Genomic DNA, 144,179 nt, shown 5'->3' on the forward strand with positions numbered 1-144,179 from the left:
GTAATTATTCGTATGTATGGGAATGATTATGTATTAGGAATGGTATCTTTTGTGCCAGCCTGGGACGATCGACATGAAGCGATAACACCGTAGATCTAATGACGTTACCATGAGAAAAATGTCACCGTCTGGGAGAGAGACACGTATTTATAGGCGGAACATTGATAAACAATGTTGTCTACGTTATATAGAAAATTTCCAGCCCGCAGATATCTTTGCAATAAGTCAATGGATACTCCAATCGCGGCCGGTCTTTTTTCGCGCACTGTGACAATTGTCCCCATTTAACAACTATATGTTTCGCTTCCGATTTTCCCAGGTCAAATGTGACATTTCATATGTAAACCCATATTTCAATGTCGCTTTGGCTCCTCAACAAAGTACCGACTCGTTCCAAAAGTTAACGGGCATATTTATTTATGTATTTTCCAGTGAATGTCCTGTATAGATAAGAGCTTAAATCAAAACTGCCGAAAAAGTGGCAAGAAATGGTAAATAGTTCCGGGCACATTATTAATCAATACATGGTTCGTTTCATTGCAAAGAGAAATACGTCCTTGAATTTTCCCGATTTTTGTTTTTTCTCGAACTCAACGCAATAATGGCGTCTCAATGGGAGATGTAATAAAGGGCAGTTTATCGCTCTCCTGCGAAGATATATTCCCAATTTTGGTAACTCGGCGCGGCAACATCGAGATCGATTTCGAGGTAATCGCGCGGGATGCCTCGATCGATCTCTCGAGACGCAAACGGGGCGGGCATCCCCGGTGGACATTCTCGGCATACTTTCGCCTCCTCCGAGAACAATTTGTACGTTTCAGTACATTCCGGTACGGGGATGGCATACGCGAATAATCGCGACAGCAAACCATTAATCCTGGGTCGATTTTCGCGGAGCGATAACGCGTAAAGATAACGACGTCACCGTGCACAACTAGGAATCGTCGCGCGTCCGCGCCAAGATGGCGGCGTGGCCATCTTTTCTTTTCCCGCGTTCCTCGATCGCGATTCGCCAGGCTCGAGAGCCGACTTCCGGTCGGTGTCGAAAACGCTCCTAAACGCGACATACCCGAGACTCGATTTACTCGCGCTTGATCGGTCAGACATTGACATTCCGTCGGATCGACATACCTACGAGCGTAAAATGTGCCCATAATTATGAAAGTGGTCTAAGTCATATATTTTTTCTTTCGAAATTACATTGAATTAATTTCGTTTAAAATAACGTGGCGTGAAATAACTGATAAACTCATTTTTTTTTTTTGAATTTTGACCTAGACCACTTTCATAATTACGGGCACAAATTAAATACGGATATATACTTTTAGCCGCGGTTATCGACGGTACGTCGAGATGGTCCAATGCCATCCAGGTTCACCGATGGTGCGCGCGGATAATCCCGGACGCGTTTCCGCGTCGCGAGACGATCGTCGCGGGGCGATAACGCGAGATAAATAACCGGACAGTGGGCCCAAGAAAGACGGTCACGGTCCGAGTGTCGTTCTCTATTCTAAATTCGGCGCTTTTCCCCCGACTTTTTCCCTCGATCTTAACTCGACCAAGCCCGGAGGGCATTCCCCGTCTCGACTCGATGATCGATCTCTCCCCGAGAGCCCGGCGAGAGCGTTCGTTTTCGACGGGCATTCTCGAAGCACTTTCGCCTTTCCCTCCGAACGGTCTTTCGCACGTTTCAATGTCGCTCGATGGCGTACGCGGATAATCGCGGTAGCCGCGATTGTCGCGGCCCGATAACGCGGGGATAATGACGACATTACCGCCGAAGAGAAATGGCCACCTTGCCTCTCGGGCGGGTCCTGTTTCGCGGTCTCGCGCCTCGTTTCTGCGTCTTCCCTCCTCCTCCTCCCCCCCCACCCTCCCCTCCGCGCCGTCCGCAGCGCTCCGACTGAAGCGCGCGCCGCGCGCCGACTGATGCACGCTCGCGCGCGGGGTTAACTGCGCGTGCGCGCGGGCAGGTGCGCGCGCACGTACCGCGCCGACCGAGCGTCGATTTTACGGAGGTACTCCGGATTTTCTTCCCGCCGAGGCGCGGCGAGCACATGCGAGAGGACAAAAACGGGACGAGAGCCGGCCATCGACAGGGCGCTCCTGCCGCGCCCGGAGTCAGGGAACGGGGATAGGAAATATCCCACGCGGAGATAATAGGAGTTATCCGCGGGAAATGGCTTCCACGAAACTCGGGGTTCTCACGTTGTGACCGGGCCCCTCGTCTTTTCCGGGCGAGACGGGCCCTCGGGGATTTTTATTTCTTTTTTTTCCTCGGGGGTTTCGCGCCGGTGACCTTTTTCTTTTTTTTTTTTGTTTGTTGCCCCGCGAGTACGCCGACGTATCGGCTTCCAACTGGTCTTCGTGGTCGAGGCGAGGGACTGCCCGGAACTTTGACAAGAGATACCCCTGCACCTGCGGGGATTGTTTTTGGGATATGAGAAGAATCCGCTCTACGTGTCTCTGGTGCAACCGGAATCTATACTTGTCCATTTTGACGAATGATTCGGTACGTTCGGACGGGCGTAAGATGTTAAAGGTAGTCACGAGATTCCTGCATTTTTCGGATATGACGTTGCAGTGGAGTTGTCAATTCGATTCCTTCAAAGTGAATCGACATACGTTTAATATGAATTTCCGAATGAATGTACAATTTTATGTCACGATTCCGCGTAGGTAAATTAATGGAGTTCTGCGGTACATTTGTACAGTGTTGTAAATCCGGTTTACGAATACGTTATGAAATAAGTGTACCACTTTCAATGACGCGTCCGACGAGAAGAATTTTATGGATTTAGATTCATTCAGCGGGGTACTTCAAACGAGAGAATTTCGAAATTCCCGCCTTTTCTTCTTAGAAGTACTCTTCGTAACCCTTATTTTCTTTACCTCTGGACTCTTGGGATACACGTAATCCTATTACCATAACGTTCTGTGACTTATATACCATTTTCCGTTGCAGGGTACCATGTGCTTGACGAAACGCATCGACGAGGTCCGTCTGCTGGAGTCCCGCAAAAGCGCTCGTCTAGCCGATCAAGACACGGATTTCGCCAGGCTCGCCGACATGGCCGGCGACAGGAAACGAGCGTCCTCCCATTCCATCGATGTACCCCACGTCATCGGGTAAATAGATATCTTAAATATATCCCCATTTCCCCGGAAGCAACCGACTCGCGTTGGATGTCGACGCGCGATCGAGCAAAACCCGCGCGGAAAGAATCGGAACCAGGCCACAGTTTCCCGAGTCGAAAAACAAGACGACAGAGTGATGTCTCGACGCCATTTTGGTTCTGGTCTGGGCTGAGTTAAAAAATTAAAAAAAAAAAATCCAGATTTTGAATGTGTCAGGACAATTCTTAGATGATCAGGAGTGATGTGTCAAAGTTTCGGACAGTGTAATACCCTTAAAAAAAGGACTGATTTGAAGGGGGTTTCACTTCACCTTAAGGGTGCCTTTGAGCGCTCCCCGGAGCGTGCCAAAAGGCGGCTCTCCGCGAAAACGAGGAGGAAGGTCGATCGGCGCCCGCGGAGGATTTTTCGAGGTCCTCGGCACGATCGGGTCGTTATTAATGCCGCGACCTCGCGGCCCGCGTTCGTTAACGACCAAGGACTCTTTTTCACGCTCCAATCGCGGGTCGGACCGGCGGAAAAAGAGCGGCACCTCGCTTCCTTACCGCGGTATCGGGCCTCGCTCCTTCGCGGGCGGATCGCGCCAATTGGACGGCACTAAAGGAGACCTTAATAATGATTAACGTCGACCTCGTGGGAGGGCCGGCCACCTACCGACGACCATCAAGCTGCCCGTCGCGGTGGCTAATTGTGGATACGATTCGGGGCGCGCTGATTGCTCGACGCCCTGGCGGCCCTCCGTACGTGTACTCTTCTCGTGTACTCGCCCTCCACGTGCATACAGGCGCCGGTCGTCGCGTGCTGCTCGACGTTGAACCCTGAAAGTAATACCTGGGTGCCGCGCCTCGGAAACAAGAGCAAAAGACTCCTAACTAGTGGACACTAAAGTGCAAGGGTTCTATCGATCGCCCCCCGCCAAACGAGGAGCCGGCTTTACGTCCTCCTCGTCCAGGCCAGGCTTCGTCCTGACGAGACTCCTTACGAGGTCGTTCGCGCCTTCGACGACGGAATGCCCGTCTGCCCGCGTATTTACGTCCTCCTTCTATTCCTGGAGACGCGACTTGACGTTGGATCCTGAAACTCCTGGTCGAGAGCCTTCGACGTCGAGGGATTTCCCGCTCACTGGGGAAACTTGTCGCGTCCTTTGTCCTGGAAATTAGGGCTGATCTTTCCGCGGAGTTCGGATGTCTCCTTTGTTCGACGGCGAAACCCCCACCGAGGGGAGCTCGCGGAGGTTGGAGATGAAAAATAGATTATTTGGGGTCTTAGTCTCGGGCGATGCCTGTGAGAGTATTTATAACTCCGGGATTCGGAGGAGTCGGCGGGGGAACGTTTGTATCGAGATCTGGGCTTTTTTAGGGGAAATTTGAGAGTTTCGTAACTAGGGCACGAAAAGGGCATGTTTCTGGGGGGTTATTATTTTCTTCGCTCAATTCGTCATGTTTAGGCGGAGGGAAAAATGGACACGGAGCGTCTATTTTCGGTGGCAGGACGATTTTTCGCTATCGACGCGGTGAATGGTAGGCTGGCTCGCTTCTCGCCGGTCTTAAAATACCGCATTCTCGACGGGAATATAAGATAAGATCTGTAAATAAGAATACATGAATGAGCAACTACTGGACCGCGGTATTTGTTTACGTTTGCCAGGTCCTGCGTTCTGTTTATGCTCGCGGAGAAGTATTTAGGTCTGACGGCGTCACCTGTGACCATCGAGCAAACAGCTAAATCATTACCCCTCTACCGTATCGAATACCCTGGTATCGTAATTAGGTACCACGTACACCCTCTACCATTGCTCCTGTCCTCCTACCGCTGCTCTTTGGGAACGGTTTCTTCTTCACCTTCCTTCTCTTCACGCCGATCTCCCGCCCCGTTCGAAACGACGTAACCCATTAGGCTTTGATCTTACCATATTCCATCGTATGACTTAAATATCTACAGCATTTCTAGGATCCATCCACGACACTTAAATCCCAAATCCGGTAACCGTGACACCTGAAAACATCATATTTTTACCGTTGACCCAAAGCAACCCTAGTATCACCCAATACTTGTCTTATGCTTTCTATACATTTAACGAATATCGTACATTTTGTTAATATTTACCAGACATCTGAAAGATTTGCAAAGCATTTACTTTGGAATATTATTTATATATTTTTATATTAGCTCCACGTGTTTCCGTGATATTTTTCTTATAGACATACGAATCATTGCGTTTCGTTTTAATATAAGTATTTTTTCAATACCATCTGCGGAATACATTGCTAACGTTTTAAAAATATTAAAAGTGAAAATCACGCGTCTTGCTCCCATATAATGAAATAGCGGAACGAAAATATTGCATAAATTCGCCGTGCTCTTTGACAACAAACGAAGGGTCCGATATTAATCGTAAAGTAAAAAATGTATTTTTATAACATGTTTATAAAATTAAAATAATAATTTGGATACATGTTGAGAAATTATTAAAACTAAATATACCATTGAGATTTTCAACAAATATTCGGTACTACTAGGGAACGTTCCAGAACATGTCCTTCCGAACTTTTCCTTCGACTAATCGCCTCAGGTTCCCTGTGCGTAAACCTAACCTGCGTAGGTTGCGCAGGTGTCGGAAAAGAAAGAGGCACCTCTCGTCACCCTTGAGTCGCAACAACCTGCCGCATAATCCTGGGACGGAATGGGGATCCGAGGGGAAGGCAAAATCCCGGGATTCCACGCTGTCGGGCGCGATCCCGGGACGTGGCGAGATCAAAAGCTTTTCTGGTGCTTTTGCACTTCCTCCGGCAGATGTCGCACCCCTACTGCTCTCGTTCGGAGGTCGCGGAAGGTTCAGGTCGGAGGAAGCCGGCCTCCGCGGTGGGAAAGTGACTCGACGGCGTTGACGTTCGTTAAGGTGATACAAAAGAGTCATTATATATATATAATGTCCAAATATTTATAAAACTTTTCTCCAAACTGGGTGCACCGAATAATTTGAAACCTTAACACGTGATTATGAAAGCCCTAAGGAAGAACGCGATACACATGAAATGTTATTTTTCAAACAATTTTTTTTATTTAACCAAAACTAGGATCAGAATCGCATTTTTTTAAGTGAAAAATGAAATTTCACGAGCATCGTATTCTTCTTTAGGGCCACCGTAATCACGTGTTAAGGTTTGAAATTATTCGGTGCACCCAGTTTGGAGAAGATTCATAAATATTTGGACGTTTTATATAGGTATATATGTATAGAATGACCGTTTCGTATCACCTTAAGCGGGCGTCAGCGTCCTCCGACGGTTGAATACAAAATGGCGGCCGCGGCCCTACTCGGTAGACCGTGAGCGCACCCTCGCTGCGCATCTGTGCGCGCACCTCCCCACGAAATTCGGCCGAGTTTCGGCTCCGTCGAAAGCGCCGGCCGGCGTCGCGCGATAGGGAATCTTTCCAAGGGGGGAATTCGAGATTGCCGGCTGGGAGGTCGGCGCACTCGATCGAAACAACCTGTCGGGCTTTCTTAAAAGGGACTCCCACCCTTTCCGTCGGATCCGTCGGCCATTGACTCGCGGGCACTGTTGACTCGAGGAGCGAGATCTCGTCATTCCTCGAAAAGACATTTCCACGAGAATTCGAACGACGACGAATCCAATGGGGACGTGAAGCGTCGGGACGCGAGGGAAACCTTTCTCTACCTGCGCCCTTACCTGCGACCCTGACTCTCAGGTTCGGTCGTATTGGAAAATCAGTCCGAGGAGAAACCACCTTCTCGGATGCGCCCTGGAATTTGCCTCCGGACGTTCCCGGAAGAATTCTTTCGGTTTATCGATCACTCCTTCCAGTTGCGGAATAATCGACGGTGCTAATCGGGAGTCTATAGATAGTTCCACTTTCCAGCGGATATGGATCGAGCGGGTTCCCGGAGACGTCGATGACCCCTCGAGATTCTCATCGATCCCTGGACGTCTGACCGTCCCAGGGCCCAGGTGGTCGGTTCGCGTTTCGGGACCGAGGGGCGAGGGAGGGTCACCCCGGAGGACGCGCGACGGGAACCCTTTTCTACCTGGGCCTCGAAGCGCGATTCCACGCCGGCCCGGGGACCGTTTCGACAATGAACCTGGGCCGGTCCCCGAGGAGAGATCCCTATCGGGCAAGTCGGCGCCTTTTTCGTCGTTTTCCGGCTGGCCGGAACTGGCCGGGTGGAACGACCGGCTCGGCGCAGACGGTGCGGCCCTGGTAGCAACGACCTTCCCGACTTTTCCTCTCCCTCGCTCCCTCCGGGACCGGCGAAGAAGCGCGTGGGTAGGCGATCCACTGACAAAGGGCCCACCGGGCCCGTCGGGTGCCCGGCCCGGTGCACCGTCTGGATGCCGGTCTTTACCTTCGAGCCCAGGCCCGGCCCGGCCAGGTTAGTTACCTGCTTCCACCGCCAGTCCGCGCAGCTGCGCGCGGGCCCCTTGCTTGACCTGCCTCAAGAAAGGAGCGCAGAGGAACTCGGAATAAAGCGGGCCGAGAAGGCGCGCGTTCGCCGTTTCACGTTTTTTTACCCTCGGACGCCGGTCGAGGGTGACGCCGCTGGCGTCTTCCTCGGGACCTAGGATCGCACCCTCTCGGTTCTGGATATCCGATAGAATCGATCGGGAGATCCACGTGCCGAAGTCCCATCTCAGATACCTCACCCCACCTTAAGAGTAAAACCGAGCAATTAACCCCTTAACGCACAGATTTTTTGAAAAAATCAATTTTTTTTACGTAAAAAAAAAAACACTAGAAAACATTGTCTTGGCAAAAAAATCAAATTCTCGATTATATTCGAGGGTGAAAAATTATAGTAGCGTAATATACAACGCCGCTCGAATTATCCCTCGAATTTGAACAGTTTGGCCTGTTTAGCGCGCTCGAATTAACTCGAGCGCACAAGTTAAGGGGTTAAATTGCGGGCGGTAGATTTTATTTTCTACAATTTGATCGCTCATTTCTTGGGTTTAATGTTGGACTATCGGTCACAAGAGGTATATGTGTAGGCCTAAAGGGGACGTCAAAGTGAGGTCGCGTTTATGATACTCTTCTCCGGATTGAATCTACCGCATAATTTCAAACGTTACGATGTGAATTTCGAGGTTATAAAGAAGATCCTGACCCTCGTGGAATTTCAAATTTAAGAAAATTTGTGTATAGGTATTTTACAAATTTTTATATGAAAATTGATGTTTCACGGGTTTCAGGACCTACAGTACGGTCTCCGTGTTAACGTTGTATAGTTTAAGGCGATTCGGTACCCTCGGTTTGGAGAAAAGTTTCACGATGGACTCCAAAGGACGGCACTTTTGCGTCCCCTTAAGAACGTTCATATATGTGCCCATAATTATGAAAGTGGTTTGTCATATATGTTTTGTTTCGAAATTACATTGAATTAATTTCGTTTGAAATAATATGGCGTGAAATAACTGATAAACTCATTTTTTTTTTTTAATTTTGACTTAGACCACTTTCATAATTATGGGCACATATATCGTATAACGGGAAGGACTGGCCAGTTAAATTGCCAAGTGCCAATGCCGTATTTAATTTTCTGCGATTTAATTGGCCGACTTTTACACCTACCATTGTGCTACCGTTAACGCGAGATCCCGCATGGATCCTTTAATGGCCCTACGTCATATCGAATCATCGAGTCACGGAACTCCACTGTAACTGTCATGATAATGGACAATTCTCGGTACCGGGAACGGGTATCAACGTTTCGGTGATTGCGAACACGTGATTTCCTTGGGGGGGGGGGGGGGGGCGACGTAAATTTTCCCGCGGACTCAATGTTTTAATCGCGCCGATAAGGAAGGAGGGAAGAAACGGCATCGGGGAATGTAGATTCTCTCAAAAGGCGGATAATGATCTGCCGTAAATAAAAATTCATGGAACGCGATAGCATTGAATTTTCCAGTAGTGAATAATATTACCGCCGATGCTTATCCCGCGAATCACAAGGTAGGCAGGTAATTGGTGCGTAATTTTACCGCTCGCGGACCGGAAACCGAAACCGTTGGAACAGATAACGCGAAATGTTTGAAAAGGAGCTACGTCTAGCAGGTGTATCTTCTTATGGAGAGTGTAAAGCATTCGTTAAAGGGTGTACAAGGTACGCGGCGTACAGGCAGGACTCGTAAGGCTGATATGTAGAGGTTACCCGATGCGGTTGACCTGCCTCAAGAAGAGAGAGAGACAGAGGGAGGAACACGGAGTACGTAGGAATAAAGGAAGGTAGGATGGATAGGAGGATCAGCTAACCGAGACGAAGGTCGGATCCTAATTCGATTCCAGGATCAAGGACCAAAGTCCTAGTCTTGACGGACCGAACTTGCTTGATGTAATTAGGGGATATGGGAAGGTGCTCCGGGGAATCGGTTCGGAGTGCCTAATTATTTCTCTTCGCGTAATGAGGAGTTAGAGGAGCTACTCCACCCGCTGGGGAGGCACCGGGAAAAAAGGAAGGAAGTAAAATGGAACGTAATAAAAACAATTCACTTCCGATTGAGAACTCTACAGAGGTTAAGATGAAGGAGACAAAAGTGAAAGATACCGATCCGTGGTTTTTTTAACGTAATTCAGGGAAGAAAATGCGGAAGGACGACGTAAGAGTGGAGGACCTTTTGCCTTTTTAGATTTTTACAGTAGGAGAGCTCGGGGCAAGGTCCTGGGGAACGGATACCCAGGTCACGTTCGAGTTCGGTTCCAGGATCGAGGGAGGAAAATGACGTCCCTCGGGAACCGTCTCTGCGAGACGCAGTAACCAGAACTTCGAATCGTCGAATCACGGCGCACTTTATTTCTGATACAAATCCTGGAGCCAGAATGAACGTGGCATTAACTTAGCCAAACGAAGCTAAAAAACGTTAATTCAGAAATTAATATTAATTTAGTAAATGCCTGGCTAACTAGTTAAAATCGCCGAGTACATTATTTTCCATTGTTCTTTAATTACTATACCCCATTTTTTTTCGCGTAACCTTCACGGATTCGCAGCAGGTGCGTGCATTTGTTATCTGGCAAAAGTAGTCGGATTTTTGTCGCCATCGTGAGGAGCTTTGATACCGATAATCACGGTCGGGATGCGAGACGTCCCCGAGACCGCGCTGACGGAGCGCATGCGTCGAACGCAACCGGGACTCGGGAAGGTCGTCCCGGTAACCGGTCCAGACGCACCTAATTATTTCTCCTCCGGCGTACGAGGAACCAGGAGCACCGGTACAGGTACAAGTACGCCAAGGTGACGTCGGGCCGCAATTAACTGGGACTTACGATTTCAACTGTGGCAAAAAAGCACGGCAGCTTCTCTTTGACGCGCCGCGCCGCCGCGCCGCGGACGGCGTTTTACCGCTCTCCGCAGAATTCCGCGACGCGAGTCGCAACGACCGAAATTTAAGGAGGACCTCGTAATTCTCCGTGCCCAACTCGCCATGCCCCGAGGACCTTTTTCGGGACGTGGAGGTAACGGGACCCATATAGCGTTCCTGCATCCTGTTTCTCCTTTCTCGTTTCTTTTTCCTCCTTTTACAATCCCCGGCACTTACCTTTTGCGCCCGGATACGAAAAAAGTGCTGGGCGTCACCGGCAGGGTCTTTTCGGGAACGAAAACCTTGAGTCAACATTCGCGTTTCGTTTCATTGGAACCCTTTTACGGTATACTTTGTGAGTAGAAAAGTCGCCCCGTTACCGCGGGCGGAGAGTATACGTAAGTACTAATTGATACCGATAACCACCCAGCCTTGCTAAATTGGGGCTACGAACATCCTCTTAGAAAGGACCGAAGAACGGTTCACGCTTCGAGGTTGCGGCGATTAATCGCCCAGGAATGGGAGTTTCGTTTACGACCGCCGGCTTAAAACACACGAGGAGAGAGGCTAATCAATAAAACGATTAAAAAATCTCCCCGCTTGATGGATCGTTGGGAATTTACGGTCAGATGCCCTTTCCTTAATTCGGACGGCCGTTTAACGAGCGTGCCGCTTTCTCTTAAGCTTCATCTCGAAGCTCTTGAACGCGAAAGAAATTGAGGGGGGCGGCCGAAAGAGACGAGCGAGTGTTTCGATAGGAACGAGCGTCGGTACACCTCTTCGTCCTGAATGCGTCCTCGTGATAATTGGGCCGGCCAATTGGACAACGAGCACCGCCGGACGCGTAATTACGTGCGCTCTCCCAGAAACGATCCCCGATTCGCCTCCTTTCTCTTTCCCCCGCGAAGTATCCTCTCTTTAAATATAAATCATTGTCGCATTGTCTCGGAAAAGAACAAACATTACTTTACTTTATTCCTTTTACCTGGAAGGCAGTTTTCGTGAACTATGGCACCGCGAAGAATTTCTCGTCTTTCCACGCGTGTTTAATATGAACACGGGGAGTTCTCAAATCTGACGGGAAGATGTCTTTCGACTCCTGGGATACATCGTTCAAACATCCCCTAGGCATACCTTTGTCACAGCTAAAGGTAACGATACCGCGTTATCGGGGGATGTCAACTTTTAAAAGTCAACAAAGCACGACCGTCCCCGTTGGTACTGGGCTCGTCGTGGCTTACATTTTATTACGGCATTTATCGTTACCCACCACGAGGTGAAGCGGACGAAACGGCGAATCGATTTTCCCCGCGACTCCACCTCAGGTTTTACATACGCGGTCGCGAGGAACACCCTGCCGTCCGTCCCCTTTCGTCAAAAGCACCCTCGTTTGTCCGTCCAGAAAATCGGATCGCACATTATTACCCGACAAGTAATACATACTCTTCGATATGTCCCATCCCAAGTTCCGAAGATTCTCCATTGAGCCCTCTATACTCTCGGCTACTCCAATTTGAGCATTTACTCCGCGACCTCGAACATCAACAGCCGTCTTCAGAAACACCGAAAAACTGTAAATCGACCAAATGAACCAGGAGGCCCAACGCATACTTAAGGTGAAGTGAAACACGTCGAGGAACTTGATCGACGTCGATAAAGAAGATTTTTATAAATGCCTACGTTGCCGACGTTGGTTTTTATATTGACAGCTGGGTCGAATTATATTGGGTATTGCACCAAATGGCATACTCCATCTGTCGTTTTCTTACAATATATATCAGGAAATCGAAGTAAAACNAAAAAATTTTGTTGAAAAATCCAAATTTTCAATGTGTCGGGACAATTCTTAGATGATCAGCAGTGATGTGTCAAAGTTTCGGACAGTTTGGTCTTTTACCCTTAAAAAAATGTGTTGCATTCGAATCGACTGATTTGAAGGGGATTTCACTTCACCTTAATCGCATGAAAATACCGACTATCCATACAAGGGGGTGTGTACGAGTAGAGTCGGACGCAAAAATGCGGAAGTGCTTCCGAGGCCCTGAAAGGGGCCTCGAAAATAATTCCCACTCTCTTGGGGATTTTCTTCCGGGGACCTAAATCGGCGGCGACGGGGTCGAGGAGGACCCGCGGTAGGTGGGACGCGTTATTCTGGCGACGAAACTTCGCCGAGCCGCCACCCGAGCGCACTGAGTCAGTAGGTCAGCTTGCGTAATTTCGGTCAGCACTCGGCGGCAGCGGCGGCGACGGGGGGTGGCGGGTGGGCTCGCGACTGGGTTTACGGAATTGGGTCGATCAATACCGCGGCGCTATATAGGTCAGGTGCACTACCACTCGGTGCACGCGGCCCACCGCCACCAGCATCCCCCGGCCGGCGTGCCACCCGCCTCGTGCCACGAGGAGCCCTCGGCCGGTCCTCCCGGGGCCGATGTGGCTCGCCGACTAATCCGATTCCTTCTTGAAGTCCTACGACGCGCTACCCGTACTCGTCCGCGAGTACAAGGGCTCTGGTGCGTCTTCCGGGCGCCTCGCAAATCCGGCATTACGGGTGGATACAACCTCGTTATGGAATCGCGTCCACGGACTGTTATACTCGACTCGATTGATTTTTCGTTATTTTAAGTTAGACACGTAAAAGGTCGTTCGTTGATTTAGCAGTATTAATTCGAGGTAACTGATTGTGGAATTCGTATTATTTCTTGGATTAACTACGAGGGTAATAATGGTGCGTACTCCGGGCGCCTCGCAAATCCGGCATTACAGGTGGATACATCCTCGTTATGGAATCGCGTCCACGGACTGTTATACTCGACTCGATTGATTTTTAGTTATTTTGAGTTAGACACGTAGAAGGTAGTTCGTTGATTTAGTAGTATTAATTCGAGGTAGCTGATTGTGGAATTGGCATTGTTTCTTGGATTAACTATGAGGGTAATAATGGTGCGTACTCCGGGCGCCTCACAAAGTGGGACTTGAAGAGTGAAACGGGACCGAAAGAAGGCTTTCTTTAGTTACTTGGGTTACGCTAATATTTCGACTAGGATATCTTCCAAAAAGTGGTCTCCCAAGGAAGGCGTGCCAATATCATTTCCCGATGGTTTCTACCAGGACGTTGGAACGACCTAGGATGCCTCGGTATGACGTTTACACGATTTTCTTTGTACAATTTTTTGAAGATATGCTCTTTAAAGAACCGCTGGTTTATAGGCAAACGACGTCAAATGAGGTGCCTTTTCGGTTCTCTTGACGAAGTCAGGAGAACTTTCGACGCTCGCAAGGTTGGACCGAGTCGCGGCGATTATCGCTCAGACCTGCCGTTCGTTTTGGAGCAGTTATCGTTGTTGATGAAGGACGCGCACGCCGCGGCCGTGGTTGTTTGTACGAATTGCGGCGTTTATTTGCGCCCCGCTCAATTTCGCAACCTGGACGTCTCTCGAGGCACGCGGTCCCTCTCGAGTTCTCGCAAACACTTCTAGATGCGATTCCCCTCGACTTACCCAAACTTTCCCTCGCTCGAGTCGGGACTTGCAGATCGAATCGATACCCCTTCAGAGGTCGCGGTTTCTGGGATGGTTGCGACGATAAAAGTCCGCGACTCGCGAGGGAAAATCCTATGCTGGTTTAAGGTGAAGTGAAACCCCCTTCAAATCAGTCGATTCGAATACAACACTTTCTTTTAAGGGTATTAGACTAAACTGTCCAAAACTTTGACACATCACTCCTGATCATCTAAGAATTGTCCTGACACATTCAAAATTTGGATTTTTGGAAAACATTTTTTAACTTAGCCCAGACCAGAACCAATATGGCGTCGAGCTCTCATATTTCGATCGATATACAATTATCGAAGGCTCCGATATGAGAAACGAAAGGGTCAGGACAATTTTACGAGAATTTAGAACACTCTGGTAATCGATAAACTCGCATTTGAACGGGATAAAGGCAAAAAAAGTGTTGTATGCGCTTCTATGCTAAAACGATGGGAATACGAGGTCTCGGAGTGAAAATTTAATTGACCTGGAAATCACAGATGGCGCAGGGGGTCCCTCTGCAATCAATTAGGGCCCCAGAAAGCGTGAATCCAGAGGATTTCTGGAGTTTTACTTCGATTTCTTGATATTTCTTGTACGAAAACGACAGGTGGAGTATGTCATTTGGTACGATATCCAATATAATTCGACCCAGCTGTCAATATAAAAACCAACGTCGACAACGTAGGCATTTAGAAACATCTTCTTTATCGACGTCGATCAAGTTCCTCGACGTGTTTCACTTCACCTTAATACCACGTGCGCCGGGAAGCGTCAGTTAAATCGGGGATAATGTGAAGGGAGAAAGCTTGTCCTTATGTCGGAAGAATGAATAAAGAGGAATTTTTATTAAATCGAGGGATTAGAATTTCCCGATACCGAATCGGAGGGCTAAGAACCTTAACGGCGTTCACCACCAAGTGGGGACGATGACTTCCACCGCTAGATGGCATTAGCATCGAATTCGGTGGGAGGTAACCAAAACGTACTTTCTCGCTCGGATGTGGGAGACGCGACGCATAATGGGCAGTGTTTAGCAACGGGCGAAAAATGTGTGTGTATTTTGCACGTATACAACTCACACAACGGCTAGACGCCTCTGGACTAGGCGCCGAAACGTGTGTGACCCTCGGCCGCACGCACACGCAAGTTGGACGCTCCGCCTAGAGTCGACAACGGTTGCTAAGGAATGCCCAAATTCCGCGCGAGCAACTTGAAAATCCTGAAAAAGGTGCTCCACGGGGACAACGATTTTGAGCGTACTTCTCAACCGATCGAGCTCAACGAGTGCTCGTTTTAAAGATAAAATGTTGACGTGTGTTTATATGGGAGCGATTTTCGATCGAGCACCTCCTTCCTAGGTAAAATGGCATTGAAATTATGTCGTTGCACTTTTTTATATGATAATGACCACTTATCGAAAATCGCTCCCATATAAACACAGGTCAACATTTCATCTTCGATATGAGCACTCGTTAAGCTCGATCGGTTTAGAAATGCGTTCGGAATCGTTGTCCCCGTGAGGCCCTGCAAAATCGCTGGAGTGGTGAGCGCCCTTAACCGGGAATTCGAGCGCGATCGTTCCGCACGGCGGCCTTGGGCCGACAATGGACGCCCGACCTAGGTCAACCCGGACGTAATGCCAAATTCGGCAAATCCTTGAAAGGCGAGTCGACTAACGGCCGTTGCATTAGAAGGGGAGCTCGACCTTGAGCGAAAAAGAGAGTCGCTGGGTCACTAAGCTGTGCCCGTGTTTACTAGGAGCTCGGGGAGTCGCTAATGGCGGACCTTCGATCCTTGCCTGCCGAGCACAGGTGCACGGACCACTACCATCCCGCTCTTTTAATAGGGTGGTCAAGGGTCGATTATTGCGCAAGTGCGAGCATCCGCTTTCGTCTCCGGCTTCCGAAGAACCGGATTTCAGTTAATATCTTAACTCAATATAGAACGAGCCTACCTTGTGCTTCCGTATCCTGTTATCCGAGGTTCCTTTCAACTCGGAGACTTTTTAACATTTATATTGCGCCGAAATGGTACGTTTCCTCATAAGTCCGGCTGAATGCGATACCTTCCTCCTGTTTCCCTTAAACTCGCGCACGAAACGCTTTGCAACATTTAATTACCCCAGTCGGTCGATTTGGTATCGGCAAAGGGCACGGAGCGAATAACGATACTACAAGATGTAAAGTTCACGGACCGGTCGTGTTTTTCTCAACGTTAACGAAATACCACGGCATTTCCCGATGCAACGTTTATCGGGTTACTCGACATTCGTGACTTTTCTTTCCCCGGGGATTGAAATCAGGATTCCGATCCCGTACCCCTGGCATAAGCAGGGACGTTGATCGAGAGATCGTCGGTATCAACGAGGGGGGGCATATTTTCGGAAGCTTATAGAAACGCGGTGCATCGTATTCCCGTTTAAGGTGAAGTGAAACACGTCGAGGAACTTGATCGACGTCGATAAAGAAGATTTTTCTAAATGCCTACGTTGCCGACGTTGGTTTTTATATCGACAGCTGGGTCGAATTATATTGGGTATTGTACCAAATGGCATACTCCACCTGTCGTTTTCGTACAATATATATCAAGAAATCGAAGTAATACTCCAGAAATCCTCTGGATTCGTGCTTTCTGTGGCCCTAATTGACCTGCAGAGGGACCCCCTGCGCCATCTGTGATTTCCAGGTCAATTAAATTTGTACTCCGAGACCTCGTATTCCCATCGTTTTGGCATAGAAGCGCATACAACACTTTTTTTGCCTTTATCCCGTCCAAATGCGAGTTTATCGATTACCAGAGTGTTCTAAATTCTCGTAAAATAGTCCCGACCCTTTAGTTTCTCATATTAGAGCCTTCGATAATTGCATACCGATCGAAATATGAGAGCTCGACGCCATTTTGGTTCTTGTCTGGGCTGAGTGAAAAAATTTTGTTGAAAAATCCAAATTTTCAATGTGTCGGGACAATTCTTAGATGATCAGGAGTGATGTGTCGAAGTTTCGGACAGTTTGGTCTTTTACCCTTAAAAGAAATTGTTGTATTCGAATCGACTAATTTGAAGGGGGTTTCACTTCACCTTAAAGAACCGTAGGGGGTCGAGGGCCCGCGTCACGGGGGTAAGTAAAAGGTCAGGACCTTTCGGCCCTGAAAGGTCGCGAGCAAGTGGGGTACCGTTTCCGGGGCTCCAGGTCGCGAGGAGCCCCCGAGCGAGGTCACGTGTGCGACCGGGGCAGCCAATGGGGCGAGTCGACGGCCGTCTCTCGGCGACCCCCCCGAAGGGGGAAAAGTGAAGGCGCGAAGCTGGTTCAAGGCAAGGGGGGACGGCGGATTGAAGCGAGACCGGAATCAGGGGAGGGCAGCACCCCTTCGGGAGGGGGTGAGGCTCGCGAGGTCGAGCGGGGGTGTGTCGTCGAGGGTTAGCGGTGGGAGGGACGACAGATCGGGGGCTGCTCGTGCCAGCCTGGGTCGGATCGAGGTCGATCGATGCAGCTATGTACGTACACCTCCTGCCGGTAGCAGCGAGTCGTAAGAGGTAAATGGGTCAGGTACACCGGGAGACACGCTTCTTCCTCCACGCCGGCTAACCCGCCGGGATATACGTAGCCACCGGACCGGGAATCCCGGTCGGTACCGGCGACTCCCGGGGCGCCGGTTATGTCTTTCGATTAACGTCCCTGCATCCGCATCCCTCGTCCCCGTCCGACGTCCCGGAGTTTCTTCCTTCTCTTCCTTCCCTTAATAAGATTCCATAGTTTAACTGAAACATTAATCTTGTAAATTAAAATTAAATTCAATTTTAGAGTCATCAAAAAAATAATTACAATTATATCTTTAACTTCCAAAGTTAATATATATTTTTTTTAACTATTTTCCGAAATCCAATTATTATCAAATCCAATAACTTTCCCCGGTGGACTCGAGGAATTATAGTACTTCGACGCCGAATCCTCTGGGCACGACTCGAACCGTCCAAACTCCGCGTGTACCGAATTCCCGATGGTTCTAAAAAGTAACCCTTCACTGTTATTAGCTGCAACTCTCTCGCTCAAGAATCCTTGCCCAAGAACCTCCACGACCTCCACCCAGTACCGCGTGGGGTCCTCGTAAAGCCCCTCTCCCTCGCACTCCACTAGTCTGATTCATCCGCGTTCGGATCCGTCTCGCGATTACCCCTATCCCAGAATTTCTCAACGGCCGCGAGGAGGCCTCCGGTTATTCGCAGGATGGTTCTCCACGTCCTCAACCCAGTATCGACCTCGGCCGAGTCCGTCGTAAACCGGCGGTTAAACGTCCCCGATAAGTGTGTCGAGCCTAAAGGCCTCCGCGACGTAAGCAACACCTAATACCTCTCCAAGACCCAACGCCCGGAGCGCGTCACGCGACTTGGCGACGAACCACTACTTGTTGAGGAGGCGGCCGCAGTGGGTGGTGGCCGCGGCTCCTTGCTTCCCATCCAGCTTGAGAACAAACTGGGACATTGGGTCGAGTGCATCCGGCGAGCTCGTGCGCTCGCGCGCGCACGTGCACGCCCCGGCGGGTATGCGCTCCGGACGGAGGGCGAGAGGCGCGGGCCACGCGTGCATACTTACGTATAGCCGAGCACGGCCACGTGCAAGGACGAGGACCGTATCGTCGGGAACGGGCGGAGCTTTTCTCGTCGCCCGAGGCGCGACCTCGAGGCGAGACGCCAAGCGGCTCTTTCGGCCACCCTGGCCCGTTGGCCGCCATCTTGCGCCCTCGCTCGCCGCCTCTTACCTACGATTCCCATATATCGATTTCTCCTCTTGTTTGTCGGTTCCTTGGGGAAAACTCGACACCGCCGGATGTTTCCCGATGGTGAGTTTAACGCGGCTCGGAGGTCCCGGTTCCGGGATCCGCGAGGATGCGCCCTCGGGAAAGGGGAAGAATCGTCGGTAGATGGAATCCCGGGATCTCGATGTATATAAAGCTGGAATTGCCACTTTAGCACAATTCAATAAAATTTGTTACAAAATTTATTGCTAATTCATTGCCATTTTATTGCACAAGAAGATAATGTTTTGCTCTTATACTTTTCCGAAATATGGTGGCGATGTCAGCTTTATATAAAGCTAGCACTGCCACAATGAAAAATAATTATTAAGTAAATGTTCATCGATGAATTATATACCAGAATTTATTGCTAATTAATTGCTCGCAGAAAAACCAAATTTCAATTTTTTGCCTCACCCCTAAAGGGGCGAATCGCCACCCCTAGTGATGATCGCAGGACAGAAACATGAAAAACGTGGGAAAATCGAACTATTTCTTCACGTGGAAATTAATTGTTAATTAATTGCTCCGAGAAGAATCTAATTTCGAGTTTTTTTGCACAACCCCTAAGGTGGTAGGCCAACCCCACCTATGTCGCCCCAGCATGGCCACGTGAAAAATGGAAGAATCGAACTATTTCTTGACGTGGGAATTAATCGCTAATTAATGTAGGTTTGAAAATTGTGTTTTTATGAAGATATTCGTTCTTCCCGGAGCAATTAATTAGCAATTAATTCCCACGCGAAGAAATAGTTCGATTCTCCCATGTATTTCATGTTTCTGTCCTGCGATCAGCACTAGGGGTGGCGATTCTCCCCTTTAGGAGTGAGCAAAATAATTGAAATTCGGTTTTTCCGCGAGCAATTAATTAACAATAAATTCTGGTATATAATTCACCGATTAACATTTACTTAATAATTGTTTTTTATTGTGGCAGTGCCAGCTTTATATAAAGCTGACATCACGTGTAAGAGCAAAAGATGTTTTTCTTGTGCAATAAAGTAGCAATAAATTAGCAATAAATTTTGCAACAAATTTTATGGAATTGTGCTGAAGTGCCAATTCCAGCTTTATACTCATGGAATCTCGTGGGTTTCTCCTGGCGGAAGGATCACTCGATTTCCTCGGTCTCGATTCGAGCCTCTTCCGCATTCTTGACTAGTCCTTCCGCTTCAGCTCGGATATTCGTCCTCGGTCTTTCCTGCTGACTGGGTTCGAGAGGTACGCGGGAGCGGTAGAAACCCCCGGGTGGAGATCGCGAGAAGATCCCCGGTCGAGCCAAGTCGTTAAACGGCGAAGGGCGTGAAGTACTCCATCCTGCGATCCGTTGATAGCTCTATCCTCCGGTCTATTTCTGCCCGACAGAGGAACGTGTCGTCCTTGCGTATAAATTCCGATCTGAATTTTCCCTCGGAAATTGGACTCGTGCCGAGAGGGGTCGCGCCAGCTCCTGGGTCAACGGCGCTTCGAGGAAAAATTCTCGCGGAAGCTGCGCGCCGTCGTAACGTATCCTCCCGTCGTAACCCCCCATCAGGGCATAAACCTCTCCTCAGGTTAATTCCTCCTTATCGCGTTATACCTCCAATTTTCTCAAACCTTGCGCTGTGTATCGAGCCATTGCCGCAAATCTCCCCGGCGCGGCCCGGGGGACATTTCCCCCCCTCGGGAAGTTCCGCCCGATTTGTATGGTAAATTCGTCGGCGCATCCCCGGCCGCGGGGGCAGTGGGGCGTTCGACCCAGCGACCTGTCGGCGGATCGCGCATGCGCGGGTCGCGTTCGGCCCCCGTGCCGGTTCCGTGCGCGGAAAGCTCGGTCCCGCCCGTGTGCACCCTCCTGCCGCGCGGCACACGCGAGATAAATATAGGCGGCACGAGCAGTTCGATAGAGCGGAAGGTAGTAACCCAGTTTTCCCGGAACGCATGGTGTACGCGCGCCGACCCGGTTACCCTTTCTCGGGAATCCGCCGCCCCCCGGCGGGGCGTCGCGACCCATATACCCCCGGGCCCCCGTCGAGGGTCCCGCGGGAGTTGCCGGCGTCGCGACGCCCCCGTGCGGCCGGTTAAAGCGCGCCACGCGCCGAAATTCGAGCTCCCCCGAACTCTCGAATTGTACCTAACGCTGCATTTCAGTCCTTTAAAACTGCTTAATCTAATTCCCCCCCCCCCCCTTTTCGGCTCAACTTCAGCTCTCAAGCCTCACTTGCGATCTTCTACCTCTTACTCAATAGGAATTAACCCTTTCGGTATGAGCACTTTGTCCGCCGAGACCCTCCCGCTGTACGAGGCGCCGCTCCGAAAGTGTACACATAGCGCATGCATACCGGCTATCACATGGATGCCGGATATATCCGGCGCTCGAACACACAGGTCATCGGATGGACGCCGGATATATCCGGCACTCGCGCCTCGCGGTATGCCATCCACGTGACATAATCTTACGCGTAATCGAAATTCTTCTGCCACTTCGAACTTGTACTTATCGGCCTTAAATGGGTACTGAGATACTATTAGAAAGGAACTTCGATACGATCGAAATCCAGCTTTCGACTTGAAAAGTGGCAGATATTTTCATCTGCTCCTTGTAGACGCGAAGTAGAGCTTAACCCTTTCGGTACGGGTGCCGGATATATCCGGCGCACGTCCACATAGGTCATCAAATAGACGCCGGATATATCCGGCACCCGTACCGAAAAAGTTAAGTTCTACTTCGCCTCTACAAGGAGCATATGAAAATACCTCCCACTTTTCAAGTCGAAAGTTGGATTTCGATCGTATCGAAGTTCCTTTTTTATAGTACCTCAGTACCCATTTAAGGCCGATAAGTACAAGTTCGAAGTGGCAGAAGAATTTCTATTACGCGTGAGATTATGTCACGTGGATGGCATACCGCGAGGCGCGAGAACGGCCCCCCGGGGCGTCGCGACCCAAATGTTCCCGGCCCCTGACGCCGGGTCTCGCGGGAGTCGACGGCGTCGCGACGCCGATTGAAGCGCGCCACGCGAAGAATCTCTCGAGTCCCCCCGAGCCTCGAACTTACGTAAGGTTATGTCACGCCGATGACGTACCGACAGGCGCGGGTACGTAACTAACCCCGGTGTATGGACTCGCCGCGCGTCGCGACGCTCTCGTCATGGCGATACGGGGAATCGTATGGAGGCCCGGTCGACGCTGGGCAGGGGCGTTGGCTCCGCTCGGCCCGACTTCTCTCTCTTTCTCTCTTTCTCTCTCGAGGCGCGACTCGCGTCATCGTTGCAATTTCGCGACCTCGCATTCTTTTCCGCGCCCGAGGCGCTCTTTAGTTTGCCTTATTTCACCTGGCAAAGGTAAGGTGTAATTGCCGGCTCGACACCTCGGAACAGCGGTTACGGCTCTCGTTTATGTCTCGGGGCGAGAGGTCAGAGGATACGTCGTTTAAAGGTCCGATTCCTCGAGTGCCCTTAGCCTGTCCGGAATTCGAAGGCTACCTGTTGCCCGCGGTAACGTTGAAAAATTGATAACCGTTTCGACAGCGAGCGGTGAATCGAAATCTAAAATTAAACCAGCGAGCGTATCGCAATCTCGAGTGGCTTTTGTTTTGTTATTTAATACGTCCGTTTATACTGCGTTCGCGGTGGATGACTTGTCCACTAATCGAGCTAGATTGGTCAACGCGAACGACTCGGGGNGGGGGGGGGGGGAAATATGAAAGAAGGGAATTAATCAGTCGCGTACGGAGTGACACTTGCGTCATCACGGTATCTGGAAAAGTGGAAGATCGTGTCGGGCGGCCACGAGTTGTCGAGGATGAGATATTGCGAGAGAACGAACGCGGTGGACGTCGCGAGCACGTGGACGCGCACGCGTCGCTTCCCGGAGCCGTCGCGTCTAGGTGGCCTGTCGTCGCTCGGCTTTCCTTATCGTTAACTATCGATACGCTCCCGACCATGATCGCCGATACAACGAATCGAGATACCACGGCCCAATTACGATCCTCCGGGTCCGAATGAATATCGAGAGCCGGTAGGAGTTGATTTCTTCCTCTTCGGAAAAAAAAAAAAAAAAAACGATGTCCGTGATCCTGGTGGAAAATCCTGAAAGCAGAACAATCTGTTTAAAAGAGAGAAAAATAATGACAGGGCACTGAGGGAAGATAGATCAGAATTGACGTTCATTTCATCAGGATTATCTAAATCCTATTAAGGTGAAGTGAAACACGTCGAGGAACTTGATCAACGTCGATAAAGACGATTTTCCTAAATGCCTACCTTGCCGACGTTCGTTTTTATATTGACAGCTGGGTCGAATTATATTGTGTATTGTACCAAATGGCATATTCCACCTGTCGTTTTCGTACAATAATTATGAAGAAATCGAAGTAAAACTCCAGAAATCCTCTGGATTCATGCCTTCTGGGCCCTAATTGACTGCGGAGGGACCCCCTGCGCCATCTGTGATTTCCAAGTCAATTAAATTTTCACTCCGAGACCTCGTATTACTATCGTTTTAGCAAAGAAGCGCATACAATTCTTTTTTGCCTTTATCCCGTTCAAATGCGAGTTTATCGATCACCAGAGGGTTCTAAATTGTCGTAAAATTGTCCTGACCCTTTCGATTCTCATATCAGGGCCTTCGATAATTGTATATTGATTAAAATATGAGAGCTCGACGCCATTTTGGTTCTGATCTGGACTGAGTTAAAAAATTGTTTGCACCTTAATTGAGTCTCCACCTTTGCCGTCGCCTCGAATCGATTTTCGCACGCTTTTATCCGGGCTCAGCCCCGTAGCGGATGCACGCACGTTAACGTGAGAGGACAGGAACACGGAAGACACCTGGCCACGACCGAAAGCTCGTTTTCGCACGGCCCCACTTTTGCGGGAGCACGTTCGGACCGAACAAGAGCGGAAAGTCGAGGCGTGGTCCGGAAGGTGTTACTTTCAAAATACCGTGCCAACTCACTCTCTCGACCGGCCTCGTCCACGAAGTCCACCTGGGCATTTCGCTTTCAGTCCTCGTGGTGCCAAAGCGCAACTTCGAACGGCCTTGGGGGATCCAACCGCGACCTGGTGCACCAAATTGGACCTGGACGCTCCGACTGCATCCGCCGGCCATTTCTCGATTTCACCGACCAATGTCGAAAAGATGCGCGTAAACGATCTTACGAAATGTCATTTAACAGCGGGAAGGCTGTTTCTGCAAGGGAAGATGTCTTATACATTTTACGCATTTTCTGTGTTATTTATGGTGGAATTTTTTTCACCTAAAATAAGAGCAATTCCCACGTATAAGCTATGTCCGTGCTTTGAGGGAAATAACGCCTCCGCAGGTTTATATTCCGGGTATTTGTACATTTCCGTAGTAGTCATGTACCCGGACTGATGATATAAATCTATGAAGACGTTATTTCCATCGCCGCATGGATGTGCATTATACGGTGACGTCATGTCTTGGAACGGATGCGATTGAATCGGCTTTTGTACCTTGCCTCGTCTTTAATCATCGCACCTAGTGATTTTTTCTGGGGGTGATGCACGCGAACTCGAGAGCCGGGGATGTCGATCGAATATTATCGATTCAATCGGTCGGACAAGGTCGAGGAAACGGGGGAAATAAGATATTACGAGACGCGCGAAAGCCGTCCCACCGTGCATCCTTGATACGCACTTTCCAATGGCCGTGGATACGATTTACCGAATTGGATCTAGAAATCCCGAAAACGACGACTGCCCGTCGCCTCGACTCGGCCGATCTCTCGAGCAGGATTGCGGAAGCGGCAACGAGCTCCATAAATATGCGTAATATTAAGAAATTGGCGAAAGCGGTTTCACTTTGTATTCCGAACACGCACTTTCCAACGGCCTTGAGAAACTTCGCCGTAACCCGAATAGCACCGAATCGGAGGTGCATCAAGCGGTGCACCGAGCATAGGTACCGTGTACTTTATTTCGGCAGATCGTTACTCACAAGGAAACATTCCCAAGTGTTCGCCCCCGATCTTATTGATTTTCATATATGTTGAAGAACACAAAAATCTAAGAGACACGTGTTTTTTTATATCTGCAATGGTTCACATTTAAGGGGTGAAACNAAATCAATAAGATCGGGGGCGGACACTTGGGAATGTTTCCTTGTCAGTGCGGGGAAGGTCGATGGGAAAACGTCCAAATGAGCCCGCGAATGCGGAAAATGCATTTCACTTTCCATCCTTTGATCGCGCTTTCCAGCGGCCATGGGTACTTTCCTGCAATCCGAGGCACGACGGTGCAACAATTCGGACCGTTCTAGATGTGCCGATCATCCTGCCGGTATCCGACATTTTTCTAACAAAAATTGTACCGTTTAACCAAGAGATAGAAACACGGAATAACGTAGATAACGTAAGTATCGGTTGACCTTCACATGGCGGGGTTTCATTCCTGCTCAAGGAATGTTTCAAGAAATACCGTGACTCAAGATAAAAGTCTAGTGACATTGAAGAAGCACTTCATATCCTGATTGACAGCGATTACTTATAGTAGGAGCTGAATGATCGATGGTGATTGGGTTATCGTTCTTGTTTTTTTTCCTTTTTTTCCTTGCAAAATGTCCTTTCGATTCCTTCGGTCACCTCGAGTACTTAGGTTAGAAGGACCCGAGATGCAAAAGCGCATCTCGAGGGAAAGAGTTCCCGATTGCGTCTCGCCGATTCGATGGACTTTCGGAACGATCGAGGTTACTTTCTCGAGGCTTTTTTTTTCCCCTCTTTCAAGTCGTTGGAAGGACGGCGCTTAACTCTCTTTAAACCGAGCCGGTCTGGTCTAACCGTAAATCATACGTTTTTAGGCGGTCCGCTGAGAACCGTCGAAAATGACGGATCCTTGGGAGGGTCCCTTCACGGCGACGACGAAGAATGCGAGGAACTGCCAAAGTCCTCGGCGTGGATCGTGATCGGCGTCCTTTATTCGCACGGAGGTGCGTACTCGCGTGCCGCGTGAAGTGGGTCGCAAAAACGGATAAAGTAGGCCCCGTTGCACGGTTACACGGATCACGAGTACCGAGAGCTACTCCGAATTAATGGCGGAACCCGCGAACGTTATCGCACCGTCTCCTTGTATGGTAATTCGGAAAAGCGTTCGAAAGTATAGAGGGGAGGATGCCGATTAACAGCTACGAGACAAGATGCCCGGAGTTCCCTTCTATCGTCTCTGAAAAATATCATCGAACGTGAACAGAATATAGATAAATAAAATTCTTAAGGGCGCTCACCACTCCAGCGATTTTGCAGGGCCTCACGGGGACAACGATTCCGAACGTATTTCTAAACCGATCGAGCTTAACGCGTGCTCATATCGAAGATGAAATGTTGACCTGTGTTTATATGGGAGCGATTTTCGATAAGTGGTCATTTTCATATAAAAAAGTGCAACGACATAATTTCAATGCCCTTTTACCTAGGAAGGAGGTGCTCGATCGAAAATCGCTCCCATATAAACACACGTCAACATTTTATCTTTAAAACGAGCACTCGTTGAGCTCAATCGGTTGAGAAATACGCTCAAAATCGTTGTCCCCGTGGAGCACCTTTTTCAGGATTTTCAAGTTTCTCGCGAGGAATTTGGGCATTCCTTAGCAACCGTTGCCGACTCTAGGCGGAGCGTCCAACTTGCGTGTGCGTGCGGCCGAGTGTCACACACGTTTCGGCGCCTAGTCCAGAGGCGTCTAGCCGTTGTGTGAGTTGTATACGTGCAAAATACGCTCACATTTTTCGTCCGTTGCTAAACACTGCCCATTATGCGTCGCGTCTCCCTCATCCGAGCGAGAAAGTACGTTTTGGTTACCTCCCACCGAATTCGATGCTAATGCCATCTAGCGGTGGAAGTCATCGTCCCCACTTGGTGGTGAACGCCGTTAACAACGTACTAGGAAGCAAAGATCAGCTGTGTTCGGAGAATCGCCCCGCGAAAGGTGAATCGAGGGGATTGAGAGACACCAGGATGAAATCAGGGACGGTAGAAATATCCGATCGAAGCCGGAGGACGTAACGTCGGGGGAGAGGTAACCCGGGGTGAAAGTGAACGCGATAAGCCGCGATAAACTCGGAGATCGAAGCCGGCGTTCCTGGTCGGTGAGAGGGCTCTCGATGATGCATCGTCTCCGTTCTGAGGCTCTTCATTTCTTGGTCGCTCTCGGTCGTGACTCGTGGAGGGTCGCGAGGCCGATCCGACTTCTCCGGTATGTATATAAAGCTGGAATTGCCACTTTAGCATAATTCAATAAAATTTGTTGCAAAATTTATTGCTAATTCATTGCTATTTTATTGCACAAGAAAGAAATTTGTTGCTCCTATACTTTTCCGAAAAATGGTGGCGATGTCAGCTTTATATAAAGCTAGCACTGCCACAATAAAAAACAATTATTAAGTAAATGTTCATCGACGAATTATATGAAAGAATTTATTGCTAATTAGTTGCTCGCAGAGAAACCAAATTTCAACTTTTTGGCTCACCCCTAAAGGGGTGAATCGCCAACCCTTGTGCTGATCGCAGGACAGAAAGATGAAAAATATGGGAGAATCGAACTATTTCTTCACGTGGAAATTAATCACTAATTAATGTAGGTTTGAAAATTGTATTTTTACAAAGATATTGGTTCATCTCGGAGCAATTAATTTCCACGTGAAGAAATAGTTCGATGCTCCATATTTTTCATGTTTCTGTCCTGCGATCATCACTAGGGGTGGCGATTCACACCCTTTAGGGGTGAGCAAAAAAATTGAAATGTGGTTTTTCCGCCAGCAATTAATTAGCAATAAATTCTGGTATATAATTCATCGATGAACATTTACTCAATAATTGTTTTTTATTGTGGCAGTGTTAGCTTTATATAAAGCTGACATCGCCACCATTTTTCGGAAAAGGTATAAGAGCAAAAAAATTTTCTCTTGTGCAATAAAATAGCAATGAATTAGCAATTAATTTTGCAACAAATTTTATTGAATTGTGCTAAAGTGGCAATTCCAGCTTTATATACATCTCTCCGGTCTCGTCTGGCGACCGCGAATCGGCGCTCACTCCACTCCGCGAGGAAGTGGCTCGGCCGAGGAGTAAAGAGTAAAGAGTAAAGAGTAAAGAGATCGAAGAGGGAAGGGAAGTGGCCGGTCGTGCGGCCGAGCGGCGAAGCATAACAAAGAACGAGTAAGTGTGTCACAGGCGACGTGAGCGCCGATACGTGACGAAAACCCTAACCTAACTTCGGTGCTGCGGCGGGGTCGTTCGCGCGTCCACGCATGCGCCTATCTCGGATGCAGCCAGGGGGCTGACACTCGCATGTTATTCTTCGAGACTAGTGTTTGCAGCGACCTCTGGATCAATGGTACCGGAAGTATGAACTAGCAAATTTCCCGCCATAAATTTAAATTCAATGAAATTCAGAAACTGTTATTTAAGAAAAAATGACCTAATATTACTGTAAATTTTGCAGTTAATAAGGTTAGGTAACTTATTAGCTGAAAATCTCACAGATATAATAATTTCTGTAAAATTCTAACTTTTTAATTTAGTTACTATCATTTCTTATCAATTATAAATTTTAAGTTGATACAATATGATTTGAAATCATTATTTTCAAATCGATCGGGTTCGTAATATGAACAAATATGAATAATAATGAGATAAATTAAAAATTTTTCTTTTATAATAATCTATGAATTTCAAAGAAACATAACCCATAGCAATGTTATTTACATTCTACTTACCAACTTACATATATCTATATATGTACATAAATATACCTTCCTAAGGTGTTTCGTTGTATTTTTATTCGATGATAACGATGATAATTTATACGCAACTTTAAAATATATTTACAAAAGGAATACGTTATTGGGAACGAAATGAGAACTAATTTTCCTTCTCTTATAATAAGGAACGCATTGAATGTCCTGGGTTTCTTTCGTACAGAAATAAAAACACTTTCTAGTAATTATTTATTCCCAAAGTTTGTTACATTCTCTATTATTAAAGCGATTACCGCTATTACAGGTTATTTCAAATTTGTATGATTAAGACGTATGAAAATTTTAAATAAACAGAAGAAGGTAGGTTGAGTAGAAGGTAAAAAAATGAAAATCATAGATGTCACCAGGGTACTACAGGGCTCTGAATAAATAATACAGATGTCATTGGTTAATGAGTTTTAAACGGAGAAATAGTACGAAGGCATGATTGGCAATCCAAGCCAGATAAGATAACCGGGAATTCTGGTTCTTCTACCTTGACTCTTTTCAGTCCGTTAATCGAACGATTCCCTAGGATCTGATTTCAACTACCGCGGATTGTAATATTATTTACGTCGATCGTCTGCGTTCGTCTCTCTATCGCACTGCCGTAAAGATTAGCCATACATATCCTCTCCTTTCTTAAATTAACAAAAAAGTCCCGGTAAGGGCAGGTTTAACAATATTATCCAGGTAAAGTAACCAGAATTCTGGTTATTTTAACCGGACTAGTTTGAGGGTGGGGCTCCAAACCCCAGTAAATCGCAGACTATTGTATATATATATATGTCTCTCTGTGTCGAATTTTGACAAAGTTGATACTCTCGTATTCTTTTTTCGTCGATTAATTTCTTGCGCGCGCATGTAATATGTAATGCGTTTAAGGTGAAGTGAAACACGTCGAGGAACTTGATCAACGTCGTTAAAGAAGATTTTTCTAAATGCCTACGTTCGTTTTTACATTGACAGCTGTATCGAATTATTATGGGTATTGTCCCAAATGGCATACTCCACCTGTCGTTTTCGTATAATAATTATAAAGAAATCGAAGTAAAACTCCAGAAATTCTCTGGTGTGATTTCCAGGTCAATTAAATTTTCACTCCGAGACCTCGTATTCCCATCGTTTTGACATAGAAGCGCATACAACACTTTATTTGCCTTTATCTCGTTCAAATGCGAGTTTATCGATTACCAGAGTGTTCTAAATTCTCGTAAAATTGTCCTGACCCTTTCGATTCTCATATTAGAGCCTTCGATAATTGTATATTGATCGAAATATGAGAGCTCGACGCCATTTTGGTTCTTGTCTGGGCTGAGTGAAAAAATTTTGTTGAAAAATCCAAACTTTCAATGTGTCAGGACAATTCTTAGATGATCAGGAGTGATGTGTCAAAGTTTCGGACAGTTTGGTCTTTTACCCTTAAAAAGAAGTGTTGTATTCGAATCGACTGATTTGAAGGGGGTTTCACTTCACCTTAAAGGGACCCGTTATTGTATGCACCTATGCTATTAAAAGATACTTCCAAATAAGTGATAAGTAGTCCTGTCTGTTCCAGATCCAGGAAGCGACGACCCAGCTCGAGCAACGACTCGGAGCGGTCGTACAGTGGGTGGAGTGAAAGGGTGCCTCATGGCTGCGGTCGTGAGGGGTGTCGCACCAACGAGCGCGGCGACTGTATGGACGAGTGCACGGCTGCCCTCGTTCTCATGTCGCTCTCTTGCTCGCCGCACAGTCCTCATAACCCTTTGCCACTTCATTGCCAGCACAATTATGGTCAGTATCACTTTGGCTGAGCCACCGCGGCCTCTTCCGCCCTATCCTAACGAGGGAATAATCGACAATTCGGTCACGTTCTAACGCCTTGCCTCGGCGCTGCTTTCCCAAAGCCAGATCGCGCCGCCGATAGAAACAATACGCATAAGGAGAGAAATGCACATCGAGGAGGGTCCCCGATACGGCCATATGGGAATACGGATGGTGGTGGAAATTCCGCGTCAGTCTCGGAAATCTGACGGACGTGCCTTGCGCCTGGATAATTAAGCACTTAGCTTTATCTTAATTATTCAACCGTATTTGCATGGCGCTCCTTTTTACGCGCGGGCAAAGAGTCACGGAGGCGATGAATTCGATCAGCTACTAACAAGGAAGGTACCTGAGGTGTCCCCCTCTGATTTTGTTCATTTTTAAATATGTTATAGAGGACTAAAATCTAAGGGACTCGTGTTTTTTTTTTTATCGGCGGATAAACACTTTTAAGGGGTGAAATCAGGGTTCACAGTTGGCCGTTGCATATAGAAGCACTCGACCGATTTTCATGAAACAACCGACAAAATCTAGGGAATGAAGAATTATGAAACATGCATTTGGAATTTTTCGAAAAAATTCATTTTCAAGGGGTGAGCCACCCCTTTGAATACTTCTTTTACCCCTTATGCGAGCAATAATTGCTCTATCCAAATGAAACTTGGTTAATTTATAGACCAGAACAATACAAAAAAAGTTTCATTTGGGTAGAACAATTACTGCTCGCGTAAGGGGTAAAAGAAGTATTAAAAGGGGTGGCTCACCCCTTATAAATAAATTTTTTCGAAAAATTCCAAATGCATGTTTCATAATTCTTCATTCCCTACATTTTGACGGTTGTTTCATGAAAATCGGTCGAGTACTTCTATATGCAACGGCCAACTTTGAACCCTGATTTCACCCCCTAAAAGTGTTTATCCGCCGATAAAAAAAAAAAAAAAACACGAGTCCCTTAGATTTTAGTCCTCTATAACATATTTAAAAATGAACAAAGTCGGAGGGGGACACCTCAGGTACCTTCCTTGTAGGATATAGGTCTTGAAACCGATATCTTTCAAGCGTCGCGGTTCCCCTCTCGAGGGCCTCTACTTTTCGATCGGTTATTATTTACCTCCGTTAATTAATTACTTACTTCGCTCTGTCCAAGAAGATCTAAAAGTATAAATTATGAGAGACATAAAAGTCGTAGGCTAGCCTGGAAGCTTCTCGGGAAAAGTCGCCAAGGACGACGAGTATCGTAACCGTTCCCTCATAAATGAAATGTCCGGCACGTCGCGGATATCTTTTCAGGCCCTTACGAAGTCCCAGGGAAATACCTCCGGAGGGAAAATGCCGTCGATATCCGGAGACCGTTGGCCGGTTATCGCGCGCCGAACTCTCCTCCGGGGGTTTGCCCGTTTTCGAGCGCGTCGAGCCGAGAGTCCCCTGATTCATCGGCACGCCAGGCGTCGTCGAGCCCCGAGGTCTTTGTTCCACGATCCGTAATGCACGTTCAAAGTTCCCGAAAGATCCCGGGAATGCGGCCTCCCGTGGACGTGACGCACTCCCGGCTGAGCAATCGGACCGGCGAGCCGATAATTCGCTCCGCTTTGGACTTTACGCAGGATCGTTATCATCGGCGCGCCCGCCGGAATCCCTGAGATGTCCCTCGGTCGAGGTTGTCGTCCAAAGTCGTCGATTCCGGTCCGCGATGCGTACCACGAGGAGGAAAAGCTCGTTACACGGCGTACGATACGGCGCAATACGCGGCCAGCCTTAATTAATTCCAGGGTGTCCCTGTAAACGCCATCGAACGTCGGGGGTGGACGCGCCGTCGTAACGTCACGTCGTCAAAGGACGTTAAACGAAGCGGCGTATTTTTTACAAGGTTAAAAATGCATCGTCAACGTGGATTAACGACGTCACCAGAATTTGGGGCGCGACGGGAGGATCTATCGGCCCATCCTTTGGCACCCTTCGTATACGCGTGCGCCTTTAGTTTTTATTTTTACACGGTTAGCAGCCAATCTCGCCATTATCCGCTCGCTCCTTCCGCCATCGTCGGGTTTTCTTACGACGCGTCTTTATCCTTCGCGAGGTGCACTCTGACTCTTAGCCGCGATTACTCCTTCCTGCCGATGCGGCGAACGCGCGTCGCTTCGCTAATTTATCGCTCGTTTCGTTACGATCGGCTATTGTTATCGGTATATTCACTGCGATTACTGTTGCATCCTCGAGGGATTTTCTGTCGCGCAGTTTCGTGGCGGCGAGCGCAATCCAAGATGGCGGCCGCCTCGCCAGGCGGGAAAGGGGCCCCGCTAAACTGATCCGCGTTGTGAATAATCGTCGAATTTCCGACGATTGCCAATTGGATCGCCGCCCGAGGAACTCTTACTCGGGCGATGGAACGGCTTTTTAGAAAGCGAACGGCGAAGTCCAGGTGCGAGGAGGATTTCTAGGCGAATCGTCGCCCCTCGCGTCTCCTCCTTCCCCCCGTAATCACGTTTTTGCCCTCTTCTCGTTCCCCGCAAAAAATAACACCGACCGATACTACAAATGGAGATGAAACGGTCGCGGTCTCTACATCAGCATACTCCCAGATTCTGTCTCCCATCGTTCATCTCTCTGAGACTAAAAAGGATATTCATCCGGGACGCCATTTTAAGAAGACGCGAAAATCCGAGATAATTGATATAAGAAAATAGGCCAATGAAATACATCTCGCGAGAACGGATTACAAATCTCCACGCGGACGAGTAGTTTCTTGTTCCTCGGCGCGACCTTTTTCTTTTTTTTTCCTTTCTCCTTTCTTTTTCGTCACTTCCTCTTCCCGTCCTCGCGGTTTGTTTTCTTCGCAAGGAGAGAAAGAGACCAGCTGGGGTCTCGGGACGAAGGTCAAATTAAAATGTTTATTATTCCTAAAAATGTTGCTCAAAAAGTGCCGGCGCAAATATCCATCCTGTCGGGGTAAGGGAACGGTTCGGTGCACTAAACAAATTCCTAACCGAAGCGGCCTTCTTACGAGGACGAGATTCCTCCTCTCTCGGTGTAGGCGATTCGCTCTTTACGACTTCGTGCTTCTTGCCTCTTCCTTTGCTGTGTTTTTCCCGGGTTTTCGCCCCCTGCCTCTTCGCGGTAAGAGACACTCGTCAGTATTTTGCGGCAGAGGTCGGATCTTTTCGTCGAAGAGGTGGGGAAGACCAGCTGATGGACCGCGAGGGAGATCGAGAGAGGGGCAGGGGTGAAGGGATAAGAGAGAGGCTGCGTCACATCCAAGGCCGGCTCTGTCCACGCATGCGCACTCGGCCTGTCGCTTCGATCGGCCGATCGGCCGATCGGCCGATCAGGAGATCGATCGTGCCGGCTCAACCAGCGGGAACTAATGCGTTTTACCCGTTTCGTATTTAGGTCGATTACCCGTTACAAGCCGAGCCAAGGAATTTTCGTGAATTCCAGCCGCGGATTCGATCGGGCCTTTTCGCCGCATCTGTTATTCATTCCTCTTCTGTTATCGATCCCTCTGCTATCGATTTTCGTTCGACCTTTCTCGACACCTCGACGCGAGCGAAGGTTCGACAACCCGGATGCAGTTCCCTGCTAAATTGATTCCGGGATCGATTACGATTAAGCCGGGTGCCATTTGGCCATTCACTCGGACGACTCAATTCTGCTGCACCTGATGATTGGTACCGATTAGTCGGGGGCACTTTCTTTCCCGATGACGGGAGAAATTAAACGTCGAATGCACGACCATTTAATGTATGTCGGCATGCTTAGCGTTGCTTTATGGTCTTATGGAAATGGAATTCGATGAAATACCTTATACCCTGTTTATAATCTCGAATTGATGTTAAAACAAAAAAATCACTGCTACCTTGGTCTTATTTAAAAAAACGTCTAGTTATCATCGATGAGAAAGTCTCATTACGACTAGAAAATTCTGATTACCAAAGTCTGGTTCAATAACCGATTATCTCGATCAGATTCTCAAAGGATGAATTTCTGGTTGAAAATTTCTCGTCCGCGTCTCAAGAAATTCTCTTGGAATTTACGCGAAAAAATAAAAAAGTGTCAACGCAACCGGATAATATTTAACTAGATATATCTGATACTCAACCGGAACAATATTAAGGGCGCGTTTAACGATATAATAAAGTTGAAGTAACCTACTAATTCTGGCATTTTTAGCTGTACTTTATTTACCGTAGCCCATGCCAATTTAAGGTGATGTGAAAGTGGCGTCGAAGAGGTTTTGTTTATAAAACTTTTCTCCCAACTCGGTTTACTGATTAGTTTGAGACTTTACAACATGAATAGGAAAACTATAAGGAAGGTCTTGAAACTCATGAAATTAAAATTTTTTTCCAATTTGTTTACAGGTATTTAAAAAATGAAATTTTGCGAGTTTCAGGACCTACCTTAGGGTCTCCATATTCACGTTTTAAAGTATGAAACAATTTGAGACACCCAGTTCTATGAAAAGTTTTATGAACGATTGAGCTTTCGGATGCCACTTTCACATCCCCTTAACATGTAGCTTTGCTTTTGGTGGGCAAATAAAAAAAAAAAAAGAAATGTCAACCCGGTGACGCATCGCGGAAGATGCGCCCAGTCTGCTCCGGTGCATCTCTCGTTCGTTCATTCCTGGCCGCGTTGGCCGGAGGTACGGACACCTCGATAGAGCGACATATCTCGGGGATAATGATCGGGAGCCACCTTCCTAGGGAATAACGAAGCTCGAAAAGGCAGCCCGGGAGGCCGGGCCCCGTAATTGTCGGAAAGTAAACAGCGCTCGTTGCGAAGGACGCTCGCCGTTGCGTAGGCACGGAGTGCGTTGCCGTTATCGCGTCAGGTGCACCTCGTAATGCGATAAAACACTCGAGATTTCTCCCGGATCTCTTTCCCTGCTCTGCCGTGCCCGCGACGTAGGGCAGGCCGAAGATTACCACGCGGGGAAACGACCGGCAGAGGAGGCAGAGTTTATTGCGCCACGCGATCATTTCTCTGCCGGACACTCCGGGAATCATCCTGCGCATCGAGGTTAACAGGAGGCGCAGGAGTTACGGTAAATTCCGACGCCGATGGTACGCCTCCGGCCGTTCCTGGCCCTCTTCATCTCTCGGCGTCCATCGGGCGCGCGTCGACACGCCCGATGATATCGCGCCGGGAATGCAGGTGGATAGGCGTGAATAATTTTTCATCTTTGCGTAGAGCCGGCCTCTGATCGGCCCGCGACGCTCTAGGATGATGGATAATGCTAATGATCGCTTCGCAGGATGCTAAGCGGCGCTCGATTACCCCCTTTCCCGTGTTCATTTCGACTCCAGTGCACTCCTTTTTCGCGGTGGGCCAATTTTTTCTTCCGGAGATCTGCCATTAAGGTGAAGTAAAACACGTCGAGGAACTCGATCGACGTCGATAAAGAAGATTTTTCTAAATGCCTACGTTGTCGACGTTGGTTTTTATATTGACAGCTGGGTCGAATTATATTCGATATTGTACCAAATGACATACTCCACCTGTCGTTTTCGTACAAGAAATATCAAGAAATCGAAGTAAAACTCCAGAAATCCTCTGGATTCACGCTTTCTGGGGCCCTAATTGACTGCAGAGGGACCCCCTGCGCCATCTGTGATTTCCAGGTCAATTCAATTTTCACTCCGAGACCTCGTATTCCCATCGTTTTGGCATAGAAGCGCATACAACACTTTGTTTGCCTTTATCCCGTTCAAATGCGAGTTTATCGATTACCAGAGTGTTCTAAATTCTCGTAAAATTGTCCTGATCCTTTCGTTCCTCATATCAGAGCCTTCGATAACTGTATATCGATCGAAATATGAGAGTTCGACGCCATTTTGGTTCTGGTCTGGGCTAAGTTAAAAAATTTTTTTAGAAAAATCCAATTTTTCAATGTGTCAGGACAATTCTTAGATGACCAGGAGTGATGTGTCAAAGTTTTGGACAGTTTAGTCTAATACCCTTAAAAGAAAGTGTTGTATTCGAATCGACTGTTTTTTAGGGGGTTTCACTTCACCTTAATTTAGATTGGGAATTGGGAGGGTACAGCGGCTTGGAAAGGGTAAGAATCGTGGATAAATGGCGATCAGAAAAGGTTTGGGTTTACCATTTGATTACCTACGAATGAGCCGATTAAAAGAAAAAAAAATAGATTTTGCAGTACGCCCTTTCGGATGTTTCATTCGGACCTGAATGTTTACGATACACCGAAGAATCGGTACACTCGCTACGTAACGTTTCATTTATAAGTTTCGTAGACATATGCCATAAATTCGGTGCATCTTAATTTCCTTAATTTGAGGAAATCCTGGCGCGACATTGCAAAGCTTCGAATTTACCGTGACATTAATAATGAAAGAACGGCAACTCCCTGGTGAGATACATGAAATTTATCATTTCCTTACGATTTGGGGTACTCGGTAAGATTTATTTTATAAATTAAGAAACTCAGACCTAGTCATTATCTGCGATGTTCAGCCTGTCGTGTCAAATTGGACAATGAATGTTGTTTTTTGAACCTCTCGAATGAGTAAAGTCAACTTTAACGAGGCCATCGAGAGTGGACGATTTTTCTGCATTTTTTAAGCTATGAACGAAACCGATTGGTTCATTTAATACAGAGATGTGCATTTTTTAATATTCCACTTCGCTTGGTATCTTTAATCGGGGATGCTCTGAGTACCGTCCAAGGGAAATCCATCTACCGTTTACGGCACTTGTGAAACCTTTATATCGAGCAAAGATTAAGTGTCGACTTCTCATTCCCGATTTAAGGCTCTTGGGGTGGTCGTGGTGGAGGCGGCGGCATCAGCGGAGGCAGCATGATGGTGATCGGGTCGCCCGGAGCCAGTGGCACGTCCAACAGCAGCAGCAGCAGCAGCGGCGCCTCCTGGCGCAGCGGAACTCCGAGTCCACCCTTGAGCGACGAGGGTGCACCCACGACCGGCTCCCTCTGGCCCGCACCTGCCCACCCCTCGCATAATCAACAGCACTACCCTTACAACGCGTCCGGGTCCTCCTCCAGCAGCACCCCCGGCTCGACCACCACCCTCGACGAGGGAATCGTGCCGGACTACCTGGAGGAGCACCACCCCCGCAAGAAGAAGGTGAGCCAGCCGATGTCTCTCGGACTCCTCTTCGAAAACCTTGACTCCGGTGCCTTGGAGAAGTCCATCCTACCCCTGACCCTCCACCCGCTTTCGCGGAACCTTCTTTTGAGAGATTTGCCCGTGACCCGGAAAAAAAAATTCCAACCCCTTTTTTTCACCGCTACGATCCACGCGCATGCTTTAAGGGGTTACATGCAGTTGTCACGGGCGAGATTCAAGAATTCTTTTATTCATTTTATTCATTTCTTTTTAATACATTTTTTAATTGAAAACAGTGCGTGACTTCATAGTACAATTATTGAACTTGATATATAATTTTTTTTCTTCCCCAGATATATTTAAAAATTGCCGAGGTACGGCTATACTCTGAAAAAGTCTTTTCTTTTGCGGTGACCATGATGTCTCAATTAATATTTCACCGATCGAGTAAACATTTTTAAGGCTTATTCTACACCCGGGGGACTACCGAATGAACGAAGGATTCTTTATTTCTATGAAAATTTCTTCTTTCATTAAGGAAAAGCGAAAACGTGATAAGCCGAAAAAAGTGATTTTTCAGTAAAACCCCTGCTATTTTGGTAAAACTCGCCACTATATCCTGACAAAGAAAATAATATATTAACTTCAATAATTATACTATGAAATCACGCTCTGTTTTCGATTAAAAAAAAATATGGAGTTTAGTTATGACAAAAAATTGTTGAATTTCGCCTATGAAAACTGCAAATAACCCCTTAACGCGTTACCGGTACATAGAGTGCAATTAATTAGACGTCATGTATCGATTCGTTGACAAAGAGGTTCCATGTCGTGACCGAGAAATAGGATTAGTATCGGAATTAAGCTCACTGCTATTTTGGTAAAACTCGCCACTATATCCTGACAAAGAAAATGATATACTAACTTCAATAATTATACTATGAAATCACGCTCTGTTTTCGATTAAAAAAAAATATGGAGTTTAGTTATGACAAAAAATTGTTGAATTTCGCCTATGAAAACTGCAAATAACCCCTTAACGCGTTACCGGTACATAGAGTGCAATTAATTCGACGTCATGTATCGATTCGTTGACAAAGAGGCGCGTTCCATGTCGTGACCGAGAAATAGGATTCGTATCGGAATTAAGCTCCGCCGGTGAATAGCTGTAACCCGCGGGCGAGGTCAGCGTGGGACTGTCCTTTCTTTTTCGAAAGTTTCGTCGATATCTCCGAACTTTGCGCGACCTTCGGCGTGCCGGTACCATCGGTCGGGTCGGGGACGCGGAGGCCCGCCGTTCACCGGGGCGAAGAGATGGCCGTGAAACCGCGGCTCGATCGACCGAGTCGTTACGCGCGCCCAAATAGGGCAGGCCGTGCGAGTAACGCGTTAACCGGTGCGCAATATACTCGGAGGATGCAGATGAGAAGAAAGTCGATCGGTCGGTCGTCGTGTAGGAAGCGCGTCGTCGCGCGACGCCCACGTGGCGGTTTTTTCCCCTCCCTGGTCGCGTCCTCGCGAGAATACGCGACCGGTGACGTAAGCTGGTACCGAGCCAAGGTATTACGCGGGTACCGGGGGTTTTCGTTCTTTCGCAAGCCCCGGGACCAACATCGAACCTTTAACGATCGGGCTGGCCCTCCGGCCTAATCTTAGAGCCTGCGGGGCCGCGACACGCGCGGTCCCACCGAAATAGCCCGACCAGGTACGGGAACGCCGAATTAAGGCCCTCGCGCTAATTCCTCGTTTTTCCCTCCCTTTCAGATACGCGCCAAAGTGAATCGCGACCTCATCGAGAATGGGCTCACCGGGAACTTCGAGAACGACCAGGTAAGCACCGTACTTGCGATCCAGACCCGCGGCCTTGGCCAAGATTCAAGGCCGGCCTGAAAATCGATGCAGCAGGGATGAGGGGTAGGGGCAGAAGATTCCCGGAGAGATAGAAAATTCTTGGGAAAAGCGCCCTCGTTTGCATAGCGAGATCGATGCCACTCGGGGAGCCGTGTTGGAAAAGTATCCCTTTCGTTGACGTGTTAGACGGACGCGCGTATAAGTGCGTATAAATGGTTCGCTTGGAAAGACCCGTCGGGGCTGGTCGTTGAACGAGGATCCGTATTAATAATTTCAAGGAAAATCGATGGCGAAATCCTGTCAGCGCATGACCAGCGATGGTTCGCTCGGTCGAATCGATCGATCGCATTTTCGCGGCGCGTTCGTCACGACTTGGATCTATTGCGTACTTTCACGTGGGAATCATCATACCGCGATGTATCATCCTCGAGGCGGAGTGGGTGCATCTACGTCACATCGGTCTCGCAACGCGAATATATTGCACAACGAGCACCTCGTCACAAAAAATTTCCTTCCGCGCTCTGCGACGTCCCCTAGCAGGTCTTTAGTTCCTTACCGACAGGACCGACTGAGATACTTACGTACCTCCACTGCTCCAACAATTCGGATGATCCCAAGATCGACCTCGGTGACCCGCAAGGTTTTACGATCCCTCCGCGATGCACTTCCATTGTATCCACCTGCATCCGTCCCGTCGCTGGAACAAAAGGAAGCTCCAATTATTTTCAACTCCCCGCCCTCCTTGGTCCTCGCAGATTACCCAGAAGCGGCATGTAATTCCATCCGATCGATCGGGCAATTATCAACGACATCGTAACCCGTGAAATTCCGGCCTGGTGGTTAACCCCTTAACGCAGAGATTTTTGAAAAAAAAACCGGCTAAAAAGAATCAATGTTTTTTACGTAAAAAAAAACCCTAGAACATTGTCTTGGGAAAAAAATAAAATTCTCGATTATATTCGAGGGTGAAAAATTATAGTAACATAAAATACAAGGCCGCTCGAACTATCTCGAGCGTGCACAGTTTGGCCCGTTTAGCGCGCTCGAATTAACTCGAGCGCACAAGTTAACACTATTTCTCCCACGATTTTGTCTACACCTATTTCGACCAAAAGGTTTCGACGAGCTGGAGGAAAATGATACCGCTAAATAAATTCAACAATTATTACACGAAACCTCAAAACATTCATTGAGAAGAAATGATTAAACTTTGAAAAGAATATCAAGGTGAAATTTTAAAAGGTGTCTTTCGACACCTTTGGTAGAAATAGTGTTAAGGGGTTAAGCCGCTCGGTCCTTCCCGAGTGCTCGTGGTAGCGGTACCTACCGCCGGTCCCGAATCCCGGATATCCCTGAGCCCGCCACCCGGAACGAGTACCCGCGCCGCACCTGCACGAAGTCCGTCACGCGGGGGGTACGGCGGGGTCAAAGCCGGGACATCCGGGCCCGGGAAGGGGGAAGGAAGGACGGTGGATGGGCGACGATCAAAAGACCCGCCGCAAAGCCCTTCCTAGGTACCGCGGGGCATCGGAGCGAGCAGGCCCGGGGGACCGGAAGCGACGGCCGGGGATTTCGGTGCGGAGGCTCCGCTCTAGCTCGGCCGGCTAGAGGAGGCCGCGCGTGCATCTCGTAGCGCGAGGAGCGCGGTGCAGCGGCGCGGGCGAGGTGCGACGGGGTGGGTGCATAATACGTGACGTCACCGGTGGCACGTGGCCCCCCCTCGGCCCCGCGGCTCGCGGCCGCGGCCGCGCGCGGCGGGGGCGGCGCGCGGGGGGAGTTAAGGTCACTGCGGCCCTGACTGCACGCGCGCGCCGCGACGCGGGGTATATCCGTGTGCGCGATCGCGATCCGATCGCGCGGCTCTAAGATTTATTTCTAGTTCCGCGCGATGCCGTTTCGCGTCGCCACGGTCACCTCTCGTGGGAACCGGGCACGAGGCGATGCCGCTCGGCGGACCTTGACCTATACGGACGGACGCGAGCCGGACTTCCGGAGGGGAGGGTTCCGCAACTTCCGGGCCGCCGAGTAGCCGCGCGGCGCCCTCACCTTTTGCCGGCAGAGCGGAGGCGGCGATCGGGATCGTCCCTTCCATTCTGCCCGATCGATCCGAAAGGGGACGAGGAGGGGGATCTCGATCGAAGCCCGGGCTCCCAGGGAATTTGATCGCACTTGGTACCTCTTGGTGCGAGGCATGGTGCGTCTTATAACGCGAGGTCGAACAGGTGCAGAGACGAGGGACTTTAATAATTTCGTATTCCGCCGCTTCCCAGGATAGATCTCTAGATCTCTGGGAAGTCTTCTAATTTTGCCGCATTCTCGATTCGACGCTGATATGCCGTATTAACGCTTTACCGACCGCTAGCGGCTGAACGGCATACGCCCGTCCGACCGGCCGCTCAGCCACGGATTCTCCCTGGCACCGGCTCCGTTTCGGTTTAGACTGTCGCGCGGGAGTGTCTGCGCCCTTCGTACGCTCAAGTAAAATTGTCTGCTTTTTGTTATTATAGGATAATTGGATTTAATAAAATCTTTTATTTTCATGATATTAATGCTAAATTATATTTATTTTATGTATTACCTTAGTTGTCAGTCAAATACTTATATAAAATACCATAATCTATACTACAAATAAGAAACAGTGAATATCTTTTTAAAGTATGGTATCGTTCAAAACAATCGCCTTTATGTACTGGAACTTCGCAATATTTACTTCAAAAGATGTTCTACTCCTTTTTTTATGAACTGCACAAACTCTACATTGTCTTTGGGGTTTTAAACTTCGACCACTGGTCACTATATTTATGAGTTTATGTTTCCCGAAATTCGACAGTCTTCCGGGATGGTCTAATCTGGGTGCTCTCCTTGTGGGTTCGTCGTCGGTGACAAAAGCCGATTAATCGGCTACCGGTCGGTAATGTGTTAAGTACCGGGGAGAGACATTGTTTCTGGCCGGGTCCGAAGATCGGAACGTCGCGACTCGTCGGTCCGCCGACCGCCTCCGATGCATCTTCCCGGTCCCCCGGGTATCTCGGGAACCATCGAATTCGGATAAGGGGATTCGCGATAGCTTTCATCTAAGATATCTCGCCGATCTTTATAGAACTCGAGACCGTGGTTTATTCGATCCTCGACTCCCGCCGGGATATTTCGGTCGGTGGCCGATGTCGGGACCGGGAACCAGCTCTCCACGTGGGCGCCTCTCGGCCGGGAAAAACTGCGCCGGCACGCACCGGCGAATCGGCGCGCCACGTTACGGCACGTCCGTCCTCGAGCCCCTTACGTAACCGGCGTTACGTAAACTTGACATTTGTCGCAACGCCGCACGTATTTCCGCGCCCGGCAACAACGAGTGCAGGGCCAAGGAGCGAGCGCGCGCCGTCCCTCTCGGCGGACCTCCACGTGGAGAGCCGCCGAGAGAGACGGACCCGCGAGCGGGTCCACTCCGTCGCCGACCGTGGACCGGGCCGCACGCGAGTCCGAGCGCCGACCCCGGGTGGAGGGTCCCTCCCCCCTCGCCCCGGTAACGATGGGACGTACGATGCACCCCGGACTCGCGGGGATGCCGGCCGAAGGACGGTCGCCGCCACGTTCCGCCCGCGGGGTCCCCTTTAACCACCGGTGCACGATGCGCTCGATGCGCTCGATGCACGCGATGCATCCGAGTCGCACGTCGGCCGGGAGCCCGCGAGATATGCGAGCCCATGACCGGATTTATGCAAGCCACACGCGGAAGATGACGGCACAATGGGCGGCCAAGAGGTCGCGCACCGGCTCCTCCCGATCGTAAATCGATCCCATTGCGATCGTTCGTTTGGGGGGAGCTATACTTTCGGCCACGCGGAACAAGAAAGTGGATTTCAGTTCGCGATGACACCCTTCTGGAAATCACGCGGAATTTCTTTTCAACGTTTGTTTCTTGGCCGAGAAATATAGGAACTTTTATTGGAAATGTCACGTGAAATTCCCATGTCACGGGGTCGTTTTATTTCAAGGTGATGCATCAAGGTCTCGGGGCATTTCCCGGGGTTATCGGTTTGTTTGGTAATTTGTTATGTTAGGGTTTCAAGTGAAAATCGACCCCATTGCGATCGTTCGTTTGGGGGGAGCTATACTTTCGGCCACGCGGAACAAGAGTGTGGGTTTCAGTTCCGCGACGACACCCTACTGGAAATCACGCGGAATTTCTTTTCAACGTTTGTTTCTTGGACCCTGCCGAGAAATATAGGGACTTTTCTTGAAAATGTCACGTGAAATTCCCATGTCGCGGGGTCGTTTTATTTCAAGGTGATGCATCAAGGTCTCGAGGCAATTTCCGGGGTTATCGGTTTGTTCGCTAATTTGTTATATTAGGGTTTCAAGTGTTCGTTTGTTGCCCACTTAGGAAGTAACGACAAATGGGATTACGTGACCGTGGCTTTCGGTGGATTAAGGGCCTCGCGAGGGATAATGTCCGGAAAGGTGGGTTCGGACGTCAGAGTTTTTGTCCGGCCGAACAAACATTTTCTCGTTCTCTTAAATCCGTACACGGGCTGCATTATACGCACGTTATTTACGCGCGTTCTCCTGCCGCTCCCTATGTGGTTATATCGATCTGCAACCCCTTCATAAATAAGCGATTACTTTATGTTACTTTCGTATAGGAATGAGATCTCTTTCGCGTGCTATGACCCATGCGACATAATTCCCATGGTATTATTCGAATACAAAACCGCGGCGATCTCTCAATAATACCAACTGTTGAAGTCGTATACGAAACAGTGAAATTCGTATGCGAAAGATCGTATACAGTCGGGAATCGGGTCCCGGGTCGCAGGGCGCGCGAAACCATGGACGGATTCGCGCGAGCTCAACTAATTCGAATACAAAATCGCGGCTGTCTCTCAATAATACCAACTGTTGAAGTCGTATAGGAAACAGTGAAATTCGTATACGAAACAGTGAAATTCGTATGCGATTGTTCGTATACAGTCGGGAATGGGGTCCCTGGTCGGAGGGCGCGCGAAACCATGGACGGATTCGCGCGAGCTCAACTAATTCGAATACAAAATCGCGGCGATCTCTCAATAATACCAACTGTTGAAGTCGTATAGGAAACAGTGAAATTCGTATACGAAACAGTGAAATTCGTATGCGAAAGATCGTATACAGTCGGGAATCGGGTCCCTGGTCGGAGGGCGCGCGAAACCATGGGCGGATTCGCGCGAGCTCAATTAATTCGAATACAAAATCGCGGCGATCTCTCAATAATACCAACTGTTGAAGTCGTATACCAAACAGTGAAATTCGTATGCGAAAGATCGTATACAGTTGGGAATGGGGTCCCTGGTCGCAGGGCAAACCATGGACGGATTCGCGCGAGCTCAACGCGGCGGTGGTTGGGTCGGGTTATGCAAAGATGAGCTCATCGCTGGCCTTGGCTACAGCCGGAGCACTGGCTGCGCGACCTTATAAATATACATGGCCCTACTCTCCGCGTGGCTCCCGGTATATCGGCGTGCTTATTTTCGGTAGCGTCGAACTCTCGCGTTTCACGAGCCGCGAAGAGAGGCCCCGAGCCGCGGCCTTCCATGGATGGATATCCTCTTAGCGTGCAACACCGAAAAGGTGTCCGGTTTACGGAACAAAGAGAGATCCCTTATATAGGATATCCACGTGCAAACGCGCGAATCGATACAACCGGCAGGCACGTGCGCCTCGGTGCAACGTGGAACACTCGAGGAGGAGGAGGAGGATGTTAAGACCTCGCCGGCAATACACGCGGAGCGTTCGGAGGCGATAAGGCGAGGTGGGAAAAAATTTACTACATTATTCAAAGCTGAATAATTATACAGCGTTTATTTCGCCAGCCGTTTAGGATTCTAAGATCCTGCAAATCGTCGAAGACGAGGACGCGGGACTTCCGCGCGTACCTACGCGCCGACGCGCACCTATGTCGTCGAGAGATGCGGTTAAGGTGAAGTGAAACACGTCGAGGAACTTGATCGACGTCGATAAAGAAGATTTTTCTAAATGCCTACGTTGTCGACGTTGGTTTTTATATTGACAGATGGGTCGAATTATATTGGATATTGTACCAAATGACCTACTCCACCTGTCGTTTTCGTACAATAAATATCAAGAAATCGAAGTAAAACTCCAGAAATCCTCTGGATTCACGCTTTCTGAGGCCCTAATTGACTGCAGAGGGACCCCCTGCGCCATCTGTGATTTCCAGGTGAATTAAATTTTCACTCCGAGACCTCGTATTCCCATCGTTTTGGCATAGAAGCGCATACAACACTTTTTTTGCCTTTATCCCGCTCAAATGCGAGTTTATCGATTACCAGAGTGTTCTAAATTCTCGTAAAATTGTCCTGACCCTTTCGTTTCTCATATCGGAGCCTTCGATAATTGTATATCGATCGAAATATGAGAGCTCGACGCCATTTTGGTTCTGGTCTGGGCTAAGTTAAACAATTTTTTCCAAAAATCCAAATTTTCAATGTGTCAGGACAATTCTTAGATGATCAGGAGTGATGTGTCAAAGTTTTGGACAGTTTAGTCTAATACCCTTAAAAGAAAGTGTTGTATTCGAATCGACTGATTTGAAGGGGGTTTCACTTCACCTTAACGCTATTTCTACCAGGAGTTTCTGTATACCTAATTCCACCAAAAGGTTTCGACGAGCTGGAGGAAAATGATACCGCTAAATAAATTTAACAATTATTATACGAAAACTCAAAACATTAATTGAGAAGAAAAATTATTAAACTTTGAATAGAATTTCGAGGTGAAATTTTAAAAGGTGTCTTTCGACACCTTTAGTAGAAATAGTGTTAACGAATGGTATAAAAAATGATAAAATTGGACCCTCTCAAATCTTGACTTCCCCTGGAGGGAACTTCGTATCGAGCAGTTCGGCGACGAAAACGTCCCTTTGTCTCTTCGTGCCCGGGCTTTGGGGGCGCATCGGACATCACCGACGGGGCAGGATGCGCGATGTTCGCGCCGCGAACGAGATCAGCTCCGAAAGACTCGCGTGGGCACGGCGCATGACGCGAGATCGCCGACCATGACACCGTGGTTGCGCATCTAGGAAATACTTGGCATGGCCGTACCTCGTGTCCGATGCAGCCCCTGTACCTCCTCTCCTACGCGTGTGCGTAGCCGGGCCCTCTTCGGACCCTCCTCGGACCCCGGACGAGGTCTCCCCTCTCCTGGCAGCCTTGCATCATGCAAATGGCAATTGTTGCACGGCTAGGAGATTATGCAATTCCCGGCTTTCGTCCCCGTTGTCGCCGGCCCTCGAGATTCCATGGCTGGCCTAATCCTGGCGTCATCGATGACTTTTCTACGAACTGGGTGTCTCAAATAGTTTCATACTTTAATACGTGAATATGGAGATCCTAAGATAAGTCCTGAAACTCGCGAAGTTTCATTTTTTATAAACTATTTTTAAAATACCTATAAACAAATTTGAAAAGAATTGAAATTTCATGAGTTTCAGGACCTTCCTTATAGTCTCCCTATTCACGTTGTAAAGTTTCAAAATATTCGGTAAACCGAATTGGGAGACAAGTTATAAACAAAACCTCTTCGACGCCACTTTCACGTCACCTTAAGGGGATGTGAAAGTGGCATTCGAAAGCTCAATTGTTCGTAATACTTTTCTACGAACTGGGCGTCTCAAATAGTTTCGTACTTTAATACGTGAATATGGAGATCCTAAGATAGGTCCTGAAACTCGCAAAGTTTCATTTTTTATAAACTATTTTTAAAATACCTACAAACAAATTTGAAAAGAATTGAAATTTCACGAGTTTCAGGACCTTCCTTATAGTCTCCCTATTCCCGTTGTAAAGTTTCAAACTATTCGGTAAACCGAGTTGGGAGAAAAGTTTTATAAACAAAACCTCTTCGACGGCACTTTCACGTCACCTTAAGGGGATGTGAAAGTGGCATCCGAAAGCTCAATCGTTCATAAAACTTCTACAAACTGGGTGTCTCAAATCGTTTCATACTTTAAAACGTGAATATGGAAAACCTAAGGTAGGTCCTGAAACTCGGGAAATTTCATTTTTTATAAACTATTTTTAAAATACGTATAAACAAATTTGAAAAGAATTGAAATTTCATGAGTTTCAGGACCTTCCTTATAGTCTCCCTGTTCGCGTTGTAAAGTTTCAAACTGTTCGGTAAATCGAGTTGGGAGAAAAGTTTTATAAACAAAACCTCTTCGATGCCACTTTCACATCACCTTAACGATGAAGTAACCGCGCGAACCGCCTCTACCGCGAACTTTAGGATGTTTCAGTGAATTTGTAATGGAAAGAGGTACGTGGTGCGCAATTAAGTCGTCTTCGCGGCCATTGTTATGGATTCTTAGGATTCCACGCCTAGGTGAATGCCGCGCTAAGCGACAGGTTTATTGCGATATTCGTCGGACGAATGGGAACGGTCAAGGACTTACCGTCACGGGCAACGTGAGCGATGTCTGCTTTTACGGTGAAGTTCATACTGTATTGTCATGGTTAACGTCACTCGGCGCACGATTACGCAATTCCCGGGTTTCGTTGTCGTTATCGCGCTGCCGGCTAGGAGAAGGCCGTTGGGGACGTTCCGCTGGCGTGGATAGTTTCATTGTAGTCTTTGCAAGTGTATGTATGTCTGTTAGCGGCGTCAAACTACAGGTCTAACGAAATTATGGGAACGAAATGGGAAACATTTTCGTTTGGCTGATGGGACTCGGGATTTATCACCGGAGAGCTGTCGTGGTAATTGTTGCATGGCCACCGCGTTATGCAATTGTAGCTTTCGACGCCGTTATCGCCTCGCCGATTGTTAGGTGTCGGCTCCATTACGTTAGCTCCATCGACTTATCCGTGAATATCTGTAAACGAGCGAGTGCTCAAGGAGGGAAGAAGTGGAAAGCGATCGGAGGTGGCATTTTCTTGACCAAGATTTGGCTTCGCGGGCGGATTTATGATCGCAATTGTTAGAGTGCGGCGGGATTATGCAATTCCCTGCTTTTGTCGACACCATGTCGGGTCTTATCGTCATTTGTGCTTTCATTAAATTCATCTCGTTTGCTTATTACCGGGGAGTTTAAGTTCCTTACGATAAGCGAGCTAGACGGACGGTGAAGCGTTTTCCGATGCGGACAATGTAAGCGATTCTGGACTTCCATGTTGAAGTCCAAGACTTATCACCGGGCTTATCGTCAATTCGTAAGTGTTACTTGGCACTTAACCCGCTAACGTTTCGTGCATAAATTTCGGTACAAGTCCGTTTTATTGTCTGCTTGACTTCCGCTAGCCGGCTCGCTTATTTTGAAACAGACCTTACCCTGGCAACGTGTCCCCTCTCCGCACCGAAAAAGCTTCCTCTCGCAATTCTTCGAAGAAATACCCCTGGTAATATTAAGGTGAAGTGAAACCCTCTTCACATCAGTCGATTCGAATACAACAATTTTTTTAAGGGTAAAAGACCAAACTGTCCGAAACTTTGACACATCACTCCTGATCATCTAAGAATTGTCCCGACACATTGAAAATTTGGATTTTTCAACAAAACTTTTTAACTGAACCCAGACAAGAACCAAAATGGCGTCGAGCTCTCATATTTCGATCGATATACAATTATCGAAGGCTCTAATATGAGAAACTAAAGGGTCAGGACAATTTTACGAGAATTTAGAACACTCTGGTAATCGATAAACTCGCATTTGAACGGGATAAAGGGAAAAAAAGTGTTGTATGCGCTTCTATGCTAAAACGATGGGAATACGAGGTCTCGGAGTGAAAATTTAATTGACCTGGAAATCACAGATGCCGCAAGGGGTCCCTCCGCAGTCAATTAGGGCCCCAGAAAGCACGAATCCAGAGGATTTCTGGAGTTTCACTTCGATTTCTTGATATATATTGTACGAAAACGACAGGTGGAGCATGCCATTTGGTACAATACCCAATATAATTCTACCCAGCTGTCGATATAAAAACCAACGTCGGCAACGTAGGCATTTAGAAAAGCTTCTTTATCGACGTCGATCAAGTTCCTCGACGTGTTTCACTTCACCTTAAAGAAATAACGCAAACGACGGGACGTTGCCTTTCGCCAATGGAATCGCTCCCGATGAAGGAATTGAATTTTTATTCCCTCGGTGCCTGAGATATTAAACTCCGACCGTGGCTAGACGCGAAGTCATGGAATCGTGACAAAATCCATTTCCAAATCCACAAATCCACGATTCGTCGGGAATTTATAAGACATTTGCGAGACTTCATCGAAGTCCGCTCATCGGCCGTGCACGTCCTCTCCGAACCGTCGACGAAAATGCCCCGGCATTTGAATTCAAAAGCGATTGGCTCGACCCTCGTCCCGTATTTCGTTCTTTCCCTCCCGTAGCGGAAGTTCGTCAACGATGTCGCGTTCGATTTGGAAAGTGGCCGCAGCTTGAAATTCGAGTCGATTCGTTAGCGTCTCGTGCGTTTAGCCTCGCGCCTCTGTCCGTCCCGATAACGGAAGTGCAGTCGTGCCGTATTCGACTCCGAAAGTGTCGGGCCTTGGTTCGTGCCCGAATTGAAATTCAAGTCGGTTCATTAACTCCTGGGAGACGTCCTTCGCCGATGAGGTTCGGCTCGGCGAGTCGGATCGCTCGAGTGCTTTAACCCACGGCGGGCCTAACGGAAACGGTATCGCCCGCCGAATATCAACGACGGTGCGAGGAGGGGGGTTGGTCGCTTTCCCCTGGAACTTTCCGCTCGGCCGCGCCCCACCAATCCCCGCCGCGGAGACCGGCAGTCAAGGACGCTCGCGAATTCAGCTGGCGCCGCCGCGCGACCGGGAGGGGGCACCGGGAACGTTCCCCAACGGAATGGCGAACCAGCCATTCGTTGCCCTAGGTCCTGGACGTTTTTTTACGTGCGCCAAACTCGGTCGTCGGCTGCGTCGCCTCCGGCCCGCCTTGCCCTCCTTCCCGCGGTCCTCCCGGGTTTCGCGGCCATTTGCAATTCGGGTCAAGCTCCTCGGCGAGCGCCCGCTGATTTCCCCGCAGGGATTTTTAACCTCCCGCTTTTCGGACCGAGTATATCCCAGCTAACCGATGGGACTGTCGAAATCCTACGACTTCCCCACGGAAGTACTATTCCAAATTGGTATCAATATAATCATTTACCGACGGAGGAATTAAATTTTCCCCGCTAGAGGCGCTGCTCTTAGTACCCACAGGTTTCAGATTTATGCCACCTTTAAGGTGAAATGAAACCCCTCTCAAATCAGTCCATTCGAATACAACACTTTTTTTTAAGGGTAAAAGATCAAACTGACACATCACTCTTGATCATCTAAGAATTGTCCTGACACATTCAAATTTGGATTTTTGGAAAACATTTTTTATTTAGCCCAGACCAGAAACAAAATGGCCTCGAACTCTCATATTTCGATCAATATACAATTATCGAACGCTCTGATATGAGAAACGAAAGGGTCAGGACAATTTTACGAGAATTTAGAATACTCTGGTAATCGATAAACTCGCATTTCAACGGGATAAAGGCAAATAAAATGTTGTATGCCCATCTATGCTAAAATTATGGGAATACGAGGTCTCGGAGTGAAAATTTAATTCACCTGGAAATCACAGATGGCGCAGGGGGTCCCTCTGCCGTCATTTAGGGCCCCAGAAAGCACGAATCCAGAGGATTTCTGAAGTTTTACTTCGATTTCTTGATATTTATTGTACGAAAACGACAGGTGGAGTATGCCATTTTGTACAATGTCGAATATAATTCGACACAGCTGTGAATATAGAAACGAACGTCGGCAACGTAGGCACTTAGAAAAATCTTCTCTATCATCGTCGAGCAAGTTCCTCGACGTGTTTCACTTCACCTTAAATGCTGAATTTTGTACAATCGATTATTATACATTTCGTTCGGGATCGCAGCTCAGCTATCGCGTTCACGTGTTATCTATCAGGATTTTCTTTCTCTCTCTCGTCGTATCGCGCCGTACTCGAGTATTGGAGAAACGTTCTCCAAGTCGGTGTGTAATTAATACTGTCGAGGATACGGAGCGTTCATGACGGCTTAAACTTTGGTATACCGAGGTTGCACGCTGACGGTATAATTCGCGGTTTTAGTACCTAGTAGACCTAACCTTCCCGACCTCCTCGCGTCTTGGCCAATCGGGCCGCGGAAACGTCCGCGACGAGGTCGCTCGCGGGAACGGACTTTTTCTTTCCGAAAGGAGAAACCCCGACCTGGTGGGAGAAAGAGAGAGAAAGCGAGGGAACGGTGGCGCGGGTGCAGCGGAAAAAGAGAGGGGGATACAGGGGGAGGGATCAAGAACGGTACGCAATCTAATTCCGCCGAATCCTTGAGCGCAACGGCCAAGGAAGGCGCATGCGCTTTAAGCTCGCGCTCGCGCGCGCACCACTTACGTAAGAAGGTTTCGACATCGATGCGCGCGACCAGGTGACTTTCTCTCGATTCGACCGACGCGCGGCCATCCCCGCGCCCCGCTTTTCCTCGCTCGGTACTTCGGGGGAATTTCTTGGCAGTGAAACGATATCTCGGGATTGCTTCCGAATCTTCGTACCCGCTGCGCGAGCAGCGCCGCCCGGCGAAAGCGAGAGCTCCCGACTTTGGAATCACGCAAGGGCGAAGTTTTCATTCGTCATCGATCGAGTTAATTTCACTTCCATGGAAAGTCACGATTACTCCTGAATGGCACCTTCCGATCGTTCCCGTCGATTTTCGTATCATTTTCACGTCGTTCCCTGCTATCGAATAGACCGGTGGATATGAAAAATAGTGCATTGATAAAAACTGAAGGAAATTGACGTACATTTTTACACACATTTTAGCTGATGTTTCAAATGGAATAAACGTAAAATGGGAAAAAAAATGTATATATTAGAAAATATGTAAATACACGCAATATTGTATATTTACAGTGGAATTTTCTTTAACTTAATGAAAAATAGTGCACTGATAAAGACTGTAAGAAATTGACGTACATTTTTACACACATTTTAGCTGATGTTTCAAATGGAATAAACGTAAAATGGAAAAAAATGTATATATTAGAAAATATGTAAATACACGTAATATTGTATATTTACAGTGGAATTTTCTTTAACTTAATGAAAAATAGTGCATTGATAAAGACTGTAAGAAATTGACGTACATTTTTACACACATTTTAGCTGATGTTTCAAATGGAATAAACGTAAAATGGAAAAAAATGAATATATTAGAAAATATGTAAATACACGTAATATTGTATATTTACAGTGGAATTTTCTTTAACTTCGTGATTTTCTTTAACTTAATGAAAAATAGTGCATTGATAAAGACTGACGGAAATTGACGTACATTTTTACACACATTTTAGCTGATGTTTCAAATGGAATAAACGTAAAATGGAGAAAAAAAAGTATATATTAGAAAATATGTAAATACACGTAATATTGTATATTTACAGTGGAGTTTTCTTTAACATAGATGGCTAATGTGATATTACAGGGATAATGTAATTTTACTGGAGTTTATGGTGGTATTAAGGTTACCAAAGAGTACGTAAATTCTCCCGGGCATATTTATCCAGGTGGTACCTTTGCAAATTTGTACATATATATATATATACATCTAATTTCTCCGTATAATTAATATTTAGGTGATTGAAAATGGAGAAGTATGGAAGGAAAAGTACAAAAGTGGAATTTAAATGAAAAGGCAGTTCTCAGGGTTTCTACGAAAGAGTAAAGAGGAAGGTTATAATTCCGTGGGGGTAGATGTTTAATATCGGAGAAAGGGTTCACCGGGTTCTTTGCGGTGGTTTTCTTTCCTCGTAGCGATAAGAAGGATGTGAGTATTGTTAACCGTATCGCGCGAGTACAGGGAGCGAGACCGATCGATTTCATGAATTTCTTGTATTTCTTGTGCACCGGGTCGTGGCTACCGACATGAAAACGCACATTTCCTTTTTACGGAAGCGAGATTTTTAATGCTAATTTAATTTTCCCCGCCGGCGGTTTGTGGCCATACCCGCGATTTTCGCGTTCCTTTCTTTTACTAGCGGTTGATGCAACTTTCGGAAAGGGGTAGTCGACTCGCGGACACGCGATTGACTATCGACACGCACTTTGCATTTAACCATTGCACTTTTCATTGGGGGGCCCATTACGTTGCGACACGATCTTTTCACGGTTATTCGTTACGAAATCATAGGCCTCGGGTCTAGAGTCGTTAATAAGCGGTCCAGCTATCTTGTTTCAGTACCCGCCGTTTATTACGAGAAGGAAACTATCGAGCGCAGGAGTGGGACAGATATAAATCAAGACTATATAATTTATGCCGTGCAGTGAGACATTCGAACAGACGACGGGCAGAAAACTGGGGCGAATGGACTCGCGGTTAATAATTCGCTCCAAGCTTCTCCCCTAACGCTTACCGCATGAGAATTTAGGCTAAAACATGGTCAAGTAATTTCTTTTCTACCACACCAACGACCACAAAATAAAAACACCGGCGAGAGATCGGGAAATGACGCGTGGACGTTTAACCTCGACAATTAGCTCCGCTAAAAGCAGCCCATTTTTCCTCTGTTTTTTTTCTTCTCTCTCTTTTCTTTTTCAAATTACCACGTATCGTTTTCGCGCACGCTTCAGATGTCACGCGACAGTCGCGAAGAGGGAAGACGAGCCAAGAGAGTTCGCGGAAATCTCGAGCAGCGAATTCGCGATACCCGGGCGCGCAGATTAGCAGGAGGCGCGCGCGCCCGCGCATGCGCGGACCAGCTGTCGGCCGCGCAGATAATTCGCCGGCCGAGATAGCGAGATAGTCCTGCCCTAGGGTAACGTAACCGACCTGCGGCATTATTCCCGCTCGGCCGCCCCTCCGCGCAGTGGCGCGGGTATATCTCGCCCACTCCAGCCGAAAATTCCGCGAATCTCGGGCCGACGCCCGCATCGCGTAACCTTGACTACCGCGCGACTAACGGTCCATCTAACGGCCGGCCGGCCGACCGTTGCGTCAGTCGAGGCGGTCGAGTGCCCGCGACCGGACGCTCGCCGACTGGCGGGACAATGCGAGGAACCTCTCGCCCCCGCCGATCGCGGGCCACCGCCTTGACGAATTTTCTCGGAAAGCCGAACGCGAGACCGTTCGTCTCCTCGTACTTTGTCCGCAACGAAACTCGACACCGACGACGGACGCGTCGCTGCCCTTTCGGACCCTCGCGCGAGCTGTCCTCCACCTTACGCTCTCCTTCCCGTGCACGTGCACCGGAGAACCAATGGACACGGCCTTCGGACGGCAAATTGGAATTTGGAACGCGTTCTCGCCGTTCGTGGGTGACGTTAGGTCGCGACGTTGTTATCAAGTTATTCCAAATCTCTTCTTTTCCTGAGGTCTGATTTAACTTGCACCGCTGTTATTCAGTGCCCTGCTTGTGGCGTTACTTTGAAAAATTCATAAAACTCATACGCTTTTAGTACATAAGTTTGCAGTAAAATTGTAAACTCGACGTCGTAATAGGGAATTAATATACATTTATTATAAGGTCCTAGGTCAATTTATAATTTTATAACATCGTGCTGTAATTATCTGAAATCGCGGTGAAAGATTGTAAATTTAATACTCGAAAGTCATTTAGTACGTATTGTTTGCAAATTTTCTAGACGAGTTTTTAATTTTACCATCGTTTACGTAGGTTTATTCTTAGAGAAATTTAATCGAGAGATGACAAGTATCGATGGCACTGGCGGAGAAGCATTGTAGCGACTTTTTGGAGTCCGAGAAAAATTTAAATAATATCTACAAAAATTCCTACCATCAATTGAACACTCCGGTAGTATCGTGGACAACATACTTGCTACTTTCCCGTGAGTTCCGGGTTCGATGCCCCGACAATTGCAAAAAGATTTCTTTCAGCATTTAGGGCAGATTCTCTCTAAAATTGTCCTCGAACCTTATAAAATTTGCATACCATGTCCGAATAAAACTTCCAACAAAAATGTTATAAAATTATCATATATTTTTTTTGTTCAACAGTGTAGAGTTCGACCGTAAACAGAACTTTTAGAATGGATTTATATTTCTTACGGGATTTATGTATAGGACGAGTGGTTTGATCAAATTTTCAATTTTTTTTTCTTTTTTTTTTTTTTCTTGGGGCGATTCAACAAACAATTTTCGTAGGTTTTTGTAATACGTCGTTCTCGAACCTGAGGTATTTCTTTGGAGGAAAAAAAGTCAGATTTCACTTTGATGGTTAAACATCTATCCAAGATGCACGTGGGATCCCCTCGACCGAGTCGAATGTCTCTGCGGTGTCGCATTCACGTCGCATACGCACCGGTTCACTTGTGGTGTACGTAGGACGGGTCTACGACTTACCGATCGTGGCCATCGTACATATATGTACACGTTCGGGACACGTTTGCCGTTGGACGACTCGTCCTCCTGCATTCGGTTTCAACGGTGATCGCAACGGCTCGCAATGTCCCACGGGTGTACGCGAGTCGCCTGCAAGTCCTTTAACCGAGGTCCCGAGATACACGTGGGGCTGAAGCATTTAAGGGGATGTGAAAGTGGCATCCGAAAGCTCAATTGTTCATAAAGCTTTTCTACGAACTGGGCGTCTCAAATAGTTTCATACTTTAATACGTGAATATGGAGATCCTAAGGTAGGTCCTGAAACTTGCGAAGTTTCATTTTTTATAAACTATTTTTAAAATACCTATAAACAAATTTGAAAAGAATTGAAATTTCATGAGTTTCAGGACCTTCCTTATAGTCCCTATTCACGTTGTAAAGTTTCAAAATATTCGGTGAACCGAGTTGGGAGAAAAGTTTTATAAACAAAACCTCTTCGACGCCACTTTCACGTCACCTTAAGGGGATGTGAAACCCCCTTCAAATCAGTCGATTCGAATACAACACTTTTTTTTAAGGGTATTAAACCAAACTGTCCGAAACTTTGACACATCACTCCTGATCATCTAAAAATTGTCCCGACACATTGAAAATTTGGATGTTTCAACTAAATTTTTTAACTCAGCCCAAACAAGAACCAAAATGGCGTCGAGCTCTCATATTTCGATCGATATACAATTATCGAAGGCTCTAATATGAGAAACTAAAGGGTCAGGACAATTTTACGAGAATTTAGAACACTCTGGTAATCGATAAACTCGCATTTGAACGGGATAAAGGCAAAAAAAGTGTTGTATGCGCTTCTATGCTAAATCGATGGGAATACGAGGTCTCGGAGTGAAAATTTAATTGACCTGGAAATCACAGATGGCGCAGGGGGTCCCTCCGCAGTCAATTAGGGCCCCAGAAAGCACGAATCCAGAGGATTTCTGGAGTTTTACTTCGATTTCTTGATATATATTGTACGAAAACGACAGGTGGAGTATGCCATTTGGTACAATACCCAATATAATTCGACCCAGCTGTCGATATAAAAACCAACGTCGGCAACGTAGGCATTTAGAAAAATCTTCTTTATCGACGTCGATCAAGTTCCCCGATGTGTTTCACTTCACCTTAAAAAGATTTGTCAAAATAGGACTCTTCAGTCTCTGCCCGTTGTCAACGGCAACCGCTTCTAATTAGCGTATCATAACCGCGGGCATGTCGAGTTTAAGTTCGTTTACTCGTTATCTCGCCTTCGGTTTCGCTAATGACGCTGATTCAGACTTGCGGAGCACACACGGGACGACTGACCGGTCGTAGACATCGGGTGTTTTCATATTTTACCCTGGGTGAATCATTCGGCAGCCTTTGTCGAAGCCCGCCGCGCACGTTTCGCGTACCTCTCCAATGTTAAGTGTCATCGCGTCGTAGATGCGCTTTTTAAATCGCTTCATTTGAAAGTCAACACGGAACGATACCTTTAGGTTTTCCTAGGCATAGTGAATGTGTCGTTCGTTTTATGTAAGATCGCTCAATGGCGTCACACATGGAGGCTTCTATTAGGTCGTCCCATAAGTTCCTTCCACATCGTGTATTCATGTCCTATGAAAAAAAGGAAGAGACTTATGGGACAACCTAATATTTTCTGGTTCAACTATGGTGAGAGGCGGAAAAACCTGAGGAGGGGTTTTAGTCAATGAGGGATATGGGTCATGTATATAGAGTTCTAAATCCAGTAAGTTACGTCAGAAACGAAGAGAAATTCCCGGTAATTTATCGGTCATTTCTCCAAAGCCTTTTTTATCGAGAAATTATGAGAATTTGAATTTTTCAACAGAGCGGACGAGAGGTTTCGATTAGCTATAGAGAAACATCGTAGAGGGGAATCTCCGTTGTACGTTCTCCGTAGCAAATCAAAACCTCCCATTCGCTTCAACGCAGAATGAAATATCAGTTCATTTGAAACAAATCGCATGGAATTTTCCGTGAAGTTGTACATACGTGAATATTATTAGCTGGAGGTAAATACGACTCTATAATCAATATTTTCTTATAGTAATTATTACTCTTCAGCTTGAACTTTGAAGTTGATTGAAAAAAAAAAAAGTTATTTGAACGAAGAAACCTAAAGTATAAATAACAAAATTAACGTTCTCTTAAATTCTCAATGTTCCCGGTAACTTACGGTATCTTTCACAGTTGCCTTCTCGAATTTAATGTTACCGAGAATTTTCGAACTCTAGTCGAAACGCAGCAACAATGGGTATACATGTAGAGTTCGAAAATTCTCGGTAACATTAAATTGGAGAAGGCAACTGTGAAAGATACCGTAAGTTACCGGGAACATTGAGAATTTAAGAGAACGTTAATTTTGTTATTTATACTTTAGGTTTCTTCGTTCAAATAACTTTTTTTTTTTCAATCAACTTCAAAGTTCAAGCTAAAGAGTAATAATTACTATTAGAAAATATTAATTATAGGGTCGTATTTACCTCCAGCTAAAAATATTCACGTATGTACAACTTCACGGAAAATTCCATGCGATTTGTTTCAAACGAACTGACATTTCACTCTGCGACGAAGCGAATGGGAGGTTTTCATTGGCTACGGAGAACGTACAACGGAAATTCCCCTCTACGATGTTTCTCTATAGCTAATCGAAACCTCTCGTTCGCTCTGTTGAAAAATTCAAATTCTCATAATTTCTCGATANATTATAGGGTCGTATTTACCTCCAGCTAAAAATATTCACGTATGTACAACTTCACGGAAAATTCCACGTGATTTGTTTCAAACGAACCGATATTTCATTCTGCGACGAAGCGAATGGTTTTGATTGGCTACGGAGAACGTACAACGAAAATTCCCCTCTACGATGTTTCTCTATAGCTAATCGAAACCCCTCGTTCGCTCCGTTGAAAAATTCAAATTCTCATAATTTCTCGATAAAAAAGGCTTTGGAGAAATGACCGATAAGTTACCGGGAATTTCTCTTCGTTTCTGACGTAACTTACTGGACTTAGAACTCTAGTTTCGTCCCGGGTCTGTCTGTGGACTCGTCGGTAAGGCAGATTCTACCTTAGGCACCGAAAAATCTCTCCTGAGCGGGAAATTCGAACCCGAGAGACTACGCGGTACGAGTGGTGAGCGTAACCACTGACCTATCGAAGTTCCTTTCATTTTCAGCGTCTCTTCATATTCATAGTTAAACATTTTTACAATACAATCACTATGGAATAGGTTTGATGTCTAGAAATATTTTTCAAAATTTTATTATTAACAATTTTCTTCACGGCACAAATTGATACCGGCGTGACAATGTTCGACATATAAGTGCAACTGTTATAAAGATGTTTTCTTGGTGATTTGTCTGGACGATGGATAGGGACCGGTAGTTACCGTTTAGTGCTTACTGCTCGATGAAGTTTACTTTTACATTCCTTGTATGTTGTAACGATAAACAAGAGCGTCCAAAGGATGATTTGCTTAGTAAACATTGTAACAACCTATCAGAAGATGATTGCGGGCATTTTACGATCACCGAATCTTTGGGCTACCCGATATAGATAAGACGGTCCAAAGATGACCCGGGGGAGTTGTCCCCGCCGACGTCCACTTTCGAAGCTTCAAGGAAATTGTTTGATTTATTTCGTCGTTTTTTTTTTCTAAGGCGTTCCAGATAATTAGCACGCTCTAGTTTTAAGTTTAATTGAGCTCGCGAGCGAGATGTTTCGAGGCAAGATAATGAGAAGGCATTGCGGATGCTAGTTTACCGGATGCCTGTTTTACCTCTTTTTTTTTTTTGTTAATGACCTCACAGAGGAGACTAAACGTGAAATATTAAATAATGTTTAGCATTTCCTTCCATACTTAGTATCTTCCCGCTCGTGATGTTTGTCTGCCTAGTGACAAGACTGCAAGTTATCAAATGTCCGCGCATCGTCCGAACGCATGTGTATCTTATCGGATTTCGACACGAAAATCTCATCGTGAACTGAAGTGCAAGCGAACAAAGAGCAGGAGAAATAAAATTTCTCGCCTTGAGATATAACAAGACAAAGCCTTATCGCGCCCAGTTCTATAACTAATTACGGTACTATGTACGATATCTCGCATTGCGTTATCCCGCTCGTGAGCCTAACTAAGAAGATAATTCATTCCTTCCCGTTTCTTCAAATTCAAATCTAAATCATTCTTGCTATCATTTTGCGAATAATTTCATTTCGAGTCCCTCGATAATAACTCTGCCTATCGGGCGTACTATAATAACCAGTTGATCTGAACCTTCTTCCTTGCTGGAGTATATTTAATGTCATTGTTAATACAAACGATAAGAGCGAATATATACCCTTTCCGCCTCGAGCTAGTCTATATTCGAGACACCAAAGTTTCTTTCACATTTTTTCTTCCCTTTACATACATTCACGCGAATTATCACTACCGCTTTAAGAGGACATGAAAACGGTACCCGAAAGTTCAATCGTTCATGACTTTTTTGCGCACTGGGTGTACCGAATCGTTTCAAACTTCACAACGTGAACATGGAGACCATAAGAAAGGTCCTTACACTCATGAAATTTCTATTTTTAATAAAACAACAAACATAACAAAATTAGGAAAATATGAATAAACAAATTTAAAAAAAAAAATTGAAATTTCATGGGTCTCGGGACCTTTCTTATAGCCTCCACATTCACATTCACATTGTCGAGTTTGAAACTATTCGGTACCCTCACTTCGGATTAAAGTTCAAGCCCTTAACTTGTGCGCTCGAGTTAATTCGAGTGCGCTAAACAGGCCAAACTGTGCACACTCGAGATAATTCGAGCGGCGTTGTATTTTATGCTACTATAATTTTTCACCCTCGAATATAATCGAGGATTTTATTTTTTTGCCAAGACAATGTTCTAGTGTTTTCTTTCTACATAAAAAAAATTGATTTTTCTTGGCCGGTTTTATTCTTTTTAAAAAATCTGTGCGTTAAGGGGTTAATCAACCAAACGAAGAACTGATCGAAGTCCCAGGATCTCCCACGAGGTGGCGTCAGAGGCGATCATCTGCTTCGCGCGATTCGAAAACTGGTCGATTAACGTGAATATGCCGTGAGAAAGAATATTATTAACCCCTTAACTTGTGCACTCGAGTTAATTCGAGTGCGCTAAACAGGCCAAACTGTGCACCCTCGAGATAATTCGAACGGCGTTGTATTTTATGCTACTATAATTTTTCACCCTCGAATATAATCGAGGATTTTATTTTTTTGCCAAGACAATGTTCCAGTGTTTTTGTTTAGCATAAAAAAAATTGATTTTTTTTGGCCGGTTTTTTTCTTTTTAAAAAATCTGTGCGTTAAGGGGTTAATAAACGAGACCCCTTCGACGCCACTTTCACATCCCCTTAATCACCCCGACATGTCCGAGGTGGAAAAACCGGGATTTTCGAAAGTCGACCCGGCAGCTCATTCGAAGGGGCGCAGAAGGGAAAGGAGACGATGCACCTCGTGCCGGTCGGTTGTCCGCAACTTGCGCCACTTACGTCTTCTCCTTGACGAGAGTAGAAGGGGCAGATAAAGCGATTGGATCACGACGGGCCGACGTCATCGAGAAGGCCGAGGGGTCTTGTCTTTCCTTTCCTCTCCTCGGACCCCCCTTCGAGTTAATCGATCGCGATCGAAGATCGAGGTTTGAATTTCCCCGGGCACGGTGCGTCGTGGATTTCCATCGCGTGGCCTTTGCATTATCTCCATTGTCTGCTCTTATAATAGGATGATCTTCCGAGGCCCATTACGCGAGTCTCTACGACGAGTCGCGATATCGTCCGAATTTCATCTTGAATCTACGTGGCGGCCTCCTACCCACCTGTTGCACTTGACTTGCGAGACGCACGTTATCATAGCGCCCGGAGGGAACGTCCCGATTCGTCACCTGGGGAAAGGGGTTCACCCGGGTTGCATAGCGAGCATTAGTTTGCAACAGTGGCGTGTAACGCGTACAGGTATCCGCAATCCGCTGCCGCAACGTCTCGCTGTCATGTGCACTGCTTTTAGATTAGACGTTCCTACTCCATGAGCGTTTCGCGCCGCGCATGGGATGAATTGAAACCTCTACATGTCGATATCAAGTCCCCGTAATTAATCCGACCGCCTGTTAAGGTGAAGTGAAACACGTCGAGGAACTTGATCGACGTCGATAAAGAAGATTTTTCTAAATGGTTCCGACGTTGGTTTTTATATCGACAGCTGGGTCGAATTATATTGGGTATTGTACCAAATGGCATGCTCCACCTGTCGTTTTCGTACAATATATATCAAGAAATCGAAGTAAAACTCCAGAAATCCTCTGGATTCGTGCTTTCTGGGGCCCTAATTGACTGCAGAGGGACCCCCTGCGCCATCTGTGATTTCCAGGTCAATTAAATTTTCACTCCGAGACCTCGTATTCCCATCGTTTTGGCATAGAAGCGCATACAACACTTTTTCTGCCTTTATCCCGTTCAAATGCGAGTTTATCGATTACCAGAGTGTTATAATTTCTCGTAAAATTGTCCCGACCCTTTAGTTTCTCATATTAGAGCCTTCGATAATTGTATATCGATCGAAATATGAGAGCTCGACGCCATTTTGGTTCTTGTCTGGGCTGAGTTAAAAAATTTTGTTGAAAAATCCAAATTTTCAATATGTCGGGACAATTCTTAGACGATCAGGAGTGACGTGTCAAAGTTTCGGACAGTTTGGTCTTTTACCCTTAAAAAAAAGTGTTGTATTCGAATCGACTGATTTGAAGGGGGGTGTTTCACTTCACCTTAATGTAATTACGCGTTGTTTACCCGAACGCTGAATATTCCTGTAAATAATTACGCCGCTCCGGGGGGTATCTCGATTCTTTGTTGACGCTCATGGAGAAGACGCTACGGCATCGCGACGCGCACGTCTTTCCTTAATAAGTAATCGGCTAGATGTTGTCTACAGATTTGTCGAGCATTTCGCGGTGCCTCATTGTTAGGGGTTAACTGACGTTTCGATTTGCTATTGCAGTCATTAGTCGAACTTTCTCGACGGCCGGAGAAATGGGGTTCGTCATCAGGATGACCTCGCTAATGAAGCGGATAATTTACGTAAAGATTCATTAGTCCCACGTGAACGGGGGATTAATTAAAGGAAGGTAGAGCATACGTTCGCGGTGAATTCCTTTCTTAGATCTTCTCTTTACATTTTGGACTTTATTAACAGGCCGTTTTTATTCAATGGTCAAATTCCCGTTCCTTCGCACGGCACGTCGAAGGCCCCGGAAATGCCGATTACCGTCGCTATTCAAATGTAGATCCCTCGAATCGAATTAATCATCGAAACGAAGAAGTCATTGGACGGTCGTTTTGCCGATAAGAGGTCCGACCTCGCAACGGACTTCCAAATATTTGTGCTCTCGCGATCACGGGCCCCGGGGATTTTATCTGGCTCATCTTCGGATCTCCGACCACGTACGCACTCGCTATAATTGTGTGTCATGTCACGATAATTCTCGTGGGTGAACAATGGCGCAAGGCAAATCGGGCTCCTCGCGTTTTTATCGGGGACATCGTTCGCCGGCGATATCGGCATTCACGATAGCACGCGACAAAAAGAGAATTGCTCTTTGGGGACACGGGGCGACGAACAGTGATCCAAAGAAAGGGAGAAAAAACGTAAAATCGAGGACATGCGCCCCCGTGGCCCCACGATATCGAGACAGCGAATGACGAGAGAAAAGAAATGGCTCGCCGCCATTATCCCAGAATTGATTTTAAATCGTTAACGTTTCACCAAAGAAAAAAAAGGAAAAGAAAAAGAAGAATTACACGCATACCACTTCCCCAAGGTATTCGATAATCAAAATACATCCGGCATTATTAAATTGACAATCGAAATCCATAAACGATTTAGTCACCGAAGTAGTAGTTCAGCCATCCAGCCGTCAGATAGCGCGCGGTGCGAAGGAAATGAAATTCTAAATTGTCCCGCGCCGGAAGTTTTATTTTTCAATAATTGCAGTTATCTAATCGCAGAGTGCAACGTTTCTTCGATCTCCCCTTACTCCGCGAAGACACGCACCGGTTTTATTATCCCCTTTCATGAGCGAATCTTCGTAGAGTTTCGTCGATTTTCTTTTTTGTTCCCAATACTCGGTTTTTTTTTCTCGTCCCAAGGCTCGCCCAAAGAGCTGTCGGAAGCCTCCCGAAATCGTCGTTGACCCACCTTTTGCTTAAGGTGAAGTGAAACCCCTTTCAAATCAGTCCATTCGAATGCAACACTTTTTTTTAAGGGTAAAAGACCAAACTGTCCGAAACTTTGACACATCACCCCTGATCATCTAAGAATTGTCCTGACACATTGAAAATTTGGATTTTTCAACAAAATTTTTTAACTCAGCCCAGACAAGAACTAAAATGACGTCAACTCTCATATTTCGATCAATATACAATTATCGAAGGCTCTGATATGAGAAACGAAAGGGTCAGGACAATTTTACAATTTAGAATACTCTGGTAATCGATAAACTCGCATTTGAACGGGATAAAGGCAAAAAAAGTGTTGTATGCCCTTCTACGCTAAAACCATGGGAATACGAGGTCTTGGAGTGAAAATTTAATTCACCTGGAAATCACAGATGGCGCGGGGGGTCCCTCTGCAGGTCAATTAGGGCCCCAGAAAGCATGAATCCAGAGGATTTCTGGTGTTTTACTTCGATTTCTTGATATTTATTGTACGAAAACGACAGGTGGAGTATGCCATTTTGTACAATGTCGAATATAATTCGACACAGCTGTGAATATAAAAACGAACGTCGGCAACGTAGGCATTTAGAAAAATCTTCTTTATCGTCGTCGAGCAAGTTCCTCGACGTGTTTCACTTCACCTTAAATATCCCATTTCTTTTTGTTCCCAATCTCAACGACTACTCATATACTTTATCGTGTTCTTTAATGACCCATCTACGCCGTACGCGAGTCCCTCGAGATTGGAAGAGAGTTTCGGAAGCATAATGGACGCCCCGCGTCGAGGCGTCACGCGGCGAGACGTGGACGCGCGCGTGTCGCGTTCACGATCGTCAAGGACGAGGAGAGCCTCAAAAGCGGCGCGCGGGTCGGGTAAGGATTGCGAAACGCGGAGGAAATATCAAGGGTACTACGGGCCCGGTCTATCGGGGACCGTATCGTAACGCCGCGGGGCCGGAGAGAGCGCTTAAGAGCGGACGCATTCCGTTCCTTTCCCCCGGGGAAAGCCGCCGAAGCCGTTGTACTGGGCGTATTATCTAAGTTTAGTGCCGAACGCGGCCCGATCTCGATTTTTGCGCTCCTCGAACGGCCACCGGCCGATCGGCACCGCCGCGGGCCCTCTAGCGTAATCGGGGAATTACCGTTAACTCGGGCCAAGCGGCAAAACCCCACTGGCGCAGAACCCGACCGCACTCCGAATACAAAGCGACCCGCGTTTTTGATCGCTTCTCGGAGAGACCGTAAGACCGCTACCAGCGCCCCTCGCGGACAAATCCCGCGGCGCAACTCTGCCCTCGCGATCGGCGGATATAAAACCGATCGGGACCGTCTTTACGGCGTCTCGTTCCTGGAGCATTGGCAAACCGAATTATCTCGTCCAGGGCGTAGAAACTGGCGGAAACATGATTTCTAATAACTATTTCCTCGGGTGGGAGGTTCGGTTCGTGAATGTGGATCGTTCAGTTTGGATGTCCTATTTTAACACGTTGGTCGCCCATATTACGGCTACCATTCACGTTTACACAGCGTTCGATTCGTGAATGTGGATCGTTCAGTTTGGATGTCCTATTTTAACACGTTGGTCGCCCATATTTCGGCTACCATTCACGTTTACACAGCGTTCGGTTCGTGAATGTGGATCGTTCAGTTTGGATGTCCTATTTTAACACGTTGGTCGCCCATATTTCGGCTACCATTCACGTTTACACAGCGTTCGGTTCCTGAATGTGGATCGTTCAGTTTGGATGTCCTATTTTAACACGTTGGTAGCCCATATTACGGCTACCATTAACGTTTACACACAGCGTCACCCATATCTGGGTGACGCGGCGACCAACGTGTTAACGATGCATTTAATTAACCCCTTAACGCACAGATTTAAAAAAAAAAAAACCGGCCAAAAAAAGTCAATTTTTTTTTATGGAAAAAAAACACTAGAACATTGTCTTGGCAAAAAAATAATATTCACGATTATATTCGGGGGTGAAAAATTATAGTAGCATAAAATACAACGCCGCTCGAATTATCTCGAGTGTGCACAGTTTGGCCTGTTTAGCGCGTTGTATTTTATGCTATTATAATTTTTCAAGTTAAGGGGTTAAACTTCTCACTCTTGCCTTCCGTTGGTATGGGGCGATGTTCCGGTCAAAGTAGAGGTTCATGAAAAGGGTCTAATGTTTTTATTAAGCGTTTTGCAACCGACAAGATCGTCATTTTTTAACGATTTCCTCGACTGAGAGTTTTCCCCGCGAATGTGGATCGTTCCGGTTAGGAATTTGATTTTAACCGGGGAATCGATCGAACTTATCGGTCTTTTTATGAGGCGACAAGGGGTGATGTTCTAATCAAACCAGGGCTAGTCCTATGTTTGGAAGATACTATAGACTAGATGTGTACGTTTCGATACTTCCATTGGGAAAACTCCGCCCGTGTCTCCAGATTAGTTATCTCGGGAATCTCTCCCTACGTACACACGGTGCGTACAGAGATGGGTACGCGTTCACATTGTGTGATCTTTCGAGGACCGTCTCGGTGTCGCGATAGGACGAGAAAATTCCGATTTACGATCGAATCGCCTCCTCCCCCCCGGACCGATCGATATCGCCATCAGGAACCTTAACAGAACTTGTACCTCTTATCTCGGAGTCGTTTCTTCAAAGTACCATCCACCCGCCTTTTTCATCCTACCCACGTTTCGTCTACCCATAACGCAGAAATTCCCCTCCAAGGCACCATTTAAGCTCAATCTCTCGAGTCGCCTTAAAAATCAAAGACAAAGATGCAACTCCTTAACACTATTTTTCTACCACGATTTAGTGTATACCCATTTCGACCAAAAGTTTTCGACGAGCTGGAGGAAAATGATACCGCTAAATAAATTTAACAATTATTATACGAAAACTGAAAACATTCATTGAGAAGAAATGATTAAACTTTGAAAAGAATTTCAAGTTAAAATTTTAAAAGGTGTCTTTTGGTACCTTTGGTAGAAATAGTGTTAAAGTAACACTCGGCAACCTCAAACGCCGTCTAGTCCTTCTTTCTAACCTGGCTGGAGTTTCTTTTCCGCGGGCAAAACAGTGTCTACACGTTTTACCGTGTTTTAACCGTTTCCACAAATGGCGGGCAATCTGCTAAACGATTTTTCCTGAAAAAAAAAAGGGGGGGGGCAAAAATCCATAATTCGCTCGAGTAGTCGGCGAGGTAAATTCGCGAAGTATCGGGGAACGGTTGCGTTAGGCCAATTTGTGTGTGACCCAACTCGCAAGGTATACGTGGCCCCGTTAATTCGCCCTTCGTGTCGCAACCGCGACACCTGAATCGCCGCGCCGAGAGGCGCGCTATCCTTTCGTCGGCAGTTGGTTTCCTAAGAAAATCAACGGACAACTTTCTCCCGGGTAATTTGCTCCGGTTGCGCACCTGCTCGCACGTTGCACCGCGGGTTTAGCGGAGCGTTGCTCGCTTGCTAAAACCCGGGAACGTGTTTTGTCAGGTGGGCCAGGAGGTCGCGCGAGTCCCTGATCGAAAGAGCGCGAATTTTCCTCCTCGAGGTGACGATCCTCGGTCTCACAAACTGGTGTGGCGGTCATAGCATATATATATTAGAAGTTCTTCCTTCGACACGGGCCTTCGATAGCCCAGCGGTTACGTTCACCGCTCATACCATGTAGTCTCTCGGGTTCAAATCCCGCACAGGAGAGATTTTTCGGTGTCTAAGGCAGGGTCTGCCTGATAGCCTTACTGACGAGTCCACACACAGGCAGACCCGGGACGAAACACAACAAACAGGGCACACACCATCTCTCCACACCTAAGCCCAAACTGGAAATCTTTCGCGGAGAAAAGAAAAAGAAAAAACGTTGCCGAACAACCAGTCGAGGGTAAACATAGAACCAGCTGTCCGGTTTTTTCCTTTCCGTGCATTAAATTTCCGAAATTGGCCCGCCATGCACGCCGGAATGATCGGCATTGGCAGTGCCGTCGACAAGTTGGCGCATTATCATCGAGCTTTCCTTCAATGAGGAGATAGAGGAATTGCGAAGTGGTGCGCTCTGATTGCGGCCTAATCACTGCGGCTCGGCGGAGTTATGATTACTTCTTTAAAAGCGTGAAATGCGCGCTCGAATTAAAGCGGAGAACACCTCGCCTGGAGGGTTTTCGGTCATGAGCTGCAACGCTCGCTGCGTTAAGGTGAAGTGAAACACGTCGAGGAACTTGATCGACGTCGATAAAGAAGATTTTTCTAAATGGTTCCGACGTTGGTTTTTATATCGACAGCTGGGTCGAATTATATTGGGTATTGTACCAAATGGCATACTCCACCTGTCGTTTTCGTACAATATATATCAAGAAATCGAACTAAACTCCAGAAATCCTCTGGATTCGTGCTTTCTGGGGCCCTAATTGACTGCAGAGGGACCCCCTGCGCCATCTGTGATTTCCAGGTCAATTAAATTTTCACTCCGAGACCTCGTATTCCCATGGTCTTAGCATAGAAGCGCATACAACACTTTTTTTGCCTTTATCCCGTTCAAATGCGAGTTTATCGATTACCAGAGTGTTCTAAATTATCGTAAAATTATCCTGACCCTTTAGTTTCTCATATTAGAGCCTTCGATAATTGTATATTGATCGAAATATGAGAGCTCGACGCCATTTTGGTTCTTGTCTGGGCTGAGTTAAAAAATTTTGTTGAAAAATCCAAATTTTCAATGTGTCAGGACAATTCTTAGATGATCAGGAGTGACGTGTCAAAGTGTCGGACAGTTTGGTCTTTTACCCTTAAAAAAAAATGTTGTATTCGAATCGACTGATTTGAAGGGGGTTTCATTTCACCTTAAAATGGCGTGAGATGGACCGTTCATTGGGGGTTTCACTTCACCTTAAATCAACACGAGGCTCTGTCATAGGTCGTCAACTAAACCATTTACCTAGCAACCCGTAGCGATTTCGCTCAGTTGACTTTAACGCCACCAGAGATTGCGTTAGATATTATCTGGACGGCTTGCTCGAATCAAATGGCGTTACCCCATTTGCATCATAAGGAAGTATGAAAAAAGGGTCCTTATCACCGAAACTTCAGACTGAATGATAGTGACCAGCAAAATTGAGGGCATATATGTGCCCATAATTATGAAAGTGGTCTAAGTCAAAATTAAACAAAAAAAATGAGTTTATCAGTTATGTCACGCCATATTATTTCAAACGAAATTAATTCAATGTAATTTCGAAACAAAAAATATATGACAGACCACTTTCATAATTATGGGCACATATACGCTCCGGTGATAGCGACCAGGAAAACTGAGCGTATACATACGCTAATGATGCAAATGGGTTAACAGTTAATAATAAGGTTAACGTTGCAAACGGTTAAGCGGTTCAACCGCAAGAAGCTTCCGCTTGCTCGAATTTCTTTCCCAGGAGGACCGACAAGTGACGGGATTACGTCTACGACGTGTGCCATTGCGATGAGAACGGCAGTGACTCGTAATGGCGCAGGAAGGTTTTTCTCTTAAAGGCAAGCCGACCGATGACGTCATCCTTCCTCGCACGTCGAAGGGAGTAATTATTCTACGTCGAAGCCTTTCGGCGACTTCCGAGATCCCCGGAACGCGCCGTGCGTAAATGCCTACGCTTGTACACGCTTTACACGTATCGACTGAGTCATCGCGTGTTGACGTTTTGCTATCGACGTCTTGGAAATGCGCCCGAAGGGAGGAAGCAGGATGAGAAAGATTATGGCCTCAGTAATTTGTATTACCTGCTCGGCCGGCGATGGCGACGTCCCTCGCCGTTTTTCTCCGGTTTTTAGTATATCCGATTTCCACGGTTTTCCTTAGCGACTTGGATAAACCGCGTTATTACTCTGCACGGCGTAATTAGCATGATCGGTAGAGCATTAAGGTGAAGTGAAACCCCTTTCAAATCAGTCGATTCGAATACAACATTTTTCTTTAAGGGTATTGGACCAAACTGTCCGTAACTTTGACACATCACTGCTGATCATCTAAGAATTGTCCTGACACATTGAAAATTTGGATTTTTTGAAGAAATTTTTTAATTTAGCCCAGACCAGAACCAAAATGGCGTCGAGCTCTCATATTACGATCAATATACAATTATCGAAGGCTCTGATATGAGAAACGAAAGGGTCAGGACAATTTGACGAGAATTTAGAATACTCTGGTAATCGATGAACTCGCATTTCAACGGGATAAAGGCAAAAAAAGTGTTGTATGCCCTTCTATGCTAAGACCATGGGAATACGAGGTCTCGGAGTGAAAATTTAATTCACCTGGAAATCACAGATGGCGCAGGGGGTCCCTCTGCAGTCAATTAGGGCCCGAGAAAGCATGAATCCAGAGGGTTTCTGGAGTTTTACTTCGATTTCTTGATATTTATTGTACGAAAACGACAGGTGGAGTACGCCATTTTGTACAATATCGAATATAATTCGACACAGCTGTGAATATAAAAACCAACGTCGACAACGTAGGCATTTAGAAAAATCTTCTTTATCGTCGTGGAGCAAGTTCCTCGACATGTTTCACTTCACCTTAATTGTGGGAACTTCGGCATGGACGGAACAAACCTACGAGGGTCTCTATCCGATAAAAGCGCGACTCTCGGTCGCGTTCAAATATCTCCCCGAGCGAAGATCGTTCACCGTGAACGGGAAGAAAATAAGAAACTAGGATTCGGGATTAGGTAAGCGGATAAACGGGCTGGTCCAAAACTTCCACCAGAAAATATCCGTCATAACAAGCCAGTCCTTCGCTCGAAAGCGTCCGTGGTCTTGTAACGAATTTAGCGACGCACGGCAATGTCAAGTCTCCCAAGGATTTCTCTCCACTTGTGTTCACGTGCGTGCGAGTGCGTAATCGGCGTGACCTCGCCCCGACTTGCGCACGTCACTATCGGGGTTTCTCTCTTCCTCCTTGGTCTTCTTTTTCTCACTCTTTCCCCCTAATTGAGGATTTTTTAGCAGGCCGACCGCGAGTGTAGGTGGAAGAAAGCACCTCTCGAAAGAACGCCCATTGCTTGGAGCTTGCAGGACCGAGGAGAGGAAAATAGAGAGAAAGGGCGACATTAAGGGGATATGAAAGTGGCATCTGAAGCGCCAATCGTGCATGAAACTTTTCTCCGAATTGGGTGCATCGAGTCGTTTCAAACTTTACACTGCGACCATGGGGACCATAAAAAAGGTCCCGACACTCATGAAATTTCAGTTTTTATAAAGAATTTTCAAAGTATCTATAAAACAAATTTTTACAACAATTTTCTAATATCGCGAGTGTCAGGACCTGCCAGTGTATTGCCTGCATGTTCATATTTTCAAGTTTTAAACGATTCGGTACACCCAGTCCGGTGAAAAGCTTCATTAACGAGACCTTTTTGTCGCCACTTTCACATCGCCTTAAGGTGAAGTGAAACCCCCTTCAAATCGGTCGATTCGAATACAACACTTTTTTTTAAAGGGTATTAGACCAAACTGTCCGAAACTTTGACACATCACTCCTGATCATCTAAGAATTGTCCTGACACATTCAAAATTTGGATTTTTGGAAAAAAATCGTTTAACTTAGTCCAGACCAGAACCAAAATGGCGTCGAGCTCTCATATTACGATCAATATACAATTATCGAAGGCTCTGATACGAGAAACGAAAGGGTCAGGACAATTTTACGACAATTTAGAACACTCTGGTAATCGATAAACTCGCATTTGAACGGGATAAAGGCAAAAAAAGTGTTGTATGCGCTTCTATGCCAAAACGATGGGAATACGAGGTCTCGGAGTGAAAATTTAATTGACCTGGAAATCACAGATGGCGCAGGGGGTCCCTCTGACGTCAATTAGGGCCCCAGAAAGCGTGCATCCAGAGGATTTCGGGAGTTTTACTTCGATTTCTTGATATTTATTGAAGAAAACGACAGGTGGAGTATGCCATTTGGTACAATATCCAATATAATTCGACCCAGCTGTCAATATAAAAACCAACGTCCACAACGGAGGCATTTAGAAAAATCTTCTTTATCGACGTCGATCAAGTTCCTCGACGCGTTTCACTTCACCTTAACGAATGGCAAATAAAGGGGCATTTTAAACTAACGCGCAATTCCCTTAGGCACTGGTTTCGCCTAGGTGTTGGACACGGTCGCGGACGGTGATATCATCGCCACAGTGTCGTTGAAAATATTGACGCTCTGCCTCGCCACTTCGAGCAAATAGTAATGGCGGAGTTTGTTTACGCGGGCCGCAACGTCCTACTGCGGAAACGCGACGTATCGCTAGAGAACGGCGAAAACCCGGATCCCCGATAACGCGACTCTTCATCACCGAAGGCAACCAGGAAATAATCTTGAAAACTTATCCGGACAGCCCCGGGGTTCCTTTCTCTGAGTTATTTTTATTCTTGTTTACCGCCGATTATTTCGGCAAGAATATTTTGGTCACTGCTATAGTCGAAAGGGAATGGCGATTGTCGCCTTTGAGTTAAGGTGAAGTGAAACACGTCGAGGAACTTGATCGACGTCGATAAAGAAGATTTTTCTAAATGCCTACGTTGTCGACGCTGGTTTTTATATTGACAGCTGGGTCGAATTATATTGGGTATTGTACCAAATGGCATACTCCACCTGTCGTTTTCGTACAATAATTATAAAGAAATCGAAGTAAAACTCCAGAAATCCTCTGGATTCACGCTTTCTGGTGCCCTAATTGACTGCGGAGGGACCCCCTGCGCCATCTGTGATTTCCAGGTCAATTAAATTTTCACTCCGAGACCTCGTATTCCCATCGTTTTAGCATAGAAGCGCATACAACACTTTTTTTGCCTTTATCCCGTTCAAATGCGAGTTTATCGATTACCAGAGTGTTCTAAATTCTCGTAAAATTGTCCTGGCCCTTTAGTTTCTCATATCAGAGCCTTCGATAATTGTATATTGATCGAAATATGAGAGCTCGACGCCATTTTGGTTCTGGTCTGGGCTAAGTTAAAAAATGTTGTCCAAAAATCCAAATCTTGAATGTGTCAGGACAATTCTTAGATGATCAGGAGTGACGTGTCCAAGTTTTGGACAGTTTGGTCTAATACCCTTAAAAGAAAGTGTTGTATTAGAATCGACTGATTTTAAGGGGGTTTCACTTCACCTTAATCCATCGAGGAACCTGCGCCTATCGAAACTCTTTCCTTTAGATACAATATTGAAGCTACCTTAAAAATCGCATAAATCGATCAATGTTAAAACGCGATTCTTTTTCCAGATCTCTCATCGAATAATGTAACTGTCGGAGAAAGCTTCGGTGAGATTGTATCGGTTGTCCGAATATCTGCCCAACAGTTTCCCATTAGATGGCCTCTATTTCGCCCAGCGCGTTATTTTCAGCTCGGTTAGGCATCGTAATGAATTTTTATTACCGATCGTCCTTAATATTTCTTTCGGCCGAGAAAGCGTTGTAACAGTTTCTTTGGTTTAATTCCTGCCCAGCCTCCAAGAAGTTATAGCGGTGCTCAGGATCCAGCCGCGGAAAACCATGTTTTCCGGTAATCAGTTCTATTAATTTTTTTTATTTTTTTTATTTTTCTAGTGAAATCCTTACTTTATGTCGTTATATATATCTGGGTATAAAACGGTTGAAGGGTTTCCAAATGCGAAAGAAATGCGAACGCGGCGTAGTTGAAATAATCGGGAGCTCCGCCATGATAGCAATTGATTGTAAAGCAGTTTCACGGTTATATCTCGAATGGTTCAGAGTTACGTTGATAACACGGCCTCGGACAAGTGTACGAGAAACTGGGCGCTTATGTCTCCAAAATCCGAGAAGCCTGGACCTAACGACGTGCAGGGAATTATCGAAAGAGCCGCAGCCGGGTTAGGGAATTTTCCCTAGGAACGAAAACTCCCCTAAAGGCCCGAAGGACGTTCTCCATTCAAAGAGAAGCTTCGACGAATCGATAACCGCCAGAGTTTGAAACCTGGCAGTATTATTCGGTTCATAACAAAAAGTTGAAAACACGTCTTTATGCAACAACGAGAGACAATATAGATATACCCGTTACGTCACATGGTGAAATAAAACGTAAATCCCGCTTGCGACTCAGTCAATTATATTCATAGTTCCTTCATAAATCCGAGCCGGATAAAAATACATCTATGCTATAACCTGTTAGCGTTAGAATCGCCCCACGCGATTCTACTTAATAAAACCCGTGAGCCTGAACAAAGAAAATTCAAATGGCGATTTACGCGTTTACTCATCTCAATGCCTATTTATTCGGAGTGCTTAAGGGGTTACACCACGATGACCCACCCAAAAATTACGATTTTTCAAGAATTTTTTTTGTAACAATTAAAACGTTTTTATACAAATTAAAGTACAGTGAGGTATTATACTACTATTAAACAAAAAAAATGATTTTGTTTTAATTTTTTTTATTTACAAAAATGGCGGCTTGAAAGGCGATTTACCGGAGCGCTGCGAAAATCGATGATCGTGCGGCGGGCACGATAACTCAGTCCAAGTTTAAGTTAGAACAATGAACGAAAAAGAATTAGTTTCTGTAGCCCAAAGGCTAACGAAATACGTAGCTGTTTTCAAAAATATGCATTTTTCACAAAATGGCATCGATTTGAAAGGAAAGATACGTATTTTGCCCTAAATTTCGTTAATTAGTGTTGCACAAAAAATGCGAATATCAATACATTGAAAAAACCATACGTATTTCGCTAGATAAACATATCAGGAATAAAATAAAAAAAGAATCCAGACGATTGATTAAAAATTGGCGGAGCTAGAGTGCCCACCGATTTTAAAAAAGGAGTTTGAAGAAAAATGCGTTTACACCTATACACACCTGCCCTCCGCACGATCACCGATTTTCGCACTGAGCTAGTTTAATAGTAGTATAATACCTTACTGTATTTTAATTTGGATAAAAACGTTTTAACTCTTAAAAAAAAATTCTTGAAAATCCGTAATTTTTGGGTGCGTCAAAGTGGTGTAACCCCTTAATCATCGGTGGGACACGAAACCCAGTCTTCCGTCGATTCCTAACCAATAGAAGAATTGACCCAGAGGAAAGGACTTTCAATGGAAAACACAAAGTCCATTTGTCACGTTTCACCAAGAGTGTTCCCGGGTGACGCGAGCCCATACCGAGGAGCGATATCAGCGGCGGGCCGATATCAGTCTCCGCACATGCGCGTTGCGACGCGTTCACCGATCCGCTCGTCGGTCCAAAATTTATAATATTTCCTGGTCGACTGCGCCGTAAAAAATGAACGACCTTACGGCAAATCGACGTCAAAAGTTGCGGTTAAAAGCTTCCCTTTCATCCTGAAAATATATTCCTGTCGTGTTTCTTCTTTATGAAACCGGTGGACGGCTAGGGTTTAAGGGGATGTGAGGGCGGCATCCGAAAGCTCAATCGTTCATAAAACTTTTCTACAAACTGGGTGTCTCAAATCGTTTCATACTTTAAAACGTGAATATGGAGACCCTAAGGTAGGTCCCGAAACGCGGGAAATTTCATTTTTTATAAACTATTTTCAAAATACCTATAAACAAATTTGAAAAGGATTGAAATTTCATGAGTTTTAGGACCTTCCTAATAGTCTCCCTATTCCCGTTCTAAAGTTTCAAACTATTTGGTAAACCGAGATGGGAGAAAAGTTTTATAAACAAAACCTCTTCGACGGCACTTTCACATAACCTTAAGTTCGCCTAGACTCCCAATGAAGGGGAGCCCAGGACGAGGGAAAGAGCTTTTTTATGGGGTTCCGGACAGAAGCGAGTACCCCGTAGGCTCCTTCGGGGGCTTCGGATCTTCTCGTTTCCCTTGCTCCATCCTCCGCGTCCCCCGCGCGCTCTCTAGGACGAGGTGGAGGGAGAGATAAAGAGAGACGCGGAGCGTCGCAAGGTATACCGGGTGCCCCGACTCGGGCCGGCCGGCAAAAGCAGTCGGCAACGTGGCCGGCGCGGCTTCGACCGCGGCCTGGCCCGACCTCATCTACCGGCGGCCGGGTGGCGGCCCGAAGACGCGCGGCGTGCCGTTCCGGCTGCTCTAATGGCGACGTAAACAACGTCTCTGCGCATGCGCGCCGCTCTCCCGCTCGCGCCCACCGCCGCCGCGCGCGCGCTCTCTCTCTCTCTCCGCGTTCCCATCTTGCGCTGAAGCTTGCGCGCGCACCTAAAGTGCACTCACCGCTTCAGGGTATTCGTGGCGTGGCCGCGCGCCTCGACGGTGTCGGTGGTTGAACGCTCGATCGAGATCGACTTTGCTCGTTTTCGATCGTCCGCGAGAGCGCGTTTTTGCGCTCTTTTCGCGAGTCCTGCCGATGCGTCCGTCTCTCTTGCTCATTCCTCCCCCCTCGCCATCTCTCGCGTCGCTCTCTTCCTCAGTCCGTCCTGTCCGGCGTATCCACGCGACGGATGGGTGACCAGCCGGTGCCGCCTCGAAACAAAGCCTAACCTAACCCCACGAACTTCACGAGTCTCCCCGTAGTACCGGAAAGTGACACCGGCAGCGGCACCTGTCGTCCTCCGCGTTTCCCGCGACGTCGCCTCGCGCGTTGGAGGGAGCGGAACCGACCGCTCGATGGAAAGCTCGCGCATTTTATGCGTTTCCACGGGGCTTCCCCGCGTACGACACCTGTAGGGTCCTCCCCCTTGTCCCGCTTCCTCTTTCACCTCGCGGTATCGTGGAAGCGCGGCGCATTGTCTCCCGTTTCACCGTACTTAACCTGCCCGCCGATGCTCGGTCTTTTTTGCGGCAACCGGTTTCTCTTGATACGAGACATCGGTACCGAACGTAATCCCCGCTTAACACAGGTGCTTTTCCCGAAGTCGTAAATCTTCTTCCGTAAATACGGGCTTTGGGTATTTTTAGACCACTCCTCGGAATCATGGAAGCCTTCCTCGCGTTCACCCTCGTGCCAATTTCATCCTGCGTAAAATCCACAACCTAAAAGGTATTCTAGGTAATTATAACAATTCCCTTAAAAAACTCCTCCCGTGTTTCAGCGACCTTCCGATAAATGTTCACCCGCTGCCACAAAGGCGGCCTTCCTTAAATTGGAAAAGGAAAAAAATATAGAAAAAGTCAAGGCCACGCGATGCCGAGTCAACGAACCGCAGACGCGTCCTCGAGTTTCCCCGATTTAGGAGCGGTTGCGATCCCCATCGTTCGCCCCTCGCCCCCCGGCTCGTCCACTACTTCCGGCCTGTTGCCGCCGAGAGGGGAAAAGGACGACCGGCCGGTCCCGGTGCGCAGCGAAGCCGTGGCGAGCTTAGGCGTTTCCCCGCAGCCGCGGCCGGCGAGTGGCGCTAGCGTCGCGCCTCTTGCCGCTCGCGCGACGCCGTGACTCACGTGCGAGCGTCGCTCGGCCTCTCTCTCTCGCCGCCGCGCGGCCGGTCGCGCCGTCTCTCGCTCGCGCGCCAGCGACCGAGCGAGCCCTGAAACGATTCCTCCCGTGGTCGTCGACCCCCGACTGGAAATTGCGCCGAATTGCATATTCCCCGCGCGGCCCTGCCGCGCCGGCCATGCCGCGCGCGCGGCGTGCATTGCGGCGAGCGCGAACGCAGCCACGAGAGAGACGGAGAGACACGGAGGGAAGGAGAAAACACCTACGTGGATCGATTTCGTCAATTGCGAGCGGATAACGCGCCGACACGACCTGCCCTCTCCTATACACCTATCTTTTAGGTAGATTAGTGCGAGGAAGACGGAAAATTGGGGGAGGCGAAGCGAGGACCGGAGTGTGCGTGAGAGAGAGGGAGGGAGGGGAGAAGGACAACGAAAGAGATTCCCGTTTCCGTGGAAGAACTACTGGACTTAGGGAGAGCTAAGGTGAAGTGAAACATCCTTTAAATTAGTCGATTCGAATACAACACTTTTTTTTAAGGGTATTAGGCCAAACTGTCCAAAACTTTGACACGTCACTCCTGATCATCTAAGAATTGTCCTGACACATTGAAAATTTGGATCTTTCAACAAAATTGTTTAACTCAGCCCAGACAAGAACCAAAATGGCGTCGAGCTCTCATAATTCGATCAATGTACAATTATCGGAGGCTCTAATATGAGAAACTAAAGGGTCGGGACAATTTTACGGGAATTTAGAACACTCTGGTAATCGATAAACTCGCATTTGAACGGGATAAAGGAAAAAAAAGTGTTGTATGCCCTTCTATGCTAAAACGATGGGAATACGAGGTCTCGGAGTGAAAATTTAATTGACCTGGAAATCACAGATGGCGCAGGGGGTCCCTCTGCAGTCAATTAGGGCCCCAGAAAGCGTGAATCCAGAGGTTTTCTGGAGTTTTACTTCGATTTCTTGATAATTATTGTACGAAAACGACAGGTGGAATATGCCATTTGGTACAATACACAATATAATTCGACATAGCTGTCAATATAAAAACGAACGTCGGCAAGTAGGCATTTAGAAAAATCGTCTTTATCGACGTTGATCAAGTTCCTCGACGTGTTTCACTTCACCTTAAAACCGACGAGAGGGCCGATTCTCGTGTCTCTCATTTTCTTGTTTCGTTTTCCCGACACGCGACACGTGCACCGTAATATCCACCACCTCGAATCTCGCCAATGCTATCGGTGATCCCGTAATTACGTTTCTCCGACTTGTTGCACCTTCGTCGATTTTATTCGATCTTTCGCCACCAGGCGCGCTGCTCACGCGACCGACTCTGGAGCGTTTGTTTACATCGATTGTTTAGTCGCCCCGTTCCAACGCCGGTAAACAGTCTCGGTACCTTTCGCTCGTTTCAGGGGGATGTATCAATTGTTTATATTTTTCTGGGTGTAAAAAAAGAAGCGCCCGTAGGATCTTTACGTTTCATACGTTGGAACGGTCAGATCTTAGGTTAGTTTCTCAGGATTCCGGGGATATCCGCGTTATAAGGCATATTTTGTTTACGACTTCGTCGCTCGTTTAATTTGACGACCTTAACGGTAAATTTCCCCGGGAGTGCGTGGGCGTCGAGTGGGATTAATGGCGGTGTTTACGAGGAGCATCTACCAGCCCTTGGCGAAATCCGGAGAGCGGAGGAACCTCCTTTCCTTTCCCATCCTCTTTTTCGCTCGGAGGTGGCTCGTCAGCGGAACGCCGACACGGAATCCGATAGAAACGCGGGAGCGATTCGATCCTCTCCGGGGCGCCGACAGAGGCCACTCGGAGAACGGAGTCGCTCCCCAAGGTCCACCTAAAGGGGGATCCTTCTCGGCGTCGATGCGTCCTCGAAGGCCACCTTCTCCCCGCACCCCCGGTTCCCGGGTTTCCCTCGTCCTCCCTTCTTTTCTCGCCGCGGGTTTTCGTCCATCTCGGAAAACTGCGCAGTACCGGATCCCTAACTCGCCTTTGTTCGCCGGGTTGTTCTCGCCGAGACTTCTCCCTTCCTTCGTCGCTCCCTCCCTCTCGCTCCGTCTCTCTCGGGCGACCTTCGCGCTCCGCGCCCCTCGCTCTCTCGCTCTCTCTCTCGCGACCGAGGGCGCGACGTTGGGAAACGCCTGGGATCCGCGTTCGGCCTCTTTCCAGGCCGCGCGCGGAATTCTCGCGGAAATTCCGAGGCGCGAGAAGCGCGGGAAAGTGAGAAAGCGCGCGCGAGAGAAAGAGAGAGAGGTCCGGGAATCACCGTAGGTGGCGCTGCGCGCGCACGGAAACGCCGCTGCAGGGGAAAGACCAACGGAAAGAGAAAAGGACGCACCGATCCGCCGGCTAGGAGGGGCCAAACCGACGGACTGGTGTTGGGACGCGCGGGGAAAGGGACAGGGACAGGGAGTTCCCTCCCGAGTCACCCTGTATAAGTTGCGTGCGCGCGCGGGAGAGCCAGCGGTGTGTTAAGAAGGGTCAACGTCCGACCCTCACCACACGCCACGGAGCGGCGCGCTTCTACACGGCCATACGGCAGAGTACGCGCCACACACGGCCGCGCGGTTTGTTTTGGTTCCCCGGGCGTTACCCCAGCCCCCCACTGCACCCTTCGGCACGTCACGAACCTCCGAGCGTCCCTGGCGCGTCTCCCGCCCCCTCTCCTCTTCGCCCTCCACCACGGCACCGTTGCATCGCTCTTCGCGATATGAAAACCCGCAACGCCGTGAACCTAGCGCCGTCCGTTAGGACGACCACGCGGCGCCCCTCCGGCATCTCAGCCCGCCGCGCCGTGGACGCAGCGCTCGTACGCGGGATGCGACAAGATCCCGAAGCTACGGGCGAGGACGAGGGACGATGGCGCAGCGCCGGCCGGTCGAGCGCGTATGGCGGGGCGCGGGACGGGGGGGCACCCGTCGCCCTCTCTCTCGCGCCCGCGCGCCGTCTCTCTCGCTCGGCCCTCTGAGTGCGAGAGACCGAGAGAGGCGGGTGCTACCGCCTTTGTTTCGAGTTTACACCCGGTGTGCCTACCTTGAGAGCCGCGTGTTTCCCTTTCTGAGGTTAGACGCGAATCCGGGAGCGCGGGCAGACCTAACCTTTTATTCCCCCGCTGGCCCGTGTATCGGCTTGGCTTATTGGCCCTCCACCATTTCAGGGAAGGGCAATGGCACCGGAATCATGAAACTCGGTAGCGCCTCGCGCCAACCGAACACGCGTATGTACGAAGGTCGCCGAGTTCTTCACGGGGAGGGTATTGAATATGTGTTGGTATCGGTTTTTAGAGGTTATGGACTTGGGCGTGGGGCAGATTCGAAACTCATGGTTCTCGGAGGTATCGTAAATATTTCGGATTCACTATAGCTAGGGTATTTTACGGATCTTCAAGGTTAGCTTTCTTTCGGTCGGTGACGCCGGTATTTTTATTCGGGTTCTTAAGAGCTCGCGATTTAAACGGTCTTGTTTAATTTTGACTCGGGGAGGCGTATTTTAGTTTTGCATTTCGCACTGGTGGGCGGTTCCAGGAATGTTACTTCGTAGATGGAATTTTGCCTGGGTGTTATTTTAATATTTTGGGGACCATCGGTCCGAGTAGGACGTCAGGGCGTACACGGATGAGCGGAGCCGTGGCGATTCGCGGGAATCTCGGAACTACCGTGGGAGCCTGGAAGGGGCGCAAAGCGAAGAGTCTTTTGTCACGCGAGCAGGCGCGTGTGTGGGTAATGGTCCTCTTTTAAGCTGGCCCGCCGAGACGCAGTCTCACCGCAATGGCCGCGCGCGTCGGCGTCTACTCCCAGTAATAAAAGTCGATTCATAATTCAGCCCCGGACTCTACTCTGAGTGGAGGGTGCGATGCGCGCCAGCGGGAGGAATGTATGTCACCGCGCGAGTGCAGCGCTGGACAACGCGGTGCGGCCGACTGGCGCACCTGCGGGGTCGCCCGGATCGCCGGCACCCGCGTCGCCGTTCGGACCGCTTCTCGCCTTAAGGTGAAATGAAACCCCCTTCAAATCAGTCGATTCGAATACATTTTTTTTTAAGGGTAAAAGACCAAACTGTCCGAAACTTTGACACGTCACTCCTGATCATCTAAGAATTGTCCTGACACATTGAAAATTTGGATCTTTCAACAAAATTGTTTAACTCAGCCCAGACAAGAACCAAAATGGCGTCGAGCTCTCATAATTCGATCAATGTACAATTATCGGAGGCTCTAATATGAGAAACTAAAGGGTCGGGACAATTTTACGGGAATTTAGAACACTCTGGTAATCGATAAACTCGCATTTGAACGGGATAAAGGAAAAAAAAGTGTTGTATGCCCTTCTATGCTAAAACGATGGGAATACGAGGTCTCGGAGTGAAAATTTAATTGACCTGGAAATCACAGATGGCGCAGGGGGTCCCTCTGCAGTCAATTAGGGCCCCAGAAAGCGTGAATCCAGAGGTTTTCTGGAGTTTTACTTCGATTTCTTGATATTTATTGTACGAAAACGACAGGTGGAGTATGCCATTTGATATAATACCCAATATAATTTGACCCAGCTATAAAAACGAACATCGGCAACGTAGGCATTTAGAAAAATCTTCTTTATCGACGTCGATCAAGTTCCTCGACGTGTTTCACTTCACCTTAAGGTGATTTGAAGGGGTCATTGTATATATAGTCCAAATATTTATAAAACTTATCTCCAAACTGGGTGCACCGAATAATTTGAAACTTTAACACGTGATTATGGAGGCCCCTCGTGAAATTGATGGATCTTATTTTTTTTTGAGATTCGACGTCGATCTTTTTATAATCGTTGCATCGAAACGTACATATGGGGTATGCCGTTCCACACGATATTCAATATAATGCGACACAGCTGTCGATATAAATATAAACGTCGGCAAAACTAAGCGCTGTTCCAGATGGTATATCGGTAGATTTTCGATTCTTTGACGACGATTAAGGGTTTCGACGGGTTTTGCTTCACCTTAGCCGTAACACAGGCGTGAAGTCGATTCTGGATGGCTTTCATAGCGAGTCGAGGGAATGCAATTCCGATGCGCTTTTGCGATTGGGTCGCAGCTTATGGCCCGGGAGCACAATGAAGGGGGTGAAATCTGGTAGATGCATCGTTAGTGCTCGCTCGTTGGCTCTCGGTCCATGTGGCGTATCGGCGACACTAAGGCTTGTGCTCGCTTCTGACGTAGAATGGGCTCAGGCTGAATGTCCTCCAGCGTTGACCGTCTACCACTAGAAACACCTTCGGGACCTCCTCGAATTCTATTTATCCTTGATTTCCCCGGTCGAAGGTACCGAGCGCACTGGAAACGAGGAATAAATAATCCACAGATATCCGTAACATTGTGCAGGATCGACGAGACGAATATTAGTCTTATTAATTGTTCACCTTTAACGAGGTCAGCTTTGATTGTAGCTGGTCGAGGTGTTTCGAATGCCGGTACCCGAGTGCACCACCTGGGACTGTTTGCCTTGAATAATGCACGCCAGTCAACGATAGAACTTTCGAGTTCTAGGCCGCGTTCCACTCTTGATCGCGTATCGCCGGCAATGCCGCCTCCGCCTGTTCCCGGTGCAACGTGCCTGAACAAGGCAATGATTGTCGCTGAAAAAATTGAGTAGACAACTCTATCATTGGGAACACAATACGAGCGGATGTCACGGCGATTGATATGCACCAATGTCGAGCAAACATATAACCTCGGACTGTCAATTTTCCGCTTCGTGCGCTCTTGGCTTTTTTTATTTCTCTCCTTCGCTCTTCCGTTTCTTTTCCATGCGCGTTTCCACGAGCTGGTCCGGCACCGGCGCATGCGCGGGCCGCGCGCTGCGGGCCAATAGGGTAGTCGCGTCCGAGCGCGCGCACCCCGCGCACGCTGGCAACATTGTATCCCGAGGCCCGAGGCGGCGCGCATCCACTGCACCCGGCAACCCTGCGCTTCGCGGTGCGTCCCTCGCCCCCGCGGTTCTCCTTAGTTACCGCCGAGAGCGGGGCCGTAGTATCCCCCGCGCGCCCTCTACCCCTCATCCACCTTCCCCCCTTCCACCGTGTTGTCAAGACCTAGGCGTGTGACCCGCATCATGCGAATCCTATTTATTTCCAACTTTTACTCGGTACTTTCAAAGACACGTGGATCCGTCTCGACTAGGCTCATCTCGATCGTCTCGATTCGAGGTGCCCCAACATGCCACCGGTTTCTTCGTCCTCGAATCCACGGTAAAACCAGCGAGGCTTTTTACGCGTCGGCTCAAACTTGTCCTTATCATTTTACGAGAGTACGTGCCCGATGGCGGGTAATCTCGGTGAATTTAACTTGAGCTATGAACAAATATTACATACACGGGTGCGCGTGAACTTCCAAAGGCAAAGGCGCACAAGCGTGAAGATCGAAAGGCAAAGGGGACGAAGATAGAGATAGGAACGAAGCGTCCTCAAACACTCTACGCAATCGGAGCCGCCATTTTGTTTTCCGACGGCTATGGTTATCGGCCCTCCCGAGTTCCTCCTACGTGGACGGATCGTCGAAGGGGAAGAGGACACGGAAAGGAAGGATCGGTGAAGGGTTTGCGAGTAGAGTTTCTCTCTTTCCCCGCGGCCCTGTATACGTTTCAGTTCCCCCCTCTCTCTCTCCTGGACCCAAGTAAGGCTAAGCCTCGGAAGGGAGGGGGGGGGGGGCGCGGCGGGGACGAGGAAAGGCGATGGCAGAGGCAGGGCAGGGCAGCGCAAAGCAAAGGGAGAGAGCATTGCCTGCCAGCCGACACAGAAGGTCTCTGACCTCGGCAATGGCTGCCACGCTCTATACCGCTGTCCGACGCGTACGGTTCTAGAGGTGATGTCACGATCCCTGGAGGGTCCTCGAAAAACGGCGTCAAGCCTTTTACGGACGCCCCTCCCCCTGGCCATCCTAACCTCCTCCGCGATCATCGACAGGCCCCTTTCCGAATCGCAAATTTCCCGCCGACCGGCCGGCGTTTAAACGTAGCGGAAGTTCCCGTCGTTTGTTCCGCGCCATATTTCAGGGCGTCATCCCCCCCGCCCCGCCTCCCCCTTGTTTCTCGATTCGTATATCTTTCCGGGCCGTACAATAACGGTCACCGTCGATAACGACGGGATCGTTGCGCTAACTCTTATCCGCAAGGACCCATCCCGTTTCACGACCCTCCCGATTTTCGTACGGTTTAACGGGGGCCCCCTCCGAGCGGCTCCGGTGACGTAGCCCGGTTACGTGGCCACGTCACTTACGTTAACGGTAGTCCGACTGGCCGGCTATCAGTGCGATTAACGGTAGGCTACGGTGACGCCGTTTGCGTCACCGATCTCTCGCCGCTTATCGCCGTGTCGTTATCCCTCGCGGGAAGGAGACGGAGACTCGGTGTAGCGTTCGATCTACCGGTAACGGTGATTTATTTCGGCATTTTTAAGAATATATGCACTTCGAGTTTGACGCTGAACGGAGGGAACGGAGCATCCGGTCGTTTTTAACACCTCGACCGTGAATGATTTGCCGGGAAGTTGTCGTTCGGTTTCTGCTCTTTGTATCTTTCAAAGGAATTATTTGGCGTCGAGTCTTTGACTCCGTGCACCGAAGTGTCATGCAAACATCGGGACGTTTTACGAGCATGTAGGTTTGCGTAATTGGTCGAGGGAGTTTTCCGTTTCGCCGGGAAACGATCGGAACGCTCCTCGTTATTTACTTTGTTTACGTTGCGGCCACGCCAGCCGTCGTTTGACGTCATTAACGGGCAGCCTTTACGTCGATGTACGCGTCATCGTGAGTGCTACTTACCTCTGCGTACTTACTAATGGACCGAGGCGTTGCGACCACGAGGAAGCTGACGGAATTGATTTGCCTCTGACACCTCGTGACACGGGTGCCGGGTATCCGTTAAGGTGAAGTGAAACACGGCGAGGAACTTGATCAACGTCGATAAAGAAGATTTTTCTAAATGCCTACGTTACCGACGTTCGTTTTTATATCGACAGCTGGGTCGAATTATATTAGGTATTGTACCAAATGGCATACTCCACCTGTCGTTTTCGTACAATGTATATCAAGAAATCGAAGCAAACCTCCAGAAATCCTCTGGATTCGTGCTTTCTGGGGCCCTAATTAACCTGCAGAGGGACCCCCTGCGCCATCTGTAATTTCCAGGTCAATTAAATTTGCACTCCGAGGCCTCAAATTACCATCCTTTTAGCATAGAAGCGTATACAACACTTTTCTTGCCTTTATCTCGTTCAAATGCCAGTTTATCGATTACCAGAGTGTTCTAAATTGTCGTAAAATTGTCCTGACCCTTTCGATTCTCATATCAGAGCCTTCGATAATTGTATATTGATCGAAATATGAGAGCTCGACGCCATTTTGGTTCTGGTCTGGGCTGAGTTCAAAAATTTTGTTAAAAAATCCTAATTTTGAATGTGTCAGGACAATTCTTAGACGATCAGAAGTGGTGTGTCAAAGTTTCGGACAGTTTGGTCTAATACCCTTAAAAAAAAGTGTTGTATTAGAATCGACTGATTTGAAGGGGGTTTCACTTCACCTTAAACCCTCGTATAACGCTTACAAATTTGAAGCACCCTTTATTATGTACAATATTTCAATCCAGAAGTACCTTCGATTCAACGATGATTTAATTATCATAATACGCGGGTCGGTATTGATGCACGCTTCGCGTAATTCCATTAACGAATTCCTCGCTGATTTGGGCAGTCGTTACGATACATGGGGGACGAAGTCTTCCTGGGAGAGAATACCTTTTTGTTCCTTCCGGTAACAATACATGCGTAATGTCGTTATATAAATTCCGCAACTCGTCGCGGGTACAACAGAATTACCGTCGGTTATGTGGGAGACGTTAACACGTAACGAGCGGCGTTAAGTATAAGGTGTTGCATAATTTAGAGTTCATTGGTGCATTTCACCGTGAACACCAAATCGTTCGGTAATTTACATTGATCGTCGGTACGCATTACTGCGGCACCCTGTGATCACGACGGTAGCAAGAGTACCGTCGGGGTGTACTAAAAAACCCCTAATCTCGATCATCGAAGTCGAATGACGTCACCAACATACGCAACGAAATTCGTCCTCGATAATTCAAGTTCCCCCGAGCTACGATCGAGCCGTTTCATGTAATAAGGGGATACGACTCTATTGTCCTGGTATTGCTATATCCTCTTACCGCATCGAGAGGCTCAATCGAAACGGAATTTCCAGGGTTATTCCGGTTATTCCGTATGCAATCGCGTTGCATATTGTTCGACGGCTCGTCGGCCACTTCCTTCAGGTTTACACAAACGGCACTAGACCCGAGGTGCCTCGAAGATTAATTAAGGGCGCTCACCACTCCAGCGATTTTGCACGGGGACAACGATTCCGAACGTATTTCTAAACCGATCGAGCTTAACGAGTGCTCATATCGAAGATGAAACGTTGACCTGTGTTTATATGGGAGCGATTTTCGATAAGTGGTCATTATCATATAAAAAAGTGCAACGACATAATTTCAATGCCATTTTAACTAGGAAGGAGGTGCTCGATCGAAAATCGCTCCCATATAAACACACGTCAACATTTTGTCTTTAAAACGAGCACTCGTTGAGCTCGATCGGTTGAGAAATACGCTCAAAATCGTTGTCCCCGTGGAGCACCTTTTTCAGGATTTTCAAGTTGCTCGCGCGGAATTTGGGCATTCCTTAGCAACCGTTGTCGACTCTAGGCGGAGCGTCCAACTTGCGTGTGCGTGCGGCCGAGGGTCACACACGTTTCGGCGCCTAGTCCAGAGGCGTCTAGCCGTTGTGTGAGTTGTATACGTGCAAAATACACACACATTTTTCGCCCGTTGCTAAACACTGCCCATTATGCGTCGCGTCTCCCTCATCCGAGCGAGAAAGTACGTTTTGATAACCTCCCACCGAATTCGATGCTAATGCCATCTAGCGGTGGAAGTCATCGTCCTCACTTGGTGGTGAACGCCGTTAAGTCGTATTCGCGAAATACTCCGGTTACGGATCAAATTAACTCCCTATCACGTGATCTCTCTATAATTCGAAATCTGGATAATTTTTTTCCCACCTTGGTTGCTCTTCCATTTCAACCACCCTCCCTGTACGCGGTCTCGAATCGCGTCCACGTTCGTGCACGGAGCCCGGATCGCGCCAATTAGCCCTTTACTTTGTCCAAAAAAGCCGTTTCTCCGGGGCAAATTGCGCGGAAGATTTCTTTGACCGGGCCGAAGCCTACCGAGGGTTAAATTCGTCGGTTCAAGTAAATCCAGGGAGGTCGGCGAAGCGAGGAAAGCGCGAGGGGGCTGCCGCCAGACTGGGAGGGAGCGAGGACGCGAAAGAGAGAGAGAGAGAGGGAATGAGAGATTTTCGGTGGCCCCCCCTGCCGGCGGTGCACGCCGAGGGTGACTCAGGGGTGAAGGACCCTTCCCACGGGAGGAGAGGCCCGCATCGACGCGGCCGCGTCATCCGACCGCGGACGCACACGGCGATGCATCGTCGGGGTGGCTCGGGCTCGGTCGGGGGTGCTCGGCTCGGGCCCCGCGATTCGCCACGATGATAATGTCCTCCGGACTATTAGAGCCTCGGCTCGGCCGCGCGCACTTTGCAATTAAGATAGCGCGATGGCGCACGGCAATAACCTCCGGTTACGTTCGACGCGGAGCTCGCTCGAGTACGCGGGTGCACTCGGCGTGCCTCGCGGGCGCTCGGGGCGGAGGGGGACGCAGGTTCGAGCTCCCCCTCGCGTCCCCCAACGCCGGTCCTTAGGTCCCAGCGCTGGGCCGCGATCAGCGCCTCTCGCGGCCCCGCGCGAAACTATGCGGGTGCGCACCGCGCCCCGGGATCAATACCACGTGACCGGAGCACGTCCGCCCGGCGAGCGCAGCCCGTCCACGATGTAAACAAAGAAGCGTGCAGCCAGCGGTCGCGGGCAGCCGGCGCATCGATTTTCCGTCGCGTCCTCTACGTCACGCCGCTACCGACGCCGGCCGAACGGCCCACGAGCGCGGCCGATGCCGGCCGATGATAGCCGAGCGACTCGCTCCGAGGCGACCGAGGCCCGATGTCCATGTGCACGGGGCGCTGGGCGCACGTGCTCTTCCTCACTGAAATACGGTACCGGCTTTCGCCGATTTCGGCGACCAAAGCTATTGCGATAGGTCGGGGATGCCGGAAATTGCCGGCAGGCTCGGAGGATGTTTTAAGAGTGTCGCGGGGAGGATGCAGGGATTTTGTATAGATTACGAATCAATTGGGCCTTGGCAGTAGCTCTTGAATCGGAAATTTGTAATGTTCGCGGCGCTTGATTTTTCTTTTTTTTTCTGCTCAATCGGGACATTTGCGTGGTAAAATTTTAGCATCACTATCGGCTGATGGGGACATTTAGGTTCCAGTATTTCGTTCCGTAAAATGCGGTTAGCATTACGTGGCGAACATGTTACTAGGGTGGGTACTGTGCGTTATATGCGCGCGACTAAACATACTTCACCTGATGTTATCATTGAAACGATAAGTAATTACCTCTACGCACGTGAGGCATTATTTTCTCCTTCGCATACCCGCTCGAGAGGAGGAAAAGTCAGCCATGGGAAACCGGAACTTCCTTCCGTTAGTCGTTTAAATTCACTTTTTTCCCGTTACCGTGAAAGTTTGGGTACTCCCACGATTTGTAGCGTAGACTCGATTCGAGGCCTTATCAAGAAAGGGGGAAATTCAATCGGTCGTTATCGCTCCCGGGAAACGAGCGAACGATTTCGGAAGCTTTTCAAGGTTACCTCGCGAGACTTCTGGCGCGATGTTTGCCTTGCGAAACCTGTGGCAATATTGACCCCATCGCGTGCTGCACGTTTCGTCGATTTATTTGACCAAGAGACAGACAGAGAATTAAGCAAAATGTTTGTCACATCGACGAGACAAGTCCATTCATTACGCCCCTTGTTCTTGATGTTTCAGACAAATCCCGCAGTGGTCTTCAAGTGCACTTGGCCAGGGTGTCTCGAGATCAAGGCTACATGTCCCCTTATCGAGGAGCACGTGCGACAACTACACCTTGGGTAAGAACGGTTTTCATTAAAGTTTTATTCTTTACATTAATTTCCTTTTCTTTTTTTTCTATTATCTCTTATACTAAAAGAATGAACGAAGAGGGGCATTAAAACTGCGTACAATTTTTACACCTTGTCGTGGTGACATTTAATCATTTTTATACTTTCATTTTCTTTTTTTTTTTGTACCGTCCGATATGGAGTCGCAGAGGTTCGGAAAGTAAGCAAGGATGTCCTAGAAGCGTGGAATGGGATTTGCGCGACAAGTTGTTGTTTTGATTCCTTACACCAGTTGCGTTGCGCATGTGTCGTACGGTTTGCTATCAGCTGATCGTCCGTCCTGGACGGCGGGGCGCTTTTATCAGAACGACGTAGGGGTTACAATGCTTTCTTAACTCTATTTTCTATAATGCCCCCTGCCTTTCATGTGTTTTCCTTCTCTTTATTGTACAAACTTTAAGCCGGATTAATTATCGTCCGGCTGCTACTCGACAATTACTGCTTCGCGATGTAGCGATAATTACATCACCTGCCTGAAGCTCATTTAAATGCGAGCTCTTTGCTTCGTTTTGCATGAAAATTTTAACGGTTAAATCGTTATTCAAATCTTTATATTTTAAATGTACCTTCGCACGCGACTCAAGAAATCGAATGTTAAAATCGATACGTAGGCGACCTCTGAGTACGCCACGGCCAGATGACGACGTAGCTGATAACGCGATGTTAACTTATCACTTCCCCAGCGGGGACAGTTTTACATACGAATCTACGCGTTAAAATTTCACGTGAATCGAAACATAATCGTCGTTTTTTCGGTAGTTGCCTCCGTGATTTCGAGATATTTTGGGCACAAAATGAGACAGCCAACGCCACAGCCAGACGATAAAACCACTGATAACGTGGCGGCGACATTAATTTACGACTCAACGCGAGGACTCTTCGATACAAAGATGTATACAAAAATTCCAACGTTACATTTATTTCCCATGAATGATGGAATTGGACCCAGGGCGCAAACGTCAATTGTAGTTGTCAATACTAGACGACGATCAGCTGATATCACTCCGGCGATATCGCGATTAATTCCACTAGCACCTTTGAAATTAAATTCGTCCGCGGTGATAAACAAAATATGCTCAAAAGTTAGCTGGATTTTTGTAATCTCCCTTAATATATACATATGCCAGATTCGGAGTCAATACTCCGACGACAGGCGACGGACAGACGAACGACGAGCTGATAACGTCGCGACGGCGTTAATATACCAACTCGCTTAGTTCCCGGGGTCGATTACAAATTCAACGAAAATGCAGAATGCAGTCGACATGGCGTAGCAATTATAAACGCATTACCGACGGATCTAGATTTACACAGGGCGAGTCGGTAGGTCGGGGTGTAATCGCGATAGGAAGTAATCAAGGCGAGTGTGCACATCGGTAGAGCGGAACGTTTCTGGTCGAGGCGACCTTGAACCGACTGATAAGATAGAGAACGACTCGTCTAGACAAACTTTTAGCAACGTCCATCTCCTAAGATCGCATCCCGTCAAGGACGCCCTGCCGATTGCCTCTTGTTGGTCCTCCAAAATGGCGGTGACTCGAGGGCTCGCCTCCCTCTTTTGTCATTCCAGCCCCAAGAAATCGAAGGGCCCCGAGGACGAGGAGGATGACGATATGTCGGACCACGAGGAGGAGTTCTATTACCAGGAAGTCGCGGTCGATCACATGAGCTCGCCGCCGACCATGTCGCACCGCGACATGGCGAGGCCACCGCACGAGGACCCGGAATATCAGAAGCAGCTTCGCCTGGAAGCGAATCCGGCAGTCGGTAACTGTCCCGAGAACCCCATGGCCGTCGGTATCAGGGAGCGAGTCGGCACCTTCGCCGCGGCAGCGTCGCCGGTAAGTACGGGGTACCCTAATTACGGTTATTTGTACCCCAGGTACGGCGGCGGTCCCTAACCTAAGTATCGACCGTCGACCGGGTGCCGCGAAAGTCGGGCAAAAGTCTACGACGAAACGCTCGGGCGACAAGTGTAGTTCACTTTCTCTCTGGAGAAGAGGCTAGAAGTGGGGTTCGGAGAAGTTTGTAACCCCGAGGCCATCCCGGGGACGGATTTGCACGGGAATTGGGTCAGCTCTCCTCGGAGCGGTCCGCAACTTCCGGCCGCCATCTTGAATTTCATAGTTCCGCACACGAGCGACTCTGGGACTCCCCCGATGCGAATGTTTATGCAAGCAGGAGGCGTCTCCGAGGATCTGCCATCATGTAGGAATATTGCACCGTAAAAAAACCAGGGGTCGACTTTATATGCTCCGAATGCTCCTAAATTACCTACACCGTGGTTCGGTAGCGCGGGTATAACTGGCCAACAACGGTCCGCAGGATTTCACGGTTCCGATTGTGCCCAGTAGGGATGACTTTGTAACCGGTAGCGTAGATCGAACCGCCATATCGGCACGCTTTAACGGAAGGTCTTCGTTTTTCTCCACAGAGCACGCCGATCAAGCACATCAAGCTCTCGCCGCGACCGTTCCAGGCGTACCAGCAGAACATCGGCCTGCTGACGGTGTCGAACAAGCTGCCGGCGTCCCCGCGCCGGATCCGCGGCGAGACGAAAAAATGCCGCAAGGTCTACGGGATGGAGCACCGGGACCTCTGGTGCACCCAGTGCAAGTGGAAGAAGGCGTGCAGTCGTTTCGGCGACTAGGCCGGGGTCCGGCCGGGCCGCCCCGCCTAGCAGCCCCCATCGTCGGCCGCCTGCGTCCCGAGCACCGTGCAAACGTCGACGCCGACTGTCAACTGCCAGCAGTCGGCGAAACCCCCGAGGCCCTTCGAGGGCCACCGAGGGCCACCTCGGAGGCAGCGACGCGGCCCTGGAGGCCCTCGCATCGTCGCGACCCCCTCGATCGGCGCGGCGCCGGTACCGCGGTACCACCTCGGACGAGCGTCGCGACGGAGACCCGGCGAAACCCGTCGCGGCCCGATCCCATGACGGATCGCGAGCGGATCGCGAGCGGATCGCGAGCGGATCGCGCCACGAACGGAGATTCGCCAGTCTCTTTTAGGGATAGTTAGGGGCTCGGTTCGCCGTCATGGGGTTCGGCCCCAAGGATCGAACGGTCGCTCGTCGAGCGAGATCAACCGAGCCAATGCGGGGGTGGATCCAGCTCCCGGGTACCTAGTTCGAGGCTCGGGTTGTTGTTTGCCCTAAGTTCGACCCAAGGCTCCTCGGGGAGCCGCCGGGGACCTCCCTCGTCTGCCGCGCCGACTTCGGACGTGGAGCGACCGCCGGCCCGGTACCAGAGGTTACGACGTTCGGGGCAAAGTTAGCGAGCCTCTGTCACCCGGGGTCGATTAGACGGGGAGGTTCGGAGAAACGACAGAGACGCGGTGGAACTCGAAGCTGACTCGACGCTGGGCTCGTCACCGGAGAGAATGAGATAGAGAGAGAGGATGACGGGGAGAGGGAAGGAGCTCTGGGCTACCTACCGGAGCGAGAGTGCCAGCGTGTCGGAGGAATGAGCGAATTGTGATATATTTTATCTAAATTAATCGGGCCCCAAGGGCCGCATCAGGCGCGGGGACGCAGCGTAATGAGTCAGGAGAGGAGAGAAATCCAGAAAGAGGGGGCGAGGAAAGGGCTCGGAGTGAGGAAAAGGGATAGGATGTTTTATACACCAATTCTATACTGCCAGACAACCAGTAATAAGGAGATAAAATGTCATTGTTCATGTTACGCGGAAGTATACGCGGTACGCGAGAGTATTATCTTTAGGAACGCGGTCGTGCCCTCGGCGCCCGCGTTAATCGGCGAGATTTCGACGAGGCATATCCTGCGCTTACTCCGAGTGGTTTAATTGCGGTAATTGAATTAATATCTACCCGATTGAGACGTCGGTGACGCTGATTTACCGCCACTTGGCGCATGCGCTAGGGTCGATTTACGCCGGGTTTCCCGTTCTCTTCGGGTTTTACGTGGACGCCAAGAGCGCACGATCGCGCTCCGGTCGATCGTTTCGCCCGCGTTCTCGCGCGATCACCCATCATACGATAGGGACGAGGGGTGGAGGGGCGATACTCTCACCTCGCGTTTTCACTTTCTATCGCGAGCACCTCCGCGGTCGCCGTTGCGACGAGACCCGTCCACGTACGAGCGACGATCCTCCCGTCTCCGGGGAAATACTCATCTCGGGCCGCAACGTCGAATTATGCTTCCAGGATGACAGAATCTTCCCGACAGGCCACTAGGAAATCTTGTATCGTTCGCGGAGCCGCGACGAGGCGCTCATACGAAATGTCGTATCTTTACCTCCGCTCCGTAAACCTCGGACCGCGCGGATCCGCGATCACGTTTCCGAGGGTGCATCTTTTGACGGGGATCTTTTTTGGTTTTTTTTTTTATCGTAAAACTATAATATATATACAGAGATGTCGGTGAGCGGTACAAAAACGGCGGTCGGTCGGAGGGCCGTTCGTTATCGGTGATACCCGCGATATCATCCCTCGTCTCGGGATGACTTGGGCGATCGATCGATCCATCGATTACTCGGTAACGACGGGATGCCGAAATTTTCACGTACTTCCGTTCTACCTGCGTGTAACACTCGTTTCATCGAAGATCGGCCAAGTCATCTCTGAATTGTAAATTGGGAACGGGTGGGACGATGCCAGTGGACAAGGTTACCCGTTTTGTCGCTGTCAGATAAGTTTCCGAAAATACGGAGATCGATCGCTGTGTATACCGATTAATCGCGCAGTCGGGATCTAGAGGAGAAAGGCGAAACTCCGGTTGTGTACCGAAGACAGGTTGTTTCTCGCGTTCGCTCCGTGGCGATAAGACTTTTCGCTAAAGGAGCGATTCGTGTGTCTAAAAGTGCGTTGTAGCGTTATATTGGCGTTTTACCACGCGGGGTAATCCTAACGGTGGAAACGGAGTACCCAGTTAAGGATGCTAAGCTCATTGCACGATTGGGAGCCAAGTACACGAGTCGAAACATAAGGAATTAAACTGGACGATTTTACGTAAGATCCTTGAGCCTTTATCAGAGCGGCGCAGCTTCGGCGCTCTACCGAATCATCGTCTGTGATCAAAAATTGTCCCAAGCTCCATCTGTGATCAAAGATTGTGCACCTCGCACGTCCAATTGTGCAATCGACTTTACGCGTCTACGCGTGGACGCCTCGGCGTCGCCAGGTCGTAGACTCCCTGGGCGGTGTCACCGCGTTAAAGACTCGATCGTGATTTTCGTAACCGGAGACCTACCGTGAAAGTTGGTCGCGGCTGCTTAATCGTCGTAAATAATTACCAGCCGTTAAAAAGGATAGTTTAGAAGCCGGCGGTACTGTGCCGGCCGTTGGAGTTCCCTGAACTCCAGTTTCAGCTTCGAGCCGATCGAGCGGAAGCTAGGAGTCCGCAGGGCCATCCGATATTTCCTTCGAAGCGTTCTAGAAATCCCGACGGACCTGGGGCACGGCGGGATTTCCTCGCTTCCGGGGGGTCCGCGCGGCGCGGAAGTCCCAGGGTGCGCTCAATCCCTCGAGGATTCTCAAGGATATCCCAGGGTGGGAAATTCCCCCTAACGATCGTTGGCATCTTCTACCGACAAAATAAGCATACACTCCTCTCGATGTGCACCGTGAATGTCCCTTCACTTCGGTCCGCCCTTGACGTCACGCTGAAATCTAAGACCTAGAATGTAGTAGTTTTCTACGATATTACTCGGTAACTCGTCTTTGTACACTTATACGGAACGACCTTCCCGGTACAGCGGCGTCACCTCGTTTGTTCTCTCACCGTCTTTGCTTGTTAACGGGTGGAGGAACCACGTCCTTCAGGATTTCCGCGCTAACGGAGATGCGTTTGGAAGACCGAGTTCACTCGTGCCACGAGATCGATGGTTTTCCTTTTTCTCGAGTTACGACCTCCCGTCGAATCTCTGCCAGAGTGCAACCGGTCCGATGGACCTTAACCGGGCCGAGACAACCCATGTTCGAACGGTACCTAAGATCGTGAAATTTCCTGCGCTTCGTTGCCGAGACCTCCGGCTGTTCGCGCTCCTAGGGAAACCCAACGAGCCCGCTCGCGAGATATCGTCCTTATGCCTGCGACCGATAGTAGATTAACCGCATAAACGCGCATACCGCCACCGCAGTTATTCCCGTCGTCATCGTTGTTCTCGCTGTCACCGCCTATCATCGTCATCGTCCTCGTCGTTGTTATACATTAATGGTAAATTATCGACGCGGACCCGGAACGGGTCGCCCGGCTCTATTGCCGGTCGTGCGATTTTAACCCGTCGCGGATTACCTTAGGCCGGGATTTATTATACCAAAACGATCTCATGTCGATTATAATGAAATGCAATTTCAACGTGTACGGCCGGCCGATACGGTCCCCGCCGCTCGAGGGGTGTTCTCCGACCCGCCGACGGAGACGACCTTCCCACCAAATCATGACTGCTAGTGGAGTCCCGTGACGTCCTGGCGGAACGACGCGCGGTCCAGGACCTTACTCTCACGAATGCGCGGCACGCCTGGCGTCGAATTAACCCGGAACACCCGAATTTCCATATGGGGCGGCCGAAGGAAAAATCCACCGAGCGAGCGACCGTCACCTCGGAGTAAGGTCCTGGGGCGCGCCGAAGGCGTTTTCGCCCTGGTTTATTTTTTGGAACGTCACCAGGCCCCTCTAGGACATTTCGCGTAACGACTGCTGGAGAAGGCCACGGTGACACCCTGGCGACGTCGAGTCCTCTCGCCCGGGGGCGCGCGCGAAGCCCTCCACGCTCGCTCGGACCCTTACTCGCGGTCGGCCGTACGGCGCAAAGACATATTATATTATTTTTATTATTACTATTATATATATATATATATATTATTTTAATATCGATAAAGTTACGACTACTATTAATGGCGATTGTGCTACCATTTTGCGACTAATTAATTGTCGCGGCCATCGTCTCCTCCTCGCCGATCGCCGTTGGTTCCGCCGCCGCCGAAAAGGGGAAAAAGTTACGATTATTCGCGGGCAAACCTCGCGATAATGCGCCAGAGAACTCGTTGGTATTTCTCGATGATCCAGGCAAATCATGAGGTCGCAACCCGAGGCGATCGGCCGGGGATTTCGAGAAAGAGGTTCATGCTACCGATCTTGGCTGCTTTCCTTTCCCTTGGCGCGGCTCGACGACGTAAATTGTTGTACTCCTCGGTGAGGAACTTTGTCACGGAGTTATTCCTTTTATTGAGGGACTCGATCGACTTCGATTTTGATTTCTTATTAGTTATTCGGTTCGGTCGCGCGATCCGGACGGAGCTTAGCGCTCGGAAGCGCGCTGAGCGCGCGCGGTTTTTATACTGCACGTTCTTAATTGTTAAGCGATCTTAATATGGTAATCGTGTTGTAAAGTGTGATTAGTGTGCGGTTAAGTGTGCCCGTGATGAAATTTTTTCCCGAGTCGGGGGATAATTTGCACAATTCGTATAGTTTGATGTAACGCGCGAGGCGGACACCTCGCGTCTGATGATTCCTGAATTTCTTGTTCGGCGCTGAGAGGAAAGTATCGCCCGTTCTCCTCGACATAGTACCTATTAATGGAAAATACTGCATCGTTACAAATACAGGATTTTCATATTTTAACATCTTTCGCGGTATATCCCCTGTCGTTCATTTTATCGATCTCGGTGTCGAACGTCTCGAGAAAGCGGTCGGTTTAAATCTTATCACTATCGTGCAGGTAACGAGCAACGTATTCTCCTCTCAGCGGAGATGTACGCCATATTTTAACCCAACTCGCGAATTAATCCTGTATGCATAATAAGATGCATAAATAAATAACGTAACGAGACGATGCCTCGACAGCCAGTTATACCTAGCCCGGTTTAGGGGAACTCGTCATTTTCTATCGGTATACAGTTTATTAATCCGGTATATAATTCTCGTCGGGGCATTCCGGTTTCTTCGGATGAATTTTTTTTCTCCCGATGATCATATCGTGTGCGAAAGGAAAGTAGCCAATGGGCGTCGAAACGCGTATCACGCACGCGAGCGTCGTGTCGTTATCAAGCAAAAGCTCGTCCCTAGTTGGCCGGTTGATCGTAAAAGCCGAAGCTCGAGGACCCTGGTTCGCGGGATCTCAGGATCGAGGAAAGGAGCTAGAGTTTAATCAGGAAATTTGCGTACGATGCATATGTTGCGCACGCGGAAGCGGCGGGTGCGTTGCGTGTGCGTACCATAAGTGAAACGTCAGCGACGTCCGTCACACGCATCGCCGCGCACAACACGGGGCTTAGATCTGTGCATAAGGCTCGTCGTTTACTGGCCGATATATATATATTTTTTTTTTCTTTTTTTTTTCTATCTACTAAGCACTAGTACAATTCACGTGTCTGGCCTATACGCGATGCCGAGGCACGCTGATCGTCGAGCTTCGCGAAATTCTCACTTTCGGGGGGCGAGGGTTCGTACGTTAGGTTAAACGTGAACACGAAGGGGGTAAACCGACGATCCGATTTCTGCCATCGGGTATAGGCTAGGCACTCGACGTCAAGTTCGAGAAACAGTCGTCGAGGATCCTCGAAAGAAAGTGAGAGGCGCGGTTAGAAAAATAAGAAATGCCAAACCCAAGAGCGAGGCCATCTTTAACGTTGCGTCGTTCCGATCCTCGCCAGCGATCGATCGCGGATCCTCTCCACCCTGTTTCTTATATATTTTTTTTAATCGGCCGTTCCAAGCCGTAGTTCCGATTAAATGCATATTTAATACCGAAGTCGCTAAGCGTATGGAGTCGAGTTATGGGATGTGACCCGTGTTTAACCCTTTGCGCCCGACCGTCTCCTTTGGCTGATCAAATTATCGTCCCAGAGGCAACCCCGGAGCGCAAAGGGCTAAGAGGGTTTCCTTGGCGACGTTCGTCGAAGAGGACGTCTCACGATCCTCTGGCTCGCTCGGCACGCTTGCGCTACCCCCTGTGCCTCTTCGAGAAGTTCAAATCCCCGTTCGATGTCCTCTAGAGGATTCATATTAAACCGAATACGTAGAATGTCTGTATCTCGTTGGACGAAGACCAGGGTGGACGAGCGCAAGCTGCCCGACGAGGTCTTCTTCTGTCGTTGGCTCGGCACCCTCGTGCCGAACCCCCTGCGATGAAAGTTCCGCTTTCCTCTTGCTTGCCGTATAGGGTCGGGCCGAGAAAATAAAACAGTGTAACTCGTAAGATTCGCGGTTTAGAGTAGACGAGCGAAACCGTGGCTCGTGCCGATCGGCGAGAAAACAAGAGAACTCACGAACTTTCCGGACGTCTAATCTCTACCTTGTTACGCTTCTACCACTTCGATCGCGTCTAAATAATTCTATCTAAACATATATACACATACACCCCCCCCACTCACACATACCTGGTAATCGTCCTCGAACTCATCGTCGTCGTCGCTGCCCTCGGTGTTGTCCTTGCCGTTGTCTCGGACGCCTCGGCGTCCATTCGTACTGAAAATCATCTATATGTGTATATATAGAGAAAATATATATCTACGATATACCTATCGTACGTGTATATTTCGTGTATATATATACAGCCATTGCGAGCGTTCGTGCAAATATTATATATATATATATTATTAATATATACATACGTTACGGTGAAACACCGAAATCTGGAGAATGTCGACTTTCACCGGTGAATGTCAACATTCACATAGTCGCTTAGTGTATGTCCGAAATGTTTGCTAAATACCCTTATTTCTGACTTACACCGGTAAATGTTGACATTAACCGGTGAAAGTCGACATTCTCCAATTTCGGTCATTCACGGTAACACGTACACGACAAGAGCATCCCTCTCGGCTCTCAGGTCGAGCTCGGCACTGCGCTCGAGTTGCTGCGACTCTTCCCAGGGTATGACAATTGTATAATTATAGCGTAAATTCTAGCGTAATTCGTCGGGGCGAGTTGGAAGCAACACTCGGGATTCGCGGCTCTCTCTCTCTCTCTCTCTCTCGCTCGGAGTCGACGATCGGAGTTCGTATTGGAATCCGAAAGTTCAGTCTCTTGAGTCTATTACTCGAATCTTTCCGGTTTTGGCACGCTATTGGCGGAGATCGAGGGTTTCCGGTTTTGCTCCTGGGTTAATCGAAGTAACGTTTAAGATTTTCCATTTCTCTCGAATGAGTGCACGCTCGGTCAGCGTCGCCTTGATTTTGGACACGTGTCCGACAAGGCCGTTAATGACTGTTGCAGCAAAAGCGGAACACGGTCTCTCACTCTGTAAAAATCGCTGCCAAGGACGGTACGTGGCTTCCTTGTCAACATGATTAAAATTAATGGTTTAGGTTGCGGTAGCGATACCGAGCTTATGACAAACACGTGGTGGTCATGACGAAGAGGTCTTCTTTAAGGCTAAGCCGAAGTAGAAAGATTTTAAGGCATTGTAACGCGTGTAAAATGGCCCGTAGTTCTAAATACCTTTAGAGATACGTTTTTACCATTTTTTCACGACCTCGTAGGATCATAAAATTCGGGAAATCGGGAAACGAGGTTACACTTAAATTAGTACATTCTAGGAGCGCAGGTTACTCGTTGAGAAGGAAATAAGTCTGCTGTGAAGGGAATTCGGTTAAAGAAAAGGATCGCGCTGTTACGGCTTCTCGGTTTGATAAGAGACGTAACTTGTGAAAATGGTCAAACATTGCGCTGTAGCAAAACGGTACCTCTGTGTGATTACAAATTAGGTCATTGTAGTTCCGTGTCATACCACTTGTAGGAAAATTAGCTGTTATGGGTTAGTTAAGGCAATACCAATCCTCCCTCGTCGCAGTCGAGCTTTTGAATCCCGAAATTGAGTATGTCCAAGAATTGGGATTCGAGTTCTACATTCGAGGCTGAATGGGATTTCGAACAGACGTTCAATATTCAAAGTCGTTAACTCTGACGTCCAGATTCCTTGAGCTAGGAATGTTCCGACCCACGAGCACGTTGTCGATCTCGGTCTTCCTCGTTCTAACGAGAGGAAGAAGAGCGCCTGCGTAAATGCGCGAGATACAACTTACTTTACGACTTTTGCAATTTACCAAGGAAACATTTTTTTCCTGCGACTCGTTCGATGCGAATGATATTGGAGTAAGTATGCAATCTATTGGTAGATCTTTAAGAAAGAGGATAAGTAGCGACTAATGGATCCAAGCCCCCCGAGAGGGTGGCTTCGAAACTCCTTATAAACGGTTTAAGCTCGCGGTTTACTGCGCAAATATTTAAGAGAGGCTCGTACGGTCTTACGTTCACACCCACGCCGACACGTGGCTTCCCATACGGCCCAGAAAGTTATCTCAACATTTCCGAAACATAATTGCAGCTGCAGCCCTAGCATATGAGCTGCACCCCACTGAAATATAACGGAGACTTCAGTGCCGTATGGGTTACGTTTAGAGAAATTCCCCCAGCGCGTTGTCCTCGTTATTCAATTAAACGTACGAGATGGAATTAGTTTTAGGAAGATAAGTTAATGGTAGGGTAGTTCGATGCTCGACGACGGCAACGACGAGGACGACGGCGACCTCGGCGACGATCAGGACGATGAAGGTGGCGAGATGATAATATATCGTAGGCGATACGATTAACATTATTAAACATTCTATTTTATTAATTATTATATACATANTATAAATATGAATATAGATATACTTATACCTATAAGTATCATGTTATATATAGAATATATGTTATTACCGACTTAATACGTGTGTATTCGTTTCATACCCTCAACCAATTGCATGCTCTTGTTCTCCGTCGTTGACGATCTTTGAAGGCAACCTGTGGAGAAATCGTGGATCGTTTTTCTGAATACTTGAAGGTGTCTTAAGCTTAGGACAGAGATAGGAGAGAACATTTTAACCTTGTCGTAAAACGCATTAAATTCAATTCAATGATAAACTTTGTCCAGGGTTAGGAGATTGAAAACTACCTCAAGGTAGTATTTGTAGAAAGCAGCGAAATCCATCCCAATCGCGATTATTAAGTTAGGATAGGCAAATTGTTAGAAGTGGGATGGGGCAATAAATTCTAACCTCACATATGTAAAACGTGCTTAACTCTGTCATAATATAGGTAGAATAGGGTTAAGGCAGGTGTAAGAAATCCAGTTCTGCCATTCTTAGAACGTACCAAATGATATGCTAACATTTGTCTACAGTTAATACTCGCATAAAATATGATTATGAAACGCAATCTTGTTCTGAAATTTATTTTTTTTGCTTGCTCGATACAGAGTGTAGAGTGAAGATACGGTTTTCATCACGTTTGGGAATATAAAAAGCAGCTTAAAGATATCTTCAGGCATTTTTTATAAATTCAGTATCATCCTCAATGTCGATTTCCAGGTTAAGCGAAAACACCATTTTAAAAATTCGCGCCAGAACAGCAGAAGCATTTCTGCCGCCATTTTGGTTGAGATAGGTAGATCATTGCTGGGTAAGAGAGAAAAGGATAATACTAGACGCCATGTTGTGAACCAATGGGATTGCTAACATGAAATGGTAAACATTGCATGTGACCAATAAGCGTACAGTTCTTGGATATATTCTAAATAGTTCTCGCTGATTGGATCATTTAGAATAGTCGGAGAGTGTCCGTTGCTGTCATTACGAATTTGACTGGATTTGACTTTTAAAAGCTATTTTAAAAAGTAATGAATGTTTAGATAGAATTTTTATTATTTTATAATGTCGATAAATGTGACCGTTAATGGGAACCCAATTAGTATTCGAAGGGGAAGGATGGTTCTTTCCGATCTGGACCAAATAAAGAAATGTGAGCGTGATCGACGAAGGAGGTTACGTCTTGAACAGGTGGGAATCTTGATTTTATTTATTTTCAATATGTTGACCGGATATAGTAGTTGTACAAATCGTAATACGGTTTCTATCATTTGTATTTGGTTACTGATTAACTTATTTTGTGAATTACTATTCACAATTGATATTTATTAATCGGTATTTCCAGCTGGGATGCTTAGCGTTTCAGTTTGAAAAACTTACAAATTTTGACAAATATACAAGATAAGACCATTGCGAATTTCTAATGTAAACAATAATGTGGTTACATTTAAACGAATGATGTGGCATCACCTCAGGTACGACAACAATCAAAGGAAATATCGAATAGGTTATTAGAGCGTGCAAGGAATGTAACGGAGAAAGAGCTCTCACGACTTGAAAAGGATGGAAAATCGGAGCTCAAAAAAATGCACGATCGAAAGATCATGGATATTCAGCAAAAGTATCAAGAAGAGCTTGAAGATATTGGTCAAGCACATATATCAGCTACGCTTCAACCAGATGCCGAAACATTGATTGAGGCAAAGAATAGAAAAAATAGAGTTTCTGCAATAGAGAGGGGGAAAGAGGCTGGACAACGTTTAAAAGAAACATCACAAGTAAGTTATATTCAAAATGAAATAATTCTGGATATAAACAGAAATAATATGTTGCAATAATTATTTCAGAAAGAGAATCCACAAGCAACACATCAGAAAAGATTACAACAGGTCCGAGAAGTAGAAAATGTAAGATCTTCCTTGGTTGCTAATCTTTCAAAACGATCATGTACTAAGAAATGTTGTGAAGATTATTCAGACGTCTTAGAAGAGGAGGACATCAATAATGTTCCCAGTCAACAAAAGTCTCCTGTGAAAACGAAAGAACAGAAATTAAATAAAGCGTCATCGGTAAAACCAACTTCTAACCAAATCGATTCAAAGGTTTGAACAATTTTTTCTAATATGTATAATATGATGTTAAAATGTCAGTATATAATACATTTAAATGAGTGCAACGTAACAACAATTACAACATTTATTTTGAGTTTCGTGGTTTCAACTATATGCTTCATCCTTCGTTGTTTATAATTCTTTATTAACTTTAGTAATCAATTTCATTTTATAGGTTATTGCAGAGAAGCAGAAAGCAAAATCACCTCCAAGAATTATATCGTCTACAGGTCAAAATAAATCATTTTCACCACAACCTGGTCCATCTGGACTGCAGAAAATAAGATCGTTTAAGCATGACTCGGAAACAACAAGCGAAATGTCAAGAACAGCTTCTACTATACCACGGCTTCAAGATATAGCTGAAGTTAGTGGTGATTCAGATGATCAAGAACCTAGAAAATCAACACCAGTCTCAAAAGTAACACCTTCCAAAGCTGACAAAATAGCTAGGTACGTTTCTAATCAATATATCAATCTTAGATTGAATACAAATTGCAAGCACATGCAGATAGAAGAACCTGAATTCTATAATCTGTTATATCGTTAAAATCTTATCAAGATTTTGTTAACTATTTATCTGTTCATTGTAGTTACAATCCTGAAGACTACAAGCCGCAAAGTTCCGTTTCAAGTAGTACCAGTTCTTTGAGTGATGATTCTTCTTATTTCTCTGATGGTGGGAAGGAATCAAGAAAAACTAAAACAACTCCAAAACATCATACATCATTGGCTGGAAGTAAAGTTCAATTATATGATCATAATACACGCCAAAGAAATGCTTATGATCGTCCTGCTGGTCTTGTGGAACGAACTGATATAAGAACTGAGGTTTGCATTATTAACTTAAAATGTCGATGTTCGGTATCAGCATTCAGTTAACATATTACTATTACATAAATGTAGCCAAATGCCGAAGACGCTGCTCGACGTGTACGGGAATCTGAAAGTGTGGTGTCTCAATTAATTGAATGTCGTAAAATAAATGCTCAGCAGCGAGGAAATCAAGCCATACTGCGTAATAGAGTGCGCCGCGATTATCAGGCACTTGTACAAAATCTTGATCGCCTTGCCAGCGAGGAACGTAAATTGAAAGCCAGTCAGTTACATGATCGTGCAGTAAGTAATTAACATTATTCTGCAATTTATCATCTGTCCTGTACCTAAATTTTAATTCGAGGTTACTTATTTTAGGGCAAGAACCCTCATATGAATAGATCGAGACGTAAAGAATGCCAAGAAGAACAACAAAGGAAAATGGACCGTGCGTTCACGGATATTTTGCATAATACTTGTACAGCCAATTCTTCACAGACTGAAGAGAGAATAGTAACAATTACTCCTCGGGCTAATCAGGAAATTCATGTACGTTCTCCACGGCCAGTTTGGCAAGAAAGACCATTTAAGGAACGACAAGTTCATGGGCCTACACAGGGTGACAACGAACAAGGTGAAGAGTTATCTCGCGCAGAACAAGTCTTAGAAATGTTAAAGAGGGTAGAGAGACAGAAACGGCTTCTATTGAGAGAGTTCGGTGTAGATTTACCTGACAATATTTTAAGCTCAAGTATGACAGCTTTGTTTACTGAACAACGTACAGAAGCCATGCTGGAAAGGAATGCAGTGAGGCCAAAACCTTTAAGTCCAGAAATTAAAGTAATACACATGTCAAGTGATGAAGCCTCTGAGAAAATAAAAAAGACGAAGAAGAAAGAGCCATTACCTAAAAAGCAAATGGAGATCGCAGTTCAGACATCCATATTGGATGAAATGAGGGTATCACAAGATAAAAGTGTTCAGGTCACATTAGTGCAAGAAAAGTTTAGTGAAAGCAGCTTGGCTAGTGAGGAGGGACCAGTGGATACATCTGGTCAAAATGCAGACGAATCAAATGGAACTAATATCTCTAGAGAAGCAGAAGAAGAGAGTACTGCAGCATCAACAGAATCGGTAGTTACAGGTGTAGTGATCGATATTGACAAAAAACATGTCAAGGTAACGCCAAAGAAGAAAAAATCTCCAAAACGATTCAAAAGAGTGTCATCGCGAGCTTTCCTAAAGCCCAGATCCGTCCCTAGCAGTAAAACCAGTTCTCCTATAAAGAAATCATCGAAATCCGCCCCTGCTTCTCGTACGAGTAGCCCTCAAAAGACCACAACAAAATCTGTATCTATAGGATCTCCCGCTAAGAAAGTTAAAATAAGTATCAACAAGGGTGGACTTAAGGTGAACGTTGATCCTCCTTTCCAGCTAAAACCAACGGATACGAGTACTGACAGCTCCCAAGTATACGTAACACCTGATGTACAAGTTCCCTCAACAAGTAGAGCACATCAAGAATTTCATCAAAGCCCTAACATAGTTCTAAGACCTCGAGATACATCGGATACTTCTACCTCGTATGCTAGTCCACCTCCAGTAATACCTGCATCGATGCGTCGTATGATGAATAATACTACTCCAATACTAGAACTACTTAATTCATCTGTGACCGATGACCCGAGACAATCAAGAAGAGAAATTAGTCCAGTGTCCTCGCCGGAAACTCCGTCACCTCGAGTTCTTAACATTCCATCAAATATACCTCATCCTGAACGAATTAGTAGAATACTACAATATAAAATGGCTAATGAACAGATACGAGCCCATAAAACGCCCCAAAACCAGGATAGTCGATCTGCTTCTCGGGAACGGTCTTCTCAACGTCAAAGAAGACGAAAATCTTCCAAGGAAAAACCAGAAACCGTGGAAACGTGTTTATGTACTAATCCTACCTGCAAACTGTTTCATGAGAAAGTTGATATTATTCAGAGATATTCATTGAATAATTGTCCTGAGATTTTACAGAAATATGAAGATCTGCAGAATATGTGTACAGAAAGGATTGCATCGTTGACCGATTTAATCGAAAGAGTACGCATTGAACAGAGGGGTAAGATTCGTGACTATACAGATAGAGGTAGTAGATATTACTTAATATATACACTACGTAGTTACGATCGATATTATTTACAGATTATGAATTTGAACACTGCATAGTGATTAAACGATCTTCATTGTTTTAGGTATGGAATTCTCAGATATGGCACCAAGTGATGAAACTAGTTTCATGCAACTCCCTCAGTCGCAAACAGGGAGAAACGAGTTGTACAGTGTGCGGAGATTAGTGCAAAGTATAGAAGCAATACACAATCAATTAGCGAAGACTCTTCAAGAATCTCAAAGAATTATTATCGGTGAGGGAACACCGCAGCCATCCGGTTCCAGTGATAAGGCGACTTCAAACATTGCGCGGGAGGCAAAGATTACACACTCGATATCTACCAGTACAGAAGACCGTGTTGAAAAAATGGACACTCGTGCGAAAGCCAGGGTAATCAGCGACGTACCCGTAAACATTTGTTTAAATCGTTTACGTACATCGAATCGACCTCACACAGCAATGAGACTATCAATGGAAAATGAGTCCTGGCCTACATCTCAGTCTTCCCGTCAGCAGGAGGACATCGTCGAGAAATTATCTAAAGAAATTTTAGAACAAAGTAAAGGGCTCGATAAGTCTTTTGAGACTCAGAAGGAGAACGAAAACGTGTGTAAACAGCGAACGCCTTCTCCACGTCAACATAGCCCTCCTGAGAGACAGCTTTCACCGCAGGTCCAAAAAGCAAAGCCCCATGACTCAAAAGAACATGATCCTAATATTCAGGTATTTTCCTTTATATCATATATACAAATAAGGTTTCTTGTGCATATGTGAATTTGCTTTAATCAACAGTAAAGATTTCAATACGAAGGTTTGTTTTATGTAAAATACTTATTAGAAGGTGAGAACAAGTTTGTGTACAGGGAAAATAATAGATCTTCACTTTTTCTCATTTGCGTTTGAGTATGTAAATTCTTGAATTTGTTTCTTATCGCATCAAATGAATATTTAATTCTCAGCTACCAAAGGAAATGGACTTTGTTCCTTTACTAGCCGGAATTCCGAAAGTTCCTAGGGCATCGTCAAGTAGCTCTGCAATAAATAACAGAGGGAGACCACCGATAACTTTAGCCAGTGGTCCTTTTAGGTAAGAGGCTCGATACTAAAGGTTTTATTTACATATATGCTTCAATAGTCTTATATGACTACATATTCTGGGGATTTCAGGACTGATGATGAATCACCTGGTCATGAATTATCTACAATCGTGGAGTTTGATACTCCCGACACAGCAAACAGAAGTCAAGGTAGCGTAAGGAGTCCTAGTGGCAAGAGTAAACGTGCTTTACCTGCAGATGCAAGATCGGAAGTTTCTAGTCTGAAAATGACCATCGAACCTTCAACGAAGCAAATGACTGAGATCCAAGTTCCTAGTACACCTCAACACCCTGGGAAACCATCTGTTCACGTAGCTCCATTGCCTGCAACAAACACACCTCGCTCACTATCCAAAAGTTCTTCAAGAAAAATGAACCCACTTTTGAAGGTGTCATCAGAAATCTTAACGTCTGCTTCAAAGTGGGAATCATTAGATGCGAATGTATACACTACCCCACGGAAACCAAAGTCGTTAACGCTGCATAAAGATGGTTCAACCGATTCTAGGGATTTGGGAGAGATCGTCAATATCGAAGGAGAAAAAGGCGCTACCGGTGACCAAATTGATTCATCAATTAAAAATAAACAAGAACATTCCGACCGCTCGGAGCGGTATGTGCCGTCCGTACTATCCAGTTCCGTGGAACCTTGTAATCAGAACCAAGCCAACAAGGACAAATTAACGTCAACGAGTTCAAACAGCTTCTCCGGTTTATCGGGAATTTCCGAGATCACGAGTACGCCCACATCAGACATGTTAAAGGATTCATCGCAGGAGGGAGTGGAGGATGCGTTGAAGAAATTAGGTTTAGGGTGGGCTGTAGCTACGTTAAAGAAAACCAGGGAAGCAAGTGCCCTCAGCTCCTCGTCAAATTCGGACATAACACCGATGAATACCGCACGAAGAATGATCTCTCCGATGAAAAAGTCCCATGAAAATAATATTTGTGGATTGCCCGATTTTAGTGACGTTTCTTCGATCTCGATAAAAGACATCAGCAAAAGTACAGAACGTGCCGTCCTTCTGAAGGGTAGAACTTCTACCCCGAATATTCAGATCTCTAATTCCAACAGTGGTAAATCTAGCTCGACAACCAGCAGCTCTTCTGGAATTAGTTTACAGGACCCTAGTGATACCTTTACAGCACCGAATGTGTCTCTGTCCAAGAAAAAACCCAGCAGGACCGATAGAGAAGCGGTGCCTGAATGACGAAAGGACTATGTGTTGGTTGGACATGATGAACCTTGGAATTTCTATGCCAGCCAACATCTATACAGTGTAAACTGTCTTTTAAAATGTACGTGATGCTCGTCGTACGTAATCGAAGGGCATACAAATGAACGAATTAGGCACTTTATTCGAAGTGGAGTGATGGTCTTAAATGAAATCTTATACGGTCGATGTCCTTTGCGTTAACACTAGAACTATCGGCGGTTTTTTTTTCTGGCTGTGGTGGCCCATCTAAAACCAGTCTTTTTAACTGGGCTTGGTAGTTGTAGCGTTAAGAGAAATCAATTTTGAAATTTCTATGTCAAGAAACCATAACTCACCCTATCCTGTGCATTGTCTAGTACAGTGTAATTATATGGGTAAAGGGTAAAGACACGGAAGAAGATAATTCGTTCATTAAGTAGAGATATATCACCAAAAGCTTTTCATTGTCCAATGCATTCCATAGCTTAGATTATAAATGTTATTGAAAAATAATGCGCTTTAGAGATGACATTATACCGAGTCTCGAAACTCTATGAATCGGTATACGTGGGGTGGCTTTTGTGGACGTTACATTTTTTAACTAATTTTGTTTATGAAGAATCGCGCCACGTACATTAATTCATCGAATTTCAGACTTTCTCCGTATGATCTATTTTTCAACATCCAGGAGCGTAATGTTTCCTCTAACTGAAATCATGATTAAGAAATTGTACATTTCTCGAAGATTAATGAGGAGGACCTTGTGCCTTATGACGACACAACCGGTATATTTTTCCTTAATCGATTTACTTGAATACGGCATTGGAAAGATTCTATATTATTTTTTATATATGTGGAAATTCCCATTATTTATAGAGGAATGGTCCTAAATGCATCTTAGAGTCACTAATTTCGTCGATTTATATTGTCTATTACTACGGCTTAAATAAAGCAGATACTATATTCAACGGTTGTTTTTATTGATATCTATTTATGTTAATTGAGGCTCTATTTTGTTATACATGAATGTAAAAGTCTTGGATTAAATTCATTATAATAAGTGATTATAAATCGTCCTAGTAATCACATTGTTTTATTCGAAGAGAGAAAATTTAATCGCAATTTAACAGTGTATAATGTACGTAGAATTACAAATTCGTTATCGCTGATAATACGTGTTATTTTAAAGTATCTGCCGTCAATTACAATGGTGCCCGGACAAGTTGTATCGACAAATGCTTTTTAATGCTTCTTGCTGGTAATAAATAGATGTCTCATATCAAGAAGTTTAACTGGCCTAATAAGCGCTACTGGAATCATTTATTTTTGTTTAAACCCCTGAGAATTTGGAAGGCAGATATTTCGACGGGCTTATCGAAAGCCTCGATTTCCTGCATGGACGCGCCAATCTGTCGGGAAATTTGCCCTCTCAAATTTGCGATGGAATGACGTTCGGTCTGTTAATCGATACTAGCGGATGGTGATGGAAAATACCGGGATTCCATACCCAGTATACCCATCTTCATTTGGTGGATAATTCAATGTACGTATTCGCGTTATTAGAAAACGTTATAAGGAAACTGAATACTCCATTCATACGTAACGAAATACCGATTAAATTTCGAAGGACATAAAAAGACCTACAGACCTCACCCAGAAAAATAACAATTCCTTGTCAATAACGTAGCGTTACATAAAAAAAATTGTTCCTTCTGTCATTAGATCTTCGCGTTAAACTATATTCATTGTGACGCACATTGCGAAGAAGCCCGACTTTTCTTATTCGCTTATCAGGAAAGTGGGTAGAGTCTCGCGCCAAGTGCATTTATAAAAGCACTCGCGAACGGCACCGAATACGTAACGCCAAAGTTCGGCGTTTCAATTCGCTATATATATATATATCCACCGTAACATATATATATCGCTATATATATATAGCGATATATATATATGTTACGGTGAAACACCGAAATCTGGAGAATGTCGACTTTCACCGGTGAATGTCAACATTCACATAGTCGCTTAGTGTATGTCCGAAATATTTGCTAAATAACCTTATTTCTGACTTACACCGGTAAATGTTGACATTCACCGGTGAAAGTCGACATTCTCCAATTTCGGTCACTCACGGTAACATATACATATTTCTCAAATAAGAATTTATCATGGATCCATGTTTGATACATTGAAAGTACGTTCCATTTTGTAGCGTTCGTCTAACCAGAATTAGGAATAGCGTCCATTGAGAGATCAGACGAGGCGTCCTTCCTTGACCCCCTCGGTAACGATCGCGAGTTCTTCTCGATCGTCTCCGACGCACGTCGAACGGGACCAGTGACGTCACGGCGCTCGAGATCCGGGCAATCGGCGGGCAGGTGAACGAAAGCGAGAGGGCGATATCGGGGCGGGCGGACAGGAGACCGATGGATACGGCCGGCGGACGGCGCAGGATCTCTTGACGCGTGCATCGATGTCCACCGCTCCCCGGGGAAATCCACTTCATGATGGGAATCCCATTATTTCCTGAGCGATATAAAAGTAGTAGTCCGGTCGTCCTGCTGTCCAGTTGAGACCATTGCAGCGTCCACCCTCCCCGGCCCCGGTCTCCTCTTTCTTCTCTCCCTTCCTCCTTCAGCCGCCTCCGTCCCGCCTTCGTCCCAGCCCGGAGAGAGAGAAGACTCACCCCATTCCGCTATCACCCGACCCGTCCAGGCGTTCGTCCATTCGCGATCCATTCGGTCCGTCGCCCTCCTCTTTACGGATACCGGACGCCGCCGCCCCCCTCTCCGTACCCCCGCCTCCCTGCCGGAACGTTTTTATTTTAGATTAATACCGTATTATCCTCGGATTCACTTCGGTTCCTGTCCGCTTAAGGTGAAGTGAAACACGTCGAGGAGCTTGATCGACGTCGATAAAGAAGATTTTTCTATAGGCCTACGTTGCCGACGTTGGTTTTTATATTGACAGCTGGGTCGAATTATATTGGGTATTGTACCAAATGGCATACTCCACCTGTCGTTTTCGTACAATGTATATCAAGAAATCGAAGTAAAACTCCAGAAATCCTCTGGATTCGTGCTTTCTGGGGCCCTAATTGACCTGCAGAGGGACCTCCTGCGCCATCTGGGATTTCCAGGTCAATTAAATTTTCACTCCGAGACCTCGTATTCCCATCGTTTTGGCATAGATGCGCATACAACACTTTTTTTGCCTTTATCCCGTTCAAATGCGAGTTTATCGATTACCAGAGTGTTCTAAATTCTCCTAAAATTGTCCTGACCCTTTAGTTTCTCATATTAGAGCCTTCGATAATTGTATATTGATCGAAATATGAGAGCTCGACGCCATTTTGGTTCTGGTGTGGGCTGAGTTAAAACATTTTGTTGAAAAATCCAAATTTTCAATGTGTCGGGACAATTCTTAGATGATCAGGAGTGACGTGTTAAAGTTTCGGACAGTTTGGTCTTTTACCCTTAAAAAAAAGTGTTGTATTCGAATCGACTGATTTGAAGGGGGTTTCACTTCACCTTAACGCGTCTCATCCGCGCGCTCCCGAGGGAGCCCTTCTTGCGCTCACCCCGTGCCCCGGAATTAATCGGAGTGATTAGGGATTTTTAATCATTCCGTGGGAACCGCTCTGTGATTGTTCGGAGTGCCCACCGTACCGTAAAAGAACTCTTTCCGGCTGTTTCTTTTAACGTCTAGGACACCTTTCAGAACCCATATTCTGAAAACACTTTTATACATTTCAATAAAGGCATGATTTGAAATAAAGTTGAATCGACGTACTTCCGTTCGTTACCATATATCTCTCTGTTTAGGATAAAAAGAAATGTCCATTCACTGATATTTCGTGAAACATGTAATTTTCTTGATGAGTTTAGAAATTTTACATTTTTATGTCGGTACTATTCTCCTCTATTCTACTTACGTGATAGTTGGTATTGCAAGGATTTCATTCCGATCGTCGTCTTTGGTTTTGCATGTAATACAATTTACATGTAATTTTCTTGATCAGTTTAGAAATTTTATATTTTTATGTCGGTACTATTCTCCTCTACTCTACTTACGTGATCGTTGGTATTGCAAGGATTTCGTCCCGATCGTCGTCTTTGGTTTTGCATGTAATACAATTTACATATAATTTTCTTTATGAGATTAGAAATTTTATATTTTTATGTCGGTACTATTTTCCTCTATTCTACTTACGTGATCGTTGGTATTGCAAGGATTTCATTCCGATCGTCGTCTTTGGTTTTGCATGTAATACAATTTACATGTAATTTTCTTGATCAGTTTAGAAATTTTATATTTTTATGTCGGTACTATTCTCCTCTACTCTACTTACGTGATCGTTGGTATTGCAAGGATTTCGTCCCGATCGTCGTCTTTGGTTTTGCATGTAATACAATTTACATGTAATTTTCTTCATGAGTTTAGAAATTTTATATTTTTATGTTGGTACTTTTCTCCTCTATTCTACTTACGTGATCGTTGGTGTTGCAAGGATTTCGTCCCGATCGTCGTCTTTGGTTTTGCATGTAATACAATTTACATGTAATTTTCTTCATGAGTTTAGAAATTTTATATTTTTATGTTGGTACTTTTCTCCTCTATTCTACTTACGTGATCGTTGGTGTTGCAAGGATTTCGTCCCGATCGTCGTCTTTGGTTTTGCATGTAATACAATTTACATGTAATTTTCTTGATGAGTTTAGGAATTTTATATTTTTATGTCGGTACTATTCTCCTCTACTCTACTTATGTGATCGTTGGTGTTGCAAGGATTTCGTCCCGATCGTCGTCTTTGGTTTTGCATGTAATACAATTTACATGTAATTTTCTTGATGAGTTTAGAAATTTTATATTTTTATGTCGGTACTATTCTCCTCTATTCTACTTACGTGATCGTTGGTATTGGAAGGATTTCGTCCCGATCGTCGTCTTTGTTTTTGCATGTAATACAGTTTACATGTAATTTTCTTGATGAGTTTAGAAATTTTATATTTTTATGTCGGTACTATTCTCCTCTATTCTACTTACGTGATCGTTGGTATTGCAAGGATTTCGCCCCGATCGTCGTCTTTGTTTTTGTATGTAATACAATTTACATGTAATTTTCTTGATGAGTTTAGAAATTTTACATTTTTATGTCGGTACTTTTCTCCTCTATTCTACTTACGTGATCGTTGGTATTGCAAGGATTTCGTCCCGATCGTGGTCTTTGGTTTTGCATCTTCGACAACGACGGGGGTCCGCGCCGATCAATTTCAAAGGGTCGTTCCCTTCTCCCCCGTCGATATCCTCCATGTGCCCCCATATGCGGCGCTCGGTGAAAATATCGCGACGCCGAGGTTCGTCCGGCATATCGATTGGTCGGTCAGAGCCGGCAGGAGGGCGAAGGCGCGCGCTTCTGGGATAGCGCAGCTTGATAAAGGATTCCATTCTGGAGCCGGGAGAGCCGCGGAAGGTGCGGCCAGTATAAAATAAATATGTGAGACACGGGACGGGGTTGCTTTCGGGGTCTCCGAGGGGCGCAGGGGACAGGGGGAGGGCGTTGCGGGATAATTGATTTCTTTGATACGTCCATCGCGAAAGGAACGTTGTAGACGGTTGCGCGGGTATCGTGAATGGTGGGTCCAGAGAGAGAGAAGGAAGGAGAGGGAGGACAGGGCGCGGCGACGGAGAGGAAGAGAGAGGAGCGAAGAAGCAGGGGTTCGCGGGGGGTCGGGAGGTCCGAGGAGGAGCGAGGATCTACTATCCTTCGGATCAATGGACACCTCCGCGCCGGACAAACCCCTCTCCGTCTTCCGAGGATAACCAATAACAAACACCGGCGCGCTTCTCTCTAATGGAGTTTTTACCGATAAAAAATTCACTCCTTTTTCTCCCTTTTCCAAGCTCCCCTAAGTCCGTCCCTTGGCCGGCCACTGCCCTTCCAGAGCGACACCTCCGGGCTTTCCAAGTGCCCGGCGACGCTCCTAGAAGCGCCGCCATCTAAGCTTCTTTTAGTTTTAAAGAGCTCACGGGGTCTTCCATAGAGTAGGGACGCGAGGCCTCGGGCCTTTTCGAAGGTTCGGCTACGGCCGCGATGGAAAACCTTTACGATATTCACACCTAAGACAGGAAGACCTGGACGATATTCAACCTGTCTTCCGAAGTTTTGAGTTACGGTTATTAGGGAAACGCCCTGCTGGCGCGAAAATATGATAACGACCTAATTGTCCCTCCTTGGAACCGGAGGGACCTTTGTTGCGATGGGAAGACGATCGAGGAAAGGGGATACATTAATAGCCCCAATTTGGTGACCCCAGAATTCGGGAACAAAGTTTGCCGCCTGGGATGCTCGAGTATCTTCGCTGCAACGTGACGATATAAACACCGAAGGACCGGGAAACTTGCTCCATCCTGGATGTATTTTTATCATTTCCCTGGTTTTACTCGCCTGCACGATAGTGCAATTGCCAACCCTTCCAAGAGAGATTACAAGCCGACGTTCGAAAATATTTAACGACAAATTTCAACGAGAAGCTCTGTTTGGTCGATGCAGGAGTTCTTTTCCATCCATCGTTTCGGTCGAATTATATCTTCAGAGCCCTACTCAGATATCGCTGGAACTCGTTCGAAAAGAATTCTATGTATCCAAACTTTACTTTAAAATAACCTTCAAGCTCCAGCACGAGCATAAATAAAAATCATAAATAAGAATCTCAGTGGCCAAGCATTATTTATAATCTTATGATAAACATTCATTTGAAAAAAAAATAATGTGGAGCCCTCGGGACACGTCGATTACCCTCCACGAGAGAACGTTACTCGGCCGGACCCTATTGGGAGCGGGGTGGGACTGAAATTTCCATGAATTGAGACGAAATCATGTCAAGTGAGCGTCCCTGAGTGAAAAGGGGCGAATCTGGAATAAATCCAAGCACGTGTCCTCCCGAAGAGCGGCGGAGAGTAGGTCCGCTCCCGCGCGAGGTCGGCCGCCGAGTGGCGTCTGCGCTGCCTTTGCAAGCTTCCTTGCGTATTGATCCTCATAATTCGGGGGCGCTCGGGGGGGAAAAGGAGCGGGAGTGGGAGAAGTGGGAAAGCCCCACCATAGCGCCGTGTAGCGTATGCGTCGGAGTATGGAACACGACTACGGAGGAAGGGCGGGTGGGGGGGGGTCGTTGGTGTTGCAAGGATTTCGTCCCGATCGTCGTCTTTGNGAAGAAAGGAGCCCGAAGGAGAAGTAGGGGTGACTCGACCAATAATAAACCTAGACGCGATATGATAATATCATATCATACAGGGGCTATAATTTCCCGTTCCATGATTGGTGGATCGCCCCCGCCAATGGGCTCCCGAGGCTCGGTTATCATATTCATACGAGCCAGCCCTCTGCCACCCACGCGACCACTTTGCACCGTCTTCCGTGTGGGTGGCGGAACGCCTTTTAACTTTAGAGGCCACTACCAAGCCTTCGTGAGATGTGCGCGGAAGCCATTCCATAGATCCCCGTCGTAAGATGCGCTAAAAGATTCTCGAATAAGTACCGCCCCACCGGAAGAATCGTTATTTATTTCAATAATAAAGGCGTACGTGATTAATTGTTTTACCTAGGAATATGGATCAATAAAAATGACGATCTGAAATAAAGGCGCTCTTGCGTCAATGATAATCCCACTTCGAGAGGTCACTTTTTGACAAATACATGCCTGAACCGTGAAGGTATGGTTTCCGGTCTAAGAAAATACCCTAAGGATTCTGGAATCTATAATTTTAGCATAAAGTGACTGGCGCACGTAAGATGACTGAAAGTGACAGAACTTCACTCTGAAAATTCTAAATGAAGGTGCACGCGATTAATTCTCACGTAATGACGGTACTGCAGTTTTTTTCCTGTGTTACCGCGACAATGGAGGAAGAAAAGTTAATAAATATTTTGCTTACCGTAAATTCGACCGGGCAGGATTATTTTTCCACGGAAGGGTGATCTGGAAATGGTAGAAAGTCCTTTGCGGTGCTCGAGGGAATATTTGTCATGCAGGTGGAGGCACACACGCGATCTCACCTGAGTGCATCTCCGATAAAATTCAACCTTTCGGTCGGCCAGTGTTTCACAGCCAATAGGAGACTCGGAAAAGAATCGCCGTACGGCGTACGTAGGTACGGCGTTTTATTGGCGGTGGAAATGGACTCGTATATAGCTTTCGCAGTATGGTATTGGAGGATATTGATCCTCGCGTCCGTCAAGGAGGCGATGGTCTTCGAGTTCCATCTCCCGTTCTCCGCGGGGTCTCCTGGATCCTCGCGTCCTTTGGAACCAACATCCATCCAAAGATACGAAAACAATTAATACCGAATTACCTTACATAATGAACCCTTCATATGGATTCCGATACAGTCATATTTCATATTTACCGCCCGACTCGATTTAGAGCAAGCGGTCGCTTCGAACACACCCCGCATTTTAAATACAAAACATCCTTTCCGTACTTAAAACCCATTTATTTCCTGTAACCATGTCTATTATTTCCACCCACGTAACGACGAAATCCACGCAAATGCTATTAAATACGATAATAAATACATTTTCCCCACGACGTCTCTTCTAAATAACCCTTCCCTCGAGAACTGTCTCAGGCCCGTTCGTGCGTTAAATAAAATTCCGCCTATGTGGGTGTCCAGAATATCGGACAAATTCAGCGGAAGCCTCACAGCTCGAGGTTTCCACGGATTTCATTTCCTTAAGGTGAAGTGAAACACGTCGAGGAACTTGATCGACGTCGATAAAGAAGATTTTTCTAAATGCCTACGTTGCCGACGTTCGTTTTTATATCGACAGCTGGGTCGAGTTATATTGGGTATTGTACCAAATGGCATACTCCACCTGTCGTTTTCGTACAATATATATCAAGAAATCGAAGTAAAACTCCAGAAATCCTCTGGATTCGTGCTTTCTGGGGCCCTAATTGACCTGCAGAGGGACCCCCTGCGCCATCTGTGATTTCCAGGTCAATTAAATTTTCACTCCGAGACCTCGTATTACCATCGTTTTAGCAAAGAAGCGCATAAAACACTTTTTTTGCCTTTATCCCTTTGAAATGCGAGTTTATCGATTTCCAGAGTGTTCTAAATTCTCGTAAAATTGTCCCGACCCTTTAGTTTCTCATATTAGAGCCTTCGATAATTGTATATTGATCGAAATATGAGAGCTCGACGCCATTTTGGTTCTTGTCTGGGCTGTTAAAAAATTTTGTTGAAAAATCCAAATTGTCAATGTGTCAGGACAATTCTTAGATGATCAAAGTTTTACCCTTAAAAAAAAATGTATTCGAATCGACTGATTTGAAGGGGGTTTCACTTCACCTTAAGCTTTCTGGGAATCGGCGCAATCGATATAAGGGAAAACAAACGGCGAGGTGCGTTGAATGATATCCCTCCCCCTAGATGCAGGAAGAAACGGCAGTCGTGGATCTTCCATTCGTTTGGTCCGATAAGTTTTCGGCGACTAGTAACGGTAAGATTCGAGATGCAGCCAGGAAAAAGCGGGCAGCGCTCCTCCGTGGCCTCGGAGAGCGGGAGTGTGCGAGAGAGAGAGGGAAGGAGTCACGTAGTGGACACTGGTCTGCAGGCAGCGAGGCGTCGGGAGGGGGCGGAGGTGCGCGCGCAGCGCCGCGATCGCGCTACCACCTCCAGGGAGGGTTTCCGCTCCTCCGCGGGCGCCTCGGCGCGGTACTCCTCATTCGCGAGCACGCCCGAGCGCGCTCGCAGCTTCAGACACAAAAATTCAATATTAATATCTAGGCGGGGAGAAGAAATGTCCGCAATGCGCCAGCCAGCCAGCGCCTCGTTCCGTCCCCCGTCCGCGCCGCCTCCGGGGCTCCCGCCCCGTCCGGGGTGCTGCCACCCCGTCCGCTATGATCCCGCCGAGGGCTTCCGGGGCACCGGGGGGGTGCGCGGGGTCCGAGACGCGTGCTCCTCCAATGGGCGCCCGCGTCGGGGACCGAGCGAGATGGATATGATGGATTTATAGATCTAATAAAAAGCCGACTCTGGATTGGCGAACGGGGAATATGACGGGCGGAGCTGACTGGGGTGGTACACCCCGTTCGGCTCAGCCACAAGTGCCGCCACCCCCGCGCTCGCCCGGCCGCCGGGAGTTGCGGAGGGCGGTGGGGATGCAATCCCGGTGTACTCGACCTTCTCCTATCGTACTCCTCGAGCCGCCCCTCGCGCCACCCGCCACCCCTCGGCCCCGCCGGAAGCGGAGGCGACACAGGTGAGCGTTATACCTAAGACAATCATATTTATACCCGCTGACGCGGGACCCCCTCCACCTCGCCTCTCCTATTCCTTCCTCGGCCGTTCCATCGATTCGGATGCGAGTCTCGAGATTTTCAATCTCCTTTTTAAGAGGCAACGCTTATGGAAACCGTTCGGAATTTTTTTCCTCACACCGCATTGCGCGTTTCCAAACGACAGGTTTAAGGAAAATGACAAAATTACTGACATTCTACCCCTAGGGTCTGGGAACCCATCTCGGGGATATGTAAGTGGCCTCCAAAGGCGCGAGGGTAAGGTAAGATTTCTGGTGTATGAAATTCTGCGGGAATGTGTATATATATATATGTGCCCATAATTATGAAAGTGGTCTAAGTCATATATTTTTTGTTTCGAAATTACATTGAATTAATTTCGTTTGAAATAATATGGCGTGAAATAACTGATAAACTCATTTTTTTTCCTTAATTTTGACTTAGACCACTTTCATAATTATGGGCACATATATATATTTTTTTTCTTTTTTCCCAATATTATCGGACGTTTCATATATTTCAGTCATATATTTTTTGTTTCGAAATTACATTGAATTAATTTCGTTTGAAATAATATGGCGTGAAATAACTGATAAACTCATTTTTTTTCCTTAATTTTGACTTAGACCACTTTCATAATTATGGGCACATATATATATTTTTCTTCTTTTTTCCCAATATTATCGGACGTTTCGGTGAAAGTGCTCACGGTTTTGGAATTGCTTTCGGAGCATATTTCGGAGGAATTACTTCGGGAAACGCCCGAGGTAATCGGGAAGATGCCCATTCGGGGAATGCGGGAAGAGTCCGTCGTCCCTCTTTTATCAGCGGGACACGTAGCGCCGACTCGGGCGTCCTCTCGATGTCTGCCCGACTCGCCCGCATCCCTCTAAGCCGCTGTATGAGGCGAGTGTCTAGATGGTATATAAGGGTTGCCGCGGGGGGATGATAGCGGTACGTGTATTAGTTCGCAGACGGGGGTTTGATTCGACGTGTGTACCGTTCCCTTTGTCTACGCGTAACCGATGGTCAGCGCCTCCGAGGTCCCGGCCACCTCCGACCGCCCCCCCCCCCATACACCCCTCGTCCCGGGGAGAATCTTCTCTTATTATCTCCGCTCCTTTTTTTTTTTCTCTCTTTATCCTCCCCTCATTCCTGGCTCCTTTGGGCGCGCTGCAGGCGAGGCGGGCCGAGCGAGGAGGCATCGCAAACTTTCTTCTTCTTCTTCGAATTTGATTGTTGCCGCGAGCTGATGGCCACTCCAGATCCACCCTCAACCCCTCTTCTCCTCGCCCAAGGAGATACGCCCACCCTCGCCCTCGGTCGCGAGTCCGAGTATTGCTTCCTTTTCTTTTTTTACTTCAGGTGAAACGCACCCTTTCCGGAGGAGGGGCTGGAGAGCCTCTTTTTGCGACTTAGAAGACGCGTCTCGTGATCCCTTTATCTGGGCGATAACTGTTTTAGATAGATAAGAATGAAAAAGAAAGTGATAAGAATTTTTTTCCATGAGGTGGAATAGTAATGACGTGCTTCCTCATTCTTTTCATTTTTGTGGAAACTTGAGACGCAGCTGGGAAGATTAATCGTGATTGAAAACATTGCGAATGATGTTGTTTTACGAGGTGATGAATTCTATGGGCTGAGTCCTTACTATAAGGCAATAATTCTTAAATGCCTAGTAACCTCAAAGAGAGTGAATATCCTCATTACGCAGGGGGTACTTTGGGACGTTTAACTATTGAAGTATTTTAGTTACTTTAAATAACGTTATAGACATGAAAATGTATGCGTTCCCTAATAACATAGAGTAATTTCTAAATATGCGTTTGTAAACTTTGCTAAATATCTCAAGCGACAGATATCTTAAGATGGCTCGTAGATTTCATTCGAGGATATCTGAAATATTTGTTGAAAATCTCAATGACATATATAGCTTCAATGATGTATAAAGGTATATAGAAATTATATTTTTTAATTTATGAACATATAATAAAAATGTATTTTGTTACTTTACGATTATCGCGCGTAATTTTGATTTTAAATGTTGTTAAAACTTTTATATTCGGCAGATAATGTTTAAAAAACTACTTATATTAAAATGAAACGAGACGCTTTGTACGTCTGTTAGAAAAATATTATGAAAACACGCGGAGCTAATATTATACAATTATTATAAAGATAATATTCTAAAGAAAACGTATTGCAAATACTCCAAATGTCTGCTAAATATTAACGAAATATATGATGTTCGTTAAATATATAGAAAATATAGGAGAAATATTTTGTTCTACTAGGGTTATTAATAAGAAATGTCGACATTTTCAATGTGCGATTTCCGTGGGTCTCCGCCGTGGTGGCGCGGAATACCCTCCGAGTATTTCACGAGTGAAGTAGAAACGCAATGGCGGATCCTTTTTTCTGGGAACACTCTTCCTGTCCGAAGGGTTCCGTTTTGGTCTCCTAAGGACCGTCGCCCCCAACGATTCCCCGTCTAGGGTGAAGACCGACTCAGCCGAGCGTGGAAATAGAAAGATAGACAAACGATGCCAGTCCATCCGGGAGCAGGGGTAGCTACCATCCAACGATGCCTTCTCCGGGTGGTGGAGAGCCTGCCGGAGATAAATAATATGTCCGTCTCAGCCGCGGGGAGGGTAATTAATTCGTATAATATGCTGCAGTTAAGCCGGCCATCTGTAAAGCACCCCGGACCTACCGAGGCAGATACAGGCCCTACATTACCGACGCTAAGGGCTGCCGTAATTTCATCCGACAATTTAAGGGAGATTTTACAAACCCCTCCCAACCACGATAATGATTTTTCCATTCAAGACTTTTGCCAAGGCACGAAATACATCCATGCGTTTCGTAATTGGCCTACAATTACTCGAAACGATAATAGCGGATTTATGACGATACTCATTCGTTAGCTCTGCCTGACTACGTCGAAAAGAGAAATGGGGGAAAAAAAAAGATAAAAATAAAAATTGAAGCTTTTCTAAGGCGCGGCACAACAAGAGATTTAAATTCTCACAATTGATGTCTCAATCTTGCCAATTAGTACTCACGAAGTGTCTTAAATCTATATCAATTCATTACCGCATCCGCTAAACACGGAAACATTTTCCAGTTTTACCTCCCTCCTCGGCGCGTCTTCGCCCTCTTAAGGTGAAGTGAAACCCCCTTAAAATCAGTCGATTCGAATACAACACTTTCTTTTAAGGGTATTAGACCAAACTGTCCAAAACTTGGACACGTCACTCCAGATCATCTAAGAATTGTCCCGACACATTGAAAATTTGGATTTTTCAACAAAATTTTGTAACTCAGCCCAGACAAGAACCAAAATGGCGTCGAGCTCTCATATTTCGATCAATATACAATTATCGAAGATTCTGATATGAGAAACTAAAGGGTCAGGACAATTTTACGAGAATTTAGAACACTCTGGTAATCGATAAACTCGCATTTAAACGGGATAAAGGCAAAAAAAGTGTTGTATGCGCTTCTATGCCAAAACGATGGGAATACGAGGTCTCGGAGTGAAAATTTAATTGACCTGGAAATCACAGATGGCGCAGGGGGTCCCTCCGCAGTCAATTAGGGCCCCAGAAAGCGTGAATCCAGAGGATTTCTGGAGTTTTACTTCGATTTCTTTATAATTATTGTACGAAAACGACAGGTGGAGTATGCCATTTGGTACAAAACCCAGTATAATTCGACCCAGCTGTCGATATAAAAACCAACGTCGACAACGTAGGCATTTAGAAAAATCTTCTTTATCGACGTCGATCAAGTTCCTCGACGTGTTTCACTTCACCTTAATCTCGGGAGAATTTCCCAACCGTCGAAATCCATACCAAGGGAAAATTCTCTCTTTCCTTCTCGGTCGATTGAACCCGAATCGTCCAATTACGAGGCTCTCGCATTAGCGGGCGCGCCATAATTCCCGCGCTTGGTCTTTAGCGCGTGCCCGTTATAGGGAATAAATCTCGAAAAACGGTCGGTTTCGCCTGAGCCTCCACCCCGACATTTACAGACGGACCCTCGCATCGGAGGCATAACTCAGCCCTATCTGAAAATACATAGGTAACTCCGGTTTAAAAGTAAACTGTTTACAGCGTGTTATCCCGCGAACGGGGCGGTCGACCCTCACGTAGGTCGGCATAGGGAGGGGGGTTGGGGGAAAGCGCTGGTTTTGGACGCAAAAGGGTGAATTCCGCGTGGCAAAACGTGGCTGCGGCCGAGAAGAGGGAGGCGAGACGAGTTCGGGCATTTCGGGCCGCGTTATCTAAACGCTTCGAGTTTTCCTCGTGGAAAGGGACGAGTGGGGTGGGGCGCCCCCTCCCCACCCCCCGGGGTGGGTGGGGGTGGAAAGTCCCGAAGCTCGGCGTCGCTTAACGTTTATTCTTCATGGCCTGCGAGATTAAGATGCAACGAGGTTGGGAATTGCAGTCTGGTTGCATAATACATGTACCTGTACAGGGAAGGCCCACCCCGGTGTTAGTAAATCCGTACACAAGGACGCGATAGAATAAAGATCCGGGTGATATCTCGACATTTTCTAGACGCCGACTAAACCCTTATCTCGGCATGAAGGTTTCAAATCCTAGGCAGATCGTCAAGACGAGTTTTCTCAGGGGGTGGTTTCCAAGTTCGGCTCCGCTTCCTCCTTTATTTCTCACAGGGGTGAAGGATGTCGGCGGCTCGATCGTAGCCGCATTAAAAATTACCGGATTCGCAGTTACCCTCCCGTTTTATCCGACCACCCCGAAGTTCGGGGTTATTCACCGACGCATCTCCTCCCGCGACACCCCCGTGCGTATCCTCGAATGACGCCTTCCTCTTATTTCCCTGCTCGACGAAAATTTCTTCGGCCCCTTTCGGGGGAGTTTTCGCAAACGGTGTTACCAAACGGCGCGGTTCCTCCGGGGAAAGCGGCGGGGGCGACCAAGGGGGTCGACAAGTCCCAAAGTCGAGGCTTGCTTACGCGTTTATTCTTCATAGCAGGGATCGGTCGTGGGTGGCGCGAGAGAGGTCCGGGGGTGGCGGTGGGTGGATGAGATCAAGATATAACCACGAAGAGAATTACTCGCAGGCTCCGGCCGCGTTATATCTCCTCCTCGGGGGGGTTGGCGGGGGGCAGCCGCCCCGCGGAGGGAGGGGGTCAGGCGGAACGGTGGTGGCTGGTTGGTTCAGGGCGGCAGGGGAGGGACGCAGCCGAGGAGCGGCTCTTTAATGGCCGGATCTCGGAAATTGTGCGCACATATATCTACTGGCAGATTTATGAAAGTGCTTTTCTTCTGAAGTGGGGAAAGCTTGCCGGTGCCGCTGGTGCCGCTGTTGCTGCCGACGGCGTCGCCGGGGGTGGCGGGGGTCGAGAGCGAAATAGAGGGAGGGCGAGAGTAGGGGCGGCAGCGCGGTGAAGGAGAGGCGAGGAGAGGGGAAATATACGCGCCACCCCACCCCCGATCTCGAAGCTTCGTTTCCTCGCTACTCACCTCCTCGGCATCCCGCGCACCCCCCTGTACCCCCCATACCCCCCCCCCCGCTCTGCCTATACCGCCCCCTACCTTCCCCCGCCCGCCGCCGCAGCTGCCGCCGACTCTCCTCTATCTCGCATTGGTGTAATTTTCCAGTGGGAGATTTATGCGACATTAAGGTGCGTTGTGTACCTTACTGCTGCGCCGCCTTTCGGCGCGCTGATTTATCGAATTATTTTCCGCGCCGCGCGCTCTCGATCGCCTCGCGGGCCGTGGAGTTCGCGCTATCCCGACCCTCCCCTTTTCCCGATCGCGCCCCCGCGATCGATCGATCCGCGGATCGAGAAATCCTCCTTCGAGTAGGCTCGGCGACCGACTCGGTCCGCTCTCCGTCATTGAATCGAGTTACCGACCGGCCTCGAATCCGAGCACCCCTGCCAGGGGGCCGGTTCGAAAGTTTGCAATCTTGAATCCCGAACGCGACGGTTTTTTCGAACCGAGGGCGTTTCCTCAGGGCTCCGCTTCTCGGGCCTGATCTCTCGTTTGTCTTTCGGATGTAATCTCTTCCCGAGTTAGGGAGCGATATGCGGTAAAAAAGACGTGCAAGTAAGGGGGCCGAACATTGGAGAAAGTCCGCCCGGAATTATGAAATGGGGGGCGGTCACTTTTTGAAATTGGTTGGGAATAAAATATCTATGAGAAGGGCGAGCGTTATCCCTCCCTTGGGATTCAGAAGCGAGTTTAGGTTTTAACGACCTTGCTGGAAATAACATTTGCTATAGCAAAGTTGAGGTAATGTGACTTGTCTAGGCGCGGCGGGGAGGGGAAGGGCCTAGCGGTGGGGGGTAATTAAATACGTGCCGAGGTAATTAAAACTTTTAAATTTAATGCCCTTCCTCGTGAAACAAGCTTTTTCGATCTTTGGCCCGGCCGCCCGTCGAGGTGTCTCATGGAACTAACATTTTTCGACAAGGATTCGCTATTTATTCCGGCTACTCGAATAAAAGGGAACTCGCGAGCTATGCCGATAATATTTAGCGAGGGCTCCGAAGGGTAGCCGCTCGACGGCGCCAAATTCAAATTCGAAAGCCGATTCAACGTCCACCTCTGACCGCAGCCTTTGCAGAAGTTCCGTCCCTCGCGGGAGGGAAGCGATATAAATTTGGCGGAATAACCGCGGATAGGAGATGAGTGGAGGCAACGCGAGTCCCGGCGGTCGTGGGTTGGGGGGGTTCCCCCATGGCATTTCACGGGGCAGCCCCGCGGAGGGAGGGGGCGGGACGAACGGCTCTGCTTTATATGGATTAAAATCGAGCAGACGCGACCGTTTGAAAAAACCGCCGCGCGATCGGAGAGGAAATAAAAATGGGAATTGCAGTTTGATTCTCCCTCCGCTTTCCGCGGCCCCCCGCGTCCCCTTCGGCCCCGCCGATTCCCCCCTTTCCATCGCCCCCACCTTCTCGCCCTACCTCGCACCACTTCGACGTCTCCTGCTCTCGCTCCTTCTTCTCCTTCTCCCTTTTCTCCGCCTCTTCCTCTTCCTTCGCTCTGCCGGCCCTTCCCCTCCCGCTCCGCGCGCCCCTGAATACATCGCGAGCTCAGCAAAAGTATAAATATAAAACAAAGGCCCCGTATAAACAGGGATGTTCCGCAGGGGTGCCTCCTTTATTTGATTTCCCGCCGCGACGTATAAATTGATATGCCGCTCCCGGGGAGGAATGCCGTCGACTTTTCCCATTTTATCACGCCATATTCGCGCCGAACGATCGGCTTTCGGGACGCGCGAAGCTGTTGGGCGGCTCTGATGCCACCTCGCGGGAGATCCTGGGACTTCCATCAGTTCTTCGTTAGGTCCTTTAATAATTTTCTTTCTCACGGCATATTCACGTGGGTCGACCAGTTTTCGAATCGCGCGAAACAGATGATCGCCTCTGACGCCACCTCGTGGGAGATCCTGGGACTACGATCAGTTCTTCGTTTGGTTGATTATCCCCTTAACACAGATTTTTTTTAAAAAAACCTGCCAAAAAAATCAATTTTTTTTTTATATAAAAAGAAAACACTAGAACATTGTCTCGGCAAAAAAATAAATTCTCGATTATATTCGAGGGTGAAAAATTATAGTAGCATAAAATACAACGCCGCTCGAATTATCTCGAGGGTGCACAGTTTGGCCTGTTCAGCGCGCTCGAATTAACTCGAGCGCACAAGTTAAGGGGTTAATAATATTCTTTCTCACGGCATATTCACGTGAATCGACCAGTTTTCGAATCGCGCGAAACAGATGATCGCCTCTGNCTTTCTCACGGCATATTCACGTGAATCGACCAGTTTTCGAATCGCGCGAAACAGATGATCGCCTCTGACGCCACCTCGTGGGAGATCCTGGGACTTCGATCAGTTCCTGGAACGCTCGATTAATCATTTTCTGTAGGGTGACAATTCTCATAATATTAATGCCATTTGAAAGGCTTCACAGAAATGGTTAGTTCCACGTTGTAGATTTCTTGGCCGGGTCAACGGCTTGCCATAGTCTTGCGTTGCTTCGTAGGATTTTCCGGGGGACTTTTCTCCTCAGATGTATCTACGGAATCGCGGGACGGAAAAGACTTATAGCCATTTAAGGCGAATTCGAAAGCACGGACACGTCGTTCTCCTCTGGTCATGTTCTTTTCTTTCGTTGTGGGCGACTTTGTCCACCGGGTTGGCCTGCCTTCCCTTATCCTCTAGTCGTGGGAAAACTTTTATTCCATCTGTGAAATAAGAAAAACCTATTTCAGAGAAAACTCCAATTCCGCCGAAATACTGGTCTATGTCAAACGACGTTCCTTTTTTGGTAGATTGGAAACGAAATGGAGACATTAAGGTGAAGTGAAACCCCCTTCAAATCAGTCGATTCGAATACATTTTTTTTTAAGGGTAAAAGACCAAACTGTCCGAAACTTTGATCATCTAAGAATTGTCCTGACACATTGACAATTTGGATTTTTCAACAAAATTTTTTAACAGCCCAGACAAGAACCAAAATGGCGTCGAGCTCTCATATTTCGATCGATATACAATTATCGAAGGCTCTAATATGAGAAACTAAAGGGTCAGGACAATTTTACGAGAATTTAGAACACTCTGGTAATCGATAAACTCGCATTTCAACGGGATAAAGGTAAAAAAAGTGTTGTATGCGCTTCTATGCCAAAACGATAGGAATACGAGGTCTCGGAGTGAAAATTTAATTGACCTGGAAATCACAGATGGCGCAGGGGGTCCCTCTGCAGGTCAATTAGGGCCCCAGAAAGCACGAATCCAGAGGATTTCTGGAGTTTTACTTCGATTTCTTGATAATTATTGTACGAAAACGACAGGTGAAGTATGCCATTTGGTACAATACCCAATATAATTCGACCCAGCTGTCGATATAAAAACCAACGTCGGCAACGTAGGCATTTAGAAAAATCTTCTTTATCGACGTCGATCAAGTTCCTCGACGTGTTTCACTTCACCTTAATACGTTGTATGTGGAGCAATGAAAACGGGGAATTCGGAAATTTGTCCAGGTGGATCGAATCGATCTATCTTCAATTTCGGTATAAGTAGGAAACAGGGACCTGGGTAACGCATCCGAGTTTCCTTGGGGTGTTCGAAAGCGGGAGGAGAGTTTCCCCAGGGGGCAACGCACGGGGGCAAAAGTTGCCGAGAGTAAAATCAATTTCGAGCGTACGCCGGCAGATAAAATCCAGACTTTTACCAGCGCATTAGAAACCGTTCGTAGACAGACAAACGGACGGAAGATCATCCAGCGAGCGAATAGAGAAGCTACCGGAGCAGAAGTAACGGCCCGCGTGGTCGTGACAGCATCCCCCTTCAACCCCGGTTTCGCCTCTTGCCGCTACATGCTACCGCGAACCCCCACCACCCTTCCACCGCAACTCACCCCACCGATCTCGATCGTCTTAAGCAGCGAGCTGCACTTGACGTCTGCAATTTTCCTCGACCCTGGCAAAATTATAATCACGTCTTGCGCAAATTATCAATACACTTTCCGACGCCTAAGGGAGTTCTGAGCTTTCCGTGGGGTGCTCGCAAAACTCCTCTTCTCTTACAAGGAAGGTATCCCAGGTCGGTCTCTCCGATTTCATTTCTTTAATAATATGTTATAGCAGACTAAAAACTAAGCGACACGTATTTTTTTTCATCTGCCATTAAACACTTTAAGGGGGTGAAACCACCATCCAAAGTAAGGCATGTCAGGGGGCGATTTGGCAGTTTCACCCACAAGAACATATCTTTTAACCAATCCACCTGGAGAAGCTTTGTCATAACGAGAAATGTGAAATATAATTTTCTCAATTAAAAATCCGGATTACCTTTTGCATCTTCGTTAGGAACGATCCCGTGCATATTGTTATATTATTTTTATTAATTCGTTCAGTGACGGCGACTTCGGGTAGATGGAAATGCGCTAGAAATAGCGTCATTCTTTGCTGCATCGTTTTGGAATTAATTGTCAAGGGTGTTGCGTGATAGCAGTTAACGCTGGGTCACGTAGGTAGAGGGAGGAGCGCGTAAAAAATGGCGACGGATTTTTTACCCGCGGCTGGGGTAGCCATTGCATCGCCGCAACCACGTGACGCAATATCGATTTCTCGGGAGGGGATGCGTATTATGATTATGATGTTATGTTATGAACGAGGAGGGCTCTCATTGGTCCAGCGGCCCGTCGTCCCGTTTGGAACCACCCCGTGGCTCCCGGATATCATAACTGGTCGATGCTGCGCCTCCGCGACACGCCACCCCCTGGTTAATCCTAATTTAGGGGTTGCGCAAGAATGGCGGCCATAGTTCCGCAAAAAATTCGCTCCGTCAAGAGAAAGGACCGATTTGCTTGCGTTCTGCGATTAGCGTTCAATTATTTATTCGTTTCTTTTTAATTTAAGGAGATACAGATCTAATAAAATTTATTCGTGTGTGTGTGTGTTTTTAGTTCCCCTGCCCGCACACATAAACAACATGATTCGGTAACTACCCTACTAGCACAAAATATTTGTCGTATAATTTCTATATATTTAATCGATATCCTACATTTTGTAAATATTTAGCAGACATTTGAGATGTTTGCAAAATGTTTACTTTAGAATATTGTCTCTGTAATATTTGTATAATATTAGCTCCAGGTGTTTTCATAATATTTTTCTAACAGATATACAAAACATTTCGTTTCATTTCGGTAAATTCCCCCATTTATGTGGTTCTACTTCCCACAGTATTTTAACCATGTCTCTATAGTAATTATAACCAAATCATTATTTTGTCATCTAGTAATGAAATAGCGGAACGAAAGTATTATAAAAAATCCGTCGTGCCTTTTCATACCAAATGAAGTGTCCGATAATAGTCGTGAAGTAAAAGAAATGTATTCTTATTACGTGTTCATAAATTAAAAAATATAATTTCAATATATGTTCATAAATTGTGAAAACTAAATATGTCATTGACATTTTCAACAAATATTTTAGGTATCTTCGAATGAAATCTACAAGAAATCTTAAAAAATCTGTCGCTTGAGATATTTAGAAAAGATTACAAACAAATATTTTTATTATGTTCATTCCTCTATGCGTTTATAAATTATTGAAACTAAATATGTCATTGAGATTTTCAACAAATATTTCAGGTATCTTCGAATGAAATCTACGAGACATCTTAAGAAATCTGTCGCTTGAGATATTTAGCAACGATTATAAACAAATATTTAGAAATTATTCTATGCCACTAGGGTAGTGACGTTCGGCGTTAAAATTGTGACAATGCCAGGGTGATTTTCGGCGATTTGCTCCCGATGTCCACGTGATTTCGAGCATAAAAATTCATAATTTCCTGAGTGAACTCGCTCGCATGATTAATAGTAAGGCTGTCTGAATTTGTAACGCTTTTGGAATATTAGATATTTTGTAGCGATGTCGCTAATGAAATATATTTGACGGAGGTGTGGTTGATTTAATGAAGAGTCTTGATGGGCGTTGAGAATATTAGTTTAATTCGGAGAATTATCATGTCCAGGGGAAAGAGTCGTATCCGAATGTTGAGATTGACGCGAAGTTGAGATGAGGGAAGAGAAAGGGAGGGCAGGAAGAGCACGACGTCATCAAAGAGGAATCTTTGGGAGTCTTGAAGGCCGCTTGGAATGCCAACCCTCCAGCCTCATTAACATCTTGCGATTCCACCTACCTCGATTCGCCCTCCCCTCGTGCAAACCAAGAAAACCGTCTTCATTTCGGACCTCTCGGCCTCATATTCCCAATTAAACACGCGCCGTAAAATTTCAATCTCCCCCGCATAAATTATTCTTTTTCTAATTCCAAACGAAAACCTAACCAAGACCTTCGCCCATTCTCAGGAGACATTCTCTACGGTCTATAGTAATTGCACTTGAAAAAACAGACAAAAACTTGAAATTAAATTTGTACTTGTAGATACAGGTACTTCGCGCAGGGTGGAACGATTACAATGAAATGTAATTAATTTATTTTTAATCACTAGGGAGAAGTTGACCACGACCGCTTTTTCTCCCCGAGGAGACGTGTACGGGTCAGGACCTCTTTTCGAGGTCTTCGATTTCACAGCCACGGCAATGTCTCGTCCGATTGCCCATCGGTAAAACCGAGTACGGGTAAACAAAGGACTCTCCCTATCCTGAAAATGGGCGACTGAAAATAATGAATCGAACCGCGAAAGCGAGGACGAATGTCCGACCACAAGTGGCGGCAACCACTTCTTACGTCCGAAGAGACGCAAGGTTGGGCGTCGCTCGGAGATCAAGGATCACCTCTTGGGGTCCATTCGGGAAACGAGGAGGATCCTTTGAGGGAAAGTAGGGGGTGTAACGAGACTCGTTGGGTCGGTCGGGGTGGGCGAGAGGCAAAGCAGGGAGAACGCACTCTTGGACATGGCGGAGTCCCCGGAAGCGTTTGGGAACGCGTCGAATCGGGTGGAGTGGAGCAACGAGGAGGGTTCGGGGGTGACCGGGACGAAGTAAAGTGGAGTGCCCCGACCGTGGGGATGTTTACGTTGGGGAAATCTTACTAAAGAATGGAGGCCAGCCGAGCGTCCGGGCAAGAAACCGAGCTCTCGCATCTCATAACGAGGGGAGTCCTTCGTCGAGATTGAGGACCGAGGGGGAGACCTCGATTCGGGGGTAATTATACTACCGCTGTTCACCCCGGATAATATAAAACGGTAACACCCCCGGCGAGCGGACCCCCTCGTGCGCCGCTTCTTTGTAATCTTGCATAATTTATTTCGCGCTATTCTTCCCCTCGCGTCCAGCCCCGTTACCCCGGGCCGGATTCCGTGCATTATTCCACGAGAAGGAACAAGGGCGCCTCGCGGTCGGTACATCCTTAATTCGTCAAAGGAAATTCACTCGGGGGTGAGGCATTCCTCTCGCCCAGCGGCCACCCCCTCGCTCGGCCCGGAAACGGGACAGTCTCTTTCATTTATTCTTTCCTTCACCTCCCTTCGATCTTCCCTCCTCCGGAAGGCCGTCGTCACGGTGCAACCAGTTTTCGCCAAATCCCGTACACCGGACATTTTAACGTCATCGAACACATCCATCCTCACTCTCGGTATTCACCCCGACGTCCTAACGTGAGAAACACTATTCCCAATAACCAGCAAACTCCACCCTGAAGTAAAAGGCCTGCAGTAGCACCAGAAAAAAAAGAAGGGGCGCTTCCCTTGCATATAATACCACCATGACAACTTGTAATTTTGATTTAATATTAAAAAGGAGGAAACAACCCCTCTCCATTCAATCGAATCCCCTGCTAACGTTTTACCGTTGGTCCTCTTGGAAGAAGTCTCGGTTAAAAGATAACGTCCCTAATCATCTCTAGGTCAAAGAACGCATCATCGAGCGCGTATCGATATCCCGGGTCACTCCACCGAGAGCCCGACACGGTGCCCCATCCCGACCGGTGANAGTCTCGGTTAAAAGATAACGTCCCTAATCATCTCTAGGTCAAAGAACGCATCATCGAGCGCGTATCGATATCCCGGGTCACTCCACCGAGAGCCCGACACGGTGCCCCATCCCGACCGGTGACGTTTCCGGAAATCGTTGGGATCCATCAGGGCCTCTGTGGTATCACGGCAACCATCCTCGTTCGTCAGCGCGGCGAGGTGGCGTCGCTCGGAAGCTGTCGAAAGTCGTAGGGTTTATAGAGAGCAGTAGAGCAGACAATGCACACGGGCTCGCCGGCGAGCGGTCGCTATCCGCCTATTTGATGTTAGTACAACAGCGGCGCCGTGTTTGCGTTGAGGCCCATATTGATTGCCACCCTTGTCGCCGCCCGGTGGCAGCGGCATAGCCGCGCCATATCGTACGATACCGAGCGATACCCCTGGCACCGGTGGCGCCCCCCGCGCGAGGGCACCCGTGCGCACCCCTCGTGCCACGAGCTATGCCGGCCCTGGCAGGTACCGGTAACTAGTTACCGGTACGTCACCGGCCGCGATATTAACAGCGGCAGCTTCGTTGTCAGCCGCAGCGCCGCCGCCGGGGGATTAACATAAAGCTAACGTCCCGGGCGCCTCCGCCACCCCCCGACCACTGCAGCCGCTCTACCGTCCCGATTTGTCCCACCGATTGAAGGGCCCGATGCCATAGCCGAGGCTGGTCTCTCCGTTTGGTCCCCGATCACGGGTTTCGCGGTGAAATTAGTGATACAACGAATTCCCACGTTCACGATACACTTTCCTTACGTTAAGGTGAAGGGGAACCCCCTTCAAATCAGTCGATTCGAATACAACACTTTCTTTTAAGGGTATTAGACTAAACTGTCCAAAACTTTGACACATCACTCCTGATCATCTAAGAATTGTCCTGACACATTGAAAATTTGGATTTTTGGAAAAGATTTTTTAACTTAGCCCAGACCAGAACCAAAATGGCGTCGAGCTCTCATATTTCGATCGATATACAATTATCGAAGGCTCTAATATAAGAAACTAAAGGGTCAGGACAATTTTACGAGAATTTAGAACACTCTGGTAATCGATAAACTCGCATTTCAACCGGATAAAGACAAAAAAAGTGTTGTATGCCCTTCTATGCTAAAACGATGGGAATACGAGGTCTCGGAGTGAAAATTTAATTGACCTGGAAATCACAGATGGCGCAGGGGGTCCCTCTGCAGTTAATTAGGGCCCCAGAAAGCATGAATCCAGAGGATTTCTGGAGTTTTACTTCGATTTCTTGATATTTATTGTACGAAAACGACACGTGGAGTATGTCATTTGGTACAATATCCAATATAATTCGACCCAGCTGTCAATATAAAAACCAACGTCGGCAACGTAGGCATTTAGAAACATCTTCTTTATCGACGTCGATCAAGTTCCTCGACGTGTTTCACTTCACCTTAACCCTAGACCTATGTATCGTTTCTTCTGCCCTCCACCTCGTGGGTGGAAATCCACTCAGCTTCTTTCTCGTTAACACATTCGCGACCGCTGACAGGAATTCACGTCTTTTCAAGTTCTATTCCTGGTTGCCGCTGACGTGAATTCACGTCGTCTTATATTCTATTCCTGGTTGCCGCTGACGTGAATCCACGTCCATAACGATACACGATACGAGTTTTGCGGCTACCAGTTTCAGAATTTCATTATTTTCGCCGGTATTCAGTATTTCAAACGGAGAAAATTTGCCGCTCGCGAGTGTGTTAACGAAACGCTTCCTATCAGCAGGAAAGGGAAATGTTGGTAGGCGAGTCTCGTCATTTTTTAATAAGAAAGTGAACGGTCAGAGGGAAACTGATGAAAACCCCGTTTAATGACTGACGAACCACAGACATTTTCAGGTTAGGAGCGGAGCTTAGAAACCTACTGGGTTGGGTTTGTATCTCGTTTCTGAATTCTAGGGTTAACGTTAGGCTGAGCGGAGGAAAGAGTACGGATAATTAGTGGGTTTAAATTATAATTTTTTATGGCAGTGCACCGATTCGGTAGAATCGCGATCCCTATGGGGATTAACGTGGAGAAGGATCGGCGAAACTGCTCTCTCCCTCCCGCTTGGGGGTGACCTCTTTGCCGGTCTCTGGTGTCCGAGTTCAACCCTTCGGTGGCCTAACCATCCCCTATTCATTCTGGCCGACTGGTGGCACGACCGGTCACATAACTGCGGCCCGTTTCTTCGTTAAGCGCCAGTTGACTCGCGCGCCTCCACCCGGCGGGTAAGGGAAGGAGCGGGAAGGAGTTAGCGAGAGGGTTCAGCTGCTCGGGGTCAAGATCAATATCGATTGCCGATGACCGGGCTCGGATGGGCTTCGGTGTCTTCCTCTCTGATTGCTTCTGGTCTCGCGCGGACGCCGTTCTGGGGCTTCGCTCGAGGAGAACCTAACGAGTGTCGATATTTGGATTGTATGCGCCAGAAGGGTGGGTCTCGTTAGCTAGGTCGCCGTCAAGGGGTTGAAGGCCGAGAGCCTCCCCCAATTATTTCGGGAAAACCTTCGACGTAGGGCCAACCTCCTGGTTTTCGATACCCCAACATCTATAATGAAGAATTTCGCGCTTCTACCTTTAATCCGTCGCAACCCATCCGTAACAATCGCATGCTCTATCTGGACGTTTGAAGGGATATTCATTTTAGCGAGATAAGTACCGCCACGATGAAACTTCCACACGTCATTGATTTAAATGATTCCTATACCGAAGAATTATTTCAAGCCCTAAATATTTTCGGTATCATTTCTCGGAGGCAAGAACCCGGGGGGGTGATCGATAAGAAATCGACGTCTTCTCCAAGACGACGCGGCGGCGTTGGACGTCCCTACAAAGGGTCAGGATGTCGGGTCCCTCTGAGAGGCGGAGCGATGGTTCGCGCAATTTCAGGATGGTCGAACGGTCGGCGGTTAACAAAGGACGTCTTCCTGGGAAGAAAATGACGCGTGGGTGACAAATCAGTCGATCGAGCCTTGGAAACCTCAGCCGGACCGGGCAGCGTTTGTAGCGATGTGGAGGCGCTGTGGAGGCGCTGTATGGAGGACAGTTAGGGGGACAGGGGACAGGGGCACCCCGGAGGGTGGCGGAAGGGGGGGCTGGATGGGTAGCATCGGATTCTATCTTCACGTATTGATCAACGCCTCGCCACCCTCCACGGGCTCGATCGCCACCCCCGCAGCTGTTGGCCACAGCTACGGCCACTGGACCAACCACTGGGTGTGTGGGTGCTCGTCCTGGTACGCGAGCTCGTGCGTACGCCGCAGAAATGTGCTTCCGTCTCCAGCGTTGCCGTAGCACGACTCCCGATTACGCACGGTACCGTCGTTACAGGGTTCGTCGTTACGAATCTTCTTATACTCGCGACATGGCGACATGCTCCTTCAAGGTCAATATTTCATTCCTGACTTCGCACCTCACTGGTCACCCTAAATAAATGATCGATTGGAATTTTTCGTCCCAACCCCGTGAAATCAGATTTGGAGAGCCGTCCTGGAAAACGAGAAAGAGGTGCATTATTTCATGAATTTGTCATGTCTTAAATGGCACTGGACAGGTATGTCCGTTTACAGTTCAGTTACCACGAGACAATCCTTCCTTGAAGACAATTACTTGGCAACCCTATCCCAGGGGAGAGCATTTCACTGTACGTACCGAATGCGTGTAATGCCTACCCGAGACGTGGCGATTTTAGAAAAAGCGTGAGAACGCCGTCCGAGGTCGCAGCCATAAGCGGAGTTCGGAGTGGAGAAAAATCCTGTTCCGAGGCGCTTCCCTCCGGGTCCTAATTCCTCGGAGCCCTCAATAACTTGTCTCTCCTTGGGGGCGGCGAGGGGCGGCCCTGGGGTGGGAGGCCAGTGGCCGGTGCGGGTTATTGGATGGCCGCCTCGCACTTGTCACGAGCGTGTGGCCGGTGGAGGCGACGAGGACGAGACTCCGGGGTGGAAACGGGGCGGGGGGCGAGGGAGGGGGCGAGGGAGGGCTGCAGGGCGGAGGTTGCGGGAAGGCATCATAGGCATTCCGTAAGACATACAGCCTTCTCCATGGACGCCGTTTCGCCGAACGGAATAGAGGGGTGCCGGTCAGCGAGGGCTCCGGTTCTGCCAGTGACCACCGCGTCAATACACGGGGGTGGGTGGAAAAAGGGGTTGCGCGCATGCGCGAAACATCCTCATTCCGGTGGACTCGCTGACCGGGCGTCCTCGCAAATCATCGCGGTGCGTGAGACCGCTTCGCGGACTCACCCTCTCGACGATGCCGAGGTCTTTGAGAGTTGCTTCCATCCCCGTCCAAGAGAAAAGGGGAAAGCGTTGCGGGATTACGTCGCCGTCTCAGATTGGACCGCCACGGTGGGCGGTGGTTCGACCGACCATCTTACGCGGATATATGGATTTATGATTCGTTTTTTTCTTTTTACAAGTACCGTTGATTAGAGAGTTGCACGGAAAGACTCGAGTTTCTAGTACTTAGGTAAATTATAGACGCCGATTGTCACCCGGTGTTCGGGGAAAAGGAGGTCACTCTGTAAGTCGTGTGATCCGAACGTCTTGTACCGTGAATGAGTAAAGTGGTATTACTTTTTATGGGTGTTACAATTTCGGGGAGGGTTGATTAATTAAGGAGTTTGAATGGCTCGAATGATTACGTACTCGCGAAAATTTTAGAAACGATATGGATATGATTTCTGATATTTTCCCCCAAGGATGTTCTGCTTTTATCCGAATTTTCTTAAGGGTGGGAATGTTGTCCCGGGTAAAAATGTCGCGGGGCGGAATTAGAAATGTTCGATAATTTGCAAATCCAAACCTACGGTATTCTTAATTTGTCGGATTTTATCCGGGGCGAGGGAATGTGATTAAACTTCTTAATTTTCCCGGCCACAGGTGGAGGTGGACGCGGGGTAGTGCAATATCGCGGGCGTAATGTTTTTTCATTAGCTCTAGGCAATCTTCTTTATGGCAACAAATCTTGTGCCGTTGGCGTCGGTCTCTCTCTCCTTCTGTCTGGTTCGTCCTCTCTTTTTCTCTCTCACATGGTTGCACGTCCGTGCACACACTTGACACAGGGTGCACACACGCCCTGTCGCATATAGGACGGCCATCTTAAATGCTGAATTTGAGGCCGTACTTTCTTTCTCTTCTTTTAAATTCCCTTCACATTCTCCTTTCACAATGGCCATTATGCCGAGAGAGGTACTTAAGGGCCCCGAAATCCGCGTAACTTGTTAATAACCGTACCGAAACAGATGCGGAATATGGGATGCAATGAGTCTCAATTGCAGGGAGTGGCCGGTGACGATATCAAGAGAGGGTGGCTCCGTTGCCGGCCGACTCCCCTAACGTATCCAATATTAAATACATTTATTCGCGTTGTCTCAAATTAACCCCTGACTCTCCCATTCATTCGTCCGTATGTCCGTCCGTATCTGACCCTCCAGAACTCCGCATGGCGGCGGTATGAACCGCACCGGTATATAATGCCGTGATATGTGACGGGCATTAATTATTCGACGGAGGTTAATCCCTCCATCCTCAGGAGGGTGCCGAAAAATTATCTACGGTGGTCGTTTTACCATTCAGATCGGCTAAAATGAAAGCCGTGTCTAGAGATAAAAGTGGACTTAATAATTGATCACCCCGTAAAGCACTTCTGCAAGTCCACGTGACTATTACTCGATATTCAAAATGTAAATATAGAAGAATTCGAGTTACGTCGAAACATTAATCGTATCCAATTCTAGCGTTGATTGCTCCGTATATTCACGTACCGACATCCTAATATCAATTAAAAAAAAAAATCTCTCCTTATACATACTAGATTAAATACTTGACGCTTTAAATTCCATCCTCCTAGAGGTATTGTTCTCTCTCTGTCAATATTCTCACCACCCTCGACAATAACAAAACCGTACGAGACTTCGTACAATCCGCCGATTTCAATCCGCGCAATAATCGGCGGGAGTCTCGATACCCATTCGACACCCCCGTCTAATATCCACGTGGACGTTCACTAAGGACACAGGGGTGGACTCACTTGGACGAATAATGTATTCAAATGGTATACCTCCTCCCGGCGTCCCGCATCGTCAATTTATTAAATGGAAAGATTGCAAATTTCCCGACATAAAGTGCCCGCGCCGGGGCGAGGGTGGCATCGGCGCCGTCCTCGGCGAGGGGTGCGTGGGATGGCATAAAAAGGAGCCTCGCGAGTGATTAGGGCGCGTTCTAACGGGGTGGCCTACGGGGTCAATCTGAGGCTAATCAAATCATGCAGGATTCATCCGGGGCAGGACGCCGCGGGGATGCCGCCACCCTGCCGATGCCGGGCATCGTCTCGATCGCCCCCACTTTGCTATATTGCGCTCCGTTGTGACCGAGCAGATTGGTGCGCCGCGCTTTATTAATTCCGCCCACGGGGGCGTCGGCGTCTCTCTCGCCCCCGAGACGACCGGGTGGCTTCCTCGCGCTCGACGACGCCGAGTCGGGTCTGCTCGGGACCACCGCGTGACTAATGTCGAGTGGTGTCGATCGCGGGGGTGGCGCGCCGCTAATAGACTACCCGTAGGGGATGCTTCACCTATGACCTGCCGTCATGCAGGGATGCGACGCCTGCTGGTGTCCTTCGCCCGTGGTAATCGAGTGGCTGCGGTATCGGTGCCATATGAGCGGTTGTACTTTCATATCCAATATCCCCATTCTTGCCGATTGTCCCATTTGTCAGACTTTTCATATACCATGCATATGGGTGGAATCGGGGAAAAGAATTATTACCCGCGCAGGTATTGTTCAGCCGTAATGAAAAGCACCGAACTACGTACTTTCTCGGTATAATAATGAGGATTCATCGAAAAGGAGGAATTTTTAGTATTCCTTTCAATTTTGGTTGTCCTGCGGAGAGGGTGTTTAAATTTAATTGAACCGATAAATTCCGCGCTGGGTCCTTCGTCTATTGTTGTTAGAAGAATTTGCAGTGAATCATTCTTATGCGAGTATTCTAATGTTCTTGAATAATTTTCCATCCTCATTTGATATTGTGGAATTCATCTTTGACGTCGAAGAAAGTCTTGGAGAACGGCACCCTGTCCACGATGAGATTCAGCAGTTTGGCCATCCGAAATGGGGTTGGGAGAATCCGTGCCCTCGGAGACCGGAAGTAGTCGGCACGAGACAAGGGACAACCGGGTCCGGATGCTTAAAGCCGGCCGCAGCCTCTTTGGAAAATTCAAGGATGCGATCCAGCTGCGGAGGATAAGCAAAGCTCGGCGTGCCGTTGCATATCGATTGACGCGTCGGCGGTGTATGAGAAGAGAAGCTTCGCCGGCGACGGAAACGCCGAAGGAAGGGGTCGAAGGCCTAAAGGGTGGAGGAGGGTGTAATGAAGCACCGCGCAGACACGCCGCCATGAATATTCATAATCTAATACCTGAGCCGAACTGAGCCGAGGCGGGGCGAAGTCTCATCATCCGGGCCTTCTGCCATATTAGACATCTCACCGAGGGGTGGGACGAAACAATTCGCCAGAGGGCGGCCATCATCCTCTCGATTTTGGCTAAGCGCCGCGGATGGCTGCTCGTCAACTGGAATTTCGGGATAAGGGTTCTCCGCCGAATCCGGGGATACTGAATTCCCACCGCATTGAAACGTTACCCTGGATGGGAGCTCGTCGCTTCTGAAGTCGGCGGTTAAATTGAAACGGTTCATTCTGACTGGGAACGGTTAATCAATGGGTTATACCGCGGGATTGATAAGACCGACATAGGGGTAAGCCTTACCCTAACTTCCTATCCTACCCAACTAACCCCAACCACTATTAGGTGTTAACTTTTATCAAGGAATTCAATATTGCTTAATATCAACGTATGATATCGTCAAATATCACCTCGATTCATTCACTGCCGTTAAAGTAAACACCCTGGCACATATTTATACGAATTAAGATCGTCGTATCCGTTATCTCATATTCTTACCATCTGTAGGAAGGTATCCACCTTATCTAGGATACCGGTCACTGGCTATCTCTGTCCAAAGATCCAATGTCCAGGGTCTCCGAATTGGTTCCCCGTGCACGAGTGTCAAGTATCGAACCGACCCGGGACACACTCGAGGCATCTGGAAAAAGTCCCGAGCATAAAAATTCCCTGCCTGTCCGGCGTCTTCAGGGGTCATTTGCATGTGAAAGCTGTCTCACCCCGTGGATCTGGATACTGGATCACTCCTTTACTCGTGCCGACAGTCAGCAGCCAGTAATGTACCGCTCCTCCCCTTTCCGCCGCCCTGGCGGCACAATATCCCCGCGATATTGCCGTTTTATGATAATGTTATCAGCGCCCAGCTCCCAATGAGCTGGCGCGATACGAGCCCATTCACACTGACGGCGACACGGCGGGCACACGTATGCACCACCAGCCGGTTCCATCAAACCCTGGATTTAGTAATCTACCGAGATTTATGAACGCTTGCTCGTCCCCCTTGCCCCTGGTCGCCCGGTCTCTTGATTGCGCCACCTACCTCCCTTCGAAGTCATCTACATGGCCTCTTTTCCTTCCCTCCTTTCTCTATGAAATGAAATCCCGACTCGCCCCTCCCTTCTCTCCGCGGTGATCAGTGAAAATGAAAATTCACGCTGACTCGTCGAATAAATTCTGGCTCCGCGAAGAGATCGGGAACCCCCGGGATGATCCGGCCAATTTAACGGAGGAGGACGATCCTCCCTTTTTCGATGATTTTTTCCTGACCCAGGAGGTTAATGTAGGGCATTAGACGTACTTTTTGTTAAAACGTGCAAAAGATGTGGCCGCTGTGAAATAGTGTTATAGTGAAATATGGCTTATTAATTTCACCGTGTAGATGTTAGCACTGGAATAATCAAACCCGTGAAAATGACGGATTTCGGGTGATCCACCAGACAAAAAATCCGCAAGTAGATTTAATGTTGAAGGCAGGAACATGGCTATTTTCCTATATCTCTGTACGGTCGAATGAGATTCTTTCCCGGATGAAGAATAATTAATTCCGACCTTCTTTTCATGATTCGGGTACTTCCTCAAGATTTTAGGAAGAGCCGCGGCAGTTTTGGGAACTCTTTTGAAGAACTTTTTTTCCATCAACCGGACCGACTCAGGAGCTAAACGGGGAATCATCAAATCGGGCAGCGTGGAGCCGCGTGTTTGTCCCCATAAAGTATTCGTAAAGGGGTGAAGCGAGGCACGAAATGATGGGGTTGAGACGATCCGGGTGGGTCTGGGGCCAAGGGTAGAAAGGGGTAGTGGGTTACGTAGATGGCGGCGTTCGGTTCGCGGGAGGGATCGAGAGGGCAGAGAGTGGGACCAAGACTCGAGGGACAGAGAGGGAGAGAGGAGAGAACGGACGAAGGCACAAGGGGGATTTTAGTTTGTTCAAGTAAATTATATTCAGGATGGTGGCTCTGACATCGGTCGTAACGCAAATTACAGCCTTCTGGTACGGCGCCGCTCGAGCCCCCCACGACCGGCCTCCCTCCCCCTCACCTGGCCAATTCTCCTCTCGCCTATCATGAATTATTAATTAATTGTTTCAACTAACAGCGTAATTTATTATTCAGCTCACGGAGACATATCCCGGGCAAGGATGTTCGGCCGCCATTACGAAGAGCGGTTAAGACTCAGACCGCCAAAGGCACGAGAGGGTATTTTCGTCCCCTCGAGTCCCCGTCCCTCCGGAAACTTCCGGCAACCCCTCCTGGAGCACACTTGGAAAAACGACGCTCGCTCAAGGAGTAGACGTATTAACATATCTAACGTTGCGTCGGCAGAAACAGTGCGTTTCTGACAGCTTAATGCGTGGACGACGGACGGGGGTGGCTGGAGGGACTGGAAATGGCGCCGCTTACGCCAGGCTTCTGTTTCCTTCCCTAAACATAATAAGGGGAAGAATCCTTTCCAAGACCCTGAAATAAACGTGCACCCAGTAAATTCATGATCGCGTGTCTAATGTGAGATCGACTTTTAGCGACGGTTTTCGTTCTTTTTGCCTTTCCTTTTTAGAACTTAATTCGTGCGAAATGAAGGTTTCTTATTTTTAGGGCCAGGGACGAGGGGGAATGCCATTCCCCGGTACAGCACCGCAGACCCTTCCGTGCTCCCTCGGATTTTTCCGCGCAACCCTTTCTCGCGACAACCCCTTTCCCGGGGCCAATCCCACCTCGGTCGTAATTCCTCCGAATCTGGAGGCTCGTTAGCGAGGTGGAAACGAGATCGGCCGAAAGCTCCGTGAGGCGGGATCGACGTATGCGCCAGGAAATTAATATTTACCTTGCTCACCAGCCCTCCCTAGCCGCCGCACTGCAAAGCCCTTACTCGCGTATTAATGGATACCCCAGCTCGAACCACCCCCCGGGCCAGCACCGCCGCCACCACCTTCGGCCAGACACGCAAGCCGCAAACTTTGATAACCAAGCAGCCAATTTCCGGTTGCGGTTTCGCCGCTCGGTCGGTCGGACCGTCCGTCGACTCGACTTATACGCGCGTTAAGGCCGTGCCAACCTAACCTGCGCTAATTTCCCGCCCTGCGATGGACAACCTGAAACATCCCCCCTAGCCCCGTGTCAATGCCGATTGATTGCACAGGTGCATCTCCACCGCGGCGTTGCATCCGATGGACTATCCATCGTGGTCGATGTGCATAATTTCATAACTTCGCGAATGTAGTTCGATAAGTAATAATGTAATGGATAGCAAACACTGTTTCTTCGTGTTAACTTTCATTCTTATGGTGACTGTGAATTAAATGTTATGTGATGTAAGCGTGATAGGCTCTCCACGCGAATGTCTTTGGTTTTGGAGCGCACGCGATGGAGTTCGAAAGTTTTTTGCAACCGAGTGGAGTTTGAAAACTTGACATTACGCCTGTTAAATGTCCAGGTCGGAATTATCCTGGGAATAATTAGCTGGATTATCCGGCGGTTCATCGCGAAGAAAGTCCATTTGAGCGAAAGACATCGGCCGATACAAGAAGAGGGCCGCGGGCTGCTCGAGGGCGTCTAGTCGCGGGTTGGCGCAAGGCTTGCGTGACGTCTACCATCGGGACGCTGATTGTTTCAAGCGAGTGGAGTGAGCCGAGAGCACCTACCCCCGACGTTACCACTTGACGTGACGCCAGCCATTACGTTGGAACCACTTAATTATAATATCGCCCGGAATTAAACTGTGCTTGGCGCGAGCTTGTACTTCGTAACGCAATTATTACACGCCCGCCTTATTGCTCGCAAAATGAGAGCGGATTTTTTGTCCCGTCTCCTTTCGTTCGATCCTTTCGAAGGGTTGCTTCCCGAGTTAGCGAGGGTGTCTCGAGCTCGTAGATAAACGACCACGATTCGGGGACTTTGGGGTGTCGCACGATAAAGAATAATAAATTGTGGAAAACTGTCTATGGGGTCCTTTTCATGGAGATATGAATGCGTGGAGGGCAAACTTTTGGAGCTGCGTCTGAGATACCACGTGAAAAGACGGTTTACTGCAAAAGATGTTGGCAGGTTAACAAAGATAATCGGAAACATAGATCTAACTGAGAAATCATGAGCAATTACAAAAATACGAGTACCAATATCCAGATGAAAATTCAATTTACGAACTAAATCTTTCTGCATATTTTATGACGATTAGGTCCTTTCGTGTCTTTTTTTTCTTCTCTTCACTGATAGCTGTATCCCGATGCATTGTAACTTTACAATGTGACTACCATTAGCAACTCTATCACATTATGCATGTAAGAAAATGTTCCACCTTTTTGAAGTTAATTTATCAAACTCTGTCTCTGGCAACTAGTAACAGCTTCCTTCGATCTACCGAGTACTAGGTTCGAAACAAGTACAAGCCGATGTCAAAGATGCTTCCGATGTATGTCGTGTACAAAAAACATCGATGCGTGAAAGTACAGAATCACGGTTCACCTAACCGTATCACCGATTGTTATTACTTCTTCGATCAGGGGTTGCTTTTTAATCCGAGTTCCCGGTGAGAAACTCAAACAGCGG

The 144,179-nt window shown here is 47.4% G+C and overlaps 2 protein-coding genes across 5 annotated transcripts; both read left to right on the plus strand.

Moving 5' to 3' along the window:
- Nucleotides 1-2,969: 2,969 nt before the first annotated feature.
- On the plus strand, nucleotides 2,970-98,982 carry LOC105696607 (zinc finger protein 704). 2 transcript variants are annotated; one of them, XM_023432389.1, is made up of 7 exons: nucleotides 2,970-3,129; nucleotides 30,052-30,284; nucleotides 37,086-37,417; nucleotides 39,164-39,229; nucleotides 89,267-89,367; nucleotides 90,989-91,259; nucleotides 91,853-98,982. In XM_023432389.1, exons 1-7 carry the CDS (start codon nucleotides 2,972-2,974, stop codon nucleotides 92,066-92,068), a joined length of 1,377 nt encoding a protein of 458 aa, XP_023288157.1. In that variant the 5' UTR covers nucleotides 2,970-2,971; the 3' UTR covers nucleotides 92,069-98,982. The 2 variants fall into 2 exon arrangements, with proteins under 2 accessions (XP_023288157.1, XP_023288158.1); XM_023432390.1 differs by having other exon boundaries at nucleotides 30,067-30,284.
- A 2,998-nt stretch (nucleotides 98,983-101,980) lies between these two features.
- Nucleotides 101,981-109,359, plus strand: LOC105696631. 3 transcript variants are annotated; one of them, XM_012419245.2, is made up of 11 exons: nucleotides 101,981-102,195; nucleotides 102,480-102,782; nucleotides 102,852-103,106; nucleotides 103,291-103,568; nucleotides 103,709-103,946; nucleotides 104,022-104,234; nucleotides 104,310-106,074; nucleotides 106,181-106,488; nucleotides 106,615-106,821; nucleotides 107,058-107,185; nucleotides 107,266-109,359. In XM_012419245.2, exons 1-11 carry the CDS (start codon nucleotides 102,070-102,072, stop codon nucleotides 108,404-108,406), a joined length of 4,962 nt encoding a protein of 1,653 aa, XP_012274668.1. In that variant the 5' UTR covers nucleotides 101,981-102,069; the 3' UTR covers nucleotides 108,407-109,359. The 3 variants fall into 3 exon arrangements, with proteins under 3 accessions (XP_012274668.1, XP_012274666.1, XP_012274667.1); XM_012419243.2 differs by having other exon boundaries at nucleotides 106,181-106,821; XM_012419244.2 differs by having other exon boundaries at nucleotides 104,310-106,047; nucleotides 106,181-106,821.
- Nucleotides 109,360-144,179: the final 34,820 nt, after the last annotated feature.

The sequence above is a fragment of the Orussus abietinus genome, unplaced genomic scaffold (assembly GCF_000612105.2).
Source record: "Orussus abietinus isolate OABI.00-Male unplaced genomic scaffold, Oabi_2.0 scaffold60, whole genome shotgun sequence".
Taxonomy (NCBI): Eukaryota; Metazoa; Arthropoda; class Insecta; order Hymenoptera; family Orussidae; genus Orussus; species Orussus abietinus.

What these genes read in the sequence shown, in the direction of transcription:
- LOC105696607 (XM_023432389.1), top strand. Translation starts at nt 2,972, where the DNA reads ATGTGCTTGACGAAACGCATCGACGAGGTCCGTCTGCTGGAGTCCCGC. An exon ending in TCATTGCCAGCACAATTATG is followed by an intron (nt 30,285 to 37,085) that starts GTCAGTATCACT and finishes TCCCGATTTAAG; the next exon opens with GCTCTTGGGGTGGTCGTGGT. An exon ending in ACCACCCCCGCAAGAAGAAG is followed by an intron (nt 37,418 to 39,163) that starts GTGAGCCAGCCG and finishes CCTCCCTTTCAG; the next exon opens with ATACGCGCCAAAGTGAATCG.
- LOC105696631 (XM_012419243.2), top strand. Translation starts at nt 102,070, where the DNA reads ATGTCGATAAATGTGACCGTTAATGGGAACCCAATTAGTATTCGAAGG. An exon ending in GGAGGTTACGTCTTGAACAG is followed by an intron (nt 102,196 to 102,479) that starts GTGGGAATCTTG and finishes GCATCACCTCAG; the next exon opens with GTACGACAACAATCAAAGGA. An exon ending in TTAGCCAGTGGTCCTTTTAG is followed by an intron (nt 107,186 to 107,265) that starts GTAAGAGGCTCG and finishes TGGGGATTTCAG; the next exon opens with GACTGATGATGAATCACCTG.